The sequence below is a fragment of the Candoia aspera genome, chromosome 3 (assembly GCF_035149785.1).
Source record: "Candoia aspera isolate rCanAsp1 chromosome 3, rCanAsp1.hap2, whole genome shotgun sequence".
NCBI lineage: Eukaryota > Metazoa > Chordata > Lepidosauria > Squamata > Boidae > Candoia > Candoia aspera.
The window spans coordinates 16,243,025-16,387,203 of record NC_086155.1 but is presented as its reverse complement, the minus strand read 5'-3'; the positions used below and the strand labels follow the sequence as shown (position 1 = coordinate 16,387,203).

At 40.0% G+C, this 144,179-nt stretch overlaps 1 protein-coding gene across 1 annotated transcript; it reads left to right on the top strand.

The window, feature by feature from the left end:
• The first annotated feature begins 42,507 nt into the window (after positions 1-42,507).
• DOK5 (docking protein 5) lies at positions 42,508-106,707 on the top strand. Its single transcript, XM_063297031.1, has 8 exons — positions 42,508-42,765; positions 84,424-84,531; positions 93,768-93,882; positions 93,988-94,107; positions 95,050-95,239; positions 96,555-96,690; positions 102,834-102,954; positions 106,180-106,707. Exons 1-8 carry the CDS (start codon positions 42,700-42,702, stop codon positions 106,236-106,238), a joined length of 915 nt encoding a protein of 304 aa, XP_063153101.1. The 5' UTR covers positions 42,508-42,699; the 3' UTR covers positions 106,239-106,707.
• Positions 106,708-144,179: the final 37,472 nt, after the last annotated feature.

The window sequence follows — 144,179 nt, the reverse complement described above, 5'->3', positions numbered from 1 at the left end:
GTGAGCAGTCTGGCTTTATTTCCTGGAGGATGGACTGGTTTGATCTTCTTGCAGTCCAAGGCACTCTCAGGATTTTCCTCCAACACCACAGTTCCAAAGCATCTATCTTCCTTCTCTCAGCCTTCCTTATGGTCCAGCTCACGCAGCCATATGTTACTACGGGGAATACCATTGCTTTAACTATGCGGACCTCAAAGCCCAATGTGGGTGGGGCCATTGGTTCTTTCTCCGTCTCTTTTGCTCTCTCCCTTCTCTGAAATTTCCAGTTGTCTTTCTGTCTTTCTCACCTTTCATACTACCTTTCTCTTTGACACTATTTTCTTTATCACTGCCCCACCTTTTCCATTTTATAGGTCAGGCCAGACTGCCGTGGTTGGAATTTGATCTGATTGTTTTAAAGGGCTTTTGAAGTTAAGTTGAGAACTTCATAGATGGAAGACTACATGTAGCTCTAGGGTGGATGATTGTTCACCTCTAACCTCAAAGTTGGGTAATGGGGGAGGGGCAGAAGGCAAGCAATGCACTTCTTCCAGTTCCTTCACCACTAAAATTCTTGCAAATCTATTTGTGCTGATGTTAAATGAAGGAATGGCCTGAGTTTACCAAATGTATATGCCTTTATCTGAGTCAAGAAGCAGTCATTGCCCCTTATAGTCCAGACTTACTAAATGGGCTTACATTTTTCTCATAGGTCCTATGTTTTATTTATTTCCCTTAATACTTCTTTGAAGTCTGTTGTAACTGTATTACAGGTAGTTTTTCTTGAAATAGACACACTTTGAATTAAAAGGGAGTAGGAAGAATTTAGGGTTATCACATGTCCAACAGTTAAGTAGTTTCTCTAATTGCAAGTTTTTTACCTTCTCAATTGGCATCCACAGGAATAATCACCCAGTTTTAAAGCCTAGTTATATGGTAGGCAGGGAGGTGTCTTAATTTAAAAGGAAAGAAAGAGAGCTTTTCTAGTCTGTTGACCCCCAATCCATAAAAATTCACACGTCTTGTCTTCCCCTTTCCCTTCCCCAATTCTTGATACTAAGCCAACTTGAAGAAACCAGATACCAGCTATTATGAGAAAAGGTTGAAAACATGTTAGGATTGGCCTGGAGAAAATATTAAGAAGTAATGTGATAGCCCATCTCAAATATTTGAGGAGTTGTTGCAAAAATAATTTTTTTCCTGTTACTTCAATCAGAACTACCTGAACTACCTGAATTCATATTGCAAAGAATTTCCTGATGCTATGAACTGTGTGAGAGTGGAATAAACAACTTTAGAAGGAAGTTGGATGACTTTTGAGGTCTCTGCTGCATACTTGTTTCTATGACTTATATTTGTAAGAATTCTTCTTGCAGCATGTCTAGCCTGAATCTTTAACAATATGCAGCCGTCAATAATACATGATCTCTCCAAGGCATTGAAAGGTTTAGTCCCATCAATGATCTCAGTGGCTTTTCCTCAACACAAGGAAAACAATAGTTGACAATAGTTTAAGAACAATGTTTTAAAATCCTCATAAATTTCCTTTAAGCTTTGTCAGAAAGTGCTTCCCATCTGAGACCCTATCTTGATAAAGTATTGTGTGTTTTTTTTTTTTCAGTGCTAAAACACTGCTCTGAAAGGAGCCCTGGATCAGATGAATTGTACGGCTGAAAGTTTCAAGGTGGAACAAACATCACTTCCACCAAGGGCAAATTGTCCATTGAATGAATTTGGACTTCTCTTTTTCTGAGTAAATGGTATATTGGCTACAGAAACCAAACAACATAACTTAGAGATTAAAAGAAATGTAGATTCTGCCCTCTCTTAAATGTGTATTTTGCTTCCATTTTTTAAAACTGCCTATCAAAAAGAAGGAAAAATAAAGCAGAAGGGGAAAAATAGGAGGATGTTTATAAGTCCTCCTTCTATCTTTATCTTTTGCTCCATCAATTTCTTAGAAAACTGCTGGTCCTTACTGCTGTGTTGAGACTCCTCTGGGGGAAGTAACCTAAACTGGACAGCTAGGTATGGTTATTTAGATTCTTTGATCTATATTCTAACTTTCTTCAGGAACTCATGGCAGCTTATATAACAATCCTTCCATAATGCCCTGTAGGATGGGTTGGGCTAAGAAAGGGTGTCTAGCCCAGAGTCATGCAGTGAGATAACTAAGAGAATCAAAGTCTAGTCTAACACTTTAACCACCACATCTTCTTGGCACTCCAGTGCAGAAGTGACTTGTACTGAAGACTAAACTGCAGTTGCAGTTCTGCTCCTGATAACAAACAAAGAATAAAATCAATCTGAACATACGAGTATAAGGAGTATCCTTCTGGATCAGGCCGATGTTCCATCTAAGCCTGCATTTTGTTTCATGGCTAGCAGTCAAAGGTATGCAAGACTTCAAACATGAGCAGGAAAACAAGAGCTCTCTATTACTGTTGCTCCCTAGCAACTGGTATTCAAGGCATGTCACTCATGATTCCAGAGGTAACAAAGAGTCTGTCATGTTCACTGTTTCAATGTGCATTGTACATCGTAACGTTACACATACCATGGTGCTGATGCGCGTTTCTGTTGGGAGGGAGCTGCTGTGAAACCTTGTGCCAAGCTCTGTATCTGTGTTCATTTCAGTGGAATGTGTTTGGGTTATGCGCTCCGCTCAAGGACTTTTCCCGCGGACCAGCAGAGGCCGTTAGGAGCACCTGGGATTGCAAGCCTGGGAAGATTCTACGGTGGGAGGGATCTCGTTTGTACCGAGGGTTTTTTAGTTTGCATTTGGCGCGCTTTTTCCCTTCTCAGCTTTCTTTGTGATCCTGCATACTATTCTTTAATAAATCAGATATCTTTGTGATCCTGCTTATGAATCTGATGGTGTTTAGAATAGGCAATCATTACAGAGTCGTAGTGATCAATAGCCTGATTCTGCATGAATTCGTCTAGTCCTGCTGGAGAAAAAGCAGGCTGTGTTTGTCTGAACTCTGCATTGATCACATGATCTAAAACTAGTCAGAGGGCTGCACGTAGCATTACCCATCTCTTTTTAGATCCTGGATGCTTTTAAAAAAGAACAGTTTGGACTGTTTCAAAGCAGAGCTAGACAAATTCCTGGAGGATCAAGCTGTTCCTGGCTACTGATTGTGATGGCTGATTATTACTTCCTCAATCACACATAGCAGGCCTTAAATACCTTAAATAAGTGATCATGGAAGAGGGCTATCATTCTCCATTCCAGTCTTGTGAACTTCACAAACTTACCTGCTATTTTGTGTGACACAAAATGATGCACTAGATGCACTGTTGCGTTCTTCAAGGGTATTCTTATGTACAGTCCTTATACCCTGAACATTGTTTCTTGGCTACCACTGTACCTAATGAGACCTCCCTTGGTTTTCACCAGACTCTAGAATCTATTTTGTTTTGCTTTGTTTATTTTAGAGCACTTCATCTTTTTTTTAAAAAAAAGTGATGTTAGTATGCTGTAGAGCAAAGTGCTGTCTTCCAGGATCCTTATTTATTTCCTAAAATGTTTGGATAAGTGGATGTAGACCATTCTTAGGTTTGCAGCTGTGTTCATCTGCTCAGAAAAAAAGACAAAGATAGACTGAGTTAATAAAAAGCATCAGGGCTGGTGGGGTGAGAAATAACCCCATTAGTTTGCCTTCTGATAGTGGGCATTCTCAACAGGGAAGGCCTTCCACTGTATGTAACCATTTTCCAAGAAGGCCTATGGTAGGCTCTCCAAATTCCAGTTACAGGTAGTCCTCAATTAATGACCACAATTGGGACCGGAATCTCATTCATTGAGTCAATTTGTCATTAAGAAAGATGCCCACGTGATTACTTCATTTAACGACCTCAGTCCCGGCACTCCCAGTTGCAGTAGTTAAGCGATCTCCTGGGTTGTTAAGCGGATGGAGCAAAAGAGCTGCCTGCTGAATGGTTTCTCCTCCCCTCAGATGCATGGAGGGGAGGGGAAACCCTTCGGCAGGCTGAAGGAACAAGTTCAGATCCTGAAGATTTCTGCTTCATTCTTCCACCCCCACCAAGGATTTCCCCTCTGTGCATGGAGAAGAGGGGAAACCCTTCGGCAGGCTAAGGAACAAAGCTCATCTCTGCTTCGTTCCTTCAGCCTGCTGAAGGGTTTCCCTTTCCCTCTTGCACAGAGGGGGAATCCTTGGTGGGGCTGGAGGAACAAAGGAGAGATCTTCAGGATCTGAACTTTGTTCTAGCAACTCCATGAAGGGTTTCCTTTCCCCTCTCTCTTCGCCCCGCCTTGCAACCTTCCCTGCCGGCTTCCCTATTGACTTCCTAGGGAAGCTGGCAGACAAGATTGCAAATGGTGATCACATGATCGTGGGGCGCTTGGCAACCAGTCGTAAATGTGAGTTGAATGCTCAAAATGCAGTTATGTGATTGTGGCGGGGAGTGGCACAACATTTCATGATGTCTGGAAGTGTTTTACAGGCTGTAAAGCACCCTTTCTAAGGCTGTTAAGTGAGGACTATCTGTATAGGACACTCTATGGGAGGCTCTTGTTCTAGACCAGGGCTTCTCAAACTTGTTCAGGCCATGGAACCTGATGATTAAAAGAAAAAGTTCCTGGAGCCCCTGGTCAAGAGAGGTAGGGCTAATGTTTTGATCCCCGGATAAATGGGATCAAAACATTAGAAGTAGAGTTCACATTTAGCTTTAGAGGGTTTAAAAAGGGCTTCCTTTAAACCTGATGGAAATCTGGGGTTATATCTGCTTCAGAAGAAAGGACTACAGATACTCCTCATTTACTGACCACAATTGGGATTGGGAACTTAGTTGTTAAGTGAAGCAGTTGCTAAGTGAAACACGACTGTGTATATAACCTTACTTCAGCTTTCCTTTGTTTTACAGACCTGTGAAGGTTGTAAATATGAGAATTGGGTGCAAAGTTACTTTTTCATCACTGTTGTAACTATGAATGGTGGCTAAATGAGGCAGTCGCTAAATGAGGACTACCTGTAATACCCCATTAGCTCTGAATTATGAAGCTCTGTTAGCCTTGTGAATAAAAATTCCATTTTCTCTAATGTATTTAGGAAAAAATGGCATTATTCATTACAGGATGGCAAATTCTCTATATGACCTGGGAACATTTATGCTTGTCATTTAACAAACAAGAATGGTTTTCTGTCATTAAGAATGGTTTTCTGGCATTTTCTGATTAAGTAGCTGGGAAGATAGATGATTTCATTTTAACTCCTGCTGACATGCAATATGTCAATTAAAATATTAGCATAGTTTTTAATTCAGGAAATTGACTTTTTTTTTCCTTTTTCCTTTGCTTGATTTTAACACAATCAATCATTATTTCCTTCCTGAAAGGGAGGGACTGGGTGTTTTATTTAATTTTATAGCCTGATACAAAATGGCATCTGGGAAGTGAATCACTGACTTCACATTCTACTGTCTTTAGCAATTCTGCTGTAAATGGGATCAATAGGGAATCTATACCGCACTCCGAAGGAACTAGATGAAATTATGAAGCAGAAAACATATTGTAATTCTATAGCTTCAAACTCAATGGATGCACAACTTCAGCTGAATTACTCCTTATAATAGGGGTGCATTTTAAGGTGTTAATTGAGTGTGCAACTCACTCAGTCCAACCTATGTAAATGGAGATTGAAATGAGGCCAGTATTTTACCAACCTCCCCTGGGAATCCATCCAATCCCACATGATAACAATAGATTTCTAAATCAGATAGCATTACTAGACTGCTTGATTAATGAACCACACTTTGAGATTATTCTGACTTTACTTGGAGCAAGCTGAGACAGTCTTTTGTGAAAGACAATTCTGTATCAGCACAGTGTTTGGATTCAAACTGTGCCTTTCCAAGTGCTTCATCAAGCTTTTGCCTAGCTTCTTCCTGGGGAGTTGGGTCTGCCATGCCATGCCATGGTGTCAACACCAAGATTTCAACCCACTTATCCCTTACCAAACAAAGATGATGACATAGACTTTCTCCCCAGTAATTATTTATTTTTATTTATTGTATTTGCCATATACTGTATTTGATCCTATACTATTGTCAGCCCTTCGAGGTAGTCCAGGCAAAAAACCAAAACCATGAATACTAACACTACCTTTATTGTAAGGTTATAGCAACAGGATCTTGCAAGTCTGAAAGCACTTCCCCTTCTTCCCATCTTCCTTGGCTTTACTTTCCAGAGAACTAGGGAGGGTCCCTTCTGAGATGCTTTCTCCACCTTCTTTCCTTCTTTGGGATGAGATATCTCTTGTCTGACCGTTGTCTAGGTTGTGGCTCCACCTCCTCTCTCCAAGCTCCACCTCTATTCTCACAGCCCATTACAACTATGGCCTGAATTTTCTGAAACTTCTGGGGGAAATTCCAGGGTCAGCTAGAAGCTGATGTTTCTTGTTCATCATAGCGATTCTCCCAGCTGAAGGCTCTTTAGCCAGCATTACTTCTCCCAAATTGTCATCCCTTGAAAACTATAAGAATCTGTCTACCCCAACAATTTCTAAATTATTCTGCTCCCCCTTTCACTTGCCTTTAATTTCCTAGGGATTTTTTTTTAAAAAAATATTGTATATACAAATTACAATAAAAAGCATTACTGTATATTACTAAGTTAAGTAATACATCAACTGCCGATTACCAGAAACATCACAAATTATTATCCTGGACTAACCTGAATTCTGTAAGAATGCATGCTCATGTACAAATTAAAATCTAGTATACATTTCAAAATGTGGGTTTTAAAAGTGCTAAACAATTAAATGTGTCAACCCATATTTTATGTTTGAAAACGATTATTATGATACTTGACAGAAGTAATATTCAAGCTGTAAGCTTATTAATAGAACAGTAACAATGAGACAAGTTGCAGTCAGAATGATTTTACTGCCAAGATCAACCTATTTATTTTCAGTAATACCCATTTTTGCAAAACCAGATGGTTTAATTTTCCCAGCCAGAAGCTAATAAACAACATTTTTAGGAAATCAGAGGTAGGGAATCACCATCACCATCACCTATTCTTATAAAACTGAAGAAAAGTAAAGACAGCATTCTGTGTATATATGCACATTTACTCAGAAGTAAGTCAGTGATGTCCACTTCGGGGTAGGAATGCAAAGCTTCATGGCTTTTATGTAGAAATATGAAAATCAAATGTGTTTTCTCTACTTGACTGTTCATGTGACTCCATTATTATTAGGGATTCCAAATCTGGATGGCAATTTTTCTGCATCTCTTTGCTGTCATCCAGTGGTGTTTCTGATTTTTGCAGACCGCTGCAAGGTTACACAAGACATTGGACATAGCCAACCACATTTTCATTAATATGTAGTGTGAATCCAGCCAATGTAACTACTTTACAGTTCTGTGTATCTTATAAATCAGACAACTGGTTTAATTGAGAACACCATGGTTAATGTAACCCTAGGTAAACAATTTATTGTCTTGAATACTTCTGTAAGCAGAAAGGTGGTGCATAAATTTAAGAACAACAATAATATAATGATGTTCAAACACAGGTTCATTGTCTCAGGAAAGACAATGGCATGAAGTTTTTGGTTTTTTTTCCCCTAAATTTAATTTATTTTTCTCTGATGTTCTTTTTCTTCAAAGGGGGGAAAAAAACAGCTCCACTTTGCATTTGGCTGGAATGGAGAGATCGTTTACATGTTAGGCATTTGACAGTACAGTAGTTCCCGTCACTGCAAAAATACACCCAAATTGAAAATCTGTGTTTAGGCTTATTAACACGTAATTGTTAAGTGACAAATAACAAAGGATATGGGACAGACGGGTGGTGGAGGTCTGTATATGGATCATGCAGGCTGTTATGACTCTGTTACCCTTTCAAGTATATGCTTAGTCAGACATTTTGTTGGTTTTTAGCTGATACTAGACCTTAAGAGTAGAGAAATAACATATTTTCCCAGGACAGTGGGCCTGCTGCTGTGTTGGTAAGGAGGAAGAGAAAGCAAAAGACTTGAAAGAAAAGACTTCTGAGAGAAGGTGGCAGAGGATTATTCCTGACAAACCAGAATGGATTCTAGACAGTGTTGCTATGGAATGGTTGTTGTTCCAGAAGAGCACATAGCAGGACACTTAAACACCTGTTTGCAAAGATGTTATGATGATCAGTGAACGCTTGTTACAACAAAAACACTGCAACAAAGTCGTACTTACTGAAGCAAATATTTGTAGCTCAGGGTTGAACTGTGGAGTCCTTGATGCTCTCTGAGCCTTGTTGTTTTCTTGCAGACGTTTCATTGCCAGACTAGGCAACATCTTCAGTGCAAAGAAGGAGTGGGCCTTGCTCTCAGTTTATATACCGTGGCTTGCCCTGCTTGTGTTGGTGGGGGTGTTGTTCTCTCCTTGGGAGTTCTTTGATTGGGCTGTTGTTTGCTGCTTGGTTGATTGCCTGAGTTAATCGTTCCTTGAGTAGGGTGTATTGTGCTGTTTGATGGTTCATCTGGTGTTAATCCTAGTGTTGATTTTTGCATATCTGGGTGTTGACTGCTGGCAAAGGAGTGTCCTGGTCTTTTGGCTTTTCTATTGTCTCTTTTGAATGGTATGTAAATGTTGTTTACCTCTATGTGTCTGTTGACATCTGAGTGCCAGGCTTCCAGGAATTCTCTGGCATTTTTGGATTTGGCTTGGTTTAGGATGCTCACTGGTTCCCAGCTGAAACTATGTTTCAACTAAATAAACTATGTTTATTTTAGTACTAAACGTAGTACTTTTAGTGACCTGTGGCTTCCAGGGATGAATGGCGAGCAAAATGTTAAGCATTTTGTGAAATTCCTAAACATACTAGTTGTCATTTTTGTGGTCGCTATATTTAGTAATGCTGATCTTCTCAATTGGTCCTCCCATCCTTTTCAGCTACTTTTGTGATGTAGAAAAGAAGCAAGAAGGAGGAATGCTTTGGCATCTAGGGAAGAAATTAAGCCTTCTGGCTCCAAGCACAAAGAAGAATCTAGTGGATTATGGATACTTTCATCAGCTATGGCACTAATCCTAAAGAGCAATGATGAACACATTGCATGCTGAACCACAGCGTTGTGAAGGTTTTGTAGAGGTTAAGAGCTCAGATGGGCTCAGCAACATTTGGACAAATTATATGTGAGATTTACTGACCTCATAGAACTGGGTTGATTAAACTGGAGGAAAATGCTGCCGAGGGCATGTCAGAACACTGCATATACATTCTAATTGGATGGAATGCAGAGAATTGTATAGTGGCTTGCAAGACTGTCTCTAGGTTAGAGATGCTAGCTTTTATTTAACAGTGCAAGCATGGTTAGAGTAAAACTGGGCTTTCATTGTGGCTATGGTACCAAAACCCAAAGCTGTCCTTGCGTTGCAGGGAAAGATTAAGGGCAGTAACCTGGTTTACTTCTTCTCTAACTTATAAAATATGTTATGCAAATGCCTTGATTTCTCTGCTGCTATAACATTTAACAAATAATCATGTTGATACAACATTACATGGTATTCTTAGCTTTGAGATGTATTGAAGTTAGAAAGTAATTTGGAAAACTTTGCTGTATTTGTTTGATTTCCTTACTAAGAAAATTGAGTATTGTAAAAAACTTTGAATGAGCAAGCAACAACACAAAGACAATGGATGACCTTGAAGGGAGATGGGGCTGTTGTCTTTTCAGTAAGTGTGAGAGGGGTCACTTGATGATCATAATACAGAACAAATGCTTATGTTAGTCATCAGAAAGGGAGGACAGAGAAAGAACCATGTTTGGAAATGCAGAAATTTGAAGACCCCACAATGGCCTCCATAGTAAGGTCACCCCCTCACCTTGTCTGATATAGCATTCCTGGTATGATGGTCGTATAGTAATTTATATTACCTTTGTAATTCATGCCATCCTTTTGAAAGGTTATATAATCTAACCTTGTAGATTTGGGGGCTCTTCAGCATTTCCCTGGCCAGAAACCCAGAGTGTAGGATTGTGCATGCCAGTAAACTATAGTTTGTTGCAATATCTCCAGATGCTTTGGTTCCTTATTCAGTGGACATTTTTCCCACAACAGGTGCTCTGCTTTCTCATTGTTCATACTTCCTGGCCCTTCTTCCATCTAGCAGTGTTCAGCCTTCTGTGGCCTTTTATAGGAAAAACAAAAAAAGGCTTCTGAGAAAATATAACCCTCTTTCTCTAAATCTTTTAGGCTTCCTTCAGAGTTCTTTCCTCCTTCTCACCAAATGGGGAGCTTTCAAATCTGTTTTGAATTTCCCTTCAGGGAAAAAAAAATCTTATGATGCTAAGGCAACCTGTTGGAACATTGAACCCTTGCTTAGAAATTTCACTAGCATTGTATAAACATTTTTTTCTTTACAAATCTCTCAGATGTTTGGCCCAAAGAAAAACTTTAAGCATGCTTCACATTTCTCTTGAACTGATACCTTGGTAGAACGCATGATTACATATTTCTGGCATCTGTGGACTCTTGGTGAGCTGAAGAGGTACAATATCTGAGAGAGGCATATATGTGTGTAAAAGCAAGAGAGAGTGTATTACTCACAGACATTAAAATAGGAAGGTAAGTGCATTGGTCCATAGGAACTCCTGGCCACACACACACATAGCTGGAAATAGAGCCAACCAAAATACTGCAAATGGCTGCAAGTATGAGGAAGTACAAGCAGGAAAATCCAAAGATGAGGCTGGGTATTATAGCAAGGAGTTCTTCAAGTTAGACTAAGTCTAAAGATGGAGATTACAGAATGAATGCATTTGCCAGTTGTAGTAGTACCAGGTACCTCTCAGCCTTCTGGGGAATAGACACAATGGCTGGCTATTGATAGAAAAGTTTACATACAGTGTATCAAACTCACTTACAAATACATGTTATATTCAGTATTCATATATTAGAATATTCGCACTCTTAATTATGGCTCTGAAACCATGCTTTATTGCACTGAAAAGTTTTGTTGGCCTTCTTACTCTAATAGGCCTTGATAGATAGCTGTGCCCATAGAAACAAGATAAGGTGTACATTCCATAGATAGCTTCTTCGGAGGAAAGGTATTGTTTAATAACTATCAAGGGGCCCTAGCAAGGATGGAAGGAAGTTCCTGATATGGAATGATGTTAAGGTGGAGTATGGGTAACTGAGTAAGGGGTGGTCTTCTAAAGGAGGAGTTGAATGGAATGTATATAATGTGCTGAAAGGAGGGGTCCTGCATGATCACCCACCCCACCAAACAGCTTGCGGTCATTGCTTCTGCTCTTGGGTGAAGAATAAAGAACTTAATTTCATGCAACTGCCTGTTTCTTTGGTCCTGGCTCAGAAACGAACTTCGTAAGGAAATAAAAATTCTAACACTATACTCTGAAAAGGCAGGCAGCATCTCAGGTACCTCAGAGAACCTGATTTCTGGCTTGAGAGAGAGCAGAACTAATGAGAGATATGACAACCTTGACATTAGCAAATCTGGAGATTAATTTTAGGTAGTGCATAAGGCAAAGAGGCAATTGGACTCAAATTGAGCAGCATAGACGTAGCGATATACATACATTACGAGTTCTACAGGAGTATGCAGTAATATGTGTAGCTATGTATCTCTTGTCTACAGGAGCAGCGAAGGTCTTTCAGTCTGTAAAATTGGTGGAAGAGAAGCAAGGTATAAAAAGCTAGGGTTTGTGTTAGGAACATTCCAGTTGTCCCTCCAACATTTTTAGTTTTATAAGATTTCAGAGCAAGTGACGATGCAGCACACACAGCGAAACGTTAACTTTTCATCAGTGCTGATGTTTTGACTAATCTGAATACCTTCTTCCTTGCTCCTCTTGTCAAAATTTACCACGTTGCATTAAAAATCAGCCTAGCAAATCTGAATCAGCTATAGATCATCAGTCATTCCCACAGCAGGACCCATAAATTCCTGCCTAAGCTTTAATTACACGTTGCTATTTATTCAAGAGGCAGTTTGCCCTGCCCTGCTAGTGCCCTATTTTATCACATAACGGTATAACCATGGTATATTTAAAGAGTTCATAAAACCTAGATTACGTAGTTGTCAAACAGATCTATTATAGCAGTCAGGCTCATTAAAAACACAAATCAATATCACTCTAGTTTCCAGAATAGTTATTGATTGCATCTCTCCAGCTTTAGAACACTTAGGTTGACAAGGTCATGAGCTATGGAGACATAGGCAGCAAAGCCCCTTGGTTTTGAATAATAATCATAAGAATATGAGTGTCTGGGAGGATATAAACAGGAATATTTACAAAATGGCCTTTTTTCATTGCATAAGTTGGCTTGTTTATCAAAATTCCTCTTTTTATAAGGTTGGCTTCACCCTTAATCTTCATTTATCAATTGAAATGAAATCTTGTAGATATGATAACTGTGTTCTTGCTCATTTTCTTGTGTGTTTGGTATTTGGGGAGGTCCAACAGCAAACAGCCAGACAGCACAAACTGACTCTAAGCAGGACATATGTTTTATTTCTTATTTTACAATATATACAGCCTGCCCCAATCCAAATGGACTTTGGGCTGGGTACAACAAAGTAGAAAGACATTAAAAACATAAATGGATAACACAAATCAATACACTTCAAAAAAAAAACCTAGTGTATCTAAGGCACTATTCAAGTAACCTAATGCCTGCTGGAACAATGCTACTTTAGTTTGTTTTCAGAACACTTGCACAGTAGGGGCTATCTATACCTCCAGGAGGAGGGTGTTCCATGAAATAGGAACCACAACACAGAAGTACTGTTGCCTGGCTGGTTCTTATGAACTTTTGAAAGAAGGGGAACTTCTCACAAAAGGCCCTCTCTAAATGACCACTTCAGTTGGGCAGATCTGATTTTTACAAGACGTTGCCTGATAAATCCTGGTCCTCCATCATAAAGGATTTTAAAGGTGATAACCAACACTTAGATTTGGGTCAGAAGCCTACTGGCAACCAGCATGATGACTTCAGAATAGGTATTATAATTGCTTGACAAAGCTGACCTGTCAGAAGTCTAGCCACCATATTTGGTACCAAATGCAGGTTCTAGGTTATCTCCAAAAGTGGTAGTCCAGATGAAGTGTAATCAGGACATGAGTTAAATAATGGTGATAGACATTTTTGCTGATGTTACCGAGGCACTGATATTGACAGCAAACTGCCTGGAGGTGATACACAGACATCGAAACTAGTAGTCATAAACAGCGTGTTCTCCACAAATTCATTCAATCCCCTTGTAAAGCTGTCTCATTTGGTGGCTGATGTTGCTGTATCTATTAGCAGAGAAATCTATGTGTGGGGTGGTTTTCCTTCTTTTGTCTTTCCCCAGTAAAGGTGTTCAGCTGATACTAAAAAGTTGGCTTCACTGGTTAATGGAGATGTCTCCAACCTTTATGGGGCTTTAGACAGATTTGGATGTTGTTAGAGCATGCTTAATGCTACCATCTGCAAAATTCCCTTTGCCTCTTTGGTGCCCTCTGTAAAGTTTATTTCTGATGCCATTGCTTCAGAAAACTTAAATAGTATAAGAAAGTCAGATATTTGTGTGTGGACCTAACTTTACTGAAAAATGTTCTGCATTGCACATGAATGAAATGAATTTCACAAACTCCTCTCATGCTTCCACAGCCCAAAGCAGTTTGCAAAATGGAAGCTACTGCTTAAAAAGGGGCTGGATAGATGTGTTTGTCGAGGTATACATTTCTTAGCAGTTTTTAGGTCAAACGGCATCCATTTAGAAGTTAGGCAATGTTTTCTCTCTAATTGTCAGTGCTGACAACTAGCTGAGATGCAAACGTCAAACTGGAGGAGCAATCTCGGTGCTGTGTTGCCTCCTGCATCTTCTGCATCATCAAGTAAACTTAGAATTTAACTTCTCAAGTCTTTTCCTGATGGCAATGAAGCGTGTAATATATCCAGTTTTAAAATCAGGTATGTCAGCAGGCAAAAACCAGAAACAAACAAGTTTTCAACCAGGAGTCTGCAAAATCCTAAGGCAGCGTTTCTCAACCTTGGCAACTTTAAGACCTGTGGACTTCAACTCCCAGAATTCCCCAGCCAGCCATGCTGGGGAATTCTGGCTGGGGAATTCTGGAAGTTGAAGTCCACAGGTCTTAAAGTTGCCAAGGTGGAGAAACACTGCCCTAAAGCCTAAATGTGATGCTGTTGGTCTGAAATTCTAAAATGGTCAGGGCTTGCTTCTGCAAAGAGATGTATGTGTCTGAGAAGCTCCCCAAATCTTTGACAGCTCTCTTTTTCAGTTTGTCCTCTCCTCTTCCTCAAGGACTGCTTTTCTGAGAGGTAAGCAGGAGAAAAATAATTTGGAAAACCTGCAGTCTTTTATTTGAGTGCCAAGACTTCCCCAGACATCAAAGCTCCTTCTCTTGAGGAAGGAAGGAAGAGGGAATGGGGAAAAGAAAACAATAAAATATACCCATAGTGCTGTTTCCTACATTGGGTAGCCAAAAATATCTTTATGACTGCCTGGACTAGTCCTTGCGGTTTTCTTGGCAATATTTTGGAACTGGTTTGCCATTGCCTTCTTCCTGGGGCTGAGAGAGATTGACTGGCCCAAGGTCACCCAGCTGGCTTTGTACCTAAGGTGGGACTAGAACTCATGGTCTCCCAGTTTCTAGCCTGGTGCCTTAACCACTACATCAAACTGGTTCTCATTAGACAAATCTTTGCTTCATCTCAGAAATATTTGCATGTTTAGAACTAATATACCAGTCATTACCCAGAAGTCAAAGAGACTGTCATATTAAGGGGCCTAAAAATAAGAGCATGAAGAAACCACTTGAGCATGCAAATGTTTCATTTATCTCTTTTTCCTGTTCCTTTCCTTCCATCTTTCTCATCTGTGCTTCTTCTCTTTCTCTACCTTTGTCTTCTCAAGCTCTTTCCATTACCCTTCTTCCTTCCCGGTCAATGATTACTAGGGAAAGAACAGATCAGGTCTGTCAATAATTTGAATGGATCACTTCTGGTGGACTTCTGAAATTAGACTCAGGGCCACTGGTTACTTAATCTGCTGGGTACTAGCTTAAGGAAGGCTAGAGCAGACTGCCACCTTTCCTGAAGGAAGCTGTTCTGTGTTTATAAAGAATTGCCATAGAAATTCATGAAAAGCCAAATTTGGAGTGAAATTGACAATTCCACCAAAACACTATATTATCCCCCAATTACTCCAATAACAACCATGCAAGGTATGCTGGGCTGGGAGAAAGTAGCTGGCCCAAACCCACCCCCTGAGCTTCAGAGGCTGAGGATAAACTTGAACCCAGGGTATCCTTAACTACTACACCATGCTTGGTCTGATCATTGTTCCTGAGGAACAGAAAACCATAGGTGTTTGTCAAGTGAATAAATAGCCTGGCCATTTCACCTTCACTTTACAAGCAGAGTTACAATAAATGTTGTTTCAACCTCATCTATGAAACCAAGCCACCTTAAGGTAACTCCTGTTCCTCCTTTTGAATGCTTCAAGTTGCTGCCAAAATTCTCCACCAAATTTGAGGGCAGAGAAATTGGGCGCATGGTCCTTCTGAATTTCTTTAAGAGAAGGAGAAATTCTCCAACAGAGAATTTAGCCTAAGCCTCCTCTTTGGGTGTAACAGAAGCATTGCTGCTGATGAAGACCCATGAGAGGAATTCATATTTGACTTTTGGGATTTAATTAGGACTCCCAGATCTGGGCTGCAAAAATCCAGATGACTACTAGATGCCAGCAAAGGAACAGAAAACTCAAACTCTTTACAGCATGGATCTGGCAGCCCTAATGGAAGTAAAAGATGCCAAGAAGTTTGAAAGTGCTGGAAGAATGATGACAAACAAGACACCTTGTAACTAAACAAGTGCAAGAGCATCAAACTCTGCCCATAAGAATTTCTATAAAACCCTCTTTTTCTCGGGGGGGGGGGACTTTCATTGGATTAAATGAGGACTGGCAGGAAAAAAAATGCAGGAGAAATTATCTCCCTAGTTATTGAGCTGTTTGGCAGCTGCCTAAAACCAAAAGTGTGGTTCATTGTTTTTTTTTTTCCTGAACAAGATTGTCATAAAATTTTCTTTAGCAAGATTTATTGAAGTGAATGTGATACAAGAATCCCACCAAATGAATTAATTTCAGTTTAGAACCAATATATCCTCGTGTACACTTGGGTGGAAATGCTCTGATTTTCTAACAGCTTTCTTGTGATCCAGGGAGGAGGTAGGTCCCTTCACTGATAATGGGAAGCTTCCAGTTGGTTGTTTACATTTTGGCTTTCTGAATCTATATTAGTCTGGGAACTGACTCTTACATCTTCATTATGGGCAACTGCAGTGGTCTTCATGAGCTGCTGTTTAACTTATCCTAGGCTCTTAAGAAAACTCTCTTGGCACTATGACAATTTAAAGGCCACTTTTAGGCAGTTTGATGTAGTGGTTAGGGCACTAGGCTAGAAACCGGGAATCCAGCAATAGCTTTAGCTTAAGTCTCATACATTACAGCAGGCTTGTTTAAAATATAACTAAGTCCTGAGATATATAACTAAGTCCTAAGAAAGCCAGTTTGGTGTGGTGGTTAAGGCACCAGGCTAGAAACTGGGAGACCGTGAGTTCTAGTCCTACCTTGGGCACAAAACCAGCTGGGTGACCTTGGGCCAGTCCCTCTCTCTCAGTTCTAGGAAGCAGGCAGTGGCAAACCACTTCCAAAATATTGCCAGGAAAACTTCAGGGACTTGTCCAGGTAGTTGCCTGGAGTCAGGTCTGACTGGAAGGCACACTCATACACACTTACCCAAAAACATTTTCATATTCAGTGCTCAAAATCTGAATCTCCCCTCCTTCCATGCCATGTAAATATGGTCACAAATACACTGAGTGTCCATATGAGTTCTGCTGCCTACTGGAAGAGCTGCCTGATGAAGACCTGCTGCATCTGCTATAATGAGCAGGGGACCCATAGCGGGAAAAAGAGTGGCAGATGCCTTGTAAGTTAATTTCCATTCCATGTGAGCTCATATCTCTCTCACCTGCTCAGAATGCATGAAATGGTTCTGGTTCTGCTGGCAAATGCTCACACAGAAAATGTGTCCTCCTGCCTGTCTGCCCCAGAAACTAAATCCAAGCTGAAACATTGGAAACAAATGGCTTTTAGAATAAAAATAACAGCTGTTACTGTATTGGCCTGAGGCAGCATTTGTCCAGCTTTTTAAAAGGGAAGAAGGAGAAGGAGAAGGAAGGGGAAGGGAGAAGAAGGAAGCCACCTTGGTCATATTGCTGCCTTCTGCTGAAAGTTCTAGAAGATGCAGGAAATTAAATGGCTTGGAAAGATAAGTAGGGAGCGTCTCATAAAATGGCCAGTACACATGCATTGTTTAATGATAGAGGGAGATGATTCCAATATCTACTCAGGGAGTAGATATCAGAATTCAACTTTGCATGGATTGGCTTTCTTCATCTATCAACCTATTGACCATTTAGATATAGATATTTAGCTGAGGGACTCTGTACTTTTTTATCTCCTGTTGCCTGAAAGACTTACTTTGCACGTCTCTAAGTAACATGCCTCCTGTTGGGTAGACATTCTCAGGGTTTTAATCATTTCCTTACTCTTTCCATTCAATTCCATCTTCTGGTTCTGATCAGAACAGTTCACGTGCTGTCTCTCCATAATGGAGGGGAGCACACTACAGACTCTTAGCTGAAGACAGACTGAAGTAACTTAAGCTTTCCTATCACCATGTTCTTCCTTCATAAAGCTCATCTTTATTTTCTTTCATGCATGCAGCACCCTCAACCCTTTTAAAAAATGTTATACTCCTAACTTCAGTGTTTTTCTTTCTTTATGCATTTTCTTTTCCACCATATAAATTTGCTACCCAACAGTAGATTGTGGAAGTAAAGCAAAATGAGGGTAAAATGGATTAACCTGGAAATCTTGTTTGTGGGCAGTTTGGAAAGAAATCCAGGAAGGCCACTGCTTGCTTGGCAACAGCAATCCCTGTCATTCCCTGCGAAATACCTGTAGTGTGGTTGGAACTCAGTTAATGGTGACAGGGAAAGAGGTAAATCGTTTTCTAGAGGAGAGATGTGTCCGTTTTCATTATCTCTCAGGCTGCCCATGACTAAATAATTCTAAGGTAGTCCTGTTACAGCTCCTACCTAATGCCTTTGTTTCGTTTGTGGTATAGTTGGGAGCATTTTGTATTCCTGATTTAAAGGGGATATGGAAAAAAGACTCAATGTATGGAGATTGATTGATTGATTGATTGATTGCCTTCAAGTCAGTCTTGACTCCTGGAGACTGCCTGGACAAGTCCCTGCAGTTTTCTTGGCAAGATTTTCAGAAGTGGTTTGCCATTGCCTTCTTCAGGCTGAGAGAGAGGGACTGGCCCAAGGTCACCTAGGTGGCTTTGTGCCTAAGGTGGGACAAGAACTGATGACCTCCCAACTTCTAGCCTGGTGCCTTAACCACTACACCAAACTGGCTTTCATACGGATCTTTTAAGTTCCAGACATGATGTGCCATGGATAGCTATTTGCTGAGGAGCAACAACAGGGAAGGGTTTTTCTCTTTTGCATGTGTTCACGGACTTTGCACAGTTATCTGGTTGGTTCCTGTGAAAACAGTAGTTTCATTTAACCTAGCAAAGCTCTTCCGGGAGATTTGCTCTTAGTGTTCAAACAGAAGCTTCCGGTATATATAGCTTGCTTTTCTCCATGAAATCATTTACTGGAGGACATGATCACGCAGATTTCTTTACATCTTAAACCAAACTAAAATGTGGTTGATTTGGGCTCGGTGCTATGCATGAAAACCATGGTTTATGGCTTCAGGATGTTGTGTGACCCCAGCCAGTTAGGGTTTAACAGACTGTGGTTAAACAAATCATGGGTTAGGATGATATATAAAGCCAGAAAAAACCAAAGAGAAAAAGCCACTTCAGTGATTGGATTAGAAGCATGTATTATATCTCTTATTTAATAACTTTTAAAAGATAAGGGTGTTTTATTAATGCAGGAGGCTGCTCTTACGGGACATTCCATATAGTTACTACAGCAGCCAGCCTGATATCCTTCCTCAAGGCTTGACAGCCAATTAAGCTGTGAAGAAGTCTCAGACCTCTGGATATGAAAGATAGGGAAACCTATTCCACCAATAGAGGCTTTTTTGTGTTGTTAGCCAACAAAAAATCCTAATTTACCCTAATTAATTGCAAGCTTGTGAGGTGGGTGTTTTGTTTTTGGAAAAAAGTTTTTTTTTTTTTTTTTTACAAAACATCTCTTAATTATTGTACATTTAATTGCAGGCAGTGATGTAGTTGTGTTATATTTGAGACTGCCAGGTTTGCCTAGTAGTACTAGTACTTTTGCATGGAAAACTTTTCTGTCTTGCTTTCCAGCAAAAATAATATTCCCCTCCCCACCTGTATTGGCCATCACCTTTAAGCTGCTGCTTATGATCTCCCCCAATTGGAAATTACTTTCTATTTCTTGGATATAGTTTTTAAATTGTAGGTGCTGAAAAGAAACATTTTTCAATCCCAAAGCATCATAATGACTGGCCAAAACGGAAACATTCTTTAGTGTGTAGATGCGTACAGTGTCAAATGTTATCTTATTATTTTTTATTTTTATTCTGGGGGGGACTCTGGGCGGTTTACAATAAAAGATAATACAAATGTATAAACCTAAAATTACAATCTAGAAATATAAATAAAATAAATAGATATAAAGCCCAAGAGGAGATGGAATCCGAATCAATAGGGGGTGCTATGGTGTCAACTTATATTTTGAGTGTTTGAAGCATGTCATATTAAGGCTGTTAAGGAGGTTGATTCAAAGGGATCCAGATTGGATTAGCAGCCCCACTTCCTTCTAGAAGCTGAAAGGGGCTTCCTATTAAGAGCCACATATGTACCAGAGCTTCAGTTTGATAAAGAATCTTGATTTTCCAGCTCAGAGTGCTGTCTTGTATGAGATCTGCTTTGTATGGTCTGAAACAAGACAATACCTCGAGGTAGAAAGTGGCTATTTCACAGATAGATGTATATGTATATGTACAGTAGATGGAGTAGATGTAGATGTAGGTAATGATGGCTGCCTCTGTCTCCTATGGTCTAGCCACAACTTGACTAACAGCATGATACTTAATGTTGTTTTGGTAACAACCTTTGCCAGTTGTGCGTGCAGATGCAACATGGAAGAAGTTGTTATAGAGGTGTGCATAAATAGAATTACTACATCTAAGAAGAGATAATAATGGGCCAGTCACAATCCCCCCACCCCCATTCATGGCAGAGTTCTTGCACAGGCATGGAAAGCCTTCATCTTACCAGTGAAAGTACAGTGGAAACCAATGGCAGCAAGCAGAGTCATGCACTTTCAGTGTGTGAGAGGGATGATATCTCTTATTGCCCAATAAATAACAAATAAATAAACCACCCACCCAGTACTGGAGACTCAGTGATTTGAATGTATCCCCTCTCTTATGGATCACTAGCTGGATTATTATTTCCATTTCTTTAATTGACTTAAGTTACATTGTGATGCTACAAAATTTATTTGTTTTTAATCACATGTTTTTCTTCTCAAAGAAGCCCAGAATCAAATGTTGCCATTGCGTTTGATCCTAAAAGTTAAAGTGCAACGCCAAAATTGAGGTATGTCTTGGATCATCATGCAAATGACTCAAATTACACACAATTTGTAATTATATACTTCAGGTCATGATGATACGATGCAGGTAACATCATTGTGGCTTGTACAGGAGGATTGTGATGAGAAGAACACAATCCTCAGAATAGAGGCTGCCAGTGTATTTCCTTCTTAATCTCAGGAAAATGAAAGCAGAATGGCTTGTGGCTATGTAATCCCTCTTGCTGGATTTAACCAGATTTGTTTAATATTCAGTTGGCTAACAGCTGGTCTTAAGTGGTAAATAACAACAGTTGATTAAAATATCCTTACTCCATTAGTGCCTCCTATTACTGTTTGAATATGAAGTCTGCCTAAACAAAAACAAAATCCCTGTTTTCTAAGACTGTAAGTAACTTCATATTTTTACCATTCAGACAATTTGCTATTACAAAGGGCCATGGATTGCTGAATGCTGATTTCAGGGCAATATTGTATATGATCTGGCCATAGTGAAACCAAGGAATAAGATGGTTGAATTTTTAGGAGGTGTTTCTTTCTCCTGTTGAAATCCCTGAGAATTTAAAATATATTATTTTGGACAGTTCATGCCCTTAAATGTGTGGATGCCCACAAGAAAGAAAATTTAGCTCCATCTGTTTTCAAACTGCCAAAATATTACCATTATAGATCTTGGCAACAAGAGCTAGGGCATCAAACTGACATATGGATTTCTCTCATGTTTGGGGTTTCTGCCATCTGGACAGGCAAAGCTTGATGTGAATTTCCTGTAGCAGCTAGAAGGAAATTGCATTTTTAACAGTGCATTTGTTCAGAAGCTGGTTCTCTTAGGTGGTGGGCATGTGGGAAGGAAAATCAACCTCTCAAAATAACTTCGGGTTATATGGTGCTCCAGCAAAATCTGTCATCTTAGCTGGCATAAGTCGTCTTAGTTGACATAAGATTTGTGAGTGGCTGACATTGGTGTCTTCCTCCCTTCATTATATATACTGCTCCCAAAGAGTAATGCATAGCATTCAGTGGAAACATTTGAAATGGACAAGTGAATTTCAGTTAGGCGTTCACTGAAAATATACAGGTTTTTACTGAAAAGAATGATGATAGAATCCTTACTCTGTATGGTGGTAATTTATAGATGTAAAGCTTTCTTAACATCAGTGAGTCTTTCTATGCTCTTCTAGCTAGTGGTTCAATGACTACATTTGTAAACATGTTAATTTCATTCTCACAATTGCACACAATGGTGTGATCATTGGGGAGGGGTTGGGGAGAGCTGTAGTTACTTGGGAGTTGCTCTGGTACATTACTGAACCCTTTCAGAGCACCAGTGAACATGTGCAGGGTTGAAGAAGCAGTTTTATTAGCTGCTGCTTTAGAAACTCTGTGGTCAACTATATATTAATAGATATTTAATGTCTGAATCACTCAGTCACCAAGCCACCCAAAGTAGCTTAATCAAGTCACCCAATCCAGAAGCTTTACAAGGGAAGATACTGTGCTTGACATATAACAAGTACCAGTACATTATAAGTAATGTTGACCAGGTGTGTCTATGCAGGATTTGCCCAGGGAATTTCTTTTCCAATTAAGGTAAATGATGGGTTCAGCCAAGATCTTGTAGAAGACACCATGATAAGAAAGGTTAGCAAATGTCAGTTTTGTATGCTATGCATTGTCCCATGGTATAGCCCTAAAATAACCCAACTACTGCTGTCTTTGAACCCAGAAAACAAAATAAAACAAAGCAAAACCAGCCTATCTAATCTAACCAAACATGATAAATGTTATCTCCTTCTGAAGTTCAATTTAATCTAGGTAAATTCAACATTTGTCTAGTTGTTCCATTGCAAATCAGTTTCACTAACCCTTCTTTAATTTTTCATCAGTTTTCCTTTGATCTGTTACTGATCTAAGACCACAGGTAAGGTAGTACATTACAGACATGAAAGTTCATTACAACTTCTCATTCTTTCCTTACTCTATAATACATTTGATTGGACAGTAGTCTGCACCTGCGTGTCTGGAACAACTGTGGGGATAAGTTGTATTTTTAAGGTTATCTGAATCTATCAAGTTAGATCTGTAATCTGCAGAAGACTGTAACATGGAACTTTAATGAATGATTTGCAATGCTACACACTCAACACACATACAACACAAACACTACCGTATATTTGAATAATTCCCAATATGTTCTGTCAGAGTTATCCCATATATATATGTTTAAGATTGCAGCTTAAGGAATGTATGCAGGATTTTGTTTAAGAACTGAAATAACCCAACTCTGCATAACTAATATGTGATACTTGCAGTCCTAACACTGGATATGAACTATGTTTAATGGGACAACCTCATTTAAAAGTAATAATTTCACATGAACTAAATGTGTGATTAATCTAATTTATATAAATCTATAAATCATTCATTGGCACAAAGCACAGAATAAAATTATAGCAGACAATGGAAAGGTTTGTTAATGACAATAATTGTTCTTATTTGCACATACAGTATAGTTTATAGTATGCAGATTTTTAAAATAAGGCATAATTTTTATGAAGAATGTATGTCTGCGTAGTCCCTGAAAATTAATTAATTAACTTTATTAAAAAAAAGTCAGGACTACTTTTATTAGAACAGCTACAGAACAGGATCTTGCAAGTCTGAATGTGCGTCCTCCTCCCTTCTTTAATCTTAGTGTGAAATAGGGAGTGACTTTTCTGAGACATTTACTCAAACTAGTTCCTTGGAATGGGCTCAAGCCAGCTTCTGGGTGAGGTTTAATGGTGAACTAGACATCCCTGAAGGAGTGGGGATGGCATTGCAGTGGAGATTGGTGGCCAGATGGTGAATTCTGGTTGGCAGAGTCTCTCCAGATAATGAGAGACTGTGAGATCACCCACCTGCACCCTGGACAGCTGCTCCTCATGAGAAGAGACCACAGGAATCAATGTTTTTGTGGTTGACTTGTCAGTTGAGCAGCTGAAAGTCGAGGGATTTCAATCATGGTCACAACCTCAGTGCAGTCTGTAATGGACAAAGGTTCACAAAATCCTCACTTTCTTAACCACTATTGTATACAATCAATTTAAAGTTAAAGAGAGATCTTCAGATTGGCAGGATAAGGGAAAACCACTTGGTGAGTCAATCATCTTTCTGGATCAAAGACTTGAAAAAAAGAGTGTTTTAAAGGATTTTAAATTACTAGCAAAAAGCTTAACAAGGATTTGATATAAGAAAAATTCAATGGATAAAGGGGACAGTAATTTTGAAAGATTAATTTTTGACAAAAGTGCTTTTGAAAATATTGGAACTAAATAGACAAACGGATTGGGCTTTTTGGGGAATGTTATTTAATATTAAAGAACAGACAATTGGTGGATTTTACAAAACAAAGAAGATTAAAGTAATATGAGACAGACTGTATGACTGTAACTATGGAGTATCAAAGTAGACTAAAGTATTAAGGACATAGAAAGGCAAAACAGAAAAAAAAGGGGAAGACTGCCTTTTATTTTATTTTTTTCCTTGTAATTGAGACATTTTCACTTCTGGATTACAGTATTAGAATGGCAACCACCAGAAACGTGGCAAAAGTGGGAGAAGGGAGCAGAGGTTCATTAGAGCAACTTACAGAAAGGGGTACCACCCCAGAGATGTTGCAGAAAAAGTTTGAGGAACTGGGCAAGAAGGTGTCTGAATGCTAACTTGGCAGCTTTTTAAAAAAGAATGGAAGAAAGACTCATACAGATGAAAGAGGAAATAAAAGAAGTTAAGAAGATTGAATAATCTGTAGGACAAGTTGCTGGAGATGTAAAACAAATTGGTAATCTTGGAAAGCAACACAGAAGTTATAAACAGTTGAAAACAACGTAGATAATTTCATTTAGAATTGAGAGAGAAAGAATTCTGCTTGAGATTCAGAGTGGTTCCAGAGGATTCTGGTGAAGATATCAGAAAAGCTTATTAAAGTGTTATCAATTTTTTTGGAATGGTATGAAGAGGACCCAGAAGCAGAAATTGATAAAGTTTATAGGGTAAATACGAGATTTGCGAAATTAAGAAATGTGTAAGGTTCTGACACAATTGACTCAATAATGACCTGGCTCATGCATTCATATAAAATGCAGATTTCAGATTTATTGTAGATGTGTACAGAATGAAAGCAAAAAGCCACAACTAAAAATTCCCACACAAACTACCTAATTAAAAGCACACAGGCAAGCTAGAACCCCCCTCCATATTCCTTCCCCCCTTCCCCCAACAGTCCAGCATTCCAACTTTAACCATCTCCGGCTGATATGACCTTGAACACCATCATTAGATAAAACAGTATTCTTTCCCACTCTCAGCAAATCTCCCCCTCCCATCCAAGGCTTGACATGCATTGACTCTGATGGCAGAGAACACGATCAAACGATCTACCCGTTCTTTGATTGTGGGTTCTGACAAAATGTTCCAAGGGATATCTTTGTGTACTTTGTCAGGAAGAAGACTAGAGACCAAGTTCTACAGCAGCATTTAGAATACTAGACTGAAGATTGATAATACAGAAGTGATTGTGCTTAAAGAAATACTGATTAGAATATTGCGCAAGAGAAAAGAGTATTTTTTTTTCCCTGACTGATAAACTTAAACAGAAAAAGATTCCATTTTGGTGGGACAAGTTGGAAGGAGTGATTTTTACTTTTAAACAGTTTCGACTGAAGTCTGTGTAGAAAGCAAGAGAATTGTTGGAAAAAATCAAAGAAGAAATGAAGGAAATACAAAGGGAAATCACAGTGGAAGATGAGACTATACAAAAGTCTCAACAGGTGCAACAGGAAATGATTGAAAAGATGATACTGCATTAGATGTCACAGGTATTGACTTTTTTAACTTTTGGGCCTAATTATGGATTACAAATGCTTAACGTGGAATAAAAATGGAGCAAATGCTCCTCAAAAGAGAAAAAAAAAGTAATTATTTGAAAAAAAATTAGAACAAGATATAATTTGCCTACAAGAAACACATAGTAGAAAAAAGAATACAAAATATTTGATTTACAAAAATTTGGGTGAAAAATTTATTTCAGCAGGAACAAAAAAGAAAAAAGAAAAAAATGGAGTTGTTTTGTATATAAAGGTGAATTGAAAGGTGAAAGGTCCCCTGTGCAAGCACCGAGCCACGTCTGACCCTTTGTGGGGACGCCGCTTTCACAATGTTTTCTTGGCAGACTATAGCGGGGTGGTTTGCCATTGCCTTCCCCAGTCGTCACCTTCCCCAGCAAGCTGGTATTCATTTTACCAACCTCGGAAGGGTGGAAGGCTGAGTCGACCTGAGCCGGCTACCCAGAGAGAATCCAGCTTCTGCTGGGATTGAACTTGGGTCGTGGGGAGAGTTTTGGTTGCAATGCTGCCACCTACCGCTCTGCGCCACATGAGGCTCCCTAAAGGTGAATTACCAAAAGTTTTTTTTAAAAAAAAATGATGGACAATTTAGAGTTTGTCTATGTATGTCTTGTCTTTTATGTCTTATTGACATATGTCTTGTCTTTCATGTTTATGGAGACATAAAAATGGCAGTTCAAAAGCAGAATCTTATTTCTCTGAAAGACATAGGTCTTTTTCAAGAATATATAGGATAGGCTTAAAACCTAGCAGAAGCTTAACACACTCATTTTATGTCTTTTTTTTTTTTTTTTAATTCAATTCCCAGAAATTAGCATTTTGCTGCTGAAATTCAGTGGGGTTCAGAAGCTGGGGTTGCAAACAGGCTGTACAATGCCCATTCTGATTAACCAAAGAGGCTTGTAGCAGGGCCAGACTAAATTTTTTTTTAACAGAAGATTTCTCCTTTGAGATTGGAATTCTTTCTCCTACCTGGCTGAGGGGGTGAAATCCATTCATTTATTTAAATTCCCCTTAGATTTATTTATTTATTAACCTGTTCAATCATGTCTGATTCTCAGAGACTGCCTGGACAAGTCCCTGCAGTCTTCCTGGCAAGATTTTGGAAGTGGTTTACCATGGTCTCCTTCCTAGGGCTGAGAGAGAGGGACTGGCCCAAGGTCACCCAGCTGGCTTTGTGCCCAAGGCAGAACTAGAACTCACAGTCTCCTGGTTTCTCACCCAGTGCCTTAACCACTACACCAAACTGGCTCTCTCCTTAGATTTATATCCCACCTTTATTTTATACCACTCAAGGCAGCATACAAAAAAAGACCCCCTCCTCTTACTTTTCCCAGAACAACAACTCTATGATGTTCTAAGGCAGAGTGGCCTGAAATTACTTAGCTGGTTTCCATGCCTAGGGGAGGACTCATAGTCTCCCCTTCTCCAATCCAGCACCTTAACCACTCCACTAAATTAGCTCTCAATGTTTGAGACTTCTAAAATGTTTCTACATCCTTTGGGTTCCTGGCTGAGGGATCACTGGGATTAGCCTAAACAAGAACCCATCCTCATACCCTAATAGCAGTGAATTCCATAAGTCCATAATTCATTGGGCAAAGAAGTAATTTCTAACCTACTGACGCCATTGACAGTATACGTGTAACAGTGGGCAGTCATAATGCATCTGAAAAAGATCTGCTGTTTTGTATATTCTCAAAATAACTGGGGAGCAGATAATTATACACTAACTGGCCGATGTGTAGAAAATTGGATATGGCAGGGCAGTATTTTAAAAATTGAGATAAATGTGAGCTGGCTCTGACAATGACGCAAAATATATGAGATCAGTATTCATAATGATGGTAAAGTACTGTAGCACATGCGCCAGAGTTAGATTAGTGGGGCAGCTATGATTTAAATTTTCCTGAAATTCTCCAGGTTACTCTGCTCGGTTGCTAAGGATGGAGGACACGCCGGTTTCATATCATACACATAACTGCAATTTTATAGCCTATGCTTTAACAAAAGATGGAGAGCAGAAGTCTGCAAAGAACATCTTTCCCATACCACTTCTTTTTGATAGGCTGAGGGTTCTATTCTTCCAAAATTTGGAATATTTTCTTTTTTCAGCACTGTTACAAATGTTGTAGTGCTCATCTGCCCTGCTTGCTTTCTGAGGTGGGAGGAAGACCTGAGTGGCTTGAGGTGGGAGGGGAGAAATCAATTGCTCCCCCCTATGTGCTCATTCCCCAGCTGCAGGGCACTGCCCTCTTCCTTGGAGCAACATAGGGTGAGACACCATGTTTTTGCCTCTGCAGGCAGCTGTCATAGCCAGCTCACTGTGAATCAGAGGAGGAGATTCAAGGCACATCACTATTTAATCAAAGAACTGAGCAAGATTATTCTGGCCAGTTGTTCCTCTAAGTGGAGCTGGAAGAATCTGGAGTTTATGACAGCAAAGATGTAGGTGTGCTGATAGCCAGAAGCAAAGCCTGAAAATCCAGTTTAGAAGGGGGGAAAAGGCAATAATCAAACTCACCAAAATTATCTAAAATAGAACAAGCTGAAATGGAGGAGGGTCATGAGAAGGGTCAGTTGTAAATATTTTTCAAAACCTTGATCAGATTTCTGAAATTCAGCCCTCATAAATCCTTGTTTGTGATAATCCTGTTGCCTTGGCTCTTGTAACATCAGTCTGATGACATTTATAATCCTGATGTACGACTTACGTCCTGTTTTCCCTCATATATTTTAGCTTCTGTTTTTCTCTTGCTCCATTTGTGTGATCTCCTGTCTTTTGATTCTGGACAGTTTATTTATCACCTTGTGCTCTTTTCTGTTTCTTAACTGCAGATAGGATGGGGAGCACATGGCCAGCAGCAATTGAAAAGATCAGGGAAGCAGCATGTAGCTAACAAGTTGAAGACAGTATACCTCTGATTCAGTCCTTGGTTTCTCTGAATTTGGGGTTGACATTAAAGCTCTGTGACCATTTTGAATAGCTTGGATTGACCATTGTTTTAGATCAATACAGTGAAATTGTGTGTGTGAGTGTGTGTGTATGTGTATGTGTATATGTATATATTTGACAAGGATTTTAAAGTGCAGCCCTTGGAGTAATTCAACCGGGCTTCCATAATATCAAGAACTTCACTTCAACAATGCATTAGAACCCCAAACACGTGTAAGTCCAGCTGCTGGCTGACATTCATTTTGATTAGTATGAAACAAAGCCCCAGTCATAGCCAGCATTGATTTCCTTGTGAAGAAGACAACTTGGTTTCTTTGGATAGACATAAGTACGAGCAACGTCAGTTTGACATGACTGTACAGAGTTCAGCTTAATGGGCTTTATTAGTTTGAAGGAATGATCACACCTATTCCATATTAATCATCTTGTGATAGTCTTTCCTAACAGCACCATTTTTAAACTCCTATGGTAAATTTAGCCTTCAGTGTTAAATCACTAACTGCAGATCATCCATCCTCACAATGTCATTGCACATTTTCAGCATCGAAAATATGTGTGTGTGTCGGGGGGGGAGAGAAGCGGGTGGATGAGTTATGTAATATAAAGTCTTCATTCAAAGAGCAAAGGCTTAAGAGCAATAGGAAGTGATGTGGCCAGGACTAGATGTCAAATCCAAGGTCCAAGAACCAAATGACTCGGGATAGATAGCTAACATGGACAACTCAAATATACCAGCAGCTAGATAGGTATGTTGTGATTGACCAGGTGCTGCTAGTAGATGGGTTGGTATCCTAGAGAGGGTGGATAACCTTTGGCCCACTGGATGTTGCTGAACTTCAGTTCCCAGCTACTCTAGACAGTATGCTTAGTGGTGAGGGATGATGGGAGTTCTATTTCAGCACTATTTGGAGGATCACTGGTTGCCTATCTATGCCTGTAATTATGAATTTGGAAAGGAACATTCTGGTCATTGAGTCTAATCTTTGTTCAGTGTATGAATCCAAATGCAAGTATTCCCGGCATCTCCTTGGCCACATGAACACATTGTAAAGGGGGTTCTGGATAATTTCTTCCTTTTTTCCTCCTGGAGGGTTTCCAGCTAGGCTTTGCATGATCACAGGTATTGTAATGATCTGTAAGAATGTCCTTGAGAGACAGGAGGAAGAGGAGGAGCCTCAGTCTAGGCAACAGTCAGATAAGAGGCAGCCTGGCCCGCAGAAGGAATGGGAGTCTGGCAAACATCTCCGAAGGGACCCTCCCTAGTTTCTTGGACTGTAAAGGCAAGCAGAGAGAGATGTACTTTGAGACTTTCAAGATTGATGTCAGCCCTTCAGGTTAGTCCAGACAAGAATCACCAACCATGAGTACTAACACTACCTTTATATTTAGGTTACAGTAAGAGAATCTGGCAAGTCTGAAAGTTGCCTAGTCTACGGCTCCTCCTCTTCTACCTGTCTCTCAAGGACATCTTACAGACCATTACAGTACCCATAAGCATGCAAAGTTCCATCCTGTCATTTAAAAAAAAAAAAGAATTCAAAACAAAAGCATTTTCCCACAGGAAGGATTCTTACAATTAATTCCAAAATCTTATTTCAAATCCATCTGGATCCTTAGTCCAACTTGATGCCAGAGACTGCTGTTCTGTGGCCACCTTGTGAGGAGCATCTGTCTGGAGCACTTGTGGGCAATCTCAAATCCTCTCCTTGTCCGAAGAGGAATTATGAAGAGCCAGTCTCTTACTTCTGCTGCAGTCTGGAAGGCTTTTAGCAGAACCTTCTTCAGTTCACCATTTCTTCCTTGGAAGTGTCTCAAAAAGGCAAATTTTCATTAATCAAATTGATAAGAACTGGTATAAAAATGCAGAAGTATTTCTTTGCCTAATGGAAAAACCAGCATTTTTAAAGACAACACACTGTTTCCTCCCAATGTATTGGAGTAAAAAAGGAAGAGGTGCACAGGAAGGTTCTTGAACTCTCAGATGACCTTACTGTTGGAGATGCAGAAAATTATTTCTGGCTGCTAGAAACCTGGAGTTTCAGCCACTGTGCTGAGTGCAGAAATTGCACTCAATCTGAGGAGCATGAATGCCATCAATGGTCCATGAACACATGCCTGCTCATCACCTGCTGTTCCCCAACTCTGCTGACTGCCATTGTTTCTATTTTGCCTCGATTCTTCTTCAGTCAGTAGACATGTTGCTTATTATGTGCCAACAAGACCCTGGCATGCTAATGAGTGAGCCATTTCATTAAGATTTTGCAGTAATTGCTTTATTAGGCTAAGCTTCAGTGAGCTCCAGATAATGTTTGCATTCATTCAGAGTTGGAGAGAAACAAGAATGCCTTAAAAAAAAAAGAAGAAATCTTAGCATGCAATATGAGTATCTTTGTGTGTGTGAGAGAGAGAATGACAGAGAGAGAGAAAGAAAGAACATTTATTTGTTTTGCTTTTTATAGAAGTAGAAGTTCCTTGGTGAATTCAGATAAAACCAATTATCTGATGCAGGTGACGAAGCATGAAATTTCATAACTCTCTGGGTGCAACATCCCTAGAGGAGGCAGAATCTCTTATTTATTCTTCAAGGAATATCAGACCATTCAAATCGATTTGGTGGCTATTAAATGATGAAAGAAGGCCTTGCAACTTGCTTTGGTCTGTGCAAGCAGAAGGAAAAGTGTTTACTAATTTAATTCTGAATTTTAATTTTAAATGGGGAGAAAAAAAGAGAAAAATGTTTATTTGGTTGAGCTTCAGTGGTTGCTCAGACAGGCTGCTAAGACTGCTTGATTTTTTTTTTCTTGTGTTGCACTGACAGTGTGGTGGTGGTGGGGAAGCAAAAACTGACTGAACAGAGGTAGCTTTATTCACAAGATGGATATACTGCTTCTCAGGCAACACCTTCACCAAAAGACCTTCATAAAAATTGAAAAAAAAATCAACGTTATAGAACCTCATTATCTATATGTGGATCAAAACAGTAATCAAGCCTCAAAACATTGAAGCTTTAAATCACGAAAATAATAGCAATTAAAGACTAAAAGGAGCATCATTATTATCATTAATGAAAATTAGCTTGAGATGTAAAGCTTTATGAGAGTTGTAGTCTCAGGGCTTTGGAGAGGAGAAGTTGGAGAAGCCTGTCTTACTGAGTGACAGAGCTGAACAACCAACAGTGTAGAACAGTGTTTCTCAACCTTGGCAAGTTTAAGATGTGTGGACTTCCACTCCCAGAATTCTGGGAGCGGAAGTCCACACATTTTAAACTTGCCAAGGTTGAGAAAGACTGGTGTAGAACAACCTAAGAATTTGCTACCATGAGATGTGGAGATGGCTACCAGCTTGGCTGGCTTCAGAAAGGGATTGGTCCAAGTGGAAGTCATGGAGATCAATGGCTATTACCCTGGATGGCAGTGTGACTGCCTGTGTAGGCATCTGCTGAGAGAGTACGGGGCTTCCTTGTGCAGTTGGTTGGCCACTGTGAGAACAGACTGGTGGACTAGATGGGCCAGAAGCTTGATCCATTAGGACACTGCTTATGTTCTTAAGATTAGATAATGTTTAGTAGGCGCCCTACTAACTAAGGTACTAAGGGACGTGGTGGCGCTGCGGGTTAAACCTCTGAGCTGTCGATTGGAAGGTCGGCGGTTCGAAACCACGCGACGGGGTGAGCTCCCGTTGCTAGTCCCAGCTCCTGCTTACCTAGCAATTCGAAAACATGCAAATGTGAGTAGATCAATAGGTACCGCTTCGGCGGGAAGGTAACGGCGTTCCGTGTCGTCATGCTGGCCACATGACCCGGAAGTGTCTACGGACAACGCCGGCTCTAACGGCTTAGAAACGGAGATGAGCACTGCCCCCTAGAGTCAGACACGACTGGACTTTACGTCAAGGGAAACCTTTACCTTTTTAGTAGGCGCCCTGGGAATTTTGAAAATATGTATGGTCTCCCTCACATAATGGCAACCATGGGGGATGTGGCCATTTACAGAAAGCAAACTGGTAAGGCCGATCACTCCCTCTGCAATGCACTGCCTGAGCTTACCTTTTTTTCTAGGCAACTGGGCATTTATCCAAACAAAGTGCTAGGTTACACTCAGTGACCTTTCTTGTAATTATTATAGTCTAAGCCTGGCAATGGGACTTATGTTTGGCCCACAGGCATCTTTATATTTAACAATTATACTAGTAATCAGCGTGTTGCTTTTGGAGCACCAACTCTCTCCTTTAGATTGAAAAAAAAAAGTAATATTAAGCAAAATATCTTGTGGGCACCAAAGTTCTCCATGAGAACTTTAGAGCCAAGGGATATCATCTTGTTTATTCTTTCTGTAGAAATACTTTACACTGAGAACATAAGAAGAACCAGATCAGATCAAAGGCTCATCTAGTATTCCAGATCTTCACAGTGGCATACATGATACTGCAGAATTTACAGGCAGGACATGGAGGCAATCACCTTCTTCTTGTCTTCCCACCACAAAAATTCAGAGGCACATTGTCCATAGTGTCTTCAGAAACTATGTCTTGGTGTCTACCTGCCCCACCTGCCTTAAAAAAAAAAATGTTAGTATTTTTTTTAATTGAAAAGAAGCAGAGGAAAGTACCAGTAAAGTTCTTTCCTCTTGGTATCCAAGAATGTCTCTGGGAGACAAACGGTCCCCAAAAGTTTTCTTAGAAAATAAAAATAATGGGTAGTTGCAGTTGAGCACTTTGTTTGGATATGTGAAGCTCCCTCCCTCCCCCCCCCCCAAGGGACAGAAATAAGTATGGATTTAGGGAGCTTCTTCTAAGCATTCTCCATGCAACCATTTTTGCGAGAAAGTTCCTAACATGTTCTCCAAATGCAACATGAGCTCATTAGCCTAATCTGATTCGCATCTATTTTCCAGGGTCTCAGCAATTTTACAAGAGATTCTAGGGGTCATGTTCACCGTTTCGATGTGCCTGGTACATCGCAACGCCTCGCATGCCATTTCCTTGGTGGTGTTATCTCTTGGCTGCTGTATTGGAATGTGTTTGGGTTAGGTCATGGATTCAAGGTTGCGTTCCCAGGCTGAGGCTAACGGTTTCTAGCACCTGGGAGGGGGTGGCTGCTATGGGCGGGTGAGGGAGGGGTTGCTCCTCAAGCAAGGGGATTTAGTTTGTATTTTCGCGCGCTTTTGCTCATTCTCGGCTTTCTCTATATTTGCCATAATTCCCTCAATAAATCAGATTTCATTTAAGCAACTTCTTGTGAGTCTGAGTGCTTGGGGTGGGCAACCATTACACTAGGGGTCAAACCTAAAGCCTTCTACTCAGCATGTTTATGTTCTACCTTTGCTATTGCTCTTTGAGGCAATAATAAATGTTAGGGAATAAAGATTTGGAGTAAGTTACTCTAAAAATAAAAGTGGCTATTCTATTCTATAAAAATGACTTCCCAAACAAAATCGTGCTGAAATGTAAGCCCTGGAATTTTTCAGCTACAAGCTTTGAGGGTGCAGCCTTTTGAGGTGGGCTTGGTGAAGAAATAGACATCACAAGGTTTCCAGAAAAGTCAACAGTATCTTGCAAGCCTGTCCAAGCTTCTTTATGTTCCATTTTATACTAAACAAAGAGCAGGATTATTCTGAGTTTCCTTCTCATGCTTGCTTCAGTTCCGGACGATGTAGTCTTTTTTTGTAAGTCCTTCCTTAAAGGTTCTTTCATATCTTTTCCAAGGTCCTCTCTAAATTCCTTTACATAAGTCAGTTTGTGAAAATGCTTACAAAGACATCATGTAGAATCCAGAACTCAAATCCTGAAACTCCACTCCATAACCGCATGTACTTATTTACAAAATGAACCTGTGAGCAATACAGATTGATGGCACTGAAGTATATACTTGATTATATACCTATGATGAGTTTTCTTTATTGCATTGTTAAATTAAACATTGTTTCCTTTTAAAATTTAAATGAGATCATAAACATTGGTTTAGGTATGTTGCAATCTCACCTGAACACTTAGTCATGTTGGGAATCCTGCTGAACTCAGTAGGGCTTCTTTCTGCATCAGTATAAGACTGATCATAAGATGGGGCTGCAGATTTATGGCATTTATTTGCAGTAGTTCTGCCCAGTTCCTCACCCAACACACTATATAAAATTAAAATCACCATAAAGCAGTCATAAAAAAGAAAATTAAATTTTTCACCCTTGAACATGGTAATGTAAACCACCCAAACAAAGTAAAATGAGAAGAGTCTAGAATGTGTCTGAAGTCATTGGCCATTACAGCATAGCTTCAAACAAACAAACAAACAAAAATCTTCAAAATGGCATTAGGGGTAGAAAATGTGATAGTCCCAGCCAAGGCACTGGGGCCCAACATCTGTCTAGAATTTTAATTCTAGACCTGCCTGCCATCAAGAGAATGGCCAGGACCATCTTCAGAGATGGTAAATGAGCAATAGAATAGTGTGTGTGTGTGTCTTCAGATTTGGAGAGCATATTTCTGAATGTTCCCTAATATTTAACAAAAAGAAACCCACAACAAATTAAAAAATAAATGAAAGCAGTACAACACAGAGCTCCATGTCAGAATTCATTATGTGGATCTCTACTCTCATTCTGCTAAAAGCACAGGAAATACTTTGGGCCTCAAAGCTCAGTTGTAATTCTAGTTCAGTTTTGGGCATCTTGTAGTAGGACTTGAAAACTAAACAAACTAAACCAACCCAAAACAGATCCAAAATAATTGCTGCCAGTTAGTGTCTTCGGGCAGATATAGTCCAATGTCTAACTCAATATAAGGCAACTCCCATAATGTTGTTGTCCTGACTGCATTCCTTAACTTGAATGCATATGTTTGGTTTTTGCAACCATCGATGTAATTTCCTTGCACTCTTTATGTCTACAGTTGCTTCAGTGGTGATCCTACTTTGGGCCAAATATAGGTATCAAACTATGAGAATAATTCCTAAAGTGTGACCTAGGCATAATACAGGGAGGATTTCCATAAGATGCGAAAGACTTACTTGCAGGCTCCAGAGCAGCCTTATCCAATGTGGTGTCCATGATGGCTAGGAATTCTGGGACAGGTCATCCTTCCCCATCTTGTGAGTGCCTTCTTGGGCAAAGGCGAACTTAAGAAAAGCTTCCATATCTGGGTTGCAAAACTGCAGATGACCATTAGATGACATCAAGGAGCTAGAACTTTTTCTAACTACTGCCATTTTGTGGACATTTTGATTTTCACAGTCCAGATCTGGTTGCCCTAACCTGAGCATGAATAAGTTGGTATTGAATCAGGAGAAAGCCTTTTGGGATAAGAGATATTTACAAAGATTTTCTCTCTTATTATTCAATAGGCTGTTTCTTCCTGCATGTGAGTAGGGGAAGCAGATAGAAACAGCAGCCTATTGTGCTCGATATTCTTCCTTGACAAAATGTTCCCTGCACATCACAGAAAATCAGTATGTTGTGCTTTGAGAAACATTACATTGTGGTATCTCTTCCAGAGAAGCAGGATTTGACCTAGGTAGAACCTACTTCCAAGAACTATAGATTGGATTCAGAGGAGGTGGGGAAGAGAAAGAGGAAGAAATCTAAGAAAAAGGCAGTGGCAAACCACTTCCATCTTATTGCCGAGAAAACTAAATGGACATGTCTATGAAGTAAGCAGGACTCTTTCCCATTATTTGACCTATTCTGTAGGTCTCCATACCACTTTTTACATTATACCATTTTTTTAAAAGAAACACAACACAACACAACACAATTGAAGAGTGTTTATTTTCTAATTTAAAAACTCAATCAAAGAAACTAAAAAAAGTGATCAGGCATGCAAAATGATCATAAGGTAGTAACCTCTGCAGATCAGTGTAAAAGTGAGAAGGGATCTTTGTCTCTCTCCCACCCCCCACTCCCCACCCCCCGCCTCCGCCAGCTATAAGAAGCTGCTTTGCGCCAAGTCAGAGGATTTGTCCATCGAATCCCATATTAACTAGGATGTCATATTGCCCGAAGCTATGGTTTTCTTAACTAGAGTTTATATAATAAATATCAGGAGGTTCACAACTCTCCCACATTTGCACATGCAAACAGCATTTTGTATAAGGGCATTTGTATAATATCCTTATACAAATCTAGGATAAGTTGTTATTTACAATTCCAGTTGTAACGTTAGAACAAGTATACAATGGGATGGGGAAAAGTGCAGAAAAGAGCAACGGAAATTATCAGAGGCCTCAAACAGCTTCCCTACAAGAAACTTTTTGACTGTTTTGCCTGGAAGAAAAAAGCGACTGAGTCAGGATATGATTGAGGTGCATAAAATCATGCATGGCATGGAGAAAATAGATGGGGATAATTTTTCCCTGCTCTCTCAAAATACTGGGACTAGGGGCCATCCAATGCATCTGAAAGGAAATTTAAAACTGGCCAAACAAAGCACCTTTTCACACGGCATAATCATACTGTACTGTGGGATTCATTTCTCCATGACATGATGATGGCTGTGTGGCTTTCAAAGGAGATTTAATAAATTCATAAAGGAAAGGTAAGCCATCTTCAGTCTTGAAGACTCCATGTTACTGCAGAGTTGAGGGTAATACGCCTCCAAACATTGCGGAGAACAATGGTGAGAGATGGACAGAACTCCATCTCTTGTTCTGAATATCCTGGAGGCATCAGGTTGGTCACTGTGAAACCTAAAATGGGGCGTAGGCTGATCTACCAGGATCCTTAAATATCATTGAATATCTAGAGACTCCACTCATGCGTGTACCATTTTTTCCAACTTTTATAAACTGTGTGTGTGTGTGTGTGTGTGTGTAAGCGTGTCCATATGTGCAAAACAGTCATATCTTCTGAACTAGCACAAGAGCTGTATGCTCTATGAAGTTGTTGGTCCCCTATCTTCATAAAAGACTATTAAGGGTGGATATTACTGTTCACAGAGTTGAAAGGTACCTGAATTGTTTGCATACTCATCTTCAGAAGACAGAGCACCTCAGAAGGGCAAAGGACTGAATTCCTCTGGAATGAGCTTGATCCCTTCACTTTAAACATTTAGTGTCTTACATGCCTCTCCCTCCCTCACCAAAAGAAATCTTTGTGAAGCTGCACCACAGACTAACATATTTTTCCCACTCTACAGAATAATGTAATTATAATTGCTACCCATGTAAATTATTAATAATAGAGCCACTAATACTTCAGAGTGACCTCTTGTTCTCCTACAATTAGAAATGCTAACACAGGGTTGAGATTACCTAATGATAATACAGCGGAAAATGCTTGAAGATTATCCAGAGTAGCACATTTGTCTCTATTTAAGATTGCAGCGGTGGCGCTGCGGGTTAAACCGCTGAGCTGTCGATCGGAAGGTTGGCGGTTCGAAACCGCGCGGCGGGGTGAGCTCCCGTTGCTCGTCCCAGCTTCTGCACACCAAGCAGTTCGAAAACATGCAAATGTGAGTAGATTAATTGGTACCGCTTCGGCGGGAAGGTAACGGCGTTCCGTGAGTCATGCTGGCCACATGACCCGGAAGTGTCCTATGGACAACGCCGGCTCCAAGGCTTTGAAACGGAGATGAGCACCACCCCCTAGAGTCGGACACGACTGGACTTTACGTCAAGGGAAACCTTTACCTTTACTAAGATTGCAGCTTACCCAGAACAAACATAACAAGACGGTCTCAATTTTCTCCCCACAATATGGGAAGATGCTAACACATTCTGCAAACAACCCAAACAACACATGGACATCACTGGATGGAGCATACCAAAATCAAATTGACTATATTATTTGTGATGGAAGAACTCAGTTATAGCAAGAAAGATGTGGCCAAGGGTTGAGCTTGGAATACTCAAGAACTGCAAATAGGCAAGTTCCACATCAAGCTGAAGTGGAAGAACAAAACCAACCAGTTTCCCTGATAAAAGAGTGAGCAAATACCCACCATTTTCAAGGAGAACTTCAGGAATCCCTTAGAAGTCTTGAACCTCATTGACAGGGAATGAGGGGAACGTGGAATGAAATCAAAGAAGCTGTTAAGGATGAATGTGAAAAGAGACCACCAAGACAAAAAACAAAACAAAACCAACAAAACCCAGAAGAAATAAGAAGCAGTAATATTTATTTATTTATTTATTTTCTATCCCGCCTTTATTATTTTTATAAATAACTCAAGGCAGTGAACATACCTAATACTCCTTCCTCCTCCTATTTTCCCCACAACAACCACCCTGTGAATTGAGTTCGGCTGAGAGACAGTAGCTGGCCCAAGGTCACCCAGCCAGCTTTCAGGCCTAAGGCGGGACTAGAACTCACGGTCTTTTGGTTTCTAGCCTGTTGCCTTTAACCACTAGACCAAACTGACAAAGATGACAAAGGTGACACACTGACAAAGATGGAAGGAATATACCAAAATACTGTACAGTAGGAATCTGTAAAGGTGTTAATCAAACTGTGTCAGCAAAGCTGGAGAATAACACAGTGGCCAACAAACCAGAAGAAGTCAGTTTACATAGCAATAACAAAGAAAAGAGACTTAACAGAGTGTGTAAAGTATTGTACAATATCCTTAATTTTACATGCTTGCAAAATGATGCTCAGGATCATCCAACACATATTAGAGCCCTACATGGAAAGGGAAATTTCACATGTTCAAGGTAGTTTTAGAAAAGGTTGCAGAGCAAGAGACATTACTGTTGATGTACACTAGACAATTGAAAAAGCCAAAGAATATCAAAAAGAGGTTAATATGTGTTTCGCTGACAATAGAAAGGCCTTCAGTTGTGTCAACCATGTCAAGCTTGGGGATATCCTTAGGAAAATGGGAATCCTGGGACATTTTATTTGTCATGAGTACTGATGGCGAGCAGGAGGGGGCCCCTATCCAGGGGGGAAAACGCATGCATAGTACTGAGGAATTAAGCAGCCATTCAAAGAGACACAGATCAGACCCACCTTAACTTTTGGGGTTTATCTGTCTGGGTTTTCCCACGCTTCTTCAGTTTGTTAGGATTCTGTCTTATGTAGCAGTAATAAACACTAGAGACCTATTCCTTTTCTCAGCATGGTTCCTGACTGTTAAGACATCATGCGTTCCCCCCCCCCCCGGATAGAGGCCCCCTCCTGCTTGCCATCAGTACTCATGACATTATTGTCCTCATGCAAAATCTGTACATAGGACAGGAAGTCACAGTCTGGACAGTGAAATAGATTGGTGCCAGGTTGGCAAAGGAATGAAATAAAGCTGTATACTCTCTCTTTATTTATTCAACCTATATGCAGAATATATACTGAGAGAAGCTGGATTGGGAGATGTGTGTAGCTTTAAAACTGGAGGGAGAAACATCAATAACTTTCATTAGGGTGATGACTGTATTTTGATAGCCAAAATGCAAATCATCTGCAAGCTCTAATAATGAAAGTCATGGACACAGTGAAAATTGGGACTACAGTTGAATATAAAGAAGATCAAACAAATGACAACAGGTTCAGCAACCAGCCTTAGAACTGACAGTGAAGACATTGAAATACCGGATTGCTTCTGCCTTTTAAGATCACCTATCAACAGTAAAGGAACAAGCAGCCAGGAAATTCACTGCAGACAAACACTTTGTATGGTGGAAATGAAGGTCTTGGGGAAGATACTCAGATGCTGTGATGTATTTATATGTACTGTACAAGGATCAGAATCATGCAGACAATAGCTTTCTTTGTGATACTCTAGAAATGCAAAAGTTGGACTTTAAAGAAGCAGGACTGAAAGCATACCAATGCCTTGAACTTCAGAGTTGGAGGTGACTCCTGAGAATACCATGGATAACCAGGACAGTAATCATCTGATCTTAGATCAAATCAATTTGGAATTCTCACTTGAGGCACAAATGACCAGGCTCGAACTGTGGAGTCCTTGGTGCTCTCTGAACTTGGTTGTTTGCTTACAGGCATTTCATTACTCAACTAGGTAACATCACCAGTGCTAGTGAGTGTGGGGTTTGCTCCCTGTTTATATGTGAGCTGTATATAAACAGGGAGCACACCCCACACTCACTAGCACTGATGATGTTACTTAGTCAGGTAATGGAACATCTGCAAGCAAACAGCCAAGCTCAGAGAGCACCAAGGACTCTACGGTTCAACCCTGAGCTACAAATATTCTCTTCTACTGTATCAGACTCAAACTATAATACTTTGGACACACAACCCAGCTCCCTTGAGAAGTCCATAATGCTGGGAAAGGCAGAAGGAAAGCGAAGAAGATAAACATCCAGCGAGGTGGATGGATTTGATTACAGCAACAATAGATACACCCCTGAGAAACCTAAAAGGCCAGATTGAGGACAGATCATCCTGTAGAAAATCTATATATAATCTATAAGAGGTGACACTGAGTTAATGCTAAATAGTAGTTGTTGTTATATTATCATTATCATTTAGAGCACAAGTATTGAATGTAGAAAATTCCATGTTCAAGTTTGTGGTATCATTTGGTATTAGAAATAGCAGGGAGTTGGGCTGGAGAAAAAACAACAACAACCCTCTGGCTAAGATTTGAGACATCTATTTCCAATAGAATTAAGTTTCCTGATATGGTGTTAGATTACCCCTCCAGAATTTGCAACCAGCACATCCTTTGAACCTAAGGCATGAGAAGCAGGATCTTCACCACATTGACAATGTAAGCACTTAGGATCCTCCTTAGATACAGAACGTGATAGAACACAGTATTATTTTTGAAATAAATTATGGTGAGGGGAGGATGGTTGAGGACACACTAACAACCCAACCTCTCTTGCAACAATATGTTCAGATTTTCTTCCATCCAACTGACTTCTTAGAAAATCACGTTCCTTTGAAAATAGTTTTGCAGGTATTATGGCATTATTTATTTATATCACCAATATACATGACCATATCGTATCCAGAAAGAGAAAGGGCCACCCAGTTCGGATGATCTTGAAAGAGTGGGCCTTGCATTTATTTAATTTTTCTAGACTCAGAACCTAACATATCTTACAACATAAAGAGTAATAGTTCCATCATTTGCATATATCACTAAATATATATTTGATTATGTGCCATCCAGTCAGTTGACTCTTAGCAACCACATAGATTTTTTCCATGACTATCTATCCCTAACCTGTTCTTTCAAGTCTCCAAATCACCACTGTAATTGAGTCTATCCACTTTGCTGGTGATTGTCCTCTTCTTCCTTCCATCTTTCCCAGCATTAGAGCCTTCTCTAGAGAGCTGGATCTTCACATAATGTGTCCAAAGTAGGATAATTTGAGTTTGGTCATTTGTGCCTTGCGTGACAACTCTGGGCTGATTTGTTCAATGATCCATTTGTGTCTTTGGCTATCCACAGTATTTTCAGACATCTTCTCCAATGCCAAAGTTCAAAAGCATCAATATTCTTTCTATCCAGTTCTTCAAAGTCCACTAAATACATATAGGGGATAATGTTGAAGTCTTGAGAAGCTCTGAGTAGCTCATAATGGAGAAAATTATTATTATTTTTATTATTATTAATTTAAGATTATCATAGCTGCCCACTCCCCCAGACCCTGGGAAATTCACTCCACACCTTCTGGGGACACCCTCTCACCTCTTAGATGTGTTGAACCACAATTCCCATGGGAGTTTTTGCTCACTACAGCCGAAGGGCATCATTTTGGGGAAACTTGGTCAACTCCTTCTGGCAGTGAGCTCCTTCTTGGCAGTGAGCCAAGATGCTGGAGTAGAAGCTTAGTGATCTTGAAATTAGATCCCCGCGCTCCCTTCTTTTACACTGAAAGGGCATCGGCCTCTTTCTCCTCCTCTCTAGCTGTGGGTGCTACTTCGGCCCTATCAAAAGCGAGGCGGAACAGGGGGAGAAAGTTGTTCCAGCACCCAAACTGCACTCGGGAAGCAAGCGGGGGGGGTCGACTCACTCCCTATTATGGAAGTCAGGAAAGAAATGGGAAGCGGGGGGGAGAATCTGGGCTGATTCTCTCCTGTCATTCCGCAAACCAGTCAGCTGCGACCTCCGCAGTGTTCAAGCTTCCCTTCTGGGGGAGAGAGAGGGAGAACAGTCGTGCTGGCCGGCGAGTTTCTGGGTCAGGATTGGAGGATTTATCCCAAAGACGGATCGATTTGGGGTGGGGGGAGTTCAACCAGCAGCCAAGCGAGAAGCCGAACCAGCCAGCCGCCGCTATAAACTGGGTTGCGTTTGCAACTTTGCTCCAACCGCCTTTGCCCGCTGCAACCCAGGATGGCTTCCAATTTTAATGATATAGTGAAGCAAGGGTATGTAAAGATTCGGAGCAGACGTTTGGGCGTAAGTATTTTGCGACTGCTTTGTTCTTTCCATTTCTCTCTCTCCCCTTCTCCCCTTGGCATTTCGGGATACCGTATTTCATCTGACACTGAGCGGCGGGCTTTGAGATTTGCCAGATGCTCTTCGCGAGCGCCCTGTGGGCTGCGTGGGATCGGTCGGACTGTCTGAACATTGGCGAGAGCAGCGAGCCGACTGCTGCTTTATGGGTGCATTTGTTTACTTGTCCCTTGCAAAGCGGTGAACCTTCCCAGATCCCTGCGTTGCATACATACATGCGTGCCTGCATGCGTACATGAAAGGCTTGCAAGCCTGAGCAAGGCACATTTTTAGGTAACGATCGGGTGAGCGGAAAACCTGAGATCCGCGTTGGCATGAAATGGGTGTTTTCAGGGGCTCAGCTGTGCTGAGAGAGTAGCAAGTTTTGAATGTCGCAGAATTCTTCCTCAGACAGGATTGGGGTGAGAGGTACCTTGGGGGAATTAGGTTGGAGGCAATGGCACGATCGGAAACAGATGTAGAGGTGGGGAATTGTCTGATTAAGGCACTTTGTGTCTCCTAACTTTCCACTTCTGGCTCTTTCCAGAAGAGGAGCTCTGTTAGTGCGAAACCGCAAGCAAACTTCAAGTCTGCGTTCAGTGCTGCTGTGCAATTTGCATTTGCAGCGGGGCTTAGCCTAGAGCAGTATTTCTCAGTCTTGGCAACTTGTAGATGAGTGGACTTCAATTCCCATTCCCCATGCTGGCTAGGGAATTCTGGGAGTTGAAGTCCACACATCTTCAAGTTGCCAAGGTTGAGAAACACTGGCCTTGTATTTTGTGGCGCCTTGGAGATGTGCAGCTTAATCCTAGATAACTTCACTCAGAAGTGAGTCCTGTGGTGGGTGATGACCTTTACTCCAATGTACTCCGGTGCAATACTGGATTTTTATAAAAAGAAGCACGGCTAATTATTTTAAGGAAAATGTGCATAGAATTGCAGTCAAGGCAGTCGGCTTCTTTCAAAATCAACATGCATAGGCTTGTGCTGTCACAGTTGTTTGAGATAAGAGGACAGTAATGCAATGATCACCCAGAAGTAAATCTCATGGCTTCAGTAGGTCGATTGCTGTATAAGCGTGCTTAGGACTGCAGGTTTACTGAAAAGTCCAAGCTGAGGTTGATGGAATATATTCCAGTAACAGAACTGCAGCATTAATCCCTCTTGAATAAAACCAGTCCTGCAAGTAGAAAATCTACATTGTTTACATTCAGTGAGTCTTGCATCTCATTACCTGCACCAGACAATTCTGTAGTTTTATGAAATTAAAAAAATCTGGGCAGATGAACATGTCATGCTCCTGTTAGCTATTTTATTTATTTACTTACTTACTATCCCACCTTTATTATTTTTATAAATAACTCAAAGTGGCGAATGTCCCTAATACTCCTCCTTCCTCCTATTTTCCCCACAACAACCCCCGTGTGAGGAATTGGGCTGAGAGAGAGTGACGGCCCAAAGTCACCCGGCAGGCTTTCATGCCTAAGGCGGCACTAGAACTCACCGCCTCCTGGTTTCTAGCCCGTTGCCTTAACTATTAGACCAAACTGGCTCATATTTATATTTATATGTGCTGTCACTCTGTGTGTGGGCCACACGGAAACACCACTCTAGTAAATTATTCCTCCAGGTCAACTTCTGATGGTGTGTTGCCCCCAAAGGATCCCTTATCCATGAAACTTTTTATAGGTATGGGAAGCCAGTAAACCATGGACTTTGACATGGAAAATAAATATATCTTGATAGATTTGAAATAGGGGTCTTAGGAATATAACATCCCTATCAGTCTGTTAGAGTTCCTCTTGTACAGAGCTGATCACAAAGTTTGGGTGTGTAGAAAAGTGTGCATGGGAACTGTGTTTGTCAAAGAAATACTTTGAACAAGTTTGCATCTCTGATCTTCACAAGGTCATTAATTTGGTTTTAATGTTCATGCTTGAGCATTTCTTGCATGTTTAAGCATTTATTTCATTGTCTACCTATCCAGTACACTTAATACTCTTATTCAGTAAAAGAGATGCTATGCATGAAGATAATTGGGAATCTTACGTTAAAATGATGCACTGGACTGTTTTGCACTGGACTGTTGCCAGCGCACTGCTAGCTGTTTTGGCAGTAATAGTTAATGTGGCTTCCCTTCAGAAGTTGATTCATAAACTTCTGCAAGGCTTTAACTCTCTGGAGGCACATTGTCTATAGTTTTCATAAGCAAGTGAGATGATGTCTCAGATTTGAAAGAAATGGAATACAGTTTCAACTCAAGCACCCTTCATTTCACTAGGTGGCTAGTAAATGTTGCTGGCTACTATAAAAGAAGGGGAGCCTCTTTATAACTGAAAAGTTCATGCAATGTGAGCTTGGTGCTGAATACTGCATATCTGTGAATGTTGGAAGGGCCATATAGCTGAAAAGAGTACAGCACAGAGAATGCCTGGAAACCTGGTTCTAACTGTATACAAATATAATTTCCAGTTTTTAGTGAGCCATTATACACTTTTAAGTAATAATGTTCAGAATTGCATCTTCAAAACTCAGATATTTCTAATGACGAAAAGTTAACATGGGCTGGAGGTTGTTTATTTATTATATCCTTATTTTGCCTTTCCTCCAAAAAGCTCAGGGAATGTATACAGTACTTTTCCTCCTCCACTTTGTCTTCACAATAAATACATAAGGTCAACTAGGAAGAGTGAGAGACCATGACTTGATTCCTATGTGCTGTGGTTTGTTTCATTGTAGTTAGGGAGTAAATAACATTTATTTGGTTTCTTATAACATGCTAACCAAAGTCAGATAAACTACTTTAGGGGTTAACATAATGTGTGAACTCTATTTTGCACTAACCCAAGATTACCCAAGGAACTTTATGGCTAAATGGGGAACTGGACTTGACTCTCCTTGGTCTTAGTCTCAAATTATAACTTTTGTACTGCACTGGCTGTATAGACTAAGGAGACAATCTAATGCCCTCCAAGCATTTTGGAATGCGACTTCCATCATCTCCAGCCAGGAGAAAATAAGTTGCTGTAGGACTCCAGTTTCCACTCCTTCCTGTCCTCCAGTTTTAGAGTAGAAGAGAGATTTTGTTGTTGTTGTTGTTGATAATGGGTGGATGAGGGACAACAAGTTGACATTAAATCCAGACAAGATGGAGGTACAATTGGTAAATGTGACTCAAGGATGAAAATTTAACTGGGATTAAACAATGTTCCACTCCTCCTGAAAGAGCAGGTCCTCTCTGTCTGGGAGTGCTATTTGATCCTCAATGATCACTGGATTTGCAGGTAGCTATTGTGCTAACGAGTGCTTTTGCACAATCATGCCTAATGTGATAAATGTGACCCTTCCTGGGCTGGCCAGATTTGGTGCAGTGATCTAGGTCTTGGATACATCCCATTTTGACTATTGCAAGACACTTGCATCAGGCTACTGAGAGCTAGTGTAGTGCAGTAAAAAGGACAAATGAGGACTTGAGGGACCCTTCTTAAGTCTCCCATCAGCTATAGAAACACACTTAGGACACTTTGTGCCAGTCACTGTTTGTTTCAGTTTAAAAACAGGGTTGTTGTTGAGTGGAGCAGGAGGTGCTGTGCATACTGCCTTACTTTTTATTTATTTACAGTATTTCTTTTGACTCCACAGTTTCCAGCCTTGAACTTCTAGAAGGGAGACAGATGCAAAAAAATGAATGAATGAATGAGTCTGGAACTGGTGCAAAATGCAGCAGCTAGGGTCCTGCATCACCCATGGCTGTCCTGAAGGAAGTGCATTGATAGCAAATTGTTTACTAGGCACAGCATAAGGTGTTTGGTTAAATAAAGAAGGCTTCTGTGAGTCAAGTGTGACTCCCAGTGACTAAATGGATGTGCATGGGAATCTACAGCAGGGGCAAGGCAGAAGCAAATGACAAAACATTCCCTTTTGTTGTGCATTTTGGTGTTGCTTGCAAGTATGTAAGGGGCAGAGCTTATGTAATGAAATCCTGATGCACATTTTGTCATTCAGCTGACAGCTCTGGATTCTGTGGACATGTCTGTAGTTTTCTTGGTAGCAGTATGGAAGGTTACCATAGCCTTTGAGGATGTTCTTTGACTTCCCAGTCTAACCTACAGCCCTGAGATATCCTTCTGGTCCTCCATCCAAGTTCTGAGAAGATATGACCTAATTTAACTGTTTTGAGCTCCACCAAGATTGGTTATATGCTGCCACTTGCTGTGGTATTGGTCATTAAGTAACATCTGTGTGACTTCCTGTCTTTCAGGAAGCCTCATATGAAGAGGTTCCCATTGTCAGAGGTCTATCCTTCTGGAAATGGGAGAGGTCTTCTCTTGTAATGCTTCAAGACTATTGAATAAAATCCTTTGGGTTGTGCTTAGTCCCCATGGTTTTTGCCTTTAGAAGGGCAACTCATTTCAATAGGCTTTTTACTGTTAATTGGTAGTGGTAGCAGAAGTAGTTAATTTTGTTAATATCCTGATCCTAGTAATTATATCATGCTCTGACATTTTTATGTATGGTTTTATTATCATGATTATTGTCATTACTGTGCTTGTTTTAATTAATTTAAATTTAAATTAATGGCTTAAATTGGTTTACTATGGTTATTTGATGTGTACTCTTATATTGGTACCCACTGGGAGTCATCATAAAGTACAGCTATGTACAAGAATGATAAATAAACACCAATTATTTTATCGTTCCTTTTAATCAGTATTTTTATCTTTTTATATTCTGTTTTTGTTCCTAAATTTTGTAGATGTTTTGAGTACTTGCCAGAACAGAACGGTGGGGTAAAAATCAGAGAAGCAAATAAATACGTGTTTTTAATCTTTGTATTGATTAAAAAAAAACAAACTTTTTAGCCTTCTGGACTAGGCATCTGCTAGTATAAATTAAATAAATGGAATAAAATTGAATTTTTTTAAAAAAATCCCTCCCACCACCCCACCCCACTCCACTGCATATATGGATTTGCATGGCATGTGGATGCATTAATGAATGTAACCTTACTACAAACCATGATTCAAGATTGTGGCTAAAGTGGGCAGCTTTAACCATAGTCTCAACCTTGGAATGATTTTAAAAGAAATGCTAAGCCTAACCAAAGTAAAGTAAAGCATGTCAAATAATTATACCCACAGAATGCCATTTTATAATCTCCATTCTCCAGTCTCTTGTTCTCTATTTAAGAGGTCCAGATTATGCAATGTGAGCTTTTGAGGTATATGGACTCAGTTCCTTGTGCAAAGTGGTTCTTCAACCTGAGAAACTGAAAAGAGGAATGAAGAGAGGGGTTGATGCTGACCTTTCCCTTCACATGTTAATTGATACACTAGATGACCACCTAGAGTCGGGGTTCTTACCCTGGAGTCCATGAACTTTCAGGGGGTCCATGAACTTGAATGGAAAAAACCCAACAACTTTATTTTCATTAAACTCTAACTAAAATGTAGCTTTTCATTCAATAATGTATGTAGACAACAAAGTAATTTATGGTCTTTACTCTCAAAAAATGTTTGTTAACATCAATAAATCTCATTAAAATTATTGTACCTTAAAAAGGGTATTGTATTGACATTGATTTAATGGATTAATAAAGAAGTACTTATATTACTATACTGCATATTTGCTTTTTTAATATTTTGATAATTAAAATTGAGGATCTTTGCGGGTTTCCTTCGTAATAACATCTATAAGTTTATTGTTGCTTATTCATTCAGTCGCTTCCGACTCTTTGTGACTTCATGGACCAGCCCACGCCAGAGCTTCCTGTCAGTCGTCAACACCCCCAGCTCCCCCAGGGACGAGTCCGTCACCTCTAGAATATCATCTATCCATCTTGCCCTTGGTCGGCCCCTCTTCCTTTTGCCTTCCACTCTCCCTAGCATCAGCATCTTCTCCAGGGTGTCCTGTCTTCTCATTATGTGGCCAAAGTACTTCAGTTTTGCCTTTAATATCATTCCCTCAAGTGAGCAGTCTGGCTTGATTTCCTGGAGGATGGACTGGTTTGATCTTCTTGCAGTCCAAGGCACTCTCAGAATTTTCCTCCAACACCACAGTTCCAAAACATCTATCTTCCTTCTCTCAGCCTTCCTTATGGTCCAGCTCTCGCAGCCATATGTTACTACTGGGAATACCATTGCTTTAACTATGCGGACCTTTGTTGTCAGTGTGATGTCTCTGCGCCTGACTATTTTATTGAGATTCGTTATTGCTCTTCTCCCAAGGATTAAGCGTCTTCCGATTTCCTGACTGCAGTCAGCAACTGCAGTAATCTTCGTACCTAGAAATACAAAGTCTTTCACTGCTTCTACATTTTCTCCCTCTATTTGCCAGTTATCAGTCAAGCTGGTTGCCATAATCTTGGTTTTTTTGAGGTTTAGCTGCAAGCCAGCTTTTGCACTTTCTTCTTTCACCTTCATCATAAGGCTCCTCAGTTCCTCTTCACTCTCAGCCATCAAAGTAGTATCATCTGCATATCTGAGATTGTTAATGTTTCTTCCAGCAATTTTAACTCCAGCCTTGGATTCCTCAAGCCCAGCACGTCGCATGATGTGTTCTGTGTACAAGTTGAATAAGTAGGGTGAGAGTATAGAGCCCTGCCGTACTCCTTTCCCAATCTTAAACTAGTCCGTTGTTCCGTGGTTTGTTCTTACTATTGCTACTTGGTCGTTATACAGATTCCTCAGGAGGCATACAAGATGACTTGGTATCCCCATACCGCTAAGAACTTGCCACAATTTGTTATGGTCCACACAGTCAAAGGCTTTAGAATAGTCAATAAAACAGAAATAGATGTTTTTCTGAAACTCCCGGGCTTTTTCCATTATCCAGCAGATATTGGCAATTTGGTCCCTAGTTCCTCTGCCTTTTCTAAACCCAGCTTGTACATCTGGCAATTCTCGCTCCATGAATTGCTGAAGTCTCCCTTGCAGGATCTTGAGCATTACCTTACTGGCATGTGAAATAAGTGCCACTGTTCAATAGTTTGAACATTCTTCCGTGTTTCCCTTTTTTGGTATGGAGATATAAGTTGATTTTTTCCAATCTGATGGCCATTCTTGTGTTTTCCAAATTTGCTGGCATATAGCATGCATTACCTTGACAGCATCATCTTGCAAGATTTTGAACAGTTCAGCTGGGATACCATCGTCTCCTGCTGCCTTGTTAGCAATGCTTCTTAAGGCTCACTCAACCTCACTCTTCAGGATGTCTGGCTCTAGCTCACTGACCACACCGTCAAAGCTATCCCCAATATTGTTGTCCTTCCTATACAAGTCTTCTGTATATTCTTGCCACCTTTTCTTGATCTCTTTTTCTTCTGTTAGGTCCTTGCCATCTTTGTTTTTGATCGTACCCATTTTTGCCTGGAATTTACCTCTGATGTTTCTAATTTTCTGGAAGAGGTCTCTTGTCCTTCCTATTCTATTGTCTTCTTCCACTTCCACGCATTGCTTGTTTAAAAATAATTCCTTGTCTCTTCTGGCTCACCTCTGGAATTTTGCATTTAATTGGGCATATCTCCCCCTATCGCTGTTGCCTTTTGCTTCCTTCTTTCTTGGGCTACTTCTAGTGTCTCAGCAGACAGCCATTTTGTCTTCTTGGTTTTTTCTTTCTTTGGGATGTATTTTGTTGCTGACTCCTGAACAATGTTGCGAACTTCTGTCCAGAGTTCTTCCGGGACCCTATCTACTAAGTCCAGTCCCTTAAATCTATTCTTCACCTCCACTGCATATTCCTTAGGAATATTAGTGAGCTCATATCTAGCTGATCTGTGGGTCTTCCCTAATCTCTTTAGCCTGATCCTAAATTGTGCAAGAAGAAGTTCGTGATCGGAACTACAGTCAGCTCCAGGTCTTGTTTTTACTGACTGTATAGATGTCCGCCACCTTTGGCTGCAAAGGATGTAGTCAATCTGATTTCGGTGTTGTCCATCTGGTGAAGTCCACGTATAAAGCCATCTGTTAGGTTGTTGGAAGAGAGTGTTTGTTATGCAGAGTGAGTTGCCTTGGCAAAATTCTATCAGCCTACGTCCTGCTTTGTTTTGTTCTCCCAGGCCATGCTTACCTGTAATTCCAGGTGTCATCTGACTGCCCACCTTAGCATTCCAGTTTCCTGTGATGAGAACAACGTCTCTTTTAGGTGTATTGTCCAGTAGGTGCTGCAGATCCTCATAGAACTGATCTTCTTCAGCTTCTTCAGCATCTGTGGTTGGGGTGTATATTTGGATCACTGTGATGTTAGATGGCTTGCCCTGAATTCGAACTGAGATCATTCTATCGTTTTTTGGATTGTATCCAAGCACTGCTTTAGCCACTTTACTATTAATTATGAAGGCTACTGCATTTCTTCTGTGGTCCTCTTGTCCACAGTAGTAGATCTGGTGGTCATCTGATGTGAAGTGGCCCATTCCAGTCCATTTCAGTTCACTGACGCCCAAAATGTCTATCTTTAATCTTGACATCTCGCCAATAACCACATCCAATTTGCCCTGGTTCATAGATCTTACATTCCAGGTTCCAATGGTGTGTTGATCCTTAGAACATCGGATTCGCCGTTCACCACCAGCACCGTCGGCCGCTAGCCATCCTTTTGGCTTTGAGCTAGCTGCGTCATCACCTCTGGGGCTAATTGAACTCATCCTCTGTTCCTCCCCAGTAGCATTTTGACCATCTTCCGACCTGGGAGTCTCATCTTCCAATGGTATACCGACATATCTCTGGTTGTACTGATCCTTTTAGTTTTCATGGCAAGAATACTGGGGTGGGTTGCCATTACCTTCCCCAGGGATTGCATTTAGTCTGACCTCTCTGTCATGACCTTCCTGTCTTGGGTGGCCCTTCACAGTTTAGCTCATGGCATCACTGAGGTGCTCAAGCTCCAGCACCACGACAAGGTAAGGATCCTTTGCTGAAGAACATCTATATGTATTTTATGCATTTCAATCCATTTTTTCTGAGAAGTGGTCTGTAGGTTTCACCAGACTCTCAAATGACTCCATGGTACAAAAAGGTTATGAACCCCTGAGCTAGATAAAGCTTTAGTTTGCAGCAGATTTAGGAGCAGCTAATGACTTTGTAACACACTGTGTTTGCATATAGTCTCTTTTCCAAATTTGCATACACTGTGGATAGATTACCTGCTGGGTGCCAGAATTCACTACAGCAAAGTGGCCTCTGAGAGCTGAAAGTCACCGTTTATACTGCAGTTAATATTGAAAAATGAAATCTGTGTGTCAAGAGAAATGCTGCAGCCAAGGAGAAAAGCCACAGATCCTGGCTGCATATTACAAGTAATGGCAGCAGGGTCGCACAACATGAAAACTCTCTCTGGATCATTTACCTTGAAAAATAATAAATCAGATGCATTTGTGGTTATTGTCCACATAAAGCCCTTTCAGAGGACTTTGGGACATATAATGGTGCCCAAGAGTTGTAAAATACTTTCATTGCTCCTCGAAAGGTCATTAAAGGGAATGGATTCTGAGACCTCGGGGCTGATGGGAAACCCACTGGCCTGTGGAAAGTGGATAAAATCTTTTTCAGAGCCACAAATTGCTTTTACTTTCTTCTTGTTTTTAAGTAGCCCTGTATAACTTGATGTCAGTTCAGGATTTGTTTACTTAACAATATTTATGGATGGCCTTTCAGCCAATGCAGTCAAGGTGGTTTAGAATGTAACCCAATGAAAAGCCCTCCAGGGGACACAGCTCTAAAAAGAATGAATAGGCAAGATAAAGGAAAGTCAACAGACTGAAATCTCTTTTTTCTAGGCCCAGCTCTGGGTGGCACTAGTGACCCCGGGTGGCTACAGAGAGCTAGAGGTTTCTGTATCTCTTTGCAGTCCTCTAGTAATCCCCCATATTGATGTAGCAGTATTAATTTCTTCCAAATTGTAGGAATGAGCACACTGGATTTGGTCACCATAATGGAGCTCACTGTGCTTTTCATGATAAAACAGGCCATAGACAGATAATATTGTTAAATATCAGAACTGGTTGAAATAAAATACCATTGACAGTTTTTATAGGCAGCTGAACTCCCAAAGCTTTTGTTTGTTTGCAGCATAACCGGGGGAAATGTATAAAATCAAACATAAAACGTTAAAACATATAAAAGAGCCTTCACACATATGTGTAGGTGTTTGTTCCAAGGGAGCAGTAATTACAAATACCTGCAACAGGGAAGAGCATTACAGAAGACAGGACACCCTGGAGAAGATGCTGATGCTAGGGAGAGTGGAAGGCAAAAGGAAGAGGGGCCGACCAAGGGCAAGATGGATGGATGATATTCTAGAGGTGACGGACTCGTCCCTGGGGGAGCTGGGGGTGTTGACGACCGACAGGAAGCTCTGGCGTGGGCTGGTCCATGAAGTCACGAAGAGTCGGAAGCGACTAAACGAATAAACAACAACAACAAGGTTATTTACTCTTTGTAAAATAAACCAGAACAAAAAACAAGTTTTACATGTGGCTTAAATGGACAATTAGCATATTTATTTAATAAAAATAATTATTTCCATAGCAGCATTCACGTTCCCTTCTTTCAAAGAAGATATGCACTGAAGTAAATTATTCTGTCACATCTCTAAATCGTGGCATTTTATGCATATAAGAAATCCATCTTTGGCTCACAAAGAGGAAAACATTATTTTGCGTTATATTTATTTTAGAATATTCCTTTCCATTTTTAGCCCCGGAAAGAAGCAGAGGTAACTTCCAAACTACAGTTAAAATGAACTTTTTTTAAAAAAATCAAAAAATCAAAGTGTTATAATTTTTATTTTATAAAATTATTATTTTATAAATTGAACATATAGCCATAAATTTGGGAGTTAGTCCATTTGAACACAATTGCTGGGTTCATAGACTGTACTAAACAGTAATGCCTATTGGTGAGTTTTGTTCAGTGTGTTAAACCATGTCAAGTACAGTTTTGCCCTAATATTTTGTTTGGCTCTACCACTGCCCTGTTTACATAGTAAATTGATTCACTTTAATCGCAAAAGTAGTTTGCTTCCATGGTAATAATGTCTTAATAATGCAATCCATTATGCAGATTATCCATTACCAAAATGGAACTTTGTGTTCCATTTCCTGACATAAAGATTATCTGCTTACATGTTATAGTTCAAAGTCATTGCTTTCTGTTGGTGGATTTGGTGAGCTGTTGTACAATTACTGTGACAGAAACATTCTACTCTTAGCAAAACATTCACCATGCCTACTCTCTAAAGTGTTTGTCTAGACATAGGCATTTCCTCTAGTGTGGTCTCATGATTTTCCTCCTAGTTTTTATGTCCTCCTTGCAGGCCTCCTAAAGATCTTGTATGGCTTATCAAAATCCATGTTCCCATACTACAGGCACTGCGTTCATAAATAATACTTTCTTCTGCCCCTGACCGTAACATGAAGAAGAATTCCATGTGGAGAGCTTCTGTTTATTTATAGAATGTGAGCAGCTTTGACCTGGACATTCCATAGTGACTTCCTTCCTGCAACTTTGGTATCTTATTTAAATAGGGAATTTGAGGACATGATGTGGAATTGCCAGTATCCAGTCTTGGATATGAGCCATCCAATGTGTTCACAAACTTCTCTCTCTACTGAAAGAGGGTAGTTAGTACCTGTTTCCTTGCAACTTCGATCTCACATTCTTTAGCAGTGATGGCAATTTAATGATCAATGGCAGTGAAGGAGTCGAGGTAGGAGCAACACAACTATGACAATAAGTGTGTTAGAAAGAACTGTAAAGGAGATTTTGTAACTCATCAAGTCGGCCATCAATGACGTATTGGGGTTTTCCAAGTACTAGTAAGTTCTACTCTAAGGTGTAAAGCAAAGTAGAACCTGAAGCTGTAGGTCTTTCTCTCCCTGGCTGTAATTTCATCTAAACACACAAGAGTTGAAAATTGTTAAAACTTTTAAAAATTATTATTAAATTGGTCATGAGGTCAAGCATAATATATAGTACTATTATGTAGTAATAGTATATTAAAAAGATACAGCTGATGTATATACCTATATTGATTTTTTTCTGGGGACACTTGTTTGACGTTCTGTCTATGAATGTTTGTTTCACTTATGTCCTCAGAGGGAAATATATGATTGGATTGAATTTCTTTAAGTTTCTTTAAGTTATTTATTGGTTATCATCCTTTTATGACATAAGATTTAGCAAGTTGTCATAACTGCTCTTGTTTTATTTTACTCCTTTTACAGCATTACTATTTATTTATATGCCATCTTGGGCACTTCCAAAATATGATATAGTTATCGTAACAACTTATATAATAAGCAAGACTGCTGTTGTCTTTGATTTTGTACCAGGTGCATGGCTAAAACTTCACACTTGCATTGGCATTACTGACTTGACCAGGTTAATTTAAGACTGGTGGCTACACTCACAGGGAATTTTACCCTTGTTTAGTTTTTGTGACTTGGCATGCTATGGAAAACAGGTCTGTTTAATTCATTTATAACACAATACATTGTGTGAATTCATAAAATGAGTTAATTCAGTAACCAGATTAAGTGAATTGTATACATTAAGCCAGTGACTGTAACTCATCAATGGACCCATAGTTTGGCACTAGTGATACATGACACAGGATGACAAGGTATTTGCCCAGGCACCATTTTGTTTAGTCCTCCCAGCGGGCCAAAGTTGTCACTTCCTGCTTGACTTCCCTGTTGTTTTCCTCCGAGCTACAACAAACAAAACAAAACGTGGTGGCACAATCGGGGTAGTCAGCAGCACTGGGAACAGTTTCAGTGAGGTCTTGCTGATCAACCCTATAATGTGGCCATGGGGGGGATGAAAATTAAAATTAAAATAGACACAATTCCTAGAGAGGTCCTACTTTTGCAGAACCCTTTTAGGATTTCATCTTGATCTCTAGGATGTGATCTGGTTCTCAGAAGAGAGAATGGGTTTGTTTATCCTACAGTCAACAAATCCCATGATCTCAGTGACTAGGTGGAGCTATTTTAATCCATCTTGTATGATAAGGTGTGTTCAGAGCTAAATACAATCTTCTAGGAGGTTAGTTGACTAGATCAATTAACCCTTTCTTGGTATTTCCACAATACACCACCACCTCTGAATCAGTAAATATGCTGTACAGTTCCCAGGAGACATTGCAGCGGACAGGAAGAAGAACCACTTAGGAGAGGGGTAGGGAAGTGTGAGGGAGCTATGTCTAAAACTTATTTAAGAAAGCATTCTAAGTTACAGCTTCCTCTGGAATCTTTCTTAAGAACCTTTTAAGAAAGAAAAAAAGTATTGTGCAAACATTATAGTGGTATTGCCTTATTATCCCATTTACCAGCCTTGAAGAGAGGAAACTTAGTCTCAACCCTACTCTCCCAGGTCCTCAACTTTTACCTGTACACTCAGTCTGGTTGCTCATAAAGCTTATGGAGGAATCATCACTCTTAGTCTGACCCTGTAGCTCTGGGATGGAGGGCACTCTTTGGCCTAAGCAATTGCAGGAACTTTCTGATGCTGAGAATGAGCAGCAGGTAGTCATGCACAAAAGTGTGCAGGACAAAAAGAAAAAGTTGGTGTGGCTATAAGTTTTTTCATATACCCAAATCCACCTACTTTCATATGCAATCTTATACACATTCATTCTAAGATGTACCACATATATTTGTTTGCTTTCACATGCAAATTCCTATGCACGTTAAAATGTTTCATTTGAAAATTCAGCACAAATTCAGAAAAGAAACTGAGCAGGATACATATTCTTTTCTCTTTTGCTATATTGCAGTGTCACAAAAGTCATCAACGCCATCACCTTTAACTACTTCCCAGCCCTTCCACCGAAAAGTTAAGCTACAGCTAAGAGGAATTTTCTGAAGTAAAACACTTAACTAGGCTGACCATATTTCCTTGAGACAAAAATGGCACATTGGGATGGCAAAACGGGGCAGGGCTGGGCATCGGGCTGGATCGGCAGGCAGGAACATCTCCAGTTTTCTCGGGCTGGGAATCTTCAGATTTCTTTGTTTGCAAGAGGCAAGGCTGGGCTGGAGAGTCTAGTGAACGGTTGTCCCCGACAAGCCGTTCCTCCTCTGGCTGTGCTTTTATGTTCTTTTCTTCCCTCCATTTCAAGGCAGGAGCCAATGGCTCGCCCTTTGATCACTGCCTATCAGCTGATCCTGTTTTTTTTTCTTTTTAGGTTTCCCGCCGGGTTGAGCTCTGCTGCGTTTTTACCGCCATTTCTGCTGAGCTCCTCCTCCTTCCACTCAAAGTCAGACTGCATTCTGACAGGTTCACAGGAACTTTCAAATTGTTAAGTAAGGTTTTTAAGAAAATGGGACAAAATGGACATTTATATTAAAATGATGGGACGGTCTGGAAATGTTAAAACGGGGCTGTCCCATTCAAAACGGGACATATGGTCAGCCTACACTTAATGTATAAGAAAGAAGATGAGAACTGGAAAGTTAGCTTAGAAAGGACCATCAGTCGCTGGGGGCAGACCAATCTAATGGATCCAGCCTCCCTGCAGTGGATAGTAGTGCTAGAGAATCCCATGGTAATCAGGGTGTGATCTCACCATGACACAGGGGACACCAAAAGCTCCCTCAATTTCAGATCACATAGCCACTGCTGCAAAAGGAAGACCAGATCCATTGTGTGACCACTGTCCCATGTCAGGCTTTGGATGATGTGGTGGTGGTTGGTTTTTTGGAGGGAAAGGGGATTTATCCCACCATGGCCCATTAAATCAATGAAGCATCCTCAACTGTAGAAGGTCATGCTCCATTCAACCCATACATCTCCCTGTGGGTACCCCGTGCTTTCCCACCCCCTATCCACAGTGCTATCCATCATGGTGGCCATGAACTCCTGAGCCACCTCAGACCCCATGCTCTGAGAAAGCATGAGCAGAATGGAAAACAGTGAAGTTGCATGAATATACCAAAGTCACAAAAAAGGAGTAATTGTGCATAAGGCAATTCTGCACTGCCTCCTAAGCTGCTGGTCTCCCATGCAGCTCCTGCCTGTTTCATGAGCACCTTCAGAAATTCCAGTCCAGATTGCAGTAGGTTGTCAGTGGGGCTGGGCTGGTGCTCAGTGCAGACTGTGACCACCACAAGACCTGACTGTTTGTTCCCCTGCTTCTTGCCCTCCCCATCTGAGCTGGGCAGGCAGGCCTCCCTGGCTATCCTCTTTGTGGGCTGATCTCCCAATGCCTATATTTTCCTTTTGGGGACTGTTCACTTCTTAGCAGTCCCTGTGCCTTTCTTTTGCTTTTCCAGATGTTTGCACCCATGGATGCCTTCCCCCCCACCCTTCCCACATTCCCTCCTTTGACACTAATGCAGACCCTTTCTATTTTACTTTTTTTCCTTGATGGTATCATTGTAGCTCTGATGCTACAGTAATCAAAGCAAAAGGGACGAAGTTGTTTTTTCACACTTCTGTTCTTCTGTAGGTCCATGGAAAATGGGTAGCAAGTTCAGCTTCATAGAAGCAAAGTTGCAGTGTTCCTGCAGTATGTTGCAACTTAAAAATGTTTAAAAAATAAAGGAAAAGGAAGAGAAACTTTGCAGCACTGTGGATAGGGGGTGGGAAAGCACGGGGTGCCCACAGGGAGATGTAAGGGTTGAATGGAGCATGACCTTCTATGGTTGAGGATGCTTCACTGATTTAATGGGCCATGGTGGGATCAATCCCCTTTCCCTCCAAAAAACCAACAACCAGCAGACAGCATTGTAGCATGGCAGCTCAGGACAAAATGGCTGCCTAAACAAGGACCACCTCTAGAAGAGAGGTGGTGTGCCAGGCATCACAGCCAATCAGAGCTGGGGCTACTACTAGAGTGGACTGAAGTGCTGGAGATCATCCCCTCTGATGGTCTTAAGATGAGTAGGTCAGAAAACAACCACTTTGAACCAAAGCTGGAAAACAGGTGCACGGAGTGTATTTGCAATGGGCTGAGAGTGGGACGAACGCAACATCACACATTCCTGCACTCAGGAAGTGATGAGTGGTCTTTTCTGCTGATGGGCCAAGCAGAAAGTCTGGATCTGCCCATGAACTACCAAAGAATGTTGGAAGATGAGGCGAATAAATGTATAAATAAAAAATAAAATAAAAAGATGTAGGAATCTGTTTTGAGTTACGAGAAAACCCTAACACAGGGGAAAAGGTAGGCACTAAGCAACAGACAAAAAGAGGGGAATGGCTAAGGTGAAGAGATGAGAAGTCACTGGGGTATTCTCCTTGTGACCTTAATATGTGAACACCAAATGATGAAATACACTGAAGTCATAAGCAAATTGCGAGGCATAGGTTCTCACTCAGTGGATTTCCACCACCCATCCAAATCATTATGTGGATATACTTAAAGTTCCAGGAATTATAACTGGCTTTTAAATTTAGCTGTCAAGTAGAAGGTTAGAACATCCATTTTCACTCGCCTCAAGAGTTTCCAAACAACAGCCAGAGGAGAAGAATGAATGAATTTCAAAGAATACATGTAGAACAGATTGATCTTATTTCTATGCCTAGGCCCATGTTAGTAGCAGTGAAAAGGCTGAATAATTCAGAACCTTATAGAAGTCTTTTTTTTTAAGAACACTGAAATAGCTAATCATGGTAAGATGGGCAAAAGATGCTAAGAAGCAACTCATATAGTGTGAAGGTATAGCTCTCTTTCTGTGATGCAATTTCTCAAATTTCTTTGTAGCCAATTCCATTTTAAAAAGTATTCCACATTTGGAGCTAAGAGATAACCATCTCTTTGAGTTTTATATATCCATAAGGATGCACAGACCTCAACACCTGATTTGGGGTTAGGGTTAGGGAAATGCTGATTTACTCCAAACTAAACCACAGATTGTGCAATCTGATCAACCATCCAAATCCAGAATAAGATTTATTAAGATAAAGCACACTTGTCCCTAGCATGGGTGAAATGCAAAGAACCATTTTCCTTTCCCCAGCAGAATGGAACAAAGCATGCAAGCTAATTAGATCGTAATGACAGGATCAAGTTTGTCAACTTTGATTAAAATCAGTGTAGAGGTTTCCAAGTTGCAAATTTCTAAAATGGGGAAATAAAATGCCTCTTAATTTGGGTTGTTTTGAGAGAGAAATTAATGAAATTTATAATGATGGTAGCTTTTTCCAGGGTCACTGTGCCAAATCTCTCTCTCTCTCTCGCTCTCTCTCTTTCTCACACACACACACACACACACGAGGTAGCTTCAGGGATTGCTGTACAATGGGAAAGATGTTTGCAAAAAATGGTAATACTCCTTCCTGAATATTGTGCTGCTTATTTCATTGTAAATTTATGTATACTCCAAATATACATTGAAACAAGCTACTGTCTTTATCTTGAAACTATGAGTTGCCCAAGTGAATCTCCCAGAAGTTTTTATTTCTGATTTGCATATTGTAGGAATGGCAAAATACCTGACTGACCAATTACTGTTGAATTCTAAGTTTTCCTTCTATTGAATCACTCTCTGCAGATATACTGTGTGTGTGTGTGTGTGTGTGTGTCTCCACAGATAGTATGGAAATAACAGGGTTCATCATAGGGTTCCCACCTTATACGCTAAAGAAAATAATGTATGAATCTTAGTCAAATGGGAAATTGGTTACCTATTCCTTAATATGTCATCCATATTTAAAAATAGAGAAATATATTCATTTCATCTTCTTTCAGTTGCTCAATCTAATCATTTATCCATTTAATTCCTATTTATACTGCTTCCTATGCCAAAAACATTGCAGAGTATCCTGTTAAAAACAGAGAAATTAGTTTCTGAGTAAGTTAAAAAAATAACATTGTAAGAGAAGCCTTGCTCACTTGATCCAATGAAATCAGAAGCAGTGGAAGTAATACTTCCTATGTTCTTGAGTGAGAATTTAAGTTAAGCTCATCACCGGAACAAACAGCTTAGAAGCTTTTTGGATTTCCTTTCCAAGAAAATATTGAGCAGGAATTTCTCAGGAAGACATTAAGTGCATAGTATACAACCTTAGGACATATCTTAGGATCAGATGGCAAGGACTTAAATTGAACTAGATCTCACTAGGGAACAGACAATACAAACCAAGAAAGAATGGGGCTTCTGAGCATGTAAAGTTCCCCACTAAGTTGCTACTACATCCTCAGCTTCTTAGTTTTCGGATAGGAATGCCTCATATCTGTTCAATTAAAAAAAACAACTGATATATGACTTAAAAGCAGTGGTTTCTCATATCATATCACATAATTCCTCATGTTGTTTCCCTCCAGATGTACAGGACTTCAACTTTCAAAATTCCTAATTAGTTTGTGTTGGTATATTGTTTTCTGCTACAGAAATTAAGGTTACTATGGTAACAAATCATTCTGGCCCGGTGAAGAGGTCAAATTTACTTGTCCTCAGTTTAGGTGTTAATAGTTGCATTGCCTGAAGGGAAGGCAGCTTGCAGGACTTTTGTTTAGTTTTTTTTAACCTTGCAGCCAGTAAGCAGCTCTCTGAGAGAGCTCTCTCCTCTCTGAGAGCGTGCGTAAATGCACAAGCCTGTAAATATGTTTTTGTGCTTTCTGTAAATAAATTTATTTTATAGAAATGCCTGGTGTGTGATTTTTCTGATCTCTCCTGGGCCAAATGCTTTCCAGCACTCTGCAAGAGTTTGGTCAGCTAGGAATTCTGGGAGTTGAAGGCCAACCATGTTCATTGGGTTTGTGGAAAAGCACACTAGGAAAGGATCTGTGGCAGGATAGTTTTTAGTTATTATTACCCCTTTTCCTCGTAATTCACTTTCCTTCTCATACTTTCCATAATCGGATTTACTGGTGTACTTCCTTTAGATTGCAGTCCTATATGAATTTTCTATAGTTTTATTGATTTGCTTGATTTGGGGTTATGTAGTGAAACATGAGGTATTTTACAGAAACGAAAATTAAAATAACTATCCAGATGTTGGCCTTGATCCATCAATGAAGGCAAATTCTAAACAAAAATGATTGTGAGTTATTGTTCCTGGGAGTGATGTGGAGGTAGGGGTGAGTTTTTGCTCAGCATTAATAACCACACCATGTCGTTTTTGCTTCTAGTCCATAGCATTTGGTACTAGGGAATGAATGACTCAAATCAAAATCCAATCTGAAATTGAGGTTCAAAAGTGGTAAGATCTGATTCGAAACTGAGATTCAAAGGCAACAAGATCTGAGCCAAACTGAGATTTGGTTCCATAAGCATTCATCCGTACAGTATAGCAAGGAAGTATTGACATACCAGTACTTGTTTCATGTTTAAGAACAACAGGATGAAAATAACAGGGAGAGCAAATTTTTTACAGGGCATTGACCCTGAAAATTTTCTGCCAGATAGCTTTAGGGCTTTTGACACAATAAAATTCTGAAATATTCTTCTGGAGCTTCTTTAAAGCAGAGATAGCAGAGATAAGGAAAGACAGCACTACAACCTCTGGTTTGCGGAACAAGCAGCTTATGGAAGAAATTGTGCTGAACCATTACCAAAAACATTTTATTCCAAGTTCATGAAAAAATTCAAAAGTTGCTTTAAAGTGAGATTAATGAATCCATCGCCCTTTAATTATTGTTTTTTTTCTGGGCTGGCATACTTATTACATCACTAATTGATAAAGTTACTTTTCTGGGAATAGTATATTAGGTGCTGCTTCTGGCTCAATTAAATCCAAGAAGTCAACAATATTATGCATCTATAATATAGTACAATATGAAGTGTGTATCACATGCAGTAGAGTAATAGCAAGTACCCCCTCTCAGACTCCTGTAATGAAAAAGCATTAAAATAAGACAGAAATGAAAGAGAATGAAAATTGGGATTGAAAGAGCTGAAGATGGATAGACACAGAGTTTAAGAGGAATTATGTGACATGTCAAATAAACATAATGAGAATTAAGAAAGGATGAGGATAAGAAGATATGCATGTGAGGATCACACACAAGGAAGAGCAATCTGGATTTTTTTTTAAAAAAAAGAGCAGCAGAATAAATCTTTCTTTCTCTACATCTCCAAGCAAACCTGCTTAACAAATTCTAGCTGTATAAGAGCACAGCAAACCCACCCCCCACCCAAAGTGCTCTGATAGGGAGGGAGTTGATCAAACTCCAACAGAAGAGAATAGATGTAGCTCAGGGTTGAACTGTGGAGTCCTTGGTGCTCTCTGAGCTTGGCTGTTTGCTTGCAGACGTTTCATTACCTGACTAGGTAACATCATCAGTGCAAGGGACTGTGGGGTGTGCTCCTGGTTTATATGCAGTAGCTTGCCCTGCCAGTGTTGGTGGGGGTGTGGTTTTCTCCTTGGTAGTTCCTTCATCAGGGCATTTTTTTCTGCTTGATTGTTTGTGTGCTGTTAACCTCTGCTATTCTGAGTTTGGCTGTGGGAGAGGATGTGTTCTGGTCTTTTTGTTTCCTTCTTAGCTTTTTTTTTGTCTTTTTGGAATGGTGTGTAAATGTGGTTTATCTGTATAAACCACATTTACCCACCACATTTACACACTATTGTACAAAACCACATTTACACACCATTCCAAAGAGACAGTTAAAAAAGCTAAGAAGGAAACAGAAAGACCAGGACACATCCTCTCCAGCAGCCAACACCCAGATAAGCAGAGAAAGAAGAAAAGGGGCTCTAATCATGCTCACCAAGAGCCAAGACTTCTGGGCCCTTTGAAACACCAGTACTCATTCAAATCTTGGAGAGAACCTCATTCTAGAGGGTAGGTGCTCCTACAGAGAAGAGACACTTCTAAGTTCCCAATAGATGGCACTGTTTAATTGAAAGAACCCGGAGCATGCCAACCCTGCCAGATCGGATCAGTCAGGCAGATACTATGGGAAACAGGTGGTCCCTCAAGTAATCAGGCCCTATGTCATAATAGGGCTTTATTGATAGCAACCAGCACCTTGAATTGCACCTGGAAGCAAACTGGCAACCAGTGCAGCTCATGAAATAGAGGTGTTACAAGGGCATACTGAGGCACAGCCATCACTGCCTGTGCTACTGCATTCCGGACCAGTTGAAGCTTCTGGGTGGTCAAGGGCAGCCCCATATGGAATGCATTGCAGTAGTCAAGCCATGAGTTGACCAGGGCATGAGTGACTATATGAAGGCCCCCATGATCTAGGAAAGGGCACAACTGGTGCATTAAATGAAACTGTGCAAAGGCCTGCCTTGCCACAGCTGCCACCTGCTCGTTGAGTACTTCCCCTCTCCTCTCCATTCACTCTCCAGAAAACTAGGGAGGGCCCCTTCTGAAATGCTTCACACACCCACTCTCCTTCTGTGGACTGAGATATAGTTTACATGCTGGTTGTCCAGTCTGCAGCAATTCCTCTTGTCTCCCAAGGTCATTCCCACATACCATTATACCACCCCATCCAAGTCAAAGATGGAATATCTCCAGATTGGGGCAGTCCAAACATGCATAGCTCCTCGGTCCTTGTAGGACTGAGTTGGAGACAGTTCCTCCTTACCCAAACCTGCACAGCCCCCAGGTTCTGGGACAGAGCCTTGACACTTGGCTAGCCTGGAGTTGAAAGATAAATTGGGTGTCATCAGCACTCTAACGATACCAAACCCCAAACTGGTGGTTGACCTACATGACATTCATGTAGATGTTGAAAAGGAGGGGGGAGAGAATAGAACCCCGAGGCACCCCACAAGGAAGGGCACTACTGAAGCTATACCTCAGGTCTATATTCTGACCTTAAACCTGACTGAAATGGGTCTAGATAATCTGTTTCCTCCAGGGTTCTCAACAGTTGCAGACCAACTACCTTTTCAACAATAGGTTGGAGACCTATTGATAGTTATCAAAGACCATTGGGTCCAAGAACAACCTTATGAGGAGGGGGAGTCAGGTGGCATATAAATACAATCAATGTCCTGTTCAGACTATGAGACAGCCAGGCAGAATTATAAAAGGAAAATCTTTATTAACAACGAACTATTTACAACAGAAAAGAGTCCTTATTAATCCACCCAGGCAATGGAGGAACACAGGGCAAGTCTGCCAGATCAAGAGTAGCAGGAATTTGTGGCAACACAGCAAGACAGAACTTGGCTAACTCTCTCAATGAATCAGCAAGACTGGGCGTGGCTAGAAAACGTGGCAAGGAGGTAGCTTGAGGTTTGATTGCAGGATGCGGCATGGAGGCAAAGTAGGCTTGACCACGGAGGCTAGGCAAGACAAGGCTTGGAACTGGATGCAAGACTGGACTCGGCTGGATCGGGGTGCGAAGGAGGTAGCTGGCACTGATTCTGTGTCGGCTACAGGCAAAGTTCCATTTCCTGGTGAGGATTCACCTGTCGAAGCTGTTGGTGCAGTAGAACGGTTGTCTCCAGCAGTTTGCTCCTGGTTCTGGTGCCTTTTAATGTGATCCTTTTTGCGCCGTTTCTCTTCTGTAGCCAATCGGGCCTTTTGCTTCATGCTCTTCTCTGCTCTCCTTTCTCGTGCACTAATTGGAGGATTCAAACCTCCCTCTGGATTCTGCCCAATCAGCGTTTCCGAATTCTCCCGCTCTGCTGAGTCACTACTAGTTTCTGTTTCCCCAGCTCTTTCTCGATAAGTTTCATTTTCCCCTTCTGGCTCAAGTTAAGTTTTGTTTTCAGAGTCAAGGTCAGACTCAAACCTCACAATCAATGATGATGATGATGATAGCTGGGGGCACCACTTCCTCCATCCAGGGTTCCTCAACCAGGCTTCCATGGAACCCTAGGGTTCCATGAGAGGTCACTAGGGGTTTCCTGGGAGATAACAATTTATTTTAAAAAAAATTCAAATTTGGGCAACTTCACATTAAAGAGGTAAGTTTTATTCTGTTAGCGCATACATACAGGCCTTCCCATGGAACAAATATAATAATTTTGTAAGTTCTGGCCTATATTTGAGCCTGAATGCACAGGGGTTCCCCAAGGCCTGAAAAATATTTCAAGGGTTCTTCCAGGGTCAAAAAGTTGAGAAAGGCTGCCTCCATCAAAAAGGGTGACACTAAAGTACTTTTGGCTTGTTCATAATTGGTACCTACCCTTCCCTGCCACCCCCAGTCATGTTCAGTTCTAAATTACAAAATCCATCTACGCATGAGTTAGTCACTGAATATCTTGCACTGACAGACTGCCTGTGTTATTAGAGGACTGAGTCATTTAAAAAAAAAATAGCTGCAGTGGTGGAAGCTTAGTCAGTAGCAGGAAGCATGTTGAATCAACAGTGTTTTCTGGGCCTTTGTTGTTATAGGCTTAGTCAACATACAGTGAACATTCCTCATCCAATTTGTGTCTGGAATTGAAACAAAATAGATATTAGTGAAGGCACTCAGGATGTGTTTCCAGCCTCGGTGGAATTGTTGATTGATTGATTTTATGCCATCAAGTTGGTGCTGATTTAGCGACCTTACAGATACACATTCTCTGGGATAATCTGTTTCCAACTTGGTTCTTCAGGTCTTCCAGTTGTGCACCCATCACTGCTGCAATTGAGTCTGTCCACCTTCCTGCTGGCTGTCCTCTTCTTCTCTTTCCTTCCATCTTTCCAAATATTTAGACTTCTCAAGAGACTCAGGTCTTCGTATAATGCATTCAGAATATGATGATTTGAGCCTGCTCATTTTTGCCTCAAACAAGAATTCTGGATTGGTTCATTCTGGGAACCGTTTGTTTGAATTCTCTATCCAGGGCATTCTCAGGAGTCTTCTCCAAATCTAAAGTTCAAAAATGTCTGTACTCTTTTCATTCTGCTTCTTCAAAATCTAAGGGAGAACTGTGGGACTACAGAATCAGAATTCCAGACTAAGAGTTACTGTAGATGCACCACACATCTTCCTGAGATTTTTGTACAATCTGGGATATCCATCTATCTACAGGCAGTCCTTGCTTAATGACCGTTCATTTAATGATGGTCCAAAGTTACAATGGCCTCGGAAAAAGTGCTTTACAACATGTACTCACACTTACGGCCATTGTAAACCATTGCACCACCCTCGTAGTCACGTGATCACAATTCAGGCACTTGGCAGCCAGCTTACATTTACAACCAGTTGCAGAGTCCTGGGATCACATGATCATGATTTGCAGCCTTTTTTGCCTGTTTCCTGCAAAAAACTTCTATTGGGGAAGCTGGATTTGCTTAATGACCCGTGATTCACTTAATTATTTCAGTGATTCACTTAACCATTGTAAAAAAATGGTTGTAAAATTGGGTCCAGTCATGTGGTTACTCACTTAATGACCACACTACTTAAGAACCAATTTTCTGGTCCCTATTGTGGTTGTTAAGTAAGGTCTACCTCTATCTATCTATCTGCCTGCCTGCCTGCCTGCCTGCCTGCCTGCCTGCCTGCCTGCCTGCCTGCCTACTCCGTCTATTCACATGGAGCTCATATAAGCAATATACACTATTTATTCCTTATGGATCTTGCATGCAAGACTTTTATGGAACTACCTCCACCATTGCAGCGATAGAGTTACTGTAGCAACCTCTTTGATCTTATGGGTGAATGATCTTATGGGTGAATGATGGGTATATCAGAATTTATGACCACTTAATGCTGTACAGATAGTCCTTGATTTGTGACCACAATAGGGCCTATAAAAGTTGATGTGAAGTGAAGTGGTCATTAAGTGAGGTATCATGTGATTGCACTCAATTTTTTGACCTTTTTTGCCATGGTCGTTAAGTGAATCACATAGTTGTGAAGCAAATCCGGCTTCCCCCATTGATTTTGCTTATTGGAAGCCAGCTGGGAAGGTTGCAAATGATGATCATATGACCCCATGATGCCGGAGCCATTGTAAATACATGCCGGTTGCCAAGCACCCAAATTTTGATCATGTAACTGCAGGGAAGCTGCAATGGTCATAAGCATGAGGACTGGTCATAAGTCACTTTTTCCAGTGCGTCATAACTTTGAACGGTTGCTAAACTAATGGTTGCAAGTCAAGGACTACCTGTATTTTTCCCATGTGACAAATCATGACAAATCACTTTCAGAAAGAAAGTGATTAAAACTCATTCTGTTTTTTACACTTTGAGCACCCTCATATTTCTGTAGATATTGCAAAATGTAATATGTGAACTTTGGTCTGCACCTGTTGAATGTTCCTTGTCTGATAAGAATAACAAATACCTTTGGAGCAGCAGGAGGGTGATAACAGTGTCATGTTTAATAAATTTCAGGCGTATTTTACTATACAAGTATAGCATCACAATTTCTTATTATGGATTGGTTTAAATGAAATGTTAATTATGAAGATCATTGGCTGTCAGTGGTGCTTTGTGGGCAGAGGAATTTGAACTGCATTTAGCTGCAGTGATAACCCTTCATTTTATCAAGAGAACCCCAATTAATGTCTAAAGCCATCTCCTCTATCCTGGCTCCTTCTTTCAGGAGCCTATACCTCATCTCTCAGGCTCTCAACCATTTCAACACATCTGAAGGACACCAAAGGGCTTAGAGCAGGGGCTTTCAAACTTAGGTAAATAAAGTACAACTTCTTAGTTAAATACTCATTCCTATTTCCTGGAATCCTTGGGATGGAAACTACTAGTGTGTACAATTGTTTGTTTGTTGTTTGTTTCCCAGAACCTCCAATAAAAAGGCCCAGTTCTAATAATAGAAAGTGCTTGAGTGAATTTGTCTTTAGCCTGTCCCAGAACCTTCACAAAATTCTATGGTTCTGCAGAAGACAGTTTGAAAAACCTTGGTTCAGAACAGTGTTTTTAAAACTTGGCAACTTTAAGATGTGTGGACTTCAAGACTTCTAGACTTCCCCAGCCAGCATGTCCACACATCTTAAAGTTGCCAAGTTTGAAAAACAATGGTTTAGAATATATGATGCCACCATCCTTCTTCTCTTCCTCCTCTTAAAAAGGTATATTTTTGGAAGGTCATTAGAAAGGATGTTAAGCAAAGCTACTGCTGCATTCTTTATCTCTGGAAAGCCAGTATAGTGTAGTAGCTAATCTATTGAACACAGGAGACTCAGGAGACTTTGGGGCAGACAAACCCTCAGCCATGGAACTCGTTGAGTGACCTTGGGCCAGTCACTCTCTCAGCCCAGCCAATCTCACAGGGCTGCTATTGCAGGGAGAAATTGGAAGTGAGTATGATACGCACACTGCCTTGAGCTCCTGAATGAAAAGCTGGGATATAAATCTAACAAACAGATGAATTCATGAATGATCTTATTTGGCTCTCAAGACTGAGTCATAAATATATAGAAGGTGGCAAAGAATGAGAAGGAAAAACAAAGACATAAAGAATAAAGAGCCACCCAGAAATAATTTTTCTTTTTTTAAAAAAGCCCTAGGTTTAAAACAGATCCAGCTGAATTCCACTATAAGCATTTAGCCTTTTAACCCCATTTAAATTTATTTTTGACTGTCAGGTCTAGATGTTCTCCTGTCTGAACTGTATTGTGTAATAAAGTTGAAGATTTAGCACTGGAATGTGAAACAATTGGTTGTCAAAATAGCTCCCAATATCTGTAGATTTTGAACATACTGTAATTTTCCAGATGGGTAGAATAAATTTCTCAAATAAATTAAGGTATGAAAAGGGAAAGCCGAATTAATAGTCAGCAAAATACACTGTTCCAAACTGAGCTATTTCTAATGTTTGCTACAATTTTTGTGAAAGGTCGAAGCCCTGCAATGTTATTCTCACTATAATTCTGAACCTTGGTGAAGGAAGCAATACAGAACAGATGAGTAACTTTCTCTACAGACAGGTTTTAAGTAGTGGGTTTTAAGTAGTGCAGTAGAAGCCATACTCCAGAAAGTAATGTGCTGGCAACATGTTCTGCTGTACAGCATGGGAGAGGTGGCTTGAAATGACCTCATTCTCTGCCATGGGCAGGGCCATGAGCTCTATTGTTTCTCTCCAGATGTGCCACAACCCACAGAATGGTTTATGCATGGCATTCACATTTCAAGGTTTTCTTAGCAAAATTTTAAGGCATGCAAATGCTGGTAGAAAAACAGTAGACATTATGTGATTGGCTGCGGGGAATGAATTTTTGTTGAAAGAAGCCAATGCGCATCTCTGAGATGGATCTTCTGCTCAATTTGTTGTATGGAAGAGAGTTGAGAATGTCAGCAGAAGCCTGAAGTGTGTGAGTGATCAGTATGAAATAACTACATTAAGGTGCTTTGGACGTGTAAAGAGAATGAATGAAGATCAGATTGCAAAACAAATATGTGAAGGAAGACTCAATAATTTAAAAAGAAGGGGAAGACCAAGAATGTCATGGTTGGGTGGAGTTGATGAGACCCTCAAAAAGAGATGAAGAACAAAAGGCAATGTAAAATCTGAGTATGGACATGATAGAAGAAGGTTGATTTGCAAGGATAAAAAGTATGGAATGTTGTTGGTATAAACTTAGATTTCCTTTTATCTCCTTTTGACTCATTTTTCTTTTGCTCACTACTTCTTACTTTCTACATCTCTATGTAAATAGTGAAAGGCCCATAGTTCTGAGCAGAGAGAAACATCTGTGTGAACGGTAAGACACAATATCAGAGAAACAGAACACAGAGGAGCTTTGATCCTCCAAACCAATAAAGTGGCATTTTTAATAAACCAATGGCAGTTATGTTGCATGTCATAAGGCATGCCGACTGATCTGTGAATGAATGGACAAAGCTGCTTTTCTCATATCATCCCAGTCCATGTATCAGTCTCACCCAGTATGGTCTTCTGGCACTAGGTGTCTAGAGTTTCAGGCCAATGGCAGCAAAGAACAGAAAATATGGATTTCTTAATGTGGACTATGTACCCCAAGTTAAATTTTTGAAATGAAAATAATAGAACTATTTGCATTGTTAAAGAACTTCATAAATGAAGGAAGATATGGGAGCAAATGATTTGCTCATTCTTGCCTCCCTTTGAAACCATTCCTGCTTCAAGCAGAGATATCTAAACTAAGACCTCAGTCAGATAATGCACCAACATATTTCATACCTTATCTACATATAGGTAGTCCTCGCTTAACAACCATTTGCTTAGTGACCATTTGGAGTTACGATGGTACTGAAAAAACCAACTTACGCTGGTCCTCACACTTAACGACTGTTGCAGCATTCCAGCAGTCACATGATCATGATTTGGGCACTTGGTGACCGGTTTGCATTTATGACCATTGCAGCATCCCATGGTCACATGACCACCATTTTCAACCTTCCTGGCTGGCTTCTGGAAAGCAAAATCAATGGGGAACCTAGTGATTCACTTAACGACCGCCACAAAAAAGATCATAAAATTGGGTTGGATTCGCTTAATGATCCCTTCACGCAGCAACTGAAAATTCCAGTCCCTATTGTGGTCATTAAGTGAGGACTACCTGTAGTATGTGAAAAGCAGTTTTTGTCTCCTGCTATGGTTTAAAGTAATGTTTTGCACATCTCTAATACATTTCCTCCTGAAATGTCCCTGTACCACCACTTTGAAGGACAGCACAGTGAATTTTCATATTATAACATGTACACACACACATATACCCATGTATTAAAATGGTAAAATTACCTTTCTGTGGTCAGTCTCTTGCAAGACCACTGTTATGCCAGTGAGATGAAAACTGTTTCCCAGGATTAAAATGAGAATTGCTCACAGAACCCCTGCAATAAAAGGAATTGCAAGCAGAACAGAAGGCCAGTGGGCAGGCAATAGTGTAAAGAGAAAAAACTTACTAGCATGCCCAGAAGAGAAAAAATACACGAAGATTAGGAGATTAATATAGTTTCCTGTACATGAAAAAGAGATCAATAGTGTCTTGCAAATAGTTAGGGGTCCTGCCAACTCTTACCACAGCTGGCATCTGGTGCTGGAAAAAGCCAGACTGCTAAAGTGCACATTCAAATTGTCCTAGTTATTCATATTCATAATTAGATCACTAGGATATGCAACAATGGGAAACCATCTGAAGCTGATATAAACTTTTCAGGAACCATGACAGGAAGGTTCTTTTCCAAATCTTAGAATTGCCTGACTTTAGGGCAGAGTGTAATGACTGCATTACCCAATTTACCATTAAGTTTGATTCATACATGATTTTAGTAGAAATCTCTTTAATGGAAAGTGGCACACAGAACAGTGAAAAAGTTGCGAATGGAAGTTCCCGCGTTTTCCCCAAGTTAAACGACCCAATGGGTACAAGCCCCCTCCCTCCCTCAGGCATGCAGCCTCCCTGTTTGTGCCAGTCAGCTCAGCTCCCTCCAGATGTCTCCAATGGCTCGGCAGCTTGACCAGGATACCAGGGATAGTCCAAACAAGACGTTTTCACACTCCTGGCATGTTCCCCCTCCCAACTCTACTGACCCACAAGTCCCAACACGTGTCAAGTCCATTCATGCATGCGAGTCCAATCAGATGTTCTGGGAACATGTGATCAGGGAGCATGAGAGCATGACACAGAAAATGGAATAGAATTCCACTGAGTCCACAAAGGTCTAAGTAGTGTCTCTTAATCTGAGCAGGAAGTCTATCAGATTCCACTGTATTACAATTTTAGGATGTCAACATTTGGTATGTGCTCTAACATTCACAAGTAGGAACATTATGTCTCAATGTTCTCCCAGGTTGGTCTAGCATAGCAGAAAATGCCAGGTGAAAATATCTTGATGTCTAACTGGGTTACTGAACTTTGCCTAATGAAATTACTTAAAGGTAGTCCTCACTTAACAACCACAATTCAGACTGGAATTTTGGTTGCTAAGCAAAGTGGTCATTAAGCAATTCCGTCCTAATTTTATGACCTTTTTGCAGCAGTTGTTAAGTGAATCACCACAGTCATTAAGTGAACCATGTGGTTGTTAAGTGAATCATGCAGTTCCCCATTGATTTTGCTTGCTGGAAGCTGTCTGGGAAGGTTGAAAATGGTGATCATGTGACTGCAGGATGCTGCAATGGTTGTAAATGTGAACTGGTTGCCAAGTGCCCAAATTGAGATCATGTGACCTGGGGATGCTATGATGGTCATAAGAGTGAGGACTGGCCAGAAGTCGTTTTTTTTAGCACTGTTGTAAGTCCAAACTGTCACTAAAGAAATTGTTGTTAAGTCAGGACTACCTGTACATGAATAGATTTTTCTTAAAGAAGAGAAGCATCTTTGCAAAACAGAAGTACAGAGTGGGAAACACTTTCCTATTAACAAGCTGCTATCCTGCCCCTATGACATCTATTTTACAGATTTATCAAAAGTACATAAAAGTATTCTGGCACTGAGCTAAGCATATAGCTTGGAAGTGCATTTAGTTAGGGGAGAGAGAGAGAGCCTTCTCAGAATATTTTGTCTCTCAAATATTTTCTCTGTGATCTTATTTTTGTGGTTGAAGCAGCAGAGAAAACCAAGTAGAAGATCTCCATTCTGGAAGACCATCTCTGCACTTTGAAAGAGCAGCTTACCAAATTCGCATGGAATGAGATTTCAGCCAGCTTATCCATACTGCCCAGATGCCCCATTGCCAGAATAGGCCAGCAGCCATTTTTGGAGGGCAGAAATGGGTAACCCATCCCTATATTAATTCCCTACTTACTGACCAAGTGACTTTTGGATACTTGCAACCTGGTCTTTTAGGTGCAATGTGGTGGATTCCCTACCCCCATCTCATGCATAAGTGATCTTAAGGAAGTTGTTATCTCTCAGTTTTGCTCTAGTTCTGAGTGTGAGAGAATGGAGAATTGTAGATTGTTTTGTATGAGAAGAGATAATAGGGAAATAATATCTTGATGTATTTAAAGCTAGAACAGTTATATCTGTTTTTTAGATAGCGATGAAAATAATAATAATATTTTCATCTCAAAATGGAAGTGCAAGTATAGATTGATTAATCTGTTTGTATCTTACCCTTCCTCCATGGATCAGAATGATAGACTTTGGGTTCTCAGGCTGTCATCCAACCAAATACCAGTGAAGATTAAATTCCCCTTTGCCAGAACAGACCAGCAGCCAGTTTTGGAGGGTGGAAATGGTCAATGCTGTCCTTGTAAAGAGTAAGGAAGATGACCTTGATGGAGAAATGCAAGATCGGTTACCAAAGTGATGAGGGGGTGAAACATATCTAAAGGCCACAGCAGACAGAAAATATGTGGAAGACGCTTTCTTGGTTGTATGAAGGCATTTGTCAAAGCTCAGGGTGCAGAAATGTTTAAAGGCTGAGATGAGAAGCTTAATTCTAGTGTAGATCACAATTAAGAGCCATGCTGAGGCCTACTGTAAGACTCTAGTGATTGTCTTTTCCCCTTATTTTGTCAGTGTTTTAAAATGCCACTGGGTGAGCTTTCCTAGTTATTGGCAGCTTGTTTAACCAGATGTTGAGCTGAAGAGGTTCTAAGTGCCTGTATGGGGCTGGTGGAGATGACCCAACCCCATTTACTCCTGGCATTCCTTCAGATATTTGATCCTCCTTGTTTAGAACGAACTGCTGCTGCTGCTGAGCTTCTTGGCTGTGAAAAGCCTGCTGTAATAGTTGCCATATGGTTGGGATCAATAGAGAAAAGTGAAGCAGTTGCTATTCCTTGGCTTTCATGAAAGCAGCAAATTAATCATTTTGAAGAATCAGCACTCAGGGATACATTAAGCCTCTTTTGTCCTTATGCGCGTTTTTCTGCAATCCTTATAGATAACAACAATGAAATCTTGACAGTGCATTTCACTGAACTCTCTAAATATTGCTATTGCTCTCGATTTTCACCTGAGCACAGGTTTGGTTTTGTAGTAGAATCGATACGGCTTGAAGATGCTCCACTAAGTTTCTTGCCCTCCTTCCTTCCTCTTTTTCCACAAGGGCTCAGCAACGGTGGTGTTGGAAAGATGAAAGGGGTAGTGGGAAGCAGGCCAGCTTCTGCTTCTTGGAAAAGGGATGAGATAATGGTTTTCCAAGGCAGGGATCCCAGGGTTTGCAATGAAGCTCTCTTATTAATAAGATGCATTTTATACACCTAAGTATATGGTTTATAGTTTAATTCAGTGGGTGAATCCAGCCAGTTGTGATTTATGAATGATGTAGCACAAGGTTGGACATGTTGTGGCCTTCTAAAGTTGCTGAGCCTCAGCCCCAACTTCTTTCGTCATTACCCAACCTACCTGGAATTGAAGATCAGCAGCTGTAATGTCACAGACTGCCCTTTCCTGGGATAGTAGGTAACATGGTAACTGCCCTTTCCTGGGATAGTAGGTAATGTGAACAATGGTTAATTCCAACAGCTGTCCAGGTTTCAGAAAGAAATTTTTTTTCTAATCCTACCCAGAGATGCTGTAGCTGTCTCGCATGTAAAAGATATACGTTGTATTTTTGAGCCTTGATACTTTCCCCAAAGGAAAGTGAAAGAGCAGACTAAATTTGAAGTTCCTCTCCTCCCAATACATGTTTGGAATAAATCCCAAACATGTTGATGCTCTGGGATGAGACTTTCTGCTAGATGCTCTGACAACAGTTTTATCACCTGAATGGCTTGTCAAAGAGAGTAGCTTAAAAAAAAGAGGAGAAAAATGAGGACCTCTATTGAGTTCTGTTCTTCAAACAGCTTCATTTACTACCCACAGCAGAGACACAGACAGTAGATTATCTGAATAACTGCTGTGAATAGATATGATAGCATTCAGGGAAACAATAATTTGATTAATGAACAATAATTTAATCAGATTAATTAATTAAATGTTTAATTCACATTTAATATTCAAGATTCTTATTTATACACCTAAATGCTTCTGAAGGATATTGCTGGTAGACATTTGGGAGCTTACCTAATTTGCTCAATGTATAGCATTGCTTCCTCCTCAACTTTACTAAATCTGAGACCAGAAGCTGTAGAAATGTTGAATAGGTAAAGGTTGAGTGGATGTAAGTTTTAAACATGAAGTGCAATTTGTAACTCCTTCAGTGTTGGTAACAAATGTAGAACACATACACCGTCATTTTGTGAGTAAAATGGGGTCATCTTGTTGCTTCATTATTTGTGGCCCACCTAACTGAATTTCAGGTATGGTGGCAGGCATTTTTCCCTACTGCTTGGAATAGCAAGCACGGATCCAAATCAAATGTGTGGTGGACCCTGCTCATTGAGTTTGGCCTTGATGAATCACCATCTATGATGGTCTACAGCAGTGTTTCTCAACCTCAGCAATTTTAAGATGTGGGGAGCTCAAGAAGAGCTAATCCAAAGCAGTGGCACTTAGCAGAAGGGCAGAATCAGGTCTGAAAGAGAAAAGTCACCTCTGGATAAGTGGGTTTACTTCAGGTAGGATTGTGGATGGATCCCTGGGGCAGGGACTTAATGGGGTGCACCCAGAAAGAGCTGTTATCTTCAGAAACTACAGATGCATTCTGAAAGCCAACTGGTATAGTTAGGTTGTTAATTTTGTTTGTTTAGGAACTGTCTAAGAGCCATTGAGAGCCAGCTTGGTGTAGTGGTTAAGGCACTGGGCTAGAAACTAGGAGACTGTGAGTTCTATTCCTGTCTTAGGCACAAAGTCAGCTGGTGACATTGGGCCAGTCACTTTCTCTCAGCCCTTGGAAGGAGGCAATGGCAAACCACTTCTGAAAATCTTGTCAAGAAAACTGCAGAGACTTGACCAGGCAGCCACCAGGAGTAAAAAAACAACTTGAAGGCGCATGCGTGCACGCACGCATGTACGCGTGCGCACACGCGCGCACACACACACACACACACAAAAGAGCCATTACAAAATTCTGCAGCTGCTGGCTCCTTTGTGGTGAAAATTCAAATGGTTTGAATTGAAGATGCCTTCTGAGTTTAAGATTCCAGAAAAGCCATAGTGCTTAGAATGACAGACGGGTCTGCCAGATAATTTTTCCTTTGAGTTAGAAGTAAACTAAGTTCCAAGAGGATATGATAGTTGAGGAATCATGTTGCAGTGATACATAGTGAGACAGTTTGCTGACTGAAATTGCCAACTGCTACTACGTGGCAAGATCAAGATTAAGGAAGGTCTGTCTTATCATTACCTTTTTACATTAGGAATTAGAACTATTATGCTACAGTGAGCACTGCAGAAATGTATACTTGTTAAATGAAAGATTGCCCAAATTATATTCATTTGCTATACCTGTACTGATATTTCATGAGCATCCTCTATATAGGTAGTCCTCAACTTACAACCATTCATTTAATGACCAAAGTTATGACGGTGCTGAAAAAGAGACTTGTGACCTGTCTTCACACTTACAACTGTTGCAATGTCCCCCATGGTCACATGATCAAAATTTGTGCATTTGGCAACCAGCATGTATTTATGACAGTTGCAGCATCCCAGGGTCACATGATCATCATTTGCAGCCTTCTCAACAAGCAAAGTCAATGGGGGAAGCCAGATTTGCTTAACTGCAGCAAAAAGATTGTAAAATCTGGCATGACTCACTTAATGACCACATCCCTTAGCAACAGAAGTTCTGGTCCCAGTTGTGGTCATAAGTCGAGGATTGCCTGCTTTCCATCATTCAGCTTCATTGGATGACCCCACATTCAAGAATTATTTTGTTCCTGCCATGCATAATTTTGTATATCTCTGTTGATCTACTGCTTTTTAAAATATACCTTTTTTAAGTTAAGGAGGCTCCCAAATTGTAAAATTTCTAATAGAAAAGTTTTTGAAGGTCCTTATGCTATTTATTGTGCAACAATATCTTACTGGGTGGTGGTGATTAGAATTATATACGCTTTTTCCATGTGCCACTAACAAACATGTAAAACATGTCAAAATTGGCAGCTTTATTTCTGATCCCTTTGTTGATGGTTCCCATTGACAGAAGTTGTGCGCAGTGATGTCCTCACCAAGACACCTGCCACATCTCTAGGATTTATTTGCTGATCTGTTATTGCCCCTTAGAATTTATCAGTGTAGACATAAATTGGGGTTTTCTATTTCCCTCAGCGTGCACTTGATAGTGAAATCTAGTACACTAGATTTTTTAAACTGGAATGTTAAACTATAGCTTGTGAATGTGTTCATGTATTCCTACTGTGGTCAAGAGTATACTGCAAGCAGCTATTTGCAAATTTAAACTGTCATCTTTTTGGTTATATCTGAACCACAGTTAGTAAAAACTGTGGTTAACTAAAATATACCAGAACTAGAAACCATTCTTAGCCATTTCAGTAAACCATAACTTAAATCAAGAGTGGGCTCTGTTTCCCTTTTCCTAGGTTTGGTGGGATAGTTTTGTTCTTAAGCACATTGTATGGCTAACTCTACAATTTCCATGTGTTTCTGGCCTCAGAATGGTGGAAATACATGAATGGTCTGCCATCTCTTTATAAGTGTCTTATGTGGCTCCTTAACTGTGGTTGGCAATACTTAAAGATCAAGCATTCTCATGAACATGTCATGTTAACAGGAAGTTGAAACCACATTTTTTCCCCTTGATGCACAAATGTTGTTTCAAGATGAAAATGGCAGTCATCTTACTTTTGCATGACATGTTTATTCAAACAGGAGTTACTGAATATGATTGTGTGGGAGGAACATAAATTAACTGCCTGGAATGATTTAACATGTTATGCAAATGCACCTACTATTCCATTTTTTGTCTTTTTTGTTTTATTATTATGAACTAGAACTATTTGTTTAATTATTTAACAGATGCATGTAGCTACTCATCTACTTGGGGAATTCTGGGTGGCAAACAAAAATAAAACCATTCACCATACTATACAAATCCATTAAAAAGAAACTGGGTCAAGGCCCCTAAATGCATTATCAACATATCAAGCAAAACCACGCCCACTCCAGAGCCCCATCAAAAACAGAGCCCCAGTGCTTGAGGGTAGAGCTAGGTCTTCAGAGCCTTCTGGAAGGTCAGCAGGATTGGGCTTGTCTTTCTCTTGTGGGGAAGATATTCCACAAGACAGATACTATGCCAGAGAAGGCAACTTCCTGAAGCCCAGCAAGTGAGAGCACTTCACTTATGTGACCCAGAGCATGCCTACTCTGCCTGATTTGACAGGACAGGCGGAAACCATCAGGGATGGGTGGTCCCTTAAGTAACCTGGCCCTGTGTCATGCCTGGTTTTAAAAGTGACAATCAACACTAATTGCACCTAGAAGCCCAGAAGGAGCTAGTGCAGCTCACACAGCAGCTGGGTTATGTGGGTCTAACATGGAGCTCCCATACTGCACATGGTGTTGCATTCTGGACCAGCTGAAGCTTCTGAATGCTCTTCAAGGGCAGCCCCATGTAGAGTGTGTGGCAACAGAGGTGACTATGGTATGACTGGCCATGATCATTGATTGATTTATTCATTTATTTATCATATTTATATGGCTGCCCATCTCACACGAAGCGACTCTGGGCAGCGTACAACTGGCATACAAATGTAATTGTGCAAAGGGTCTCCTGGCCACAGCTGCCATCTGCTTCTTGAGAGAAGGCGAAACTCCCAGACTGTGTACCAAGTCTGCCTGGGGGAGTGTTACCCATCCAACATTAAAGATGGAAAAATCACTAGATACAGGAATCTAGTATGAAGAATGACAAAAAGCAGAGATGGCAAAGGACTCTGAAGAGCTTCCCTTAATGAGCCCATTGAAAGGAATCAAAGCTATTCAGTTCTTTTGCCCTTAGTAAATTCCTGCCTATTTAGTCAGGGGCTGTGTGGAGAGAAATATTTCCTGGAGTCCCTGAATTGAAAAGAAAAAAAAAATCAGAATAGTGATGTGATGTCTACTAACCTTTTCATAAATGCCACCCAAATTAACATAACTCCTAGTATAAACAGCAGGATGCCACCAAAGATTTCAGGGCAGAGTAACAGGCCCTGGAGTTTTGATTCATAGATTTACAGAAAGAAGAAATAATAATGATTTTAGTCTGAGAGAAAGCAAATTCCTTCTCTGCAGTATTGTGATTATCCTTAACAAAATAAGCATGCTTGCCCGCTAGCTGCTGGCATTACAGATTCAAACAATCATGCTTAACCTTTGCAAATAATACTGGGGTTATTTTAAGACACAAACTATTCATCCACCGCTCACATTCCTTCCTTCCTTCCTTCTCATCCTATAACCACCTGGGGATGGTGAGACTTAGGAAGCTCCTCTATACTTTTTATAGAGATCTTGATTTCTTAACCCTGCAATATCATTTTACAATCAAGCATCACCATTCTTCTGTTATGATAGTGTGCATTTTCAATATCTCACATCCCTAATGTGAGATTTCAGCAACTAGAGAAAAACAACAGAATGGTAGATCCGAGGCTTTGCTCACAGAAGATCTAATTAATGCCTTTTGGGGTCAGTAAGGCAATTCTTTTTAAAACTTCCAAAATGGGCTATAATCCAAATAGAATACAGTTTATTTCATGCATTTCAAAAGGTTTTGGGCTTGAGCTGTATTTCCCAAAGAGCAGATCTCTAGGCATATGGCAAACATATTTGATATTTAAGAGGGCATTCAGCAGCCCTTGGTAATGTGATTTGGCAAAATTGGAAAAAAAAAAAAAAACTTTAGAAAATTTACACCAAGTAGCTCTTTCATTCCTGGCTGTGGCTTATGTGATGTATGATATAAGAAGTCTAGAGAAAACATAGTAGAAATAGGGATGTAAAACCAGAATGCATATAATTATAGTTGAGGATTGTGAAGAGAATAGCCTTTTTAATGGTCATTTTATGGGGTAGAATGTATTCCTTCTAACAATGTTCTGATAATGAAGGCATAAATACCATTTTTAACCATAATTCCTGTCCCCTTTCCCAATATACTTTCATGTTACCTCCTATAAATAGGATAGCTACTTGCAAATTGTGTCCAATATAATGTTGGGAATAGATAATTGTAATCTTCTACTCTACTGTTTTTAACTTTCCATTTAATTTACTGTTGGGCTTATGGAGGAAAATAAACTATAGGTCAATGATAGAAAAAAACACTTGGAATGTAGAGAGTTCCAGGTTCAATACCTAGCATATCCTAGTAAGCAGAGAAGATGCCTATAAGAGATCTGCTAGAAATATTACACTGATGATGGACTGCTGATACCTTACCTGATATCAAGATGGACTAGAGAAGATGTTGCTCCAGACTTCAGTCCACTGATGTCCTCTTCCTTTGTGATAAGAATAAAGTAATTGACAACATGCCCTATACCATGCACCCTTCCAGAAAATTCTCAACATTTGTGTCTCATCACATTACATACACATTACATACACAGCAGAGTTTATTTTAGAATTCCATAATGCATGTTCCAACTGGCCTTATTTTGCCAAACAGAGTACCTGCTCTCCATTACTTTTCTCAGCTAATCACTGTTCTTCCAGCATGATTTTAATTTAAAATAGCCTATGAGCTTTAAAAAGATCCTATAGGTATTCTTAGAAAATGCAGCTGGGGGGATTTCGGTCCAGTGCTTTGTCTAGACAAAAGCTCACCTGCCCAGAAAAAAGATATAACACGAGGGCCTTGAGAGGGAAAAGTCTCACTGGTTTGCCTTATGACACATAGGTGTTATGTGACCATCTGCATGTAGAATGGCGATCCTTTTGTAGCATGTTCACAAAATTCCAAAACTTTCTGCCATTGGTTTAACCATAGTAAGTTGAATCAATATATATGTTGAACCAAAAGATGGTTTGATTGCATATGCCCTGGTTGAAAGATGGAAGTACTGAAAACTGAAGTTTATTCTTGTATCCTTCAAATTTCTGTTCTGGAGATTTCATCCACCCACCTGTAATTTTTAAGAACGCCTACAAATCTCACACTTACAAGTATGATGCACTTACTGGTACGCTGGCTTCTAAAGCCACAGCAGGACAAGTTTCCAAGGCAATGAATTTTAACAAAGAACAAGCTGGATAGTGTGTTAATAACTGTTGCTGTTTTGAAGTGTGAAATAGTATACACCCTGTAGCTACAAAACTTGCACCTTTAGATTATTTTAAGTAATTAATTAATTAGTTTTCTATCTTGCCTTTATTATTTTTACAAATAACTCAAGGCAGTGAACATACCTAATACTCCTTCCTCCTACTATTTTCCCTACAACAACAACCCTGTGAGGTGAGTTGGGCTGAGAGAGAGGGACTGGCCCAGCTGGCTTTCATGCCTCAGGCGGGACTAGAACTCACAGTTGCCTGGTTTCTAGCCTGGTGCCTTAACCACTAGACCAAACTGCATCTTAAATGTAGTGTCAGTTGTATCCATTTAATTTAGCTTAGACCCTTGGTGGCGTTGGATTTAGTTGTCCTTGTGTGGAATCAGGTGTTCCTTGCTTCTGTAGAGTAAGCCAGTAAAGTTTTAAAAAGTCCATTAACCATAGTACATCAGTACATTTATCAGGACTGAACAGAGCAAAGCTCTTCATCAGACAAGAAAAAACAAAGAGCTGGGGAGAGTCCAAAAATTCCGCTAGGTGTTTCAACTATGAGATCTGCATTTTTTAAAGACAATCTCAGCTGGAGATTATATAATAAATGTACACTAAATCAGAGGTAGTGCTTGTCATTATATGATTACAACTGGCTTACAGGGTCAATGAATAAACGTTATCATCCTGAGAATTAGTTCCCCAAAAGTCCCCTTTTCGGGAGAGAAATTTGAAAAATAAACTAAATAAATTTATCTTCCACCATTCCACCATATCAAAGCATAGCAATCAGGCGACCTAGGCATTTACCCTTGTTCATCAAAATCTTCAGATGTTTCTAACCATACTGTCCTTACTGAAGACCCTCCCAACCTACATTTCATCTTCCTGATAATATTTAATCATTTTTATGGCCACTCAATTTGGAAATTGTGATTGAATGGATAACATAAGGTTAAAACATTTTAAAAAAAAAATAACCCATGCAAAAAGGGGGAAAAAAGACAGTAACAGTACATCTGAACCCAACCTTTCTCAAGACCCTCCCAATCCTATGCTCTCCCCTTGGCATCTGCAGGTTCTGATAAAATGACTCAAGCTGCATTGTCCTGAAGCGTCCACCTCTTTAGTACATTTATGTGACATCATTATATGAAGATGTAGCTCTCTAGATACGGCTCTAATGCTGGAAATGTGGAAGGAAAGAGAAGAAGAGGATGACTAGCAGCAGGGTGGATGAACTCAGTTACAGTGGCGATGGGTGAAGTGTGGGAAGACTGAAAGACTAGGTTAGGGACAGATTGTCCTGGAGAAAATCTAAAAATGCAGTCCCTAGGAGTCGACAATGACTTGATGGCACATAATCATCAACATCATAATGAATGAGGCAGAGCTTGCATTCCCCTTTCCAGCTGTTGATCAGTGCTGTTCTGACACTTCCTTGAGAATACAGGCTTGTAAGATTTTAGGTATTTGGTCCAGAAGCACAGCCTTACTCAGATCGAAGGAGAGTGACATCCTACCGATGTAAATGTTTGGATAATAAGTAATTGTGGAGGGGACATCAGGACTATTCAGTGATGTTCTGTTGCATGAAATAAAATGGAATAGCCCTCCTCCCCCAATTTGCCTTCTTGTGTTGCATGCACAGAAACTGAGCACAATAACAATTTAATTATATTTTAATGCAGGCAATGGGTCAGATTGCACCTGACTTTGACAGAATCGTTTGCAAGGTTGACATGGCATCAGTAATTCACTCACCATCTCTGGTTCTGCATTCCATTCTGCAATGGCAGAGTAGCTGTCACATCAAGCAGCCTCCTTGATGTACCTTATGATAAAAGCAGTCCTGAAAAGTTCTCCTGAATTACTGGTGGAGCCAATCTTATGATCTAGATCAGTGTTTTTCAAACTTGGAAACTTTAAGATGTGTGGACGTATCTAGAGCTGTTGTTCTTAACCCAATTTACCCATTTTCCTGGTCTCAAATAATGTAGTGACCAACCCCCACCTGACTCTATTGATTTACACAGGTGTCTCAGCAGCAGCAGTCTCACACCAGATCCTCAACTCACAAAGAAGCAAGTACAAATTACTCCATTACCCTTGGATATGGCCAAACTACCGCCACTTTAAAAAGAACTGATCTAGAGGATGACAATAACTGATACTAATATCACTCCTTGCTTTCTAAAATGCTATGACAATCAGTTGGGCTTGAAAAATAAAATCTCACTGAGAGCAACCTAGAAATACTAAAATATGTTTTATCCCATATGTAGTATCTGAGAGAGATAAGTGACATGAAAACACTGCATAGCAAAAAAGTTACAGAAGGCATCCTTGTGGTATCTATGAACTTCTCAGGGCCATTGAAACAAAAGAGCATAAAAGGGTCATTCAGGAATAGGGCTTCCCTGTCTGTTATGAATTAATGAGTGAATGCATGAGAAAAAAATGAAGAGGTGAGTACAGAACATCTGAAAATCTTTGTGGTTGCACAATGTTTTTGAATTATTTACTGGTCTGTAACAGCTCTTAACTCAAACTAAGATGTAGTTTGTGAGGTGTAATAGCTGAGATGGGTCCAGAAATAGTTGAATTTCAGTTCTCTTGAAATCACTGGGACAAATTGCATAGGACTTAATTTTAAATCCTGGATGCAGGATTTAAAGATATCTAGATGGGTAGGTGTGTACAGATATAAGTTCACATTTACATAAAATCACTGTCATACAAGTCATGGGGAAGTATGTGTCTGTGTGTGTGTTTTTTTTTTATAGATTTATCAGAGATGCTGGCTAGTCTTGAAGAAAGCATCTAGCAAAGGGCCCAAAAGAATGGAGAAATTTTCAGATGAGCGTGCTGCATACTTCAGATGTTATCACAAGGTAAGAAGAGTTAAAGAGCTGGATAAGATGCTTCTCCCCCAGTTTCTTGCTGTGATGAAATCCTATGTAAATAACTTCCACAGTTGAATTGATCTTTTGTGCCAATTCATCTAAAGATATACACAATTTACTGACATTTAAACAGAAATAATGAAAAAAAGTGGGGTTGCTCTGATTTTATTAGCACTTAATCTAGGGATATCTGGGGGAGGGGGTAAAGGAAATCAAGTTGGTAGCTGTGACCATGACATCAGAGCCACCACCTTGACTATTATCATTCCTTGCCCCAACCTTAGTCATATTACCTAAACCTATATTAAGGCATATATTTTTAATGGTCTTCTGCCCTTCCAGTTAACTGTGAATATAATCAATATACTAAAGGAGCAAAAAAAAACCCTCAAAAAAAAAGATGAAAATGGTTTGGTATTTGACACAATATTCCATGCTTTGTCAAATGATAGATGTTATGATATTAAGAATTTTGTTTGCAATTTCTTTATTATTAAGAGAATTTGTAACAAAATATTTAGTATTCCTGTTTCAGATTTTGGGGTGGTGATGTAGTTAGGGTGCTGGTATGAATTTATTCTGGGCAGTGGATGATATTATGCCCAGTACATCAATATACCTAAATTTGATCCTACTTTTTGTCTTCGTTATGTATTTTTGTTTCATTCATTCATTCCATTTATAAGGCTACCCTTCTCAGCACGGTGACTGGGCGACTGGCAACAGTTACAAACAAAACATAATGAAAAAATGAATACATAAATACATAACTGGCAGCCAAGATAAAACAAGATAACAAGATAAAACAAGAAACATCCATCAGCATAACCATATCATGGGCTCTAACTGACGTTCTAACCCCCGTGCCTGGGAACATAGCTTATACAATATATTACAAATAATTTCACTGGGTCTCTCTGTGTTCGGCATACTTCATTGTTCCTGTTATACACACAGAGCCATCTTCTTTAGTAGCCTCCAAATGTGTTCTGGCTACAATTCCTACACTTTCCAGTCAAGATACATATTGGCTAAGCTCAGTGAGAATTCTCAGACTTACTGTCCACACCGAGACGAGGAATAGGTCTCTAGTGTTTTATTACTGCTATAGTAGACAGGAAATCCTACCAAACTGAAGAAGCATGGGAAAACCCAACCAGATAAACCCCCAAAGTCAAGGCAGGTCTGTTCTGGGTTTCTTTGAATGACAGCTCAATTCCTCGCTACTATGCATGCGTTTCCCCCCCTGGGTAGGGGCCCCCTCCTGCCCACCATCAGTACTCATGACACTTAACTGTCCAAATATAAGCAGAAGCACTGAGGAATCTTACTACACAGATTAGTTGGGTTTTGAGATTTTAGTGGCTTCATTCAAGATTGGATGAGACTTTGGCTTCAGATCGTTATTGTTGTTACAATATTGTATGATTTTGAAAGCAGAGTTAGCATCCTTTTTTTTTTAACCTACCATACATCTAGGAGAAAACGTCTAGCATTTTTAATCAGTTGTATAAATCTCTGAGGTTCAGGAAAGGTATAAATAGAAATGCAAGGCCCATTCTGAGAACATTTGAACAATTGGAAGTGTATTAATAGAACTGTTCAGTACTTTCTGGAATATACTTGCTGGGTACAGCCTGGCTAAATGAATCTGCCTGACGCTTACATCTCCATCTTCCTTTGAGCAAGGATTGTCATCTTTGGGAGCCACAGAAGCATGTATTTTCAGTTGCTGTCCCCTTTTTCTGGTACAGATGTTCAAATGGCCCCTTCCTGTCTGTCTTTCAGAAAGTCTCTAAATATTTGGTTTTTCCATCTTGGGATCTGGGTTGTTGTGACTATTCTTCTTCATAAGGAGTTTGTCTGTTGGTTTTCAGTATTTAGATTCCTGGTTTATATATGGTGATTTATGATTTTCACTTTTGATTTTCATTATGTTCCTGATATTTATCTTGTCTATTTGTGTTCCTGTTTTTAACCCAAGTTATGGATTTGAGGATGGGTACAAGACCCAGTTGGGAGTGGCTTATAAGCATTTTAAATAAATAAGTGTGTGTGTGTGTGTGTGTGTGTGTGTGTGAGAGAGAGAGAGAGAGAGAGAGAGAGAGAGAATGTATGTGTCCCTATTATTTGGGAATCACGCATTGTGTCTGGGAAAATATATGTGTAATTCCATGCAGTGCTATAGTAACTATATTAGACCCTTTACTTATTTTTTAAGCTTTGGCAGTACAGCTTAAAATATTAGAAAAATGGGATTTAGGTGTGGCGTTTAGGAGCCTTGGAGCAAAAAGATAAGCTTCTGGTAGCCAATCCATTTTTATTTGGCTTGAGAAACATTTAAGAAATAAAAGTCATGTGGAAACTGCATTTGAATCTCCTTAAATCTCCTTAAATTTACCCCCATCTACATTTGCCTGATGCATAATGTATATAATATTGATTATTAAAGCTTTGCAGTTATGTGCCACGCTTGAAATCTTTGGAAATAAAAACTTAATGGATATTTGAAGCCATGTGCAAAAGTCATGGGGAAAAAAAATGGAAAAAAGGCTACAGACTCATCAATTCCTCTCAACATGACAAAATTCTGTGCTGCTGCATACAGATATTGACCCAGAGGTCTGGCCATTGTTAATTTACATCACATAATTAAATGTGCCATTTGATATGGAAAAACAGAGAGCCTATGATTTGAAATGCCTATGCTGGTTAGTCCAGTTCCTTGTTACTCTGTACTATGATAACTATTACTGTGTATGTATTGAATATGTTGGTTCTTTTCTTTGTCTGTTGCGCTATGTGCCTGCATTTGTTTTGCTGAGGACCTTAATAAAGATACATTTTAATTCTGACCAACAATTCTTTATCTTCCTCATTTGTTTGTCTATAGAAATTGTGGGGATCCATCTTTAGAGCAATAAAATTTCAGGTTGGCGCAGAACTTATGTCATTTGAAACAATACTGAGTAGACATATTATTGATACAAATCTTGAATTATTTTCTCTCTCCCACTCTTCATAGTAATGCAAAATATAAGTGGTACATCCCTAGCTCTCTGAATGATGAGGGAAATAGAGCCTGAATATAGTATCAGAACCATTTAAACATTCTCCTCTTCTCTCAAAAGGGGACTTTATTTCTTCCCAAAATAGTTTCTGCAATTCAGAGTTACTACCCTCCAACAAAATTGCTGTTATGATCACATCCTGGGGATAAATTTTATCAGAAAATGTCTATTAAGGCTGTACTAGGACATCAGAAGCAGAATAAGTAAGTTTTAATCATAAGTTTATTAACTTACTTTTTTCTGTCGTCTTGATTTTGGTTACCTAATGGCTGTTGTTATTATTAAGTCTATTTGTATATTTTGTATGTTAGACTGGGAAGTTAAAAAAAAATCCAGAAGAAGGTGCTGGAGAACCACTTTTATATTATGCCAAGAAAACTGCATGGGTATATCATATATGTTACTAGGAATTGAGCTTGAATTGAAGGTGCCTATATATTTTTTTCCCATTTAGCTTAAAGTTTAGACTAGTTCTGAAAGTTTTTGTTAAGTCCAGGTGAATACATATTTTCAATTATCAATCAATCATAATTTATTGCAGTCTTAGACCAGTACAAGGATAATCTTCTGTGAAATATACATATTCTGTCTTAAAATGATAACAACATAGGATAAAATAAGGAGATAAAAATTAAAATAAAATTAAAATACATTTATAGACTATCTGACTAGACTCTATAAGTGCAATCTAAGATACAGGCTATACTAAATGAGAATATATTAAGTATAAAGTGTAAAACATAAGTATCTAAAATTACCACTATGTTATATATAAAAAAATTATCATCAAGAACTCAACAATTTGGAATCTACTGCAGGGCGGTGGTGGGTGGGGAGAATTGGGGATGCCATCACTAAGAAGATCTAATTATATAATGTTTCCTATGTTTAGATTCAGAATTATAAAACTTGAACAGCTGTTACTGAAGTTATTGAAATTAATGATGTGTTCCAATAAGCATCACAGACTGAAGTTTGCTTTAATTTTGCAAAGCCGGAACTGATAAGTTTTTCTTATCACTTTAATGATTTGTTGCAGTTGTTCAGCTGACTTATGCTTATCCAATTTGATGATGTCTTAGGCTAATTTATAACTAACACTCATATTTATAGATATGTGGCCTTGGATGAACTTTTCCATCATCAGGAATGGCCTGTGGATGGAGGTTGCTAGAATGCTTCTTCATCTGATTGTAAACTCTTCCTTGTATGGAACAAAATTCAGGATCCAAGCCATGATTAAGACAAATTGTGTATAAATCCCCCAGTTCGTATCAGAAATGTGTTCTCAGTTCAAGTCTGACCAGTTTAATTTTAAGTAACAAAAGATAGCAAAGGTAGAAGGGGATTATTGGAAGATTACAGCAGTTACCCTTTGCGAACTGGCACCACATTTGGGGCTTTCAAATTTAGGGTAGCTGTGGGCACCATGGCCTTCAAGCCTCATTGGCACTCTGTAGCATCCTAAGATCCATGGCAAAATGGCTAGTTTTCAGGGACACCTTTTTTTCCCCTCTAAATAAAATGTGAGAGGTCTCTGGGAGGCCAGGCATCTTCATTTCACTAATTTAATTATTAAACCATTTACACTACCTTAAACCCCCCCAAGAAGGCTCCATCCTGTGATGTCTGCACCCTTCTAATAACATCAGATGTCTAAATGAGGAAGTTGTGGCCATTGACCCAAAGAAAGTTGTCTAGGGCTGGTAGGTACAGGGAGTCATACGTAGGTACATAAAGTTGGCTGATTATAGAAAAGGTAGCTAGAGAGACATTCTCACAATATTAGAACTTGCAGTCATTCACTGAAACTATATGCAGGGCGATTCGAGTATGTCTGAAGGAGTGATCAGAAAAATCACAATGCCTAAAAACAGTGCAATTGAAGCCCCATCTGTTTTTGCATACATTCTCGGGCTTTGATCATGTGATTGTGGCCACCACCTTGAGTTTTTTGACAACTATGCCCACACACATAACCGGTGGAAACTCAGATTAAAGGGAAATCTTTGTTTGCCCAATACAAACTATGAAATCTACCACCACAAGGGAGTTATAGAAATTCATTAAGGTTCAGGCTATCCATGTTTATTGGCCTTTGCTATATTCTATTATCATTCTAAATAAGTAGCTTAATTGAAATTAACAATGAGCAACAGTGTAAGAGGCCTGTTGTACTCACCTCTCACCTATGAGTTGAGCTCTATGTTGGAAGGGCCTTTGCTCTTTCCCAAGATGTCAATAGTTTGTACTTGGCTTCTCTGAAAACATCCAGTGTGATTTCAGATTCCATTCCAGATACCATTGTCTCTTTTGGAATTTGGAATGAAAAACTCTGCCTAATTGATGTACTATCTGGTTCCCAAACATTTGAGTCAGGCTGTCGGGTTCAGAAGATTAATCTTGTTTGATATCTGTGGTATGGAACAGAACCTTGTTCACTGTAGATAATGGTCACTGGGGATGAACAATCTTCATTGTCTGCTTTATGAACTGAAAAAGTACAGATTTGGGAAGAAAAAGTAACCCAAAGAAAACAAATTTTGCTCTTCAGATGGATGAACTTTGAAGCACCAGATGTGAAGTGAGGCTTGCAAAATGTATGTTGAAATCCATCGTTCTTCATTTTAAATTTCAGCAGAGCAATTGCTCTTTCAGTGCCTGACCTTTAAGGATGAATTGATAATGGGAATAGATTGGGAAACATCTTTTTTATTACATCGTTCTCTCCTAAACATCATAAAGCCATCACAGGCAGCCAATAGATCATACTGCATCTCATCTGTATCCAGTTACCTTCACAAAGAGATGGAATAAGTGTTCAAAAACAGAATTCAGATTTCAGCAGGCTGGAAAAAAATATGTTACCAAAGACAAAGTGTTATAGCTAATTGAGAAAAAAAGGAAGTTAGTTTCCAATAACACACCTAGCGATGGGTGTGTGTGTGTGTGTGTGTTTGTGTGCATGTATAATCACCTTTGCATTCCATTCTTACAAGTAAAAGAAAGGTCTCTGATTCTGAGTCTTTTCTTCCCAAGGAGAAGCAACCCTTTACTGATTATGTGCTATGACATTCTCATCTTAACTCTGTATTTAAAGTCTGATCCCCACCCCCAGTTAGAATCATAGAATCCTGGAATCACAGGGTTGGAAGGGACCTTGGAGGTCTTCTAGTCCAACCCCCTGCCCCAGGCAGGAATCCTCATACCATCTCGGACAAGTCGTTGTCCAGTCTTTTCTTGAAAACCTCCAGTGATGGAGCACCCACAGCTCCGGGAGGCCAGCTGTTCCACTGCATAATAGTTCTCCATGTCAGGAAATTCCTCCTTATTTCCAGGTTGGATCTCCCTCTGATGAGCTTCCACCCATGGCTTCTTGTCCTGCCCTCATGTGCTATGGAGAATAAGTCAATGCCTAGTTCCTATAAATACCTCTTTCTTTCTGGTATCCCAGGCTTGAGAAACCTTTCTTGACAACAAGGAAACAAGGATTTTGTTAAGCTTTATGGGCATATTCAGGTATGGTAATGAGGAACTCTTGGTTTATGTACCGTAGCTTAGCAGTGAAACTGAATTATGCCTGTTGAAATGCGCAGAATGCCTTGACCTTCTTTGGAAGAGAGTTAGGCAGCTTTCATTCAACGCATATGATAGCTAAATACTGTTTAATGTGGTTTTGGGGGTACAGAGCACTCCCCAACCATTTTTTTCCTACCCACCCATTTCTTGTGAATGTTGGAGTATCTTTCTTTCTAGCATTTCATTTGTAAAAAGCGCTGTGATTGTCAATAAGAGTTTTCTTGGCATTTTCAGTCTATTCAGAAGGTGAGCTAGGCTTCTCTTGGAAAATAATGCCTTTTTGGATAAGCCCAAGCTTTCTGCTCTGCTTTCCAGGCTCATATTCTCTTATGGCCAAGATCACATGACAGGAAAGATTAAAGCAGAGAGAAAGGTCACTACCAAGCCAGGGAAAACGTGCACGGGAGATGATACTACACACCACTGCATATGGTTTCTCCTAGTGCAGTGCCTATCCAGAAAGGAAATTTAAATGTCAGCATGGCTCCTAGTTGGAAGGGGGTGATTCCTGCCTACTTGGCTTCTTCTGCTTGTTTTGTGAAAGCCGAGAGGGTGGATGAGTCTTCTTTAAAACTGGAGGTCTTTAAAAGTATTTAAGTCAAGCTAGAAGTCCATAATACGCTATGTCTGCATTCATGGAATGCCAGTTTGGATAGTTGCCAGGTCTACCCAGTACACTGAACCAAAAACTAATGAAAATATAAAGGGTAAAGGAAAAAGTGAAGAATAACAAAAAAGCAAGGAAAAGAAAGATATCTAAAGAAGCAGCTTCCGATCTTCTTTGCAGCAGTTACAAACATAGCAGTTACCATCTCCACCCTCCCATATTGCATATCATGGTTGCCTTCTTCCCATAAATAAACCTTTTTAATCAATACATGCCAAAATCAGCAGTTCACTTTTATCTGTTTTGAGCAAAAAGTCTATAAAGGGTTTCCAGTCTTTTATAAAAGTAACTGATAGTTGCCAATTATTTAGTCAAAGAGAGCGCTAGGGAATGAAGATGAAAAAACGCAGAGAAAATGCAGAGCATTTTAATGGAATTAAAAGTTGTTTTGGAAGTAGGTGAGGAAGGCTAAACAAGGAGTCTCCAGCAGAGTAAATGAAATTAAAAATAAAAGTATGAAATTATTTTGGATGAAACTGAAGTGATGGGATGCTGGAAGGAGCATTTTAGAGGGTTGATAGTATAATGTTGAAAAGTAGAGGGGAAGCCAATGCTATAAAAGTTAGTGATCAAGAAAAAAAATGGAAGAGGAAGGTATAAATCCTAAGAGCATGCTTTTTCCCACTTTGGTATATGGAAGTGAGGACTGAATGCAGTTTAAATGGATTACTTCAGATGTGTGTGCAATCAAAGAAGAAAAGATGGGGTCAAGAATGACTGGGTGCTGAATGACTATGGATTGAGTATAAAAATGGATGAAAGAAATGCATTGATATGGTTTGGTCATAAAGGCAGAATCAATGAGGACTGAATCACAAAACAAATATGTCAAGGAAGAATGAATGGCTTAAGAGGAAGGGGGAAACTGAGAAAGCTATGGTTAGAGTTGATGGGATCCTCAGAAAGATAGATGAGAAATGTATAGAACAAGGCAAACAAGGATGGTTGGCAAGAATAGAAAGATATAGAGAAGAACAGTGAATGGTGTATTGGTTAACTAGATTTAGCAGCTTTCTGTTTCTTATTTAATGCCTTTAATTTATTTAGCTTACTACTTCTTACTCCTTTTGTGTAATCTGTACAGTGTTGCTCACCCCCAGGGAGAAGAGGTATGTATGCATGTAGATAAGTATGTATGTATGTACAAGTGGATGAAAGTTGGGAGCATTGCTGCCTATGAGTCTAGTAGTTGCTTGTGCTCATGTGTAACAGACAGATAGATATGATGGTTTTCATGTACTGACCCATGACCCTTCCAGTCCCCGAGGCTATATCACACTGCTGATCTTTCAACATTCAGAATCCAGTTCCTTGATAATGCATATTCCAACCCATCAAGCTTGCCCTTTGCTCTTTATTTACCTGTCCTTATTAGTTTGGTGTAGTGCTTAAGGCACTGGGCTAGAAACCAGGAGACTATGAGTTCTAACAAAGCCAGCTGGGTGACCTTGGGCCAGTCACTTTCTCTCAGCCCTCAGAAGGAGGCAATGGCAAACCACTTCTGAAAAACCTTGCCAAGAAAACTGCAGGGACTTGTCCAGGCAGTCTCTGAGAATCAGACACGATTGAACAGATTAAAAGAAAAAAATGTTAATGCGCATATACTATGTTGTACTTCCATTTTTCCTTTCCTGCATCAGTAGGTACAGTCCAGAGCCTATCAAGCCATAGGTAAGCTTACTGGAGTATGTAAAATGGCCTGTGGATGTACAAAAATCTTTCTTGTTTTTGGAGCAAAAGAGAAGTGTGTCAGCATTTGGTTCTTTACTGGAATGGACGATGCATTCTCTTCAATTTGTCAGGATGCAAGTTACACAAACTTGTTATCTAGAATATTCCTTGTAAAACAGCCTTAATGAAAGTCACAAGTGGCTGTTTTGTTTTGTTTTTAATTTTTTTAATTCCAGGTAACAGAACTTAATCATGTGAAGAATATATTACGGTTGCCAAAAGGCACAAGGAAACATGCTGTAGGGATATATTTTAATGATGACACATCCAGGACTTTTGCTTGTGAATCAGGTAGGTCTAATGACATAGACTAATGTGTGTGTACACAATTGCGGTAGCTGTAAATATTATAAATGTTCCACGCCAACCTGCAGATTTTTGGTCATTTGTATGCAGAACTTGAGGCGGATGAATGGTGCAAAGTCCTGCAAATTGAGTGCCTGGGGACTCAGATTAATGATATTAGCCTTGGAGAACCTGACCTATTGGCTTCCGGTGTAGAGAGGGAACAAAATGGTATGTAAATACATGTTGTATATAAGCACAAGTAGAAACATTCAGGGTGCCTTCCCAATGGGTTGATAAAATCCAGAAATGGTCCTCTGTTAAATTCTTTCATTTGGTTGTATTTGTGATTGGCAAGTGACATCTCTGTTTATACTCTCTCCTCCTCTCTCTTGTCCCATTCTTTCCCTCTTGCTAATTACACAATGTGTGACCTAACAGAGATAGATTCAGCGCTGCTTAATTAAATGTTCCATTCTAAGCAACAGAGAAATGATTTGAAAGAGAATAAATGCCAACTATTGTTAGATTGCTGAGGAATGTGGAAATCAACCCTTTTAACAATATGCATACATTTTATCTCAGTCTGAACAGTGGCTTATCCTTGTAGGATCCAAGGATTTTTGGATTGCACCTTGTGTTCATGTTCAGCAGCTACTCTTACATCACTAAGAACCCTGTTGAGTCCCTAAGTTTCTGAAACAGAAAGTTTGTAGGTAGAATCTTGCAGATTCTTTACATGTACATCATGCAAAATTAAGTACCCCAAATTCTTAGAATTTGAGATTTAACAATTGTATCTGGAGTTTCGTGTTCTTGAAGTGGTTTTTATATGCATAAAGATGGGGCAAAATAGCAAATTAGGCAAAAGACCACATTGAACTTTTATGCTTGATGAGCTACTTTTCTACGTGCAGCCATTTTTATAGTGCTATGGACATTCAAAAATACTATTTTCTTCTGCCAACTGAAGTGGTACAATTAAATATAGTTCTGCAAGCCATGTAAGATTGCTCTTTTGTTTTGTAGGCTTTTAGGAAAAAAAATGTGGGAATAATTATGAAGCAGTTTGGACGATGGAAAATGCCATAGAAATGATGCATGTTTTGTTATGATTATGCTGTGTTTTAGTTCTGCAAGGATTTTAGTTTAAATCTTTTGTTTTTCTCCCAGAGAGATTCCACGTGTATTTGATGCCATCACCTAATTTAGATGTGCATGGGGAATGTACCTTGCAGATAACATTTGAAAATATCTGTCTTTGGGACATTCAGAATCCCAGAATAAAACTCGTCTCTTGGCCCTTAAGTGCCCTCCGGCGATATGGGCGGGACTCAACTTGGTTTACATTTGAAGCTGGAAGGTGAGCAAATTCTTTCTGCAGGTTTTTTCCATAATGCTGTTGAAAACAGGAAATTCTTTCTCTCTGCATTGGGGCCCCTGTATATCATGTCAGCAAGATACACACCAAGCCAGCAGACATATACAGCAGCAGCAACTGTTCTCTGTCCTATTAATATAACATCTGAACTATCTAATGGCAGAGGAAGTAGGTCTATTTGGTTCTTGGGAGAAGAGCCAATATTTTAAATCCCTTGACAAATGTGAATCTGACTACGGTCCTGTTGGGAGCTACAGGACTGCATCTTTTCTGGTATTGCATTGGTTTGCAAGGACTTTTTTTAATCCTTTTAGATTTTGTTTTTCTTCAGCCCAATCCGGAGATGCTGCGGAATCAAACCTATGGTTTTCTGCATGCAACACAGGCGTTCTAGCGCTGTGCTTTTTATTCAGGATAATTTGAAAGGAAGGATAAAAACACATTTCACATGCATGCACACACACATTCACACTCAGGTACAGATTTTGGTTTGGGCTGTGGACAAGGAAAGCATTTAACAATGGATTAATTAGAATATCCAGTACTGGAGGAACAATCTTTTCTGCTGCAGAGAGGAACGAAAAAGGAAGTTTTCAGTACTGAAAGTCCTCTTAAAATGTACACACTTTAACTTGGCTGAAGAGGTTAAACTGAAATAGTCAGCCAAAATGGCAGCTTAAGTAGTTCCTTCTGTAATCCATACTTGGGCTTCATATGGAATACTGGCTTGTAAGATATCTTGTCACATAGAGACATAATGCGTAGCTCCAGGATATTAGGAAGTAGCTTCCCAGAAGAGAAATGAACTTTAAATTGTAGCTATTCTCCTTTGTGCTTTTCTTTTCATTAAATGTGCTTTGTATGCCCTTTATTTAGATTTCCCAGACGTAGAACTTATCTATGCATATTAGTCTACCCAAGGATACATGTATGACACTTACGTTTGACTTGGTTTGGATTTTAATACAAACATGTGCAAACTGGACTGTAAAGAGCCTTAGATTTTTGCATATTTTTATATACCCAAACATGCAGAGAAATGTATTTCTAGAGCAATATTTTTTGGTGGAAAAAATGACAAAGAAGCATAAAATTGGGGCAGGATCAACTTCTGCATCAAAAGACATGGTAGTGTTGCAAGAGGTGTGGCAGGCAGAATTTCATCTGCACCTAGGACACTGGTATCTGCTATTGTTGTTTCATTCTTCTTTGCTCCTTTTCTTCCCCCTACTGTACCAATGCACCTTTATCAATTATTCTGATCACATGGAACCACGCTCTGTTCTCTTTCTGGCAGGATGTGTGATACTGGGGAAGGACTATTCATCTTCCAGACAAGAGATGGAGAGGCAATCTATCAGAAAGTCCACTCAGCGGCCCTGACCATAGCAGAACAACATGACCACTTACTGCAAAGTGTGAAAAATTCCATGGTAGGCCTCCTACATCTTCCAACAGCCACAAACTCTATAAGCCACCTTCTTAAGCTTAAGCAGGAGTTCAGATTTGGATGGTACGAACAGAAAAGCAGTCTTTTTGCCCTTGTTTGCTTACTTAGCATCTGTATTTTTAACCCATGGGTTTATTGGATAAGCCTGTAGCTGCAGGTGCTGTTTCGTTAATGAACATGGCAGGTGAGGACTGGCACAATATTTCCTGATGGATGGATTGATTTGTCTCTGTTGGCAGAATGCTGGGGAAGCCTTTAGCCCAGGAGAGATCAGAAAAGTCACACACCAGGCATTTCTATAAAAATAATTTATTTACAAAAACCAAAACAAAACATATTTAAAGGACTTAGCTCTCCTGGCTTGCTACATATCGGCAGAGAGAAAAAGAGGAAGTAAGAAACAAGTCCGGGCAGGTTCCTCCCCCCAGGCAATTTGCATGAAGCACGTGAGAGGAGACAATCAAATACAACCTCTTCACCCAGCCAAAATGATTAGGTACAATAGCAGTCTTAATCGTTAGTAGGAAAACATCAACAGTCTCTGCCATAGAGCAATGGGCAACACTGCCCTCAGTTTCTAGAAATGGGTTCGGATGTCCTCCAGAGGCTGGCAGAAAGGTGACTGGGAACCCTAAGAATCCCTAGGACTGCAGTTGATCCACCCCTGGCTTCACCCTTGCCGCTGAGCTCCTCGTTTAACCCTTAAATAGGTGTTAAAAGAATATTTAGCTCTGAACATCAAGTCCATGTTCCTAGGAAAGGTATGTGGTTCTCCTAGGAATATTGTGGGGGTGTAAAACAAGTAAGTGGAAAGGAAGGCAGCATAAGGAAGCAGCTTTTGGGTGTTCTTCTGCTCACATTGCCTTTCTCAGCAAATCTGCAGAATCTGCCCTCTTTTAGCCTTCTGCCAGGTAATCTATCATCTTAGCTACACTGTCATCTTGACATTATTAAGTCTCATGCCAACTCTCTCTTTGTTATTCTCTGTTCAGTGTGAAGCCTAGATGAGGCTGTGGGAAATCAAGTACATATTATGATAGAGCCTAAAAGGAAAGGTTTGGTGTCCCAGATATGTAGTCGCTGAGCACAGGCAGTCCTAACTTAACAACCATTCTTTAGTGACGGTTCAGACTTACAGTGGTGTTGGAAAAAATGACTTACAACCAGTTCTCACACTTATGACCATCGCAGTGTCCCATGGTAACATGATCATCATTTCCAACCTTCCTGGCTAGCTTCTACCAAGCAAAATCAGTGGGGAACCGTGTGACTCGCTTAAAAACCACATGGTCCGCTTAATGCCTGTGGCAATTCACTTAACAGTGGCTGCAAAAAAGGTCATAAATTCGGGTTGGATTCACTTAATGATCGCTTGGCTTAGCAACTGAAATTTGAGCCCCAATTGTGGTTGTTAAGCGATGACTACCTGTAGCTCATGTATAGAACTGCTACCATAAAACCAAACATTTGGGTAAACAGCCCTGTCCTTGTCAGATTGCAGTCCTTTTCCAAAATGGGAAGCATCTTCCCAATATTTTTCACCTTGACTGAAGTTGTACTGACTTGTTGACCCAGCTTTAAGACTACAAATGCCATGATGCCCTGTGAGATTGATGAAAACCATCTGCATGAGAACAAATGTGTCTTAAACTAGAAAGTCTGTTTGGAATATATGCAATATTTGTCCCAAATGACATTAGAATTTTACTGGAAGACAGGAATTTATTGCTTGTGTTTGTGGAATTGAAGCAGAGATAGATCAGCTGATACCTGAAATGGTCAGGGAAAACTTGAGATGTTAAATTAAATTATTATTATTACTATTATTATTAGGCGTATTTCCTTAATTTGTAAATTGCTTGTGGTCTGGAAATGAAAATAAGGAAGTTTTTTTCTTAGTTTTTTTTCATTTTTAAAAATCTTTTTCTATTTAAAAAATAAATTTTGTTTAAATATATTTTTTTCTTTTGATTAAATGCTTTTCTCCAGTCCTTCTATTCTATCAGATAATTTGAAGTTTCTTTTAAAATAATCTTTTAAAAATATTCTACTTCCCTTTTATCTTAAACAAGAAAGATACTGTTAATTCAAAAAGTTGAGAGGTGCAGAAGGATATGCTTTAAGATTTTTTTCAAACACAAGTTTTTGAAATGTGCTACAGTTATGAAAATAGATTTCTAGTTGTTTCCATGACAGTAGAATATAGGATAATTTTGTAAGTTCTCTTGAAGCTTTACCTGATGGAACATAATTATACAACAGTGCTGGTGGAAGCTTTTATTGTATGGAGTATTTGTAATCCAGATGCAGGTGTTTAAAGATTTCAAATTGTGTGTTTCTGGTGGAATGGCTAAATGTTATAGAAATTGGAAGTTAAATATTGGTTGGGTTATACTATAAGTAGTTCTCTGTGATGGGGATAGGGGTATCTGTAGGACACCCCCAGAGACCCATCAGGAACCTACCCTCCTGGTCATCCGGGAGGCCATGAAGAGGCCATGGCTCTTCTTGTAAGCTTGGCGGAAGAATGAGGCTGGTGCCCAACAAGCTGGAATGCTGATGTGCGCAAGACTGTTGTCGCAGAGCACCAGGAATTTTATTTGTGGTTGTTCTGTTTTGTTTTCTTTATGTTTTTATTGTTTTGTGAGCTGCCCAGGGTTGTGGTTCATAATATGGGCGGCTATATAAGTTTTTTAAACAAACAAACATGCACTTTACACATTGCGTATTTATTTATTTTATTTATTTTATATTTCAAATTTCCATCAACGCCCATCTCCCCTGAAAAGGGGACTATATTATCCTAGTATGTGTAACTCTTATTAAAGTCCAACTTTTAGGCATTAAAGCTGGGTCGATTGACAAAAATACCCTGCATTCTACTGCCTGGAGTTTTTGATTCCAGCAGTTTTTTTCTTAAAATTAAAAATTAACAAGCTATCCACCAGACCTAATGGGGGCAGTTACTGTTTTGAAAATCTACAAGGTGTTCAAGAGAACTTTTACAGAGATTTTTAGCCTTAAGAAAGCTTGGTGGGCTTGTCACAGCTATGACAAAGACCTCTTCTCTAGTACTCCCTGGAATGACCATGTGACACTTGGCATTGTTTTATCACCTGGTCAGTCCAAGAAACACTAGGAAAGTGTTTCTTTTGGAGTCCAATGTTGCAGCAGATCATAGAAATTTAAACAAAGCTAGGAGATAGCCACTTCCTTTTTTTTTTTTTTTTTGCAAAAGTGTAATTCTTCAGCTCTGCTCTCTGTGTGCACGTGTAGACAGAGAAGGAGAGAAAGTGGAGGAATCTAGCTAGAATCTGATCCATATCTAATATTTATCCTGCCATGGGTTCCTCTGGGGAAAAAAACAATGCACATTTTCTTCCAGAAGAAATCATGACAAAGTTCTTTTACGTTAATGGAATATAGTTTGTTAAAGTTCATGCTTTTTCAGGGGAACAAAATTATAAGCTTTCCCCAACGTTTTTTTCCTGTTTGAATGGTCATGCCATGTGCTATTTTCCCCAATAAATAGCACATTTATTCTGAGCAAGTGTGATAACATGTAGCATATTCTATCCCCCTCCTTTGTAAAAACTACCTAAGGTAGAATTGTTATCAAATCAACTTTCCAGCAAGTGGCATGTTTCTGCCGTTTTCATTTTATACTGTGAAAGCTCAGTCACACATTTTCCTTCCTTCATTGGGAAGAATGTGAGAGAATGACTGCAATCAGTTTTAAATAATGGCCAAAACTGTAGTCCTAAAACAAAGTCAAGCTGAACTACAAACACTTAGGAACAAAGCCATGCTTACTTAAGCTCCTCTGGCCAAGGAACTCTAAGTGTTGGTGTGAGTTTTGACACTGTGCAAATGCAAGATATGTCGCTTTCATTGACCAACATACAGGTAGAACACAGCAGATGCTGCACAAGTAAAATGACCCACATGGGACTAGTTATGGCAGGATAAAGATGGCCCTGGGGGGAGCACATACGTAGTAATCATATTTTGTTTTCCATTGACTTCAATATATCTTAACAAATCTTTCTTGTCTGTTTTGCTGTCAGGCAGGGTGTTCAGGTGTTCCCATACGAAAAAAAAAAAAGGATTTAATATAATCTAGTCTTTATTTCAGTGATTCCTCTGCCCCAAAAGACCCTAAGTATGGGTGTGTGTGTGTGTGTGTGTGTGTGTGTGTACATATTGGGAGCAGATAAATTGCTAGAATGGCTTCTAGTAAGGCTAGTATTGCTTTTGAAGATACTTCCCACCTTGCTGGGATTTGAGAAATTTGAATGCAACACTGCTAAATACATGGTGTCTCATTAATTCTTTACTCCCTAAATTATTCATCTCTGCATACCTAAATCCAACAAAGAAATGGTGCATAAAAACACAAAGTCATACCAGTGTTATTTCTCAGCAAGGTAATATGGCAAAATATTGGTTTATGGGTTCCATTTCCTCAAAGGAGTTAACAGTGTGACTTTTGACATCTCTACTGTGTGTTTTCCCTAACAATCTTAGAATAACAGAATTAGAATCAGCCAGTTAGGCCATCAAATGCAATGTCCAGCTCAGTACTGGACCCTAAATTAAAGCATTTCTGGCATATGACTATCTAAACCTTCGCATGAACACATCCTGTAACTTAAATCATGTTTAGGCATTGCATTCTGGTTGTATTGCATTGCATTCTGTCCTTCACCTATTTTTGCAGTTACTGTTCCCAGGATTCCTCAAAGAGGAAAGAATGTTTGTTTGTTTGTTTTAAAATACTGCATGTTTGTATTATATTTTATCCAATATAAATTAAATTAAGGCTAAATACAGGCTTTCAGGTGATCACACTATGTATCTTGGTGAGAAAAGCCAGTGAGAAGGAAAGACAGACAGGCTTAGAGGGCAAATCGTTGGGTTACGTTTCATGGGACTCATTCCCACTAAACATGAATATCAAGAATAAGCAATCTGGTACTTTCCAGATATTTTTGAACCCCATCAACCTTAGCCAGTATGGCCATAGATAAAAAAAATTGTGGGAACTATAATCCAAAATATCTGGAAGGTATCAAGCTGCCTGATATCAGGCTGAATCTTTCTATGTGGTCGCTAGGAGTCTCAAATGACTTGATGGCACATAATCAATACATCGGTCAATCAATCAGGCTGCCTACCTAAATATAGAAGATAATAATCTTAACTACAGCTACAGCTGGTCCAGAATGCAGCCATGCAAGGAGTTTTAGGAGCCCCAAAGATGGCCCATATAACACCTTTGCTGTGCAAGCTGCACTGGGTGCCAGTTCAATTCAAGGTGTTGGTTATCACCTTTAAAACCCTACATGGCATGGGCCCAAATTACCTGAGGGACCACCTCACCCCCATTACATCAACCTGTCCCACCTGGTCAGGCAGAGAGGGGATGTTGCGGACCCTGTCCATGAGGGATTGTTGATTGGCAGGGTCCAGGAGGAGGGCCTTCTCTGCTGTGGCCCCCGCCCTCTGGAATAAGCTACCCCCAGAGATAAGGCAAGCCCCCACTCTCCCGGCCTTCTGGAAGGGGCTCAAGACATGGCTTGAGGTGGAAGGGGGATAGTTTGTCATGGGGGTGGCTGGCACCATGAAGCAGCCCTGAGAAAGCTTAACAATACTGTAATTTCACCTTCTTGGGTTTTAGTTTTTATATTTTATATTTTAGAGCTTTTATTGTATTTGTATATTTTGTAACGTATTTTTAATTTTATTTATTTACTTATTATTTAAATTTATATCACCCCCATCTCCCCCCAATGGGAGAGATAATTAAATAATTAAATTGATATTTAATTATTACTGTTTTTAATCTGTTGTAAACCGCCCAGAGTCGTTCCGAGATGAGCGGCGGAAAAATAGGATAGATAGTAAATAAATAAATAAATAACTGATAAAGCCAGAATATCCAAACTTCCTGCTGCTGTCTTAGGTGACAGAAGCTGCCATTAATATTGGGACATGCGCTTCCTTTTTACACATTGCAGAGATGAAAAGCATTAGAACCAACCTAGGTTCTGATGCAATATGTTGAAGATGAATTTCATCTGGTTCCCATATATTCATCCCATTGTGTCTTGGACCTCCTTTCAGCTCCAGATGAAAATGACTGAGCGAGCAGTTTCTCTTGGCACCATGGTCCCTTTGCCCCGGAGTGCCTATTGGCAGCACATCACAAGGCAGCACAGCACTGGACAGCTGTTTGGCTTACAAGGTAGGGTGCTGATGCAACATTTCCAAAAAATTGTCCCATTGAGCCTCCATATCATTCATATACCAATGTACAGATTCACAGGTATTTCCAGACCATAGTTTGACGTTGCATAAACCAGTGACAGTCTTCTCTGTTTCCTTTTTCTTTATCTTCTCCCCTCTCCTGTAACAATGACCTTCTCTGGTTTCCCACTTCAGGGAAGCCCTAATTTGTTATTATGCCTGAATCACAAATGCTTGCCTTGATGCTTGCCTTCCAAATAGAATTGGGAATCAGCTTCAGACCATAGTTCCAGGATTTGATTTGGAAGACAAAGCACAGATTGCTGATTTGGATGTGGTGAAAAAGAGTGGTTTGGATGGATGAATGAGGAAGTTGCAAGAGAACTGGAGAATGTAAAGGAGGAGTGAGGATGAAGAGAGAGCACTCAACCTTGACATTAGGAAAGATCATGGCTACGTGTGAAGATCGAGAAGGAAGACTTTTCTTCTGAAAATGTAGATGACATAATCAAATCTCAGGTGACATTTTACAATATGCTGTCTAGGCGTCACATCACTATTTTCATTTAAGGAAAAAACACACTTTTTTTGTATAAAGCCTAATTAATTACATCTGAACCCCCAAATAATCTTGACTAGATTGGAGATGGAGTTGAATAAGTGGCCTGACTTCAAAGTGTTGTTCAAGCCACCCATTTTGGAAAGCCTGTGACAATTAAGTCACAGGCTTAATTGATCAGTCCTCATTCCACCCCAAAATGATGAAAGTTCATCCCCTGTTATCTTTTCCTTAACTTGCTGAAATTTAGATCGTGAAAGCCAAAAGCAAAGGTGGGAACAGGCAGTGATCTATCAGGTCCTAAATCTTGACTTTGTTCGAGATACCGTAAAAACCACCCTTGTTTTGATTTTGACAATAGGGGAAGAACTTGGGATTTACCAGGCATGCAAGCAACACTTCCTTATTTCCTCTACTAATTAGCTCTTAGACACTTTACATTCTAAATTAATTCTTAATTCTTATATACACCTGATGAATCCCAAGTAAGGATGAAACCAGTCCCATACTGCCTTCTGGTAGTCAATATAAATAAAAATATTACTTAGGATACAGACTGTGTAAAAAGAAAAGGAGGGGGGAAGTGGAAGTCATATAAAACCTTGTAAGGGAGGGCATGTCATATGTAACACCTCTATGGTCTGAGAATTTAAGAAATGGAAGGTGGACTGTATATATGATTCTTAAAAACTGGAAAATAACATGCATTAAACTCCAAACCTACCCCAGTCTATTAGGCAGTCTATGAATATTCTCTTTCTTATTCACAACAGAAAAAGTATTACTTGTTTCCAATTAGATTATTCTAAGGCTTCCAATTAGATCATTATTCTAAATGCACCTCTAATGTAGTAGCTTAGATTGCCTCATGCATGATGAAAAAGAAATGGTATATCTATCTATCTCTCCTGAATAAACTTATTTCTAGTAAGGAGAGAATGCTGCTGACATTTTTGCAGCTTCAGTTCAAAACATGTTAAAGATTTGTCTTATAATCTGAGGACATCTAGTGGTTACAGAAAGTGTATTTATGATGTCCAATGTAATATTTTACTAGTGAGGGACTGGAAAGAAAAGTAATGAAAAAGAAGTTCTATTAAAGGTAAAAATATGCACTGGTTACCAGCTGGCTTCTGGATGCAATTCAAGATGCTGGTTATCACCTATAAAGTCCATCATGGCATGGGGCTTGGATGGACCACTTGTCTCCTGTAATTTCTGTCTGTTCTGCTTAATTGGACAGAGTTGGTATGTTTTGGGTCCCATCAGTTAAGCAGTGTCCTCTGATGGGACCCAGAAAGCAGACCTTCTCAGTTGCTGTAATGGTATGTGAGAAAGACCTTGAAAGATGAGGTGAAGAGATGCTGCCTAGGGAATGGTCAGATAAGAGAGGGCATAGCCTGCAGCTGCATAATAAGAGGAGAAAGAGGCTCAAAAGGGACCCCCTCCCTAACTTCCCAGTTTGTAAAGGAGTCGGCAGGAAATTTGTACTTTCAGACTTGAAGATTCTATTATTGTAGCCTTACAATAAAGTAGAAGTTGCTCATCTGGTTGTGTTTCCTGTCTTGTTTCCCTGGGAAGGCTGACTGCTGCAATGGCTGTCCTCTGGAACAGCATTCCCCCAGAGATCCATATGGCCCCAACTCTGACCTCATTCAAATGAGTTCTTAAAAACTGCCCTCCCCGCAGCATCAGGCTAGAGTGGGTGATGGGCCACTTGGGGGAATGTTTTGTATAAAAGATTGTGTTATTTTGCTCTTCCTGGATGCTCGTTTCCCTCCCCCCCCCCCGTTTTTGCTTAATTGTTCTAATCTGTCTTTAACATTGTGAAATGCCCAGAGTCATTGCAGAGTCAGGTGACTTTACAGATTTAATAAACAAACAAATAAATATAGTACCAAGACTGTCTGACAGCTCTACCATTTCAGGATAATAGCTAGTGACTATTAATGGCAAACTGTAAACACGCTTTTCAGTACCCTTGTAAAATCAGCTTCTTTCTTTTCCCAACACTTCACTGCTTGCTTCAGTTTGTGTTTCTCCCATGCTTTATGTTTTCGTAGGCCTGCTATGACTTCCCTCCTCCTAGATCATGTTTTACTTGCTAGGTCCAGCTCAGAGAGAAACACAAACATGAAATACGTAAAAGCCTTACCAATAACAACAACAACAACTTTGGGTGGAATGCAAGAAAGTGTTTTACTTCTCTTTTTATCAGTGAAGGGTGGCACACAGGGGATCAAGAAATTCAACATGGTGGCCATAGCTGCATAATCAAAATCCTACCCCTTTCCCCATGAAAACATGAAAAAGATGGGGGTTTAATTCATGGTTGTGGCCAGGATCTGGAGTCTTTTGACCTCTCTGCAGAAACTCCTGGGTGAGGACAGAGTGAAGGAGGCTTGGATTGGCGTTTCAACACCTCAAGTATTGTTTTGCAGATAGGATGGATGATGATGTGGCAAAGCTCTGTAAAAAACGATGAACATTACAATGAAGGGAAAATGGTTGTCTTTGTTAGGATGCTTTTGTGCATCTTAAAATTATAGTTCAACACTAAAAGGGGGCAGCTGCTCAATCAGGCAGACTGATTTGTTACATCCTGAACATTTGATAATTTGCCGATATAATATTTCTTTCTCCTTTTTGTTTGATTTGGAGAAGATAGCCCACTGAAGATCCACAGAACAGAAACCTTTCCCACCTATCGGTCAGAACATTGATAAAACGGAGCCAAGGACTTTAAAAAGCTGTGTGTGTGTGTTGAGATGGACTGGTCCAGCACCAAGGCTTTCACTGAACTGGACAACAATAATGAAGCAGACAAAAGGAAGAAAGACTGGATCACGACTGCTAGATTATTTCTTAATTTTCAGGAGAAGAGGAGATTGACTTGAAAATTATCATTTGTAATTTGCAGTATTTCGTAATCACATCTGGAACAAAGAAATGTTCCTTCAGTGTGGATTTCATGTATAGTTAGTATCTGCTGATGATTTGTCCTATGCTATCAGTTCAAGATTTAGTTCATCAATTTCAGTGGTACCTTGAATAATGTAGTTTACAGTCTTTCTCTATTTTCTGGATTCAACACTGGCTATAGCACTTTTCCACTTTTAAGAATGGTTACTTGTTTTTAGGAACTGGAACCTGTTGTCCCTGTCTGTTAAAGTCTGGTTTTGTCTCATCCAAGTTATCAAAAGATAATTCTTGTGTCTCTATGTTTGTTACATGTTCAAGTGCTTAAACATGTATTTTGGAATTTTAGAAATAAAACGGCCTTTCCCAAATTGTTAGAAAGTTACATGCAACTTTTCTGGGATGCACGAGAAGAGCTACAATGCCCAGGCTTGTGTAGGTAATAATACCGCTCTACTTGGCATTAGCAACACTTCCTTTTAAGCACCATGTTAACATTATGCCCTGAAAAGATTTCAGGATGTATGGATGGTTCAATACCTATTCAGAACACAGAGCAGAGATTTTAAATATCCGTTAGTTCATGATATGAGAACATGAGTGGGTAAGTAAGTAACATAGAAAGGTAAGATATCAATGCGTAATGACCTTAACTGTCATAATCATGGAACCATAGGGATAGGACCCCCTGTCCAGAACAGGAATCCTAGACAGAAATCCTAATACATAATTCTGGACAAAAGGCTGTCCAACCTTTGCTTGAAAATCTCTAGTGATGGACCAGCCATAACTCCAGGAAGAACCTGTCTGCTGTTTAATAGCTCACACAGTCGAGAAAGTCACCCCTATTTTTTGTTCAGATCTTTAGGCTAAACATACCTAACATACCAGGTCCTCTAACCTTTCTAAACAGGATAGATAGATAGATAGATAGATAGATAGATAGATAGATAGATAGATTATTTATTTATTTATTTATTTTCTATCCCGCCTTCATTATTATTTTTTTAATAAATAACTTAAGGCGGTGAACATACCTAATGCTCCTTCCTCCTCCTATTTTCCCCTCAACAACAACCCTGTGAGGTGAGTTGGGCTGAGAGAGAGAGGGACTGGCCCAAGGTCACCCAGCCGGCTTTCATGCCCAAGGCGGGACTGGAACTCTCATCTATCTATCTATCTATCTATCTATCTATCTATCTATCTATCTATCATCTATCTATCTATCTATCTATCTATCATCTATCTATCTATCTATCTATCTATCTATCTATCTATCATCTATCTATCTATCTATCTATCATCTATCTATCTATCTATCTATCTATCTATCATCTATCTATCTATCTATCTATCTATCTATCATCTATCTATCTATCTATCTATCTATCATCTATCTATCTATCAATCTATCAATCTATCAATCTATCTATCTATCTATCTATCTATCTATCTATCAAATTTCTCTGCTGCCCATCTCGTATACAGCTCCTGGTTTCTAGGCCGTTGCCTTAACCACTAGACCGAACTGGCTCTCAGTAGATGCTCCTAAGCTTCTAAGAAACAAAACACATCATATTTAGTACCTAATACAGGAAGGATAAAATGAATGGACAATCTTTGGTAGCCAGGAGCTATAGTTAACTTGGATAGGTGGGCAGTGGACAGTGCCCACAGTGGGCAGAAATATGATACAAGATAGTCAGAAATTTTTCATACATGGAGGAGGGCAAAATTTTCTGGGTTCATATACATTTGTTTTATATATGGCTTACAGTATACTCTTCACTGCTTTATAACATTTTTATAGGCACAAGACTATAAGCAACCATGCTGTTGGTTTTCAGTAATTGTGGACAAATGGTACTCCAGAATTACAGAAAAATTGGTCCAGGGGCTACATTCAAATCTCAGGTTGTTCTCTCCCGACAAGATGTGCTTGTACATGCAATGTACAGATCTTTTAAATACAAAAGCTCTTCCTTTTCCCACAAATTATATATGAGATGAAGAGAGATACTGCTGCTGTTAGCAGAATTCATTTAACACCATCCATCAAAGAACCAAATGGAATTTTCACAATAACTGTGTGTTTGTGTGTGCAGGTTCATTTGACTCTGAAACAAAATCTTTCCCCCCGGCCAAACTTTTTTTTAAAAAGTTATTTCTACGTGTTTGAGCCTTTCTAGGTATTTATTCATGATTGCCTGCTTGTGTACCCAGCATATTCTGACCTTGTAGGATCTTAGGATTTCTCAACACTGATGACTGCGCAAGGCATTACTTTGTGGTCATCTTTCCCTAATGTCTTCACCGTGCTCTGCTTGACCAAAAGGTGTTGCCCTAACACTGTGTACTGCAATCTCTATGTACACTAAAGCAAGACCCAGAAACAGAGCACAATCGTTACACCAGCAGAGAAAGATGGAAACTCCTCCATTTTCCCAGAGAAGATGCTAATGAAAAGCTACAGGCATCTGCTCCAAAACCCAGCTAGGCATAGAAACATAACCAGGCATATTAGTTCTGTCAGCTCATCCTCACTCTGAGCTTGAGAACCTGACACATGAAGATCAAGATGCATTAGTTGCAAGCATGCACCCATTTAGGCTGTGTGAATCCCATCAATTTGTTGGAATTATGGGCTGTGTCCATGTTACACAATTCATGATGCCACAAAAAGAGAGAACGCTGGATTTTTATTCCATTAACTACTGTTGATGCATTAGCTGATGAAAAATGAGGGGAGGGCCTTGAAAGGGAGAGTTAAGCAGCCATTCATGTGTCTTAGAAAAAATGTTCACCTGGGTTAAGTTACCAAGTGGTATCTATATGTATATACAGATCGGGTGTAATTAAAGCTGTTAGAAAAAGGGGGAAAAACAACAACAACACCTTACTGGTTTCATTACAATCCAGAGAATTCAGACCTCTTTTTAGTTGAATGCATGTAATGAAATGTAACAACTACTGAGATCTCCAATGGAGAAAGACCCTTCCATCTTCATCAAATGATGCAGCCAGCAAGTCCATGAGGTACTAAATGCAATATGAATGTACATCCAGATGCACATCTTTTCTCTCATTGCTTGCAACTTTAGAAATATGATTCTGCATATGGAGATCTCCCTTGCTGGATTGGGTCAATTGATATCATACGTTACGCTGAATTATTACGGGTATTTTTCTACCACCCTTCTGTCATATATTTCATAGGGTTGTGCAAAGAGTCAATATGAAGTTTCAGTCCAAAGGTGATTCAACAAAATCGTTTCTTTCAATGATTCCTGCCGAATCAATTTAAAGCATCAAATCAGAGGGGAATTTTGGATTCGATTTGATGATTTCCCCCCCCCCCCAATTGAATAAACAGCTTGAATTGATTATTTGAATTATATCTTGGGTAATTCACTCACTGCTAGTATTTAGGTTGGTAAGTGTTCTGGTTTTAAAGTAGTGTTTTCCTGGTTCTTCTGCTAAATTTTTTTGCTGCAGACATGATCCATGATGCTGCTTAAACAATGTGGTGGGTGACCTGATTTGGGCTGGGAGTTGCTTAGCTCCTACTGGGCACTTCACCCTGCACCAAGTATGAGCCTCTCCTTTGGTTGCTGGGCATCGACCTCCATGGGCATTTTGGCCTGGGCTGCAGGGAAGGCTAGACACCTGGTTTCTGCAGAGACATCTGCCTGTGTAATGCCTGTCCAGTCCTTCAGTTGGGCATCATGCAAGGTCCTTATTATAAAGTGTTGGTGGGTGGTTACAGACAGGGAGTAAGCCTGACACGTGCAAACACATACAGTGTATTTACCATCATTCTAGTAACTAAATGTTCATGTACATAGGGACCAAGAATCTATGTAAATATGTACGCTAACAGATTCCTAAGTAAAGTTACAGTATATAAACAGAATTTTAACTACATGCTTCAAACCCTTGCTCTTGTACTTTCCTTTATGATTTCAAATGCTAAGCTGCTACCTTCTCCCCCCGCCCGCCCCCCCACACACACTTAGTTGTCTACAGCATTGGCTTAGGAATGCTAACAGCCTTTCCTGCTTTGCCTGACCATTACTATAGCAGAATTTACTATTTGCTCTCCTTATTCCACTCTTGCCCATCTGTTTTCCATATATTGAACCACCTAGTATTTGCTTTGCCACCATTTATAGTCCAGCCTATTCTCCTTTCTGCCACCTCTTTGTAGAGTTCTCAGTCATCAGCTCCTCAGGATTCTTCCTGGTTCCTTCTTTTCTCTGTCCACGGATCATCTTGATCCTGGCTCTTCAAGGCACTTTTCCCTCTGATCGACATCTTGTCTGGCCACCTCTCCCTCCATCAGCATTTCCTGATGGAGTGAGCTGAACCTAGAAGACTTTCTCCCCCCTTTCTGTCTACCTGCTGTGGCGTCTTTTTATACCTTTTTCCCTTCAAAACCTGATTTACAGAGGGTTTTTCTTCTTCTTTTTTTTTGGTAACTGCTTACATACCTAAGCTGTGCACCTGACAGACCATCAAAGAGGGAAAAAAAAGGTTTACCTTGGCTTTTCCGCATAACATTTTTGTTGGTTTGATTGATCAGCAGTCCATCCTTCCACACTAGGGTTTAGCACTCTTTTGAAAGAGATACTAGATCTAATTTTTTTAAAAAACTGGGGGTCAAGCACTCTTGAAAGAACATTAGGCTTGTGTTTGAAAAACAGGATTAGTTTTCCAAAGATGATTAGTCCTATACTGTGCATAAGATTGATTTATACTGATAAAGAAAGACAGGTTCTGCTAGATTGATATTGCAGGTTCTGTCCTAAATGAGTGCCCAGGTTTTCTGCTTGTTCTATTGGCAAGGGGTTTCCCATGGCCATAACTTTCATTTTTTAACTTTGGGGAGCAGCAGTGCTTACTAGATCACTTGGCCACCTGTTGCCAGCCCCTCCAATCTGTTGCAGCAAACCATAGAAGATTTAGAGATGTCCAGTGTACATCTAACTGCATGCATGCATTCCTGTCTGTGCAAATAATCACTGAGTTCTCCTTGTGCATGTCCACCCTCCAGCCCAGCTGACAGTTCACAGGTGCAGAAGAGCTGTGCTGGATGAAGTGGAGGTGCTCCCAGCGTTCCTCATAACTCCCTCATAGTCTTTTATTCTGTCATTTAGGCTATATTGGAATGTGGGTTTAGCTCTTTTTCAGAAAGGTGCTAGACCTGTTGTATGAGGGAGAGCAACTGGTTACTGTTGCTCAGTCTGTTTTGGTAGATGGCACTCAATGGGGAGGGGAATGCAACCAGGGGATCCACCAATCACTTTACTTACTTAACTTGTCCTGCATTAAAACTGCAATGTCAGCCTTACTAGGTAGCTCAGACAGGAAACATGACCAGATGAACTAATTCTACTCTAGTGTAAAGCTACATTAACAGAATCTTGCAAGTCTGAAAGTACAGTTCTCCCACTGTCTGCTTTACTGCCAGAGAAACTAGGCAGGGTCCCTTCTGAGCCTCTTGCCCCATCCACTCTCCAGCTGCAGGCTATGCTGTCTCTTATCTGACCATTCCCTAAGCAGTGTCTTTTGGCCCATTCTCCCAAGGTCATTCCCACATACCATTACATGTAAGGATAGCACCATCCATCAGCTCTGATATTAAGGCAGAAAAAGACTTAGCTGTTTATGCCACATACGTTTCTGCTGATTAAAAGGACTGGAGCAAGGCTGGCTGGGGAATTCTGGGAGTTGAAGTCCATGTTAAGGTTTCCCTACTAACAGATTAAGCTACTTTTATACCTAATCATTTGGCTGGGTGAAAAGGTTGCAAGTGATTGTCTCCTCTCACGTGCTTCATGCAAAATAGCCTGGGGGGAGGACCTGCCCGGACTTGTTCTTCACTTCTTCTTTTTCTCTCTGCTGGAAATGTAGCTCAGCAAGGCTTGCTCCAAACGGAGCTAAGTACTTTAAATGTTTTGCTTTTGTTTTTGCTTTCTGTAAATAAATTATTTTTATAGAAATGCTTGGTGTGTGACTTTTTTGACCTCTCCTGGGCTAAAGGCTTTCCCAGCATTCTGCAACAGGTTATGTGCCCAGTAAACAACGCAGTAAAACCCAGAGAGAAAAGAGAGATCAACTCCACCTCATGCACAATTTAAAGGCAGGTAGCAAAGACCTGTGAAGATTTTCTTTGGATCCACCTGGAGATTTTCCAGCAACTGCCGGTCTGCAGGACTTAGAAGCTAGCTGAGGTGACTTGCAAAAGAAGGAAGAAGCCATGGCTGCCTCCCAGCCCTCAGCGATGCCTCTGGAGCGCCTATCAGAGACCAACTATTTGAATTGGGCCCTGAAGATGGAGATGTATCTTCGCAGAGAGAATCTTTGGCTGCCAATTGGTGAGCAAACCCCCCAAAATCCCAATGCTGAATGGCTGAGACAGGATGAGCGGGCTAGAGCCACCATTATCTTGGGAGTTGAGGACAATCAGCTAGTCCACGTGCGAGGCATGCAGTCTGCAAAGCAACTTTGGGACGCTTTGAGAGACTTATATGTAAAGGCAACAGCAGGGAGTAAAGTTACTCTGACAAAAAAGCTGTACAGAGCCTACCTTGCAGAAGGAGAAAGCCTTCCTGAGCACCTGCATTTTATTCAGCAGCTGTATGTTGAGTTGCAGGAGAGAGGAATGGAATTTACACCTCTCACAAAATCCTATATCCTCCTGTCCTCACTGAATGAAACGTGGGACACGCTGATTTGTACCCTGGAGGCTATGCCTGAAGCAGACCTCACCCCATCGTATGTTACACAGCGCTTACTCGCTGAATGGGAGAAGAGAGAGGAAAGATCCCCCCGCATCTCTTCTGGAAAGCTGCAAGACCAGAAAATGAGGGAAAAGAAGGGAAAGGAACCTGAGGCCACAGCACTAGCAAGCCAGCGATGCTTCACTTGTGGTTCAGCTGGACATTTGCAAAGAGACTGTGCCATGAGACCCAAGAGTAGAAAGACAGAGCAGAAGAACACAATGGCAACACAGAAGAAGGCTCTTCAGACAACCCAAATTGCACAGGTTGTTGAGAAGGGTAATTCTGATGTATGGGTGTTAGATTCTGGGGCCAGTTGTCATTTATGTAATTGTAAAAGCTCTTTTGTGTCACTGTCTAAAACTGAAAGACAAAGTGTATCTTTGGCTGATGGGTCTGTGACCAAAATTATGGGACAAGGTGACTTGTATTTATCCTGCTTAGGAGAAACTGTAAAAGGTGTGTTGTATGTGCCAAATTTACAATCAAACCTTTTATCTGTGGCACAATTGGCTGCAACAGGGTATATCATAACATTTAAGAAAAATGGTTGTGAGATACGTAAAAATGGGAAATTGTGTGCTACTGGTATGTTAAAAGACTCCTTGTACATTGTGCAAAATGCAAGGAAGCCAAGCTGCAAGGCTGCAGTTGGCAACACACCATATCATGACCAATGTGTACACCTGATGCACAGGAGATTTGGTCATGCTAATATCAAGTATATAGCACAAATGCCACAGCTGTGTGCTGACCTAAAGATAAAACCCTGTGATAAATACTTAGATTGTGTAGTTTGCAAAGAATGCAAAACACTGAAAGCTCCTGTGAGTAAGCACAGTGACAGAGTTACAACTAGACCTTTGGAAATTGTACACTCTGACATTATTGGTCCTTTTGCTCCAAGTCTTGGACAAGCAAGGTATGCAATGACCATCATTGATGATTTCTCAAGATACACATTTATCTACATCTTAAAACATAAAGATGAGGCATTTGAGAAATTTAAAAGTTTTGTGACATGGGCAAATGGAAAATTCCCTAGGCCTGTATCTGCACTCCAATGTGATAGAGGAGGAGAATACCTTTCTCACAAATTCAGAAGGTTCCTAGTGGAAAAAGGGATAGAACAAATTCTTTCTAACCCGTACACCCCTCAGCAAAATGGTGTTGCTGAAAGAAAGGGCAGAACCTTGCAAAATGCGATGGAATGCATGTTAAAAGATTCACGATTATGTTTTAAGTTCTGGGGAGAAGCTTTATCGACTGCTTGTTATGTACAGAACAGGTTGTATAACTCTATGATTCAGGACACTCCATTCCATTTGTTTTATGGTGTGAAACCAAAGGTAAGCCATCTTAGAGTGTTTGGTAGCACTGCATGGGTTCACATTCCAAAACAGCAGAGAAGGAAAGGAGGCCCCACAACAAAGAAAGCCATCTTTGTTGGCTATGAACAAAGCCAGAGGAGCTACAGGTTCATAATGGGAGAGAAATTAATAATTAGCAAAAGCGCTTCTTTTGCTGAACAAAACTGGGGGAGATTAAATTCTAGCTCTCCAGTTGAACTGACCACCACAAGAGAACAGCAAGGACTTGCTGATGGTGATCTTTTGCCTGATGAGGACATTAAACCAGAAAAGCAAATTGAAGATCTGTCTGATGAGATAGATGCTTCTCAGGAAAGTGATAGGAGTCAAAATTTAAGCCCTGTATTACCTCGCAGATCTCAGAGGAGTAATAAAGGTGTTCCTCCATCACGTTTTCAGGCTGAAACAGTAAAGGCTTTTCACATATTCACAGAACCTGAGTCTTTAGAACAAGTGAATGCTTTACCACCTGAGATTGCACAAAATTGGCATTCTGCCATGCAACAGGAATTAGCATCCTTGAAAGAAAATAAAACATGGAAACTGGTAAATCTACCTCCCAATGAACGCTGTCTGGGTTGTAGGTGGGTTTTCAAACTGAAAAGGGATGCTGATGGCAAAATCCAAAAATATAAAGCAAGGTTGGTTGCAAAAGGGTTCACACAAAGGAAAGATTTAGACTTTGACAAGACTTTTGCACCAGTTACTAAAGGTGAATCAATTAGATTACTGTTAAAAGTTGCTGCACTCAAGGGAATGTCAGTTAACCACTATGACATTCAAACTGCATTTCTCTATGGTGATTTAGACCACAGATTATACATGCAGCAACCCCCTGGCTATGAAAAAGGGGAGAATCTAGTCTGTGAACTGCAGAAGTCAATCTATGGGTTAAAACAAGCTGCTAGATCCTGGAACCAAAAAGTAGATGAAAAACTGCAGAATTTTGGTTTTGAAAAAGGAAAAGCAGATCCCTGTGTATATATGAAGAAGGACAAACAAGGCTGTATGTATCTGTGCATTTATGTTGATGATTTGCTGCTGTTCACATCAACAGAAAAACAAAGGCTTGATTTTGAAGCCTGCATGAAAAGCCATTTCACATTAAAAAGCCTTGGAATTATAACAACCTAGGTTTGGAAAAACACAGGAAGAAAAATGGTAACTTTCTGTTAAACCAAAGGGGAGATAATGGTAATGTGAATGGAAAGACATATAAAGTCAGAAGATTGGTTTGCATCTTAATCTGTAGTGTAAAAAGGGGAGTGTTAAGGTTTCCCTACTAACAGATTAAGCTACTTTTATACCTAATCATTTGGCTGGGTGAAAAGGTTGCAAGTGATTGTCTCCTCTCACGTGCTTCATGCAAAATAGCCTGGGGGGAGGACCTGCCCGGACTTGTTCTTCACTTCTTCTTTTTCTCTCTGCTGGAAATGTAGCTCAGCAAGGCTTGCTCCAAACGGAGCTAAGTACTTTAAATGTTTTGCTTTTGTTTTTGCTTTCTGTAAATAAATTATTTTTATAGAAATGCTTGGTGTGTGACTTTTTTGACCTCTCCTGGGCTAAAGGCTTTCCCAGCATTCTGCAACAGTCCACACATCTTAAAGTTGCCAAGATTGAGAAACACTGGACTGGAGGAAGAGCTCAACATTGCAGATGATGATGTGGCATCGTCTACAAAATAATTGTATTTTATTCAAAATACAAGAGAGAGAAAAGTTGCCTCTGATAATACCATTCTAAAAGCATAATAACATACCTTAGAGAATAATATGTGTGAGGTCATCCCATAGTGGGTCAGAGCAAGAGATAGTCAGACACATTCTAATAACACTGCAAAACAACCCTGTAAAGATCTCAGCTTGAGCTCAAATTCCAGGATAACATTTTGGTGAACTTTCAAATTCTGAAAACAGAGTAAAATAAGCAATATCCGGTCGGAGGAGATGGGCGATGACAAATTTGATAAATAAATAAACAAATATTGCAAACAGGTTGTTGCAGGTATTTCTTTATTCTTTTCTTTCTTTTTTGAAATAAAGCTGAGTTTATCACTGTAGCTGCACATATACAGCGAACCAATAAAGCGAAAATCAAAATGTGCACTGAAATAGGTGCCCAAGATTTAATATGAAGGTGATGAAAATAAAAAGAAAGATATTAAGAAAAGAGCAACAACAACAACAACAATATGGATGTAGCAAAACATGAAGGTCATTACTAAGATGATTACTGAATGCAGTAGAAGCTGAGTTCACGAGACTCAAAGAACATAGGAAATTCCCATCTAGTCCACTATTGTTGGCAAAGACCAACAATAGCTTTTCAGAATTTGGGGCAGGATTTTTTTCCAGACTTCCTTGGAAATCCTGGGAACTGCACCTGTCTTCTACATGGAAAGTATGAAACACTTAACATTTAAAAAATGATTGGAGAGACCCTTATTGTTAATGGGATGATGCTAGGAAAAAAAAAAGACATCCCCTTTTTATAGTTGCATGAGATCTCTTTGGATGCTGCTCCATGTAATCCACATCTAGAACACACAGAGAAAGTAACAAATAAATGCAATGTGCTGAAATAGATATAAAGAAGTCTGTGTAAGTAGAGCTTGACAACACTTACATAGTTCAAACGTTCAGTACTTTGGGATTTCACAAGGCAGGAAATGTGATTTGACAGTGAGAAGAGTAAAAGTGCATGAGGATGGAACATGTTTTTTGTTGTGAGCATCCAAACGAAGAAAATAATGCCTAGCAATTCAGCAGAGATGCCAGAATATCAGGAAACAGGCAAAAGAAGAACAAGAGCTGGTGTTGTGTAAAGTTTAAAGACTTTTACTTGGAGCAGGAATACCCAATTTCAAGTCCCCACCTAACCATGGAGCTGATGGGTGATTTGTGTCAATCGCTCCCAGATCAGCCTAGGAAGCAGAGCTATTGAAATGATAAAATTAAGGGAGAATCTGATGTACATTCCTTGAGTTCTCTAGAGGAAAGACAGGATAATAAAGTAAATAAACAAAACTGATTCATTCAGAACCCAAAGTTAGCATGGAATAATGTAAAGCAGGTAGGCCTACTTTGGCCCAAATGTTGCTTTGTGGGTGAGGAAAAGGTAGGTGAGTCTTTGACATTGAAATCTTATTGGATCTGTAATGCTAAAGGCCTTTCAGAACAGAAGAAACTGCAGGAAAAATTGTACACTGGAGTAATAATGAAAACGAAGCATTGGGACATTGAAAAATAGGATTTGTGCTGGCAAAAGGGATCCACATGAAATGAAGGGAAGTTAAATAGCATTATGTTTCTCAGTAAGGGAAATCAATACACCCCATTGTTTAAGGCACTGGACACAGTTACACTGTAAGCTTTATTTACCTGAAACAAAGATTTTTACAAAAAGGAAGAGAAGAAAACCATTCATTTCCAGACAGGAATACCCACGTAAATAAATGGTCTAAATGGCAGTTTGGAAGTAAGCAAATTGTTATCTAGAAGATTGTCCCACCAGGACATCCCCTGTGTTAAATGATGGCATCTGTTTCTTTGTCCGGGAGATGGCCGTTCAGTAAATATTTTTATTCAGACTTTATTTGTTCAGCAACTGATACAGAAAGTCTTTATGTTCTGCTGAACAGTCCAATTATTTGCAAGACAAGTAATTACATTACATTGGCCTTGAAATGATGGATCCTTGAATAGACATCTGGTAAACTTGCATTAGTTGTAGGAAGGAAAGCAAAATTGGGTAGGTAATGTTACATTCTTCTGTACTCCTAGTGTCACTTGAATATCATTTATGACATTTCATGTCAACAAGCTGCCAAATATCGGGAGAGAAATGTTTACTTGTTACTGATAATCAGGACCAATTGGGTAGACTATTTACCTCTCCACTACGATAAGTAGAATTAACCAGAAAGGTCATTAACTACGTAGAATGAGAAATAGTAATAGTCATCATCATCATCATCACCATCACCATCACCTCCTAGCTTTGGATGAAACATTTCCAGAAAGCTGCTTGAAGCAGAATTCTAAAAAGCTCCACTGAACATTAAATTATATGTATAATGATGAAAGGTGCAGGGGTGATGGTTGACAGATCATAGAGCATACATCAGAAACACTAATAGATCTTAAAATATTTATCAAGCAATAGTGCAGTCTAAGATACTTCTGAATTATTCTTAATTGTTCTTAGGAAGCATTTTACCATTTGATTAAAATCTATTCCTGGATTCTTTTAGTTATGAGGAGGCCCACGAGTGTATCTAAATGACCTCACCAGTGATCTTCAGTCTCCCTGGCTTCCCACTTTTCAGCTATCTCAATGGACCACATCAAGTAGGAACTCATCTCATGAGGTGGCTTCAAACTGGGAAGTGTGAGTAGCCATGGAGATTGAGGAATAAGGGAGAGATGTATACAGTATCAGAAAAGAAAAATAAGTAAGAACACTACCCAGAAGGGGCATGGGGGGGGGAGGTCATAAAAAATAATCACATTGGTAGCTGTGACCAATCAAAATCCAGGGTGGGGCTTTGATTGCACAGATTGGCCACCATTTTAATGTTTTGCAGATAACCTGAAGCTAACTCCCAGAATCTTAATGGATTGGGGCAATCTGCAATATATGCAAACATTGATGCATGCATAGATACAACGACATCATTCTGGACCACCTGTAGTTACGCAGATGACCAAAAGGGTACCCGAAGTTATCTGGAATGCATCCAAAAGCATTCAGAAGCCTCTTTCTCAGGGAGTGCAGCATTTGGGAAAATTGGTGAGGAGGTTTTCACACAACATCAACATGGATTCTGCAGAACTGTTTTAAAAGTGGCACTTTTTAGAAATGCCAGATGGAGTCATAGTCGTCATTTTATTCTCTATGTGCTAATACGTAAGCAGAATACAAGCAATAAAACCACAAGATTCATTTTAACAACAAAAAACAACAACAGACTGTACATCAAAAGCCCCCTTTTTAGGTGTGTCATAAAAATGCGTATAAAAGTTATAGATCCACTTTTCCTCTTCCCTAAAATCATCTGACTTTTTCCTGCTACTTCTATTCCAGCAATTATTTTCCTTTTTTCTTTCTGCAACTACAGCAGTCTTTTGCCTCCTAGAGCACGCTGCATGTATTCTCAGCCTAAACCTCCAGCTGCTATTTATTTTAAATGTAAAATAAAATAAAATATGCAAATGCAATCAAGTACTAGCTAATGATGCCTTGAGACTCCAGCAAAGAATGACACACTGACTCACAATATAAAATCTCACATCATTGCCACTTGCACAGCAAACTCAGATGAGGAAAATCAGTTTCCAAAGACCTGCTAAATAGATGTTTACCAACTGACTGGGAAAATGAAAATGCCTTGGAAAATGTGAATAAGATATATATATATATATATATATATATATATATAAACAAACAAACAAACTGGGGAGATATATATAATGTAAGGATAGTTAGCTCTCTTTTAAAACTTTTATCTTTATTTTTTTTTTTGCTTCTTTAACCACTAGGTGTCTCTCTCTTTCCATCTCAAAGGAAACCATGGGTAGAAAAAAATTCCATGAACTGTATTTGGTTTATCAGTCCTATTCCATGCTTTGATCCTTGGCTAAACTGGGGTTTACAGCTAATAAAGTCAAAAATATCTTACACTTATTTCTCCTTTTATCCGACTTCTGGAACTTCTCATTTTCTATATCAGGCCTCTCTTCTTTATCTCTTCTGCTGCTGGCAGAGCTATAGTGCCAGCATGAGGCTCCAGCGTTCCATTAAATGGGGTCTTTCCAGTGAAACTTAGACAAACAAGTGAGGAGAAGTGGAAGGGGAAGTGCTTTCTCTACATGTATATGGGTCCACTGCAAACCTTTCCTGCTCACACTGCTGCTGGACAAGAAGCCCTGGGTGGGATTTTTAAACATAGAAAAACAGATGGTGCTGGGGGTCTTTTGGTTAAGGAAGCCATGGAATTGCCCTGCAGGTTAAGCAAATGTTCAAAGAGATGGCTTTATACTGAAGAGAAATCATCACTTGTTCATCAAAGATAGTTAGATGCTGCTGAGAAGGTAGCCACAGAAGAGAAGGTCCTACTGAATCGAACCACTGCAATGTGTGGTTCCTCTTCGTCTGACTAGCAGCATCACTCAAGGCCTCAAACCATCCTTTATGAAATGGTTGTATCCGTGAAAAAGAAGCTTATGCCTTTCATACATGGAAATAATAATGGGGTTTTCAAAACTCCACAATGAAGCCCCTGAGTTCCTTTTTTTTTTTTTTTGCAAAATAAGGAAACAAAATAAATGTAAACAATGGTATAAGCCCCCAAAATAGGCACATTATTGCCAAACCCACACCCCAACCAAGGCACACTCAGAGTATGTATTCCCACAAATTTTGTACCCCCAAAAGCATGTGCCTTGGATGCAAAAGATGGCAATGGTCTGTCCTACAGGAAGATAACCAGGATCAACTTTAAGAATCTGTGTAGCTCTGCCATTAAGGGAAGCTATCATCAGTGGGATTACTAAGGAGACATAAAGGTAATTTTATTGGCTGATCAGGTTTTCCACCAGTTGTTGCCATTGTTGTTTCCTGAGACCAATTTCTGAAGCTAATTCTGAAATGGGAGATAAACAATTTTAATCCAACTTTCATTTCTTTCCATTGATTGCAGTCTCCTCATATCCTACCATGCAGTAATGCACAAATTGTAGTTCATAACACCCTGTCTCCCAAAGCCTTAGTCTTAGACTAACAAAGATAGACCAGTTCTCTGATTAGGATCTAATCACTTACTCAATGCCCCACATGTATGCCCACAGATCTACCCATTTTGCTTTCTCCTACTTTTTTTAAAAATTTCAAATTCATTATAGTTCATACAAAGAAGTTTGCATATTTCATTAAGTTCTTACTTAAAGTCAGCAGTTCTGTTTTTATGTGACAGAGATGCAATCCTTCTCCTCTCTAAGCCAGAGTTAACAATAGCATCAACATTTTATTTCAACATCAAGTCATAGTAGTCTTGATGAAATCTGCAGACTGCTGGATGATAGATGACCTGCATTTTTAGCATAATTCAAATGAGGGGGAAAGACAGACACATGCATTTAACATATTGTCATATTAGTTGTTTTGTACTAATGCAGGAAATATTGTGCTGCTTTAATTTAAACCTGGGGAAACAGATGCCACATTTATACCTTTATGGTGCTATTTTTAGATCAGCAATGATTCTTGTTTGAGCTTGCTGTTTAGCTCTCATTGGGAGGGGGGGTGGATGCTTCTGTTCACAATCTTGATCCTCAGACTGAAGAATCAATACAGACTTCAAAATAGGCTATTCCCTGTTTGTCCAAATGGCTGGTTGAGACTGGAAAAGAAATAAGAAATATTTCATGGCTGAGACTAACGGAACCAGAATTTCTTAGAAGCTTCACATGCTCCTTATAGTGTGCTCTCGCCACTAACCTATCAAAAACATATACAAGAATATAGATATATTTTGTAAATGAACAGCAACAACAACATGTTGTAGTGAAATAGAACAAACTTCAATCTAGCCCAGCATTCTGCATCTAAAGCAGGACACTTGTGTCTGGAACAGGTTCAGAACCATGATGACCGGAGGACTATAACTTTAAGTCTTATGAAGACGGACTGATGGAATTGTGAATGTTTAGCCTTGAAAAGATTGAAGGGTATATGAGAATACCCTTCAAATACATTAATGGATTTCACATAGGAGATCGTGATCTCCCTTCCATTTTGCCAGACTAAAGGATATAGAAGAATGGATTGAAACTGCAGGAAGGCAGGTTCATATTGAATGTCAGAAAAACTTCCTGAAAGTAAGAAAAGTTTGACAGTGGAATCAAATATCCAGAGAGGTGGAGGCTTTCCTTCAATAGACTTCTTGGGAAAAATTGATTTGGATTCCTTTGCTGAACATGGGTAAGTGTGATGGCCTAAATGGGTTCTTCCAACCCTATGCTTCTACAACAGCCAAAGGTTAGTGAGATTCTGAGACTGTTTTGTAGTCCTTGGAGGAAAGACAAGACCCAGCTTATAGTCTGGTATCAGATTCCATATACAGTACATATACAAATATTCAGCATGCCACTGCCCTAACATTTTTTCCTAGTTAAAGATCAGAGGTCTACAGCTCAAGGGCATTAAGAGCTCCTTATGCTAAACTTCACACAGACTTTGGACTACATGGGAAAGCCTTTTTGGTCAATACATTCAGACCTCTGGTAAGAATTATCTGTTGTTTGAAGTCCTGCTGCCTGGGAGACAAAGTAGAAGATATAAGAAAAAAAAGAAAAAGAAGAGATGAAAAATGGTGTGCCAGAGGTCCTGCCTTGCATCCAAACAAAAGAAAAAAAGCTGTTTGGATGCAAGGCAGGAAAGATTAATGTTGTTAAGCTATATAGCTAAATTGCAGGATGCAGGAAGCAGGAAGCAGGATTCTTGGATATATGCAGATGGTAAGTAAACAGAGGACCAGATTTTGAGAAGAAATAGACTTCAGAAACTATATCCATCCTGAGTCTTGGGAGCTGGCAGCTATATAAATCCATGGAAGGAAGGAAGGAAGGAAGGAAGGAAGGAAGGAAGGAAGGAAGGAAGGAAGGAAGGAAGGAAGGAAGGAAGGAAAATTGGATGGAGACAAACAAATATTAAACCACAACAAAAGGTTGAAACTAACTAAGCTTAGGATGCTTGTAAATGCATCTGCTTGTTCTGAACGGTACCTGCTTGATTGTGCTTTATGAATAGAGTTGATGTGCTACACAATCCCGCTTCTCTCCCACCCTTGAGTTATTGTCACACACACTGTGATGCAGCTGCTGAACACATCACCCCTGAGCATATCTAGCCCTCAACAGTAGAATTAAGCATTCAGGGTCCCAGTTCAAGACTATAAGATGCATGAGGGGAGCTTAATTCTCTCCTCAGAGTTGTTTCATCATAACATTCATCCCCCACAAAACTCTGAGGCTACTAAAGAAGGCCTTTGCTTTTAATGTGTGCATTTCATTTACAGCACCAGAGTTCTGAAAGATGAATAAATATTTCCTCCACTCTGTGTCTGTGTGGATTGGGCCACCACACTCCTACCTCAGACTGCAGAAAAAAATGGTAGGAGAACTGCACAGGATGAATTTAGCACACTGAGCAGTTTAGACCTAATCATCCCCCATCTTCTTGATATTGTTCACTCTTATGCAAGTTCAGTCAGATAGTGCGGTTGGCGAGAGTGCAAAAAACAAAGAACAGAATTAAATGAAACTAAATGTTTCAAAATATCAAACATTAATGGATCCCTGTGGATTAAAGGATATCTTTAAAAACATTGGTGCCACTGCAGCTTGCCAATGTCACCATTAGGCTTAAGATAACATCCCAGGGGGAAAACACCATTCTGTAATTCAGCCTGATTCTATTACTTAGCCCACTTGCAGTTAATAATCATTTGGAGGGAGAAGTGGGACCATAACCATTGGCCCAGCCTCTGCCATTGCATTTCAATTTTCGCTATACCAGTTTGGGAGACAATTTATATCTGAGCATATTCCACATATAAAACTATATGCTTACCTCTCTCAGGAGAGAAAGAAAATGTAAAAGGGGAACAAGGATTCCTCCCTTAAGTAATATAGCTTTATTCCTGCTAACTGAAGTTACAAAAGTATATAGGGAAAAAAGTTTCATATTGGCCTGTTGATGACGTTTTCTAAGAAGGTGATTTAAGGACTGATAGAAATTCAAATGTTCATTGAGCATCAGTATAGCAAATACAGTCTGCTAAAATTTGTTTGGCATCTCATTTTTAAAAAGATGTACTTGTTTTGCTGATGGATTATTCAATTTACTTGTTTACGGCATGAAAACAAATCAATCCAGAGTTGCTTCCCCTTTGCAGCATGTAATGGCAGAGTCCTCCTGAAAAAATTGCTTAAGACTGTGATACATTGCGTTGAGTCAGAACGGGACATTTAATTAGAGTTTCATTTTCATATTTAACGCTAAGGTCTCTCTTTGTTTTAGGTTCTTTTTGCTTTCCTTTATTGGTTCAGCTCCATTGATTCAAATATTCACTTACAGCAAAATAATAACAATCACTTATTGGGAACGTATAGATGTTATCATTTGTATCTGGGCTATGTTGACAGTTTTGTTTGAGGCTATAATGGATGAGACTGCCAGTGAAAAGGTTAGAATTGTGTGCATCATCCTTGCAAGTCAGAATGAAAAAAGAAGCCATACAAAATAGCTGAGATTAGATATAATGGAAGAGTAATAAAAACAGATCCCTGTGATATACTCTGATATGTGCAAAGACAAGCACATGGCAGGCCATGGGCATAATCACTAGGCACATGGTAGCCATCTGAGTATTCTGTGCGAGATAGATCCTAGCACCCTGTTAATTGGCCAAGTGCATCTGCTACTATTTACAGAAATCAGCTTTTGGCTAAAGTTTTGACTGAATTCCTTCATCGGATGCAATGTGGAATATACGCACAGGCCAAAGGTGACTGGAAGCACAGTCCAAATAGCATACAGATGATCAAATTCCAGAAGGCAAATATTGGTTGCTGCACAATGGCCAGAAACAAACAAACAAAACAACTTAAAATCAAACAAACCTTATTACAACTTAGGGATGTGTGAATGCACACATAGCAGTGTGTGAACCCAGTTGTTATTTTAATGCATAAGATAAAGGGCAGGAGTGACCATTTCACCAAGAACTCACTGTCCAGGCCTCATTTAGGATCATAGAGTTAGAAAGAGGCATTTGGAGAAACCAGATTCCTGCTCAGTGCAGGAATCCAGATTAAAGCGTGCCTGGATGTCCAGCCTCTGCTTGAAGACAACATGCAAAGAGAAGTCCACTAACTCTTTGGGTGACTGTTCCATTGTCAAAGTGCTGCTACTTTTAGGAAGCTCTTTTTTCTCACTTTCAATGAGGTACTACCTTTCTGTAACTTAAATTCAAGATTTAATGATGTAGATCTTCATGGTTGGTTCAGGCTGTCACTCTCATCTACAGGGTTTGCTTCAACAGGTATTCCGGAAACGGCCTTTCCACCATTCCCACTATCCCTGAATGTACCACTTCTCTGGTCACCATCCAATCCCCTTGTCTCTTCCTCCTTCTAAAGTTAATTTGCTTAGTCAGTTCACTCTGATGCAGCCTTTTAAGCACCAGTGAACTAGCAGATGCTGGCTGGCTACTGGCTAGAAGTTCTAAAGGAATCTATGTATTACAATTCAAAAGATTCTTAAAGTGGATATACAGATGAAGCCAAAACGGTTTCTTTTGGGTTTGATGGATCAACAGCTTGAGAAACAACATGGGACTTTGTTCTTGTGTATGATAACAGCCGCAAGACTTTTATATACACAAAGATGGAAAGATGCACAAATTCCCATGAGGGAAGAATGGATGGTCAAATTAATGGAACTGGTGCAAATGGCTAAACTGACAGCATTGATAAGAGATAATGCTGTGATTGGATTTGTTTCTACTTGGAAAACACTTTTGGATTATTTGCTGGTAATGGAAAAAAATGAAGTTTTGATTTTGGGCTTTGATGTTTAAATTGTTTCTTTGATAGAAATAATGATAGCAAAAGTTTAACTAATGGTAAGATATTAAAGTTGTATAATAAGCATTTATATCTGTGTTGGAGAAGATTGGAAGTCACCTTCTTATATTTTCCTCCTATTTCTGTACTTTCATAGTTCTTTTTTCTTTAGTTCTGTATTTTAGCTTTTCTGTATTCTATATTTTGTATTTTAACTTTACTTCAAAAATCTAATAAAGTTCTTTTTTAAAAAAGAAGTTCTAAAGATATCCAGGGCCAAACTTTGGGCATATTGAGTTTTCTGTGGGATTGCCTTCTTTAATATTTGTTTGTTTGCTTACTTATGTATACATCTTATATGATGCCCATCTCACTACTGTGACTCAATTTTCAAACTAATCTTCCTTTTATTATGTTCCTGACTGAACATTGCACACTGTTTCTTTTAATAGAAAAAAAAGAGGGGTGGGGAATCCTGGACTGATTTGATTTATTTCCAAGCTTGGTTCATAGAAATCAAATATGCCCTGCTGAAAAAATGAAATGAATCCAAAATGATTTTGGAATATCCAAATGGAGATAAGTCTTCAACTTATTCTCACAGGAGGGCCACACACTATAGCATTTTCTCCCCATGTTACAGACAGAAATGCAGGGCTGCAACTAGGGGGGGGGGCAACCAGGGCATGTGCCCCAGGCGCCGCACTGGGGGGGTGCCAAAATGAGTGCTGGGGGGGTGGTGCCAAAATGGGCACAGAATCCAGGTTTGCCCCAGGTGACACAGACACTAGTTGCGGCCCTGCAGAAATGTACTGATTAATTCATTTATTCTAACTGCCCACTGACAGCATTTTTCCCCATGCATTTTAAAAAAAAAGTGATTTACCATACCTTAGTATGAGAAGTTTTGAACTAAGCTGTACTGAATCACATTACTTAAGTAAACAGGTTTAAGGAATTGAAATGTCCTAAAAGTAAAGCTTATTTATTGCTGGTTTTATCCTCAGGAATTCTGATGGGCTAGAATAAAGGTTATTGCTGTGATACAGAAGATATATTGGAAGCCAAGGAACTGTTCAGCACTGAGTTCTGTGCTTATTCATTACACAGTGATTGGCCTATTCACACAACCAAATCATCCTGCTGAGTGCATGAGCTGCATGGCTCTGGGATGATTTGCTGAGCTTAACTATGGAAAATGAGGTCTTTGGCTTTCCGGCAGGAAGTCACTTTAAAAAAAAAAGCATTCCCTCGCATCTTATGCCAGTTAAATCAAATTATACAATAAACACAAAGAAACAGCAGAAAAGTAAAACCAAATGCACTAAGTAGTAGTAGATAAATGACTGAAATACCAATAATCAGTCAGAAGTCAATTACTGAGCAGCAGATAATTCTACTGCTTGTCCGAAAGAGGACATTGTAGAAGACAGAAAAACACTGCAAGGGAGTTCTGCATTCCCCTTGGAAAAGAGTCCTCTTGTCTTCAGTATTCCAAAGGCAGTGGGATGGAAGAATCATATGGGAGGACAGGATAGTTGGGGTCAAAGACCTTTTGGATTTTAATAGTGACAACTCAGTTCAAATTGTGACCAGAATGCATATTCTGCTGACAGTCCAGACAATTACAATCACCTGAGCCCAGCACTTCTCTTAATGCTTGAGCCAGAGTTTCTGGGGCTAGTGACTGCCATTTTAATCCCCCCACACCAGTACTTCTGAGACCCCATCATAGCATTGCACCAAAGGCATACTAGGAGAATCGGAATGGTGGCCAGTCCTAGCAGCACTTACCAGAAAAACCATGTTGCATTTTTCTCTTGCCCACACAATCTTTTGCTGCCTCCAAAGACAGGACAGTGTCCTTCCAATGGATTTACCAGTGGCATCACCAAGGCCTTCTCCAGAGGGCATCAAGGATCTTACCAAAATTGACACCTTGCTTTGGTTATATGAGTTCCTCTCCCCATATAGATTGCATTACACTAATCCAAAAAAGAAAGCATATGTCCATTCATGGCTACATTCTTTCATTTGAGCTGGGAGCTATGTTTCTAAATACTGCACATGTAGAATTTTGTGTGGAGAGGCTAATTGAATTTATTCAGGGGTAAAAGAAAAGTACTTGATGTTTGCCTGCAGCATCATCTTTGAAACGGCTTCACAGTCTATAGCTGTGGCTGAGCCCTGCAGGCTATACACCAAGTGAGAACACAGCTCAAATTAACCTGCGAGTTAGGCACCTGACCTGTTAAATGTAATTTTTGTCATCATTAAGCTAGCTAACAAAATCATCCATGTTTAGCTCCTGAAAGTTAAGCCTGGGGAAACTTGCTAGGGTGGGCACCACTGTCTCATAACCAACATTTGATTTATAGATTGAAGATAGGAGCACACAACTTGTTGGGTCAAGGGCCCCATTTGGCCCTTGGCTGGTGCACTGGGAGCCAAACTCTCCAACATAGATGAAACCAGGAAAAAAAAAATGAATCTGATTTAAATACAGTTAATTAAAGACAGCATAATTGCTTCCCATCAGGACTTGCCAGGCAATCAAAAGGGGTGCTTTGCAATGCATATTAGCATAAGCAAGTCATACCTCCTCAAAGCATTAAAGCAGCCACATCCCCTTTTGAGTCCTTGTGTGGACGTTTTGAAGGTTGTTCTTCAATCTGCACATTTATTTTATTGATAGTCTTAGTGGAAGTGTTGTCTGTCTTAGATCAGTCCACAGGATTACATGATTAATTTTTATTATTTGAGGAGTTCAATGTACAATTTGCCAGAAAGTGCAGAGTAGCAATATCTCCAGTGAAAACAGCTTTGACATTTGGATACAGTTCAGAAACCCTAAGATAGTAAAGAATTCAGCATATAAATATAAACTATTTATATACACAATTGTTAGAGAACCTAAATTAGATGTTTAGTAGTAAAGGGAGACATTTAATAAAGAACTGGAATATCCAGTACACCAGTGCTGATGAAAGGCAGGTTTTGCCATATATCCACAGATCTGATTAATCCATATGATAATTCAACAATAATTATTATTTCATGTGTGCTAGACAACTATGTGTTGTGTAGGTGTTAGCAATATTGCTAATAGCCCTAAGATGGTAATGATTATGGAAATCTGGCATCAATTAATTCAGACAGGCAAAGGGAAAAATATGAAATATTACTGTCCAAGCCAGTAGGGGGTTGTCTAAGATGGCAAACTGTGTTTTACCTGCATTTTGGGAAAGCATTTCCATGAACTATACCTGGATGATATACTTTGTGATAACAGCCAAAGATCTTAACCGAACATTTACTTTTACAGTGTTCCCTAAGGATTGATTATACTGTATGCCATCAAGTTGGTTTCAACTGTTAGTGACCATATAGATAGATTTTCTCCATGATGATCTGTCCCTAACCTGGTCCTTCAGCTCTTCCAGTGGTGCACCCATTGCCACTGCAACTGAGTCCATCCACCTTGCTAATGAGTCCATTTACCTTGCTTGTTGGTCATCCTCTTCTCTTTTCTTCCACCTTTCCCAGTATTACAGCCTTCTCCAGAGAGGTAGGTCTTTGCATAATGTGTTTGAAGTAGGATAATTTGAGCTTACTCATTCATGCCTCAAGTGAGAACTCTGGGTTGATTTGTTTGATGATCCATGTGTTTGTTTTCTTGGCTGTCCACAGTATTCTCAGGGGGCTTCTCCCCTGGGCTTTTCTCTGGGTCTTCTACTCAGCATGGGATACTATCAGGCCAAAGCACTAATTAAACAGTGTGTAGCAGACACAGAGCACCAACTGGATCTAGCCAGCACCCCAAACTTTATTGCAAGTGAAACCAGCAGGTACTCTGCCTCCCCTATGGCATACTTGATTAAACTCAAAGTACCTAAACACTGGAGGGTTGTTACTCTGGCACGATGTCATGCTCTCCCCTCAGCTGCCCTTGAAAGCCAATACAGTAAGATTCCTTACCTGGAGAGACAATGTCCCTGTGACTCTGGACACATGGAAACAAAAGAGCATGTCCTTCTCCAGTGCCTGTATTGCAGAGACATTTGTACTAGCCTCATCTCATCATTACTTCATAAATATCCAGGGCACACAGGACAATTCTACACTTCCCTGCTGCTTTCAGATACCAACCCTGCTACAACAGTGTTGCCATGTTCTGGCAGGAGCTCTTAAAGTTTGTTGGATGATGACCTGTGCCACAAACTAGACTTAATGAGCATCTAGTTCACCATACTAGAGTGCTCTGTAATTTGATAGCTATAGACTTCCTCATACTAACCTTAATGCTCCCCTACACCCATCTAATGCTCCTAGTCCTTCTTTTAGCGTCTTTTAGACTCTTGTCTTTTATATATACTTTCTGTTTTAATATATCTTCTAGCATTTCATAACTTTTTTAGACTCTGATGTATCTTCTATGCTTTTTAATTGACTATATTCTACCCTTCTTATGCTCATCTATGACCATAATAAAGATCTGATCTGATCTGATCAGGTGTCTTTTCCAATGCTAAGGTTCAAAAGCATCAGTACTCTTCCTATCCTTCTTGGGAAATAGAATCTGGTAGGAAATAGAATCTTATTGACAGGATCATGTCAATTTTCTTGCAGTCACCTCTTGGAGACCAAGGCCCAACTGTATGGTATTTCTTCAGGGGAACTCTTGGCATTAGGGTTAGAGAGTCTCAGAGCCAATATGAAACAAAGAGAAAGGGATATGGATCACTGTTTGGCTGTATCACAAGTTGTGAGTTAGTTTAATTTGGACAGAATTAATTGTTCCCTGAAGCCAGTTAATTACCTTTCAATATAACAATTCCCAATTACTTAAGAGCCTTCACGCAGCAATTCTATTTGGGAAATAAAGGAAAACTCTATAGTTTTCAAGAGAGGTTTACAAGATTTATAGTCTATAAGAGAGGTTGCCCTCTTATAGTATGGATCTCCAGCTCTGGGAAGGTTGAAGCAATAGAATATGTCCTCCTAAGCTGTGCATTCTATAAAGATATACAGCACTCATTCATCATTCTGATTTTATGATCCTACAAGTGTTGCCATGATGATGTTTCTCCATTCACTTTTGCTTGCAAGTTGAGACCCAGAAATATATGTAAAGATGGAGAAAGGTGTAGTGGTCTTTAGGATTAGAGAAGACAAATCTTTGTTCCTCTTGGATTGCCCCAAGTTAACTTCACTAATTATTTTTAACTGAGATAATTGGTCTTATGAATTTAAGTTTAGGGTTACATTATGCTGTTTTATAGTCTCTTGCCTATGAATGTATATGACCTGGTTAATTGACCAAACTGAAGCGATTGGACAGCTGTGGCTCTTTTGAGCAAGAAATTGGTGAGTTCAGCTAATACTAGTATTTAATGTATCATATTGTTTGACCTTTATATATGAAGTTTTGGCTTTAATGTTTGCTTCTTTGTCCAGTGTCCAGTCCTTACTCCATGTGAGGCTGTTTTAACATTCAGAAACAGAATTGCCCTACTCAGTATTCTGATCTCTATTGGATCAAAAGTTTTGTGATGCTGTAACTCAGTTGCAATCAAAAGCTTTGAGTGCAGAGGGTCTGAGGACTGAGCCCTGGCAACACCAGATAGGCTTGGAAAAATTCTTGTCTGAATCTGTGAAAGCAGCTGCCAGTCAGTGTTGATGGTACTGGGTTAGATGGGCCAATGGTCTGATTAATTATAACGTTATTTAGAGATGGCTTTGGTATGAAAGAAGCATTAACGAGGGACTTGGATATGAGATACATAGTCCAGAGGTTGAAGCAAGAGTGAGAAAGAAACTCAAAATAATCCCACCTTGATTTTGTTAGGATAAGAGGGGACAGAGAGAAATTTAGACAGGCTTTCAAGATTCCTGGAATCCCTATGATATCTATCTCTTGACCTAGCTCAAAGAACTGGCATCAATCCTGAAAGTCTGTCCAAGTTTGTTTATTTGTTTATTTATTCAATTTATATAGCTACCCATCTTGCTTTTATGTGACATTAGGCAGTTTACAATAAGATAAATAAAACACACAACATAAAAAGTAAAAATAAAACACATAGCAGCCAGGCATTATCCAACCAAGCATCCACACAGCCCAGGACCCCAGGCTTGGGCACAAAATCATATTTTCAAGGCCTTATGAAATGCCAACAGGGCTGGGGCCAATCTAATCTCAAAGGGGATGATGTTCCACAGGGCAGGTGCCATGGCAGAAACGGCTCTCCTTCTGGGCCCTGCCAGCTGACATTACCTGGAGCATCCCCACCTGCCAGGGTAGGATGGGTATAGACAATTAGGGAGAGACAGTTCCATAAATAACCCAGGTCCAAGCCATTAAGGGCTTTAAAGGTGACAACCAACACATTGAATTGCACCTGGAAACACACCAGAAGCCAATGCAGCTCAAGGAGCAATGGTGTCACATGTGCCGAACAACCAGCACTAGTAACTGCCCATGCCACCACATTCTGCACCAGTCGAAGCTTCCAAATTTGTTTGTTTGTTTATTTATTTATCATATTTTTATCACCGCCCATCTCCCCCATACGGGGGACTCTGGGCAGTTCACAATAAAACAATTTAAAATTCAATAAAATCATAAATAATATCATTAATCCATAAAATTCAATATCAATAAATAAATATAAAATGTAATGAGATCCAAGTAATGGCAGATCTAATACCACTCAAAGGGGAACAAGACCAGCCTCAGCAGGACTAGGGAGCCAACCAACCCCAAGAGTGGCTCTTCCTCTCCCCACTCCAGTCATGGTGACAAAGCCAGGTCTTCAATCATTTCCTGAAGTCCAAAAGAGAGGAGGCTAGCCCCACTTCCGGGGGAAGAGTGTTCCAAAGGGAGGGGAGCTGCTGCAGAGAAGGCCCGCCTCCTGGACCCCGCCAGATGGAGTTCTCATGCAGATGGGGTCCACAGCATGCCCTCTCTGCATGAGCGGGTGGGACAGGTTGATGTAACAGGGATGACGGTCCCTTAGGTAACCTGGACCCATGCCATGTAGGGATTTAAAGGTGATAACCAACACCTTGAATTGTACCCAGAAGCAAACTGGCACCCAGTGCAGCTTGCACAGCAACGGGGTAATATGTGCTGATCTTGAAGCACCCAAAATCACCCACACAGCTGCATTTTGGACCAGCTGTAGCTTCCGGATACTCTTCAAGTGTAGCCCCATGTAGAGCACATTACAGTAGTCTATATGGGAGATGACCAGGGCATGAGTGACTGTTTGAAGGGCCTCTTGCTCCAGGAAGGGGCATAACTGGTGCACAACACGAAGTTGCGCAAAGGCCCTTCTGGCCACAACTGCCACCTCCTCTTCGAGCAGGAGTCGTGAGTCCAAGAGGATGCCCAAGTTACGCACTGGGTCTGTCTGGGGCAGTGCAACCCCATCCAAGACTCAACACTGACTGGAACTGACCCTAAAGGAAGGAAGAGAACCAGCACATCATGCCACCCACCTCCAACTCCTGGAGACAGTGCAGAAGTGGTTTTGAAAGCCACTGGGAGGTAGAGAGCAAGGATGGATGCATCACCCCCATCCTGCTCCCACCAGAAGTTACCCAAAAGTGCATTCAGTGCTGTCTCAGTCCCATGTTTCTCATGTTTGAGTCAGCCTCTGGATTATGTAATAGCTTCTCCAAGTCCCTCCTTAATAGTTCCATCATACCAAGGTCATCTCAAAGTTCCTTTACACTGGAATCAGTGTTCCTCTTGAACCATTTAGAATTGTGCAGTCTTCCCTCATCAATCCCATCAGCCAGTCCCATCATCTTTATTAAGCTAAAGGTTAAATGTCTGTCAAAGACAGCTTCCTGTGCTCTTGTAGACTTTCCATAGCAATAAGAACCCAATCTTACCATGGCTCTGCCTAGGGTGTAGTAGACTGGCTGGCAGGTATAATAACTCTCCAACTTGTGCAGAGGGACAGGGTTGGAGATTAAGTAGAGGATGGTGAAACATAGTCATGTCCATTCTCCTGTGGTTGATTAAAATGCACAGATATGGTTCATGCTTTTCCTGCAGTGAGGAAGTAAGAAATACATGCTCATATGTGAAGTGCATGGCAAGTCACAGCTGTGATTCCTTCACTGCTTAAAAAGAAGAAAGGTTAATGTTAAACCAAGAGAGAAAAATCTGCTATTTCTCTTATCTGTTTCTCTGTAAAATTCCCTATAAAATTTCTGTGAGTTGGATTATCAATCTAACATCTGGTCAAAGCCTGTGTCTTAACTAAAGACGCTTAATAACCCATAATGTGTTTCCAAGGAAACTAGTTTTTCTCAAATGTTCTGAAAGGGGGCAAAAGGCAGAACTTTTCCCATCCTGCTCCAAGTTAAGGACATTATAATTTTGGTACACTTTTGCAAAGATTCCAGAGGAGTAGCGTGTAGAAAAACAACGAAGAATTTTGTGGCATCTTAAAGATTAACCAATGTTAATTGCATAAGCTTCCATAAATCACAGTCTACTTTTTGGGTGCATGCAGTACAATCATAAAGAAGGGATATGATATATGTGCTCAGATGTGAGAGGACAGGAGGGAAAAAGGGAATGGAGGAAGGAAGGTAGGAGACAGAATTGCTTTATTGAAAAGTGATCAAATATAAAGCAGCCATTAAGTGAAGCATACTAAGTCATACTAAGTGGTTAAGGCACCAGGCTAGAAACCGGGAGACTGTGAGTTCTAGTCCCACCTTAGGCATAAAGCCAGCTGGGTGACCTTGGGCCAGTTGCTCTCTCTCAGCCCTAGGAAGGAGGCAATGGCAAACCACTTCTGAAAAACCATGCCAAGAAAACTGCAGGGACTAGTTGTCATGCGCTGCCTACTACTGAGTAAAACACAGACACTGATTCAGGGAAGAGCAGGTTCAGGTTTATTTCAGCATAGTGCATAGCTAGAAAAAGCTGAGAGTGAAGGGAGCGCGCCGGTGCGGGGTTTAAATAGCCCGCGCCGGTCAGCGCCCCCCCCACCTTGGGTTGTGTCATCCCCCCAAGTCCTGTATGCTTCATTGCCGGTAGGTGAGGGGTCGCGGGGCCCCTGCTGGTGCCCCGGGCTTCACTCATGATCGGTTTCTTCCTCCGGCCGGTGATTGCTGTCAGCTGGGCGATATCCGTTGCGTTCCTGCTGACAGCTTCAGGTGTGCCTCATGATCCGCCCTGTCTTTGTCGTTCTTTCTTCCCCCTTTGTGTTCTAATGGTTGGTTCTTCCGGCCGGGGTCGTTCCCTTCTCCTCGGGGTCTGTGTCTGTTGTTGTGCGTGCTTTGCTTATCTTTAAATCCCTTCCTCTAGTTTCCGAGGTATTGTCATGTGTGCCGTTGTGCTGATGCATTCAGCTCAACGGTGCTCATGACACTAGTCCAGGCAGTCGCCAGGAATCAAAACTGACTCGAAGGCACCTATTAAAAAGAAAAAAAGTACAATGTAGCATTCTTGAATGGAATAGCTAGTAAACATAGGTAGCTGGAAAAGAAACATGGTAATTGTTTAATCTATGAAAAATAATGATTAATGTATTCTAGCTCAGTTATTTTCCAATGAAATTGGTCTTTGTAATTCCTTTTCTCAAGGATGATTTTCTTCAAGTTGGAGACAGAATGCCTTAAGGAATTAAAATGTGTACCCACTGGTTTTGATACTGCCTTTTCTGAGGTCAGCTTTGTGTCCATTTATTCGTTTACAGACAGAATGACTCATTTCTCCAGTGAAACCTGTGGTGAGGCATTGCTGGAAGTTGGTGACATATATCACATTACAGGACAAAGGAGTGTATAGTCCTCTTATGTTGTGGATGCCATTATTAGGTCTTGCAATGGTGGGGAGAGAATTGGTCCTGTGACTGTCATGTTGTGAGTGATTTATAGTTACTGGTTAGTAGTTGTTTTAAATTAAGTGGACATGTATAAGCAAGTAAAAGTCTACCATCCAAGAATGAGAAGGATCATTGTCCAAGATAGGCTGATGGTTACTGATGATTTGAGTGGCTTTGGATGGGAGCTGTTGCTATCAATGAATGATATTCTGTTGTTTTATTTTCTGGATATTTTAGATTATATCTGGAAACCAGTGACCTCTTTTTTTTTTTTTTAATCATTGGGTGGGTTTGTAGCTTGAGAAATACTCGGTTTACAGTCTTTTGTACTGGAAAGATCTAAACAGATGCACTTTCATTGGTGGGCCTGGCTGTAAATTATAGGTTATATGATGTGCTGTTGATGAAAGGTGAGGTTAGTAAGTAAGTAAGGGGTCAGTTAGTTTCCTGTATGAGGTGGTGCAACATGGGACATGGGGAGAGCTCATAAATGGGAAGCTGCTACTTTAGGAATGAACTGTCTTTTCAGCACAGGGGCATCATCTGCATGATTTCATGCAACACCATCTCTTCTTTCCTCTTGGCTGACCTTGCCTGCAATCCTGCTATAGTAACTGAGATACTGTCAGGGCATCTGGCCATGGACCCAATTCTTTAAATCAGTGTTCAGAGTGAGTCCTGGCAACTGCCTGGACAAGTCCCTGCAGTTTTCTTGGCAATGTTTTTTTGGAAGTGGTTTGCCTTCCCAAAAACATTGCCAAGAAAAATGCAGGGACTTGTGGCTTCCAGGTGGCTTCCCTGCCTAAGGCAGGACTAGAACTCACGGTCTCCTGGTTTCTAGCCTGATGCCTTAACCACTACACCAAACTGGCTCTCGCAGGAAGCTTTGCTATTTATTTATTTAACAAATTTATATGGCCACCACTCTTAACCAATGCAACTCCAGATAGCAAACAGACAAATAAAACATAATAACTACAACCAATTAAAAACCTAGTAGAGCCACTCTCAAAATTTTCCAGCAGCCTAAAACCCCAAAGTCTCCAACAGTATAAATCAAAACACACACATGCCAGGCTCCACTAACAGCGCAGCCTGAATCCCCGGAGGAAAAGAAGAAGATAAGAATTTGAATCAGGGGTGGTGGTGGTGGTGGTGGAAATGCAGAGAAAAAAGAGTTATTATGGTACAGTGGTTAAACTGTTGGACTAAGACTTGAAAGCTCATTATATGACCTTGGACTGTTGCTTGACTCAATATACCACACGGGGCAATTGTGGAGATAAAATTTGAAGAAGTGAGTAGAGTATGCCACTGTCTTGAGCTTCTAAAAGGTGAGGGGGAGGAGCTTCTCTCTGTCAAAATTGCATTAGCCCAAATCAGAATTTACCCCCCAAGTTTTTGTAAGGCATGGAAGAAGGGATGTAATACAGTTCCTCCCTTCTCTGTTCTTTTTAAATGATGCCCTCTTGCCTACAGTGAGGGAGCTTGAAAGATAACAGCAGAAGTCTGCAGCCCAGATAAGAGTCAGGTGGGGTGGGGGTGGATGGATGGATGGATAGATAGATAGATATTTCCCTATACATTAGAGCTGGCTAGAGAAAAGAATGCTGAAGTTTCTTATGAAGACAGCTAGAAAATCTGGTCCTGAGAACCCCCCTTTTTTCACCATTTCTCATTGTCATGGATACTGTTGCAGCAAGCAAAATCTCCAAATTCATCCCTAAATCTGAAGTTAATGCAAAATCTCCAACAAGAATCAGGCTAACAGAACAAACTGGAGTAATTAATTAAGAGTACCGGGTAGCTGAGATTACTTTGTTTCAGGCTTTTGAATTTTGGGACATGGAACCAAAAAACAGCCTTGCTGTTTGCCCTGCTTTATGGAATTGAATCAAATGCTTCACACCAGGAAATCGTCAGTCCTTTAAAAGCCCAGCCAGAAAACCCTCCATTATTACTTTATATTTGCCTGCTTAAGTGCAATACTCAGGGACAGAAAGTCCATTTTGCTTCTCCATAGGGTTTAATTTAGCAGGTGTTTAGACATCCAATTGGCAGGCAGTTGATGGCTCTCGCCTTCATTTCACTTTTGCTTTTATTAATGTGTTGAAAAGTGTAAAAAGAAATGAAGATTGCTGATTTCTCTACTCCATCTCTGATCATACTGTGCTCTCTGCTGTGTGGGAGCTCCCAAAGGTGCTTACTTACAGCCTTTAGACAGAACCAGCTGATGCTCTGCAAATCACTCCAGATTCCCTTTACATCCATCTATTGTTTCTAAAACTTTACCTTCTCATCTTTTCTAATCACTTCCTGTAAGCGTTCAGCCTAGCACAGGAAGATTAAATATGGAATGAGAGCAAAGGTACATAGGCAACTCTGCTTCACTCCCTCCCATCCCCAATATTCCTGGTCATGACAGTCCCAGTATAGGTAGTCCTCGCTTAACAACTACAATTGGGATTGGAATTTTGGTTGTGAAGCAAAGCAGTCATTAAGTGAACCCAACCTGATTTTATGACCTTTTTGCAGCAGTTGTTAAGTGAATCACCATGGCTGTTAAGTAAATCATGTGGTTGTTAAGCAAATCACACAGTTCCCTATTGATACTGCTCGCCAGAAGCCAGCTGGGAAGGTCGTAAATGGCAATCACGTGACCTCAGGATGCTGCAACAATTGCCAAGCGTCCAAATCATGATCATGTGACTGTGAGGATGCTGTGACAGTCGTAAGTGTGGGGACCAGTTGTAAGTCATTTTTTCCAGCACCGTCGTAAGTCTGAACTGTCACCAAACAAATGGTTTTTAAGTAAGGACTACCTGTAGATACTTTTAGATGCTGAATGCTTTAGGGCTTCTATGCATGAGAACCTATGCAAGTTTGGCCAGTGTGGGTCCTAATGGGTTAAACTGGAATTAAATAGGCAAAGATTCAGATAGCAAGATACTCTTAGAAAAGTTTAAAAAGTTAGAAAACATATATAACAATGCAGTATATAACAGTACCATAAACATACACAGGCCTGATTACAGAAACAGCTGAAACCAAATGTCCTTCTTTATCCAAATAAGAGACAAACACTTTCTGCTTTATAGTCAGTTGGTCCATGTGCTCCTTTGGGTTCTCAAGATGCAGCCTGAAACAGGACAGTAGTAGCACCTCATAACGTAGAATTTAGAGCTTGAAGTCAGAGGTATTCAAGCAACAATGCTAATAAGAACAAGCAGAAATCTGCATGCAGAAGCTGACTTTCCATTCCTTTGTAATTAGCTCTGCACATCCATCAGTTTAGTGTAGTATATTCAGGATAAGAACTCGTATTCAGCTTTTTAATAATCAGCTTCCCAACAGAAGTATATTCACTTTTCCCCCTCTAAGCTTCTCCCCAGATGGAAATTTTGCCCTTACGGAATCTGTGAAGCCATTCATGGGGGTTATTTATACCTTCAGTCTTTGACACACTGGAGAGTCTACGCCTGTATCGTCAGAGATCCCCATCAACTGGGAAGAAAGATCTGTGACAAAGGGACCATGATGCTTTTGTTTGTTTGTTTGTGTGTGGCTGCTTTGTGATTAAAAAAAGGACACTGACACCCTTAGGGCAGGGCATGTATTAGCAGTCTTAGCAACTGCCAGTGCATCCCAGGTGCTAAACTTGCCACTTTCTGTATTTATTTTATTGCCCTTGTGTGGAACCATGGCATTTTGCACAGCTCTCTCAACAAAACTTTATCCTTCTTGCATTAGCTGCAGATTTAGCTTTCTTTGGAGGAAAAGCTATATGAGCCACAGCTGCTAAAGCTGAGCCATTGGTCTGGGCCACCTGTGAGAGGAATATTATTTTTTTGGAGAGTGAACAAGCAATACTAGCAACCATCTGGTGACAATTTATACCCAGTGCTTTTAGGCTCTTTCCCTAATCTAGGAGCAATATGTTGGTCTTTGGATTCTTTAGTGGCAATATAACTTGGGACATGGTTTTTTGAATAAAAGATTTCTTTATTCCCCTTCTTTGTTCATGGGCTCATTATGTGAATAGCTCCTCTCAATCTACTGGAGCTTAGCATAAATTCAGATGACTTGAATGCTTCTAGCTCAGCTGAGATTGGTCCAGCTGATCATGATGCATCCCTACCACCATTAAGACAGCAAAAGCACTGCTGTGGAGTTTCCTGGTGCAGCAACCCCTCCACAGTTGGGAAGAACCTATCAGGCACCTGAAGACCCTATAGGAAGAATCTATTAGGCATCTTGGCTTTCAGAGGGCACTTGGAGAATTTCCTGATGAGTGGTGGACAATTCAGTTGAGACTTTGGTTACCTGCTGGAATAAGGAGATGGCTGGGAGGCTTAAGTGGATTGCAGTGGAGCAGATTCTCCCCTCTCACAGGTCCACTGATGCTCCTTGTTTCCCTGAGTTGCTCAGGGAGTGTAGAGGGCAGAGGGAATGGCCTTGAAGGACAGAAAGAAGAGCTGCTACCAAGGCAACAGTCAGATAAGAGAGGTCTGAGCCCAGGTTAAGAAAGTAACTTGAGAAAATATCTAAGACAAGCCCATCCCCAGTTCATACGAAGGTAAAAGAAGGGAGGGGAAGACATTCAGACTTGCAAGATTCTATTACTGTTACAATAGACATAGTACTGACCCACATGGCACTGGTTTCTTAGTCTGGTCTACCTTGTAGTGCTGACAGGGAGATGAAGCAGCAGAGGAGATACCTAGATACTTGTCTCGAGTTTGAGTGGACACTGGCAAGAGCTCATACTTCTTCTGGACCATCTCCAATAGATTGCCAGGGTTCTCCTCCTTCCTGAAGAGGTATCTTCAGTGGTGGTGGTGGTGGTAGGAAACTTCTGCTCAGAGGCCCCTACGGTGTGGACTGCCCCACTTCTTCCTAGTACTTACAGGAAACTGCTGGAGTGGATCATCTGCTGGCACAGGATCTAGTATCATCAATAAGTCTCAGCCGTGGCCAAACAGGCAATGCTATAGGAGCATGTCCCAATCCCTTGAAGCTGTCAGGATCTGGATGGGAAGGAACAAACTTAGAGGGATCCCTCCAGGAGGGAGTGGCTTTGGGTCTGTGAGCCTAATGATTCCAGTTAAAAGGGTTTTCAAGATTCTGTTATTGTATCTACAACAATAAAGTAGTATTCCTGTAATCCTTTTGATGTCTGTTTCCTCAGCCAGACTACTTCAAAGGGCTGATACATCCACTGCTTTTTATACCTTCCCCTGAATTCCATTTCTTATCTCTCTACTTTCCCTTCCAGAGGTTCCCCATTTTGATTTTCTGACTGACTCCAAGTTGTCTTACAGCAGGCACATTATTGCTTTTCTTCATCTCTGCCTCTACTTTCTTCAGCATCTTCAAGGATCTAGTCTCCTCTGCTTCTGATGTCCTCCTGTTACTCTGCAACCAGATCCTTAACAAACAATTAAGTTGCATACTTATAGCAAACTCCTGGGGCTGGCTGGCACCTTAGAGTGCTCCCCTTATACAGTATGTACGATCTTTGTAGCCATCTGGATTTTTATCTTCTACTTTTGTTTTATTGTATGGTACTATATTTCATGTTTTATTAGGACTACTGTTTTTAATTTTAATTGACTAATTTATTGTAAACCGCTCAGAGTCCCTCTTTGGGGGGAGATGGGAAGTAGTATAAGTTTGAGAAATAAATAAATAAACTCTTGCCAGTTTTCCCCTGATGTATTTCTCCCAACTCTGCTGCAACTAACTAGAAGGCAATTACAATGAGGCTGCAAAAGAAAAACAGGATCCTGGGACTCCCGCTGCAACGTATCTTACAAAGTGGTACCATCCATAGTGTTTCTCTGTGTAACTGATCACCAAGGCAACACAACAGCCTTGTTTTGTTTTGCAGTGCCCGTGACTGAGTTGAATAAATTATAATTCAATGGACTTTTAGGATTCCTTATTACTTCCGTGCATTTTTGTTTTTGTTAATTCCTTCCACGCAAGGCCTACGGTTCTCTGGACAGTGAATCCCACTGCTCAGATGGAAAAAGGAAGCTGGAGACAGTGGTAAGGGCTATTGTCCCCCAAGATCACTTAACTGATTCTTGAATGGCAGAATGCCTTTCAGACCATCCAATATACATTGCTGCAGAATGACCATAATCAGTCCAGAATCTCCTCTTTCAACTGCCTGCACTGAATATATGACAGGATTCCTTGGCTGGACATCCTTGGAGCATCACAGCTGCTTGAACTGGACACTGCACTTTACTGTGCCATTTGGACCTCCTGCCTAGAAATCAGCGTGCGTAGGCTCTTCTGCAGACACTCTGACCAATGGGAGCACAGAAGGGGTGGGGCTTGTTGCCCAAATTACACCTCCTTCCCCCTTCTATTATACATGTATTTGTCTATTATTCACTTATTGCAAGCAAACAGAAAATTTATCCTGCATCTGTGAGGAACCCCTCCATTTATTAATGTAAATGTCATGTCTGAGCATTCCACATTTTCTCTTCTCTTTCCACTTTAAATATGCACATATATGGCTCCATTTTAAGCCTGATTCATGGTTTTCTTGATGATGATACAGAAATCACCTGCTATAAATGAGAGGCACCAGCAGTAATTAATTAGGGATATATGAATTTCGCTTGAAGAAGGTATAGTTCAGGTACACTGAATAGCAAGCTGCCAATATTTTAATTAAAATTAGACTAGTCTCTGTGACTGCAATATCTATATATCTAAGTCTCTTGTCTGGTGAGAAGCCAAATTAGAATAAAGCAGTGCAGCATGGGGAAATGATAAACCATTCTTGTCAGGTCTGCCCCATAAAAAGCTACAGAATGGCAACAATTAAATAAAACATGTGCTCACAAGATCAAATAATATGCCAGTTCCTGCATTCTGAGCTTTTAAGCAGAAAGTGCACTGAGAAAGTTTGTTCCCACTAAGTTGCTGAACAGCAAAAAGCACCAGCTCCTTAAATTATTAGTTTTTCAGTCATAGAGATGGAGCGGAACTTGAGTTTGAAAGACATATGTCTCAGAGAAGAAGCTATGCATGATAAGAAATGGGGAAAAAAATAGGTAAAAAAGAGTCCCTCTTTTGAGGGAGGTGGGCGGTGACAAAATTTGATGAATTCAAGAAATAAATAAATAGATAGATAGATAGATAGATAAATAAAAATTAACAAGCAAATATACATCTCAAATCATTTCCACATTATCTGAGTTCTCTCTGTAAACCTGAAAACATGGATGAAATAATACAGAAGAAATACCATAAAAGTAAGGAATTAATTATTTCAACATACTTATTGCATGGAGAAGAGCAGGAAGTTCCTCTTAATTTTTTTTGGGGGGTGGAGAAAATGACTCTGTCTGAGAGAGAAAAAAAGAAGGAAGGGGAACATATTATGTATACGCCGGAAAAATAATAATTCCATACAATTATAGCCAGCGATCAGGATGAGTCCAACTCTTCTTGAACAGTTACAATAATAATCTAGAGCAGTGATAGGGAAGATCACAACATAATGATCCCAGGAGATGAGATAACAATGCCCACTGAAGGAAAATAGTTGGCATCATGAAGAAGGCTGGGAGTAAAAATCCGGCCTGCTTTTCTATCTGCATTAGTACATTAGTATCCTGGTCCATTGTGTTTTGTTTGTTGTAAGAGGGGGAGAAATATCCACATTTGTTTTTGCTGGCAATTTTCCTTAAGATGTGAATCTTTGGCATGCAATAATGTGATTAACAAAAATTACCTGAAAAAAATATTTTTAAAAACATAAGTTTTCCAGATATCATTCTTAGTTCAGTAAATTTTCCTGAAGCAGCTTCTTAAATTACCTGTATATGAGCTCTTTCTATTGTTCTGTAAATAAATCCTTTTAAAATGACACTTTCAGAATCCTATGTTCAGAAACAGTTCAGAACAGATTTGTGATCAGAGGCAGGTGGACACTAGTGGACTCTGCTGAAAGCTAGAATGCATTTGATTTTTGTGGATCTCGTGAATTTATCACCACAGGAATCCATGATGGATATTTTTAAAATCAGATTCCTAATCTTAACAAAGAGAGCCAGTTTGGTATAGTGGCTGAGGTACCAGGCTAGA

Coding starts and splice junctions, on each gene's coding strand:
- DOK5 (XM_063297031.1), top strand. CDS start 42,700: ATGGCTTCCAATTTTAATGATATAGTGAAGCAAGGGTATGTAAAGATT. Junction 94,108..95,049: donor TGTAGAGAGGGAACAAAATG/GTATGTAAATAC, acceptor TTTTTCTCCCAG/AGAGATTCCACGTGTATTTG. Junction 96,691..102,833: donor AAAGTGTGAAAAATTCCATG/GTAGGCCTCCTA, acceptor ACCTCCTTTCAG/CTCCAGATGAAAATGACTGA.